This window comes from Cucumis melo, chromosome 7 (genome assembly GCF_025177605.1).
Source record: "Cucumis melo cultivar AY chromosome 7, USDA_Cmelo_AY_1.0, whole genome shotgun sequence".
Lineage (NCBI taxonomy): Eukaryota > Viridiplantae > Streptophyta > Magnoliopsida > Cucurbitales > Cucurbitaceae > Cucumis > Cucumis melo.
Window position 1 is genome coordinate 3,733,350 of NC_066863.1, and position 144,179 is coordinate 3,877,528.

The window sequence follows — 144,179 nt, forward strand, 5'->3', positions numbered from 1 at the left end:
TGGTGAGTTGTGACAATTTAATTAGTTGCATATCTTGAAAAAAGAAATATAATTACATCAATAGTTGTTTCATTTAAAAAAATGCCTAGTGAGTAAAGTATGATAAACCGAAAAATCGAGTCGGCCAACCATATTAAACCCATCAAATTGAAGGCAATTGGTAAAAGATATAGAGATGTTCGGTTGGGTTTGAGTTGGGAAATTTTTAAGCTGACAACAATTTTAAAAAAATTCAAAGGTTTAAATTGACCGATTGATCGACAACAATCGATCTGGACTCTTTCATAGTTGGGATCAATTTAAATATTAACTATTTAAAAAAGATTCAAAAGATTAAAATGACTCGACCGACAACAATCAGTTTGTACTCTTTCATGTTGGGTTCAATTTGAACATTAACTATTTAAAAAAAAATCAAAAAATTTAAATTGACCGATTAACTAACAACTAAATTGATCATAATCAATTTGGTCGGAAATGACTTATCCTTACGCCCTAAAAAAATTGACCCATGCGTGGATAATTCTAGTTTTTTTAATTAGTTTTATTTATACCTTAGTTTCTAACACTAAGTTTGAACTTTTTTTTTTTTTTTTTGTTATTTCATATTTATTTTTAATTAGTAAAAATGGTTAAAAGTTATGGAGTAGTAATAAACCAATGGTTAAAGTTATAGGCCATAGGGAAGAGAGTAGAAGTTGACTTTGTCTGTTTCTCTCTTTGGTTTTTAAATTCGACCTTCAGTGATCCCCAACAAAGAGATTAAATTCAGTTTTCATTTCATCCTTTCCTCAGTTTCCTCTCTCTCCTCTTCGGTACTCTTTACATCCAAATCCCACCGTCGTCGAGCGATGCTGTTGCCTCGGTTTCTCGCCGTTGTTTTCCTCTCATATTCTCTCTGCTTTTCCATAACCTTCACTTCCGCCGCCACTCGGCTGCCGCCCGACGAAGGTAACGCTGCATATAGGACGTAACGGACTTAGATCTGGAAGAAAAACTGTATGTGATTTTAGTTTTTTTAGGAGTCGGTTTTGATTTGAGATTAATTATTTCAGTGGATGCATTGGAGGAAATCGGAAGAACATTAGGGAAGACGGACTGGGATTTCACGGCGGATCCATGCGGCGGCGTTGCTAGTGGTTGGATATCGAAATCGAATCAATTCGATACTAATTTTGATAATAACGTCACTTGCAAATGCAACTTCCAAAATAATACCGTCTGTCACGTCACTAACATGTACGTTCTCTCTCCTTTTTCACTTTTTTTCTTCGTCAAACTTTTTAGATATCAATCATGACGTTTTTTTAATCGTAAAAATCACTTGGATTTGGGATAGGAATGGAATTCTCAAATTTATGTAATTTCAATAATTTTTACAGGTATGTAAAAATTGATGCTTCAATGTTTATTGTGTAAAGTTTCAATACGGTTCTAGCTTTGTTCGAATTACATATTTACAAATCTACTTTCGCACCATTTTTTTTTTAAAATTAAACTTCTAAATTTCAACTTTTTTTTTTTTTAAAAAAAAATTTCTTTACTTTTTCTTTTTTTGTTATCATATTTTTATAAACCAATAAAATTAGTTTGCAGAAGTGTTTGGTAGATGTATGAACAACAATATGAAATTTATGAAAAGAAAATAAAACATGAATTTCAAAACTAATATCGTTATCATATGAAGTTGGCTTTATTTTATTTTTTAATATTTTAGTCTATTCCATTTTTTTATTTAAAATTTTGTATGAACCAAAAAACTTAAAAGAAATAACCTCTTAGTACAATTTTAGCTTTTTTTTTTTTTTTTTTTTTTAAGAAAATCTGTTAAAAATATTAAGTGGACAAAATATTTATGATTCATGATAGTCTCATGTAGATAAATTTTTATCTTATAATTTTCAGTAAGGTGCGAATAGTTTGTTTTATTTTTTTTTCGTTAAGGGTTGAATGACATTTTGTTTATTTATTTTTATATAGATAACTATAATTTAAAACTATAAGACAAATATCTCTTAGTTTTATTAATGATGCACATGTTTATGTAAAATAAATAATGCAACATTTTAATTATTATTATTTTTTGAATGGATATTTTTAAATATAGCAAAATAAATAGAAATATTTACAAGATATAACTAAATTTAGATTCTATTAATTATAAACATTCACGATATTTTAGTATATTTTAAGTTGTTTGATAATTTATAATAATTTCTCTTTTATTTATGGTTTGTAAATTAAAATTATTAGATTTTGTAAACATTGCACGAGAGAGTGCTATGATTGTTCTTATTTAACATCGTAATTGATATATATTTTATTTAAAATCAAATGTTTAAATTTGTATTTTCATACTTATTGTTACTAACATAATTACAAAAGTTTTCATGACTTATTTTTATCGTCAATTGGATCATAACTAAAAATACCAATATAATTTAAAATCATCTACCGGAAAATTTGTGATATGAACTAAGTACTTATAAATTTTGCAAATTATTTGAGGATGAATAATATAATTTTACTAACGGAATTAAATTATATATATAAAAAAAACACAAATCGGTGTTTGATTTAATTAAGTATCAATAACAAAACGTGAAAATTTTAATTAAAAAAGTAAAGCAAAAAAGTCAAGAATAAAAAAAATAAAAAACGGCTGGCGCGTTTGTTTTGCCAACTAACTCATGGGTTTTCAATACCACTATGGTCCCACGTTAGCAAATGGACAACTGGACATATAAATAAAATACAAAGTTGTTAATATATTAGATATATGTATAGTTGACTAGTCAACTATGATACGTAGGATTCTTGGTCCTACTTGATGGGATGTGGCTGTGTGTCTTTGGTTAGACACTAACCGCGGTTCTTATTTGACCGCAGCCTCGGTTAACTGTGTGTCCACATGGTGGCCTCCTCCTTCTTTACAAAATTAAATTATTATTAATGTAAAAAGTATAGTTTCTTTGAGTTGTTAAACTTATTATTTAATCATTAATTGTGCTTATAAAGTCACCCTAAAACATTATACTAAAATTTAAGAGACCTTATCATGTCTTGGGATATGTAATATATATATGTATATATATTATCCAAGAAAAAATCCACCCATTACTACATATTAGAATATGAAAATATGACTTAGTTAAATGTTAATTGATATGATAAGAAAAGGTGATTAACAATTGTTTGAAGGACATCATGTATGGTTGTACCCTCTCAAAAGGCACAATCTATTGATGAGACAAAAAGTAGGCATAAATCATAACGAATAGCACTTTTAAGATAAAAGAATCAAACGTATACAATATTTTTAATGAATCGTAAATATAATAAAATCTAACAATGATGCGATAGAATCTTATTAGCGATATGGTCTAAATTTTGTTATATTTGTAAAATATTTTACATTGGTTTGTTAATACTTTTAGCTTGATTGCTATATTTGCAATTTTAAAAAATATCGATGAGATCTAAATTTGGGAGATTTTTATTAGATCTGGTTATACTTCAGTTTGCGTCTATTTAATTTCTAAACTTTCAAACGTGTTACATTTTTTTTACTTATTCGAACAATTTTAAATTAATCGATAAACTATAAATTTTTAATTTTGTATGTAATAAAGCTGAAGAAGTTAAAGTAATAATTTAACATTATATTTAATATTTCTTCACTTTGGAAAGTATGAATTTAAAAAATCAATTGATGAATGAACTAATGAGTTTGATGCATGTCATTGCAGTCTTCTCAAGGCGCAGAGCCTTCAAGGTACTCTGCCACCGCAAATTGTGAGGTTGCCTTTCCTTGAAGAACTGTACGTACTTTTTCTTGCTTAATTTCTATCGTCTTTTCTCATTTGATCCTTAATCAAATGGCCCATTATCATAATCCAATCCCTTGTTTGTTCTCTCTGTTAATTCAGTGATCTTACCCGCAACTATCTCAGCGGTCCAATTCCTCCAGAATGGGGTTCAACCAAGATTCTCAAAATGTATTTCCTTTCCCTATATTTCTGTGATATGGGGTTTATCAGTGATTCATATGGCTTTATTATGTTTATGGGTAATTTTGCAGTTCCCTTCTTGGAAATCGATTGACAGGTCCAATCCCAAAAGCGATTGGAAACATCACCACTCTTCAAGAGTTGTAAGTTCTTGTAACCCTCAATTGTTTGTTTCCCATTTTGGGTTTTGAATGAGTTGTTGTATGTATGTAGAAGACTGATGTTACTGCTTTCATTGCTCAGGGTTTTGGAAATGAATCATTTCTCTGGAAATATACCTCTAGAACTTGGGAATTTGGCCAACTTATCAAGATTGTAAGATCCCTCGTTGAATTGTCTCTAGTTGTTATGATTTGGGCATTCAGGAGAGCTTTCTGATAGTTTTTTTTTTCTTTTCTGAACTACTATTGTTTGTTTGTTGTAATGTAACCCAGACTTCTTACCTCCAACAACTTTTCTGGGGAGCTCCCATCTTCACTGGCTAGGATAACGACATTAACGGATTTGTAAGAGTTTGAAATCTTCTTTCACCCTTAATTTTGTTTGTATGATTTTGATTAAATGAATTAATTAATTCATAAAAAAACTTCTCCTTGTAACATTGCAGTCGAATTGGTGACAATAACTTTAGAGGACCAATACCTACGTTTCTTCAGAATTGGACGAATCTTGGAAAAATGTAAGAAATCTTCTCTAATCTAGCTAATCTATATTTTTCTTGGTTTCTATTCTAATAATTCCTATTCAACTAATTTAATTGTTACAGAGCTATTCAGGCAAGCGGGTTGAGTGGGCCAATTCCTTCTGAAATTGGACTTTTGACAAAATTAACTGATGTGTTAGTTTGCTTCACATTCCTTTTTGTCTTGTAAGTATAAGTACTTAGTGTTTCTATTTATTCACATTTGAGTTGAAAAATGCAGGAGAATCAGTGACTTGAATGGAGGTTCATCGCGATTTCCACCACTTAGTACTTTGACAAAGTTGAGAACCCTGTAAGTTTAATCCCTCTGTGAAAACTTGAAGACATCCATGTACTTATTCCCAACTTCTAATTTAGTTTTTGGTTATCTATAGGATATTAAGGAGTTGCAATATAACTGGGATGCTGCCTGACAATCTTGCTGGGTTGACAGCCTTGAAAACATTGTCAGTAAAATTTTCCTTTCTACTCCGTTGAGATGCCATATCATGATTAATCGCAGTCTCATGAATTTTTAGAAGATATTCTAAATTTCTTGCAATGAAATATTGCATTTCCCTAACTTTTTGCCGAAAATCAATTCACAAAAGGCTTATCGAGACAAATGTCTGCATTTTTCTTTTTCTAAAGAATATTCCGTAGTTTATGTTAAAATATTGAAAGTAACTTCCTTGGATCAGTTATTGAAAATTTGAAAGTTTAATGATGTTTCACAGTGAAAAATTTTGGAACTAAAAATTGAATACGATTTGAAAAAGAAAACAGACATATATGCTTATGTTATTCTAACTTTTTTTATAAAAAAATATTTTTTTAAAGTATTCAGCAGCCTCTCTGACTCAAATCACCTCATAAACGTATCAATCCAACTTTACCATGGCCTTGTTTTGCCAGAAACTAGGAGATTTTTATTAGTTAAAAAGAATTGATACTCGTTTCCTAAGGAATGACAAGTTTTCTTTGAAAGTGAGGCAAATTATGTGTAAAGCCCCAGACTGAACAGACTGACAAAAGTGATGAATCTAACACAGCATATTACATTTATACTCCAATAGTGCTGAAACTTTTACTCTTACTCTAATAGTGAAGTAAAGTTTGCACACTTCTCAAGTAATTTCTCTCCTTTTCTCTACTCAAAGAAAATTTCAATATAAATAGAAATTACTTGACTTAGATGAATCTCAGAAACCCAAAATTAAAATAGGAGTTCATATTTTCCATTAAGTAATGTTGTTTTTGTACCATGGCTTTACAGGAAATGTTAAATAAAAAATTTCCTTTTCTGCGTTGATAAAAGTTTCCATGTGCCATTTTTACATATCCAAAATCCAAATCTGTCCATGCTGGGAACAAATTTATTGACCACGTTGTTTATTTGTTTATTCTTTACTTTTCTTTGACAATACTTTTTCGCTCTTGTTTTGCTCAATTTCTTCTGCAGAGACTTTAGTTTCAACAAAATTACTGGACCGATACCTCTCAGCTTTGAAGCGTTGAAAAAAGTAGAGAGCATGTAAGTATTGTAATGAGAAACTTGAAATTCTATATTTAAACCGTAGGTAGTCACTTTACATAACTAGGAGGATAAGCCAACCTTGATCAATGGCTGAAATTCGCTCGCTCTTCTATGAATAGGTGTAGAAAATTAACTTGGCAATTACCTGAATGATAACCTTCTAATATACAGTAGGACTACGAATAATGGCCTGAATTGAACCTGGTCTTGTGTAAACAGCCAGAATATGAACCGATAGTAGTATTTATGGTACTTATAGAAATAAAGGATCAAGTTTTATGTGAAATTCAAGGGAGCTAGAGCCTGAAATAGGAATGCCCATTCCTAGTAAAATATACAGCTGCTGTTTACCGGTAGTGTTTAAGAATTGTATGGTACTCATGTCCACAGCTTACACAAGCTGCAAGTAGAACATAAGAACTCTTGAAAAAGGTGGCTTTGCTAAGCTTTTCGGGAAATAGATAAACGTGTATCTTTTTCTTGTTGTGCATTTGTTCTAAAGTTAATCTAATTGAAATACAGGATGTTATGTGTAATTTGCGTTGTATAAAGGTAAATGTGTAGTTTACCTACTGAACTCGATATGTATGTATATATTTTGATATTGTGTAAAATGTTTGAGTGTGATGATATCTCGGATTGTTTTATTACTTATTGTCAAAATCTCCGATTAATTGCACTACTAATCTGATATTTTCTTGCTTAGATTTCTTGCTGGAAACTTGCTAAATGGATCAGTGCCCAATTGGATGCTAAATCAAGGAAAAAGCATGTAAGTTCTTTTCCAAATGCTTTCTGGTTACATGAATTGGTATGTGAGGTGCTAAAACTGAAAAGGGATGAGCAGACATTTCGAAATGAAGGAAACATATTCAGAAAGAGAGGAATCAAATAATATCTAATCACATCAATCCTTGGAAAGGGAAAAGGAGTAAAATGATCTTGAGTGCTTTACACGACCTTTTCTCTTTCCAGTGACAAAATGGAGTTTTTTTTTTGTAGATGATTAGTTAGTTTTTTTAGATTTTTTTTAATGAATAATTGAAATTTGAAGATGTTCTTTAAGAAAAAAGATAACAGTAGTATAGACTTTTAGTTTGTGGATATGGTTAAACTTTCAATGTTTTTTGTTTTCTTAGGATGTTGGGGAAGGGAAAATCTTTATTCTTGCTACCTTGAAAATAATAAATCTTATTGTTCCTTTTTTTTAGTGATCTCTCTTATAACAAATTTACTCAGAACACTGGTTGCCAATCACGAAATTTGTAAGTATGCTTCTATTCTTATACAGCTTTTTTTATAAATGGTGAGAAATACCCTATCCAATCTTTCTTTTGCCATGCAGAAACCTATTTGCAAGCTCTTCTCAGGACAATAATTCGTAAGTTTTTCTCTAATCTTTGAATTGACTTGTTTGAGTTGTCTAATATTAAAAATGACCACCGAGTTTCTTTTTGTTTTTGCAGTGGAACAGTTTCATGTTTAGGCTCCTGTCAAAAAAGTGAGTTGACATCTAGATTTCTTCCTTGTTTTGATTAGAGAAATTGTGAAAATGGTAAATACTAGAAGTTAAATGGAAAAATTACACTTTTGGTCTCTAAAGTTTGAAGTTTGCTTCAAATTGGTCCTTAAGTTTCAAAATTGAACAATCGAGTCCTAGGTATTTTATTTTATTTTAGGGTAAAGTACACTTTTGGTCCCTGAGGTTTGAAGTTCATGTCTATTCAAACCTTGGGGACTAAAAGTGCATTTTACCCTTTATTTTCTTACTTTGAGTGTTTGACCTTGAAGCGGATAATCTTTCTTGTAGGAGTTTTAATAATTAATTTGCTAATTTAGATTTATTCATATAAGATAATGTAGAATTGTAATAAGGAATTATGGAGTCTCCAGTTGTTTTGGATCTGTTCAATATTCATCAAAGAGAAATAGGGTGGTGGAGATGGCAAGTGGCGGTTGGGGTGGGTTTTCTGTTTGAAGGAGAAGAAGAGAGTAGGGTGGCATTGAAATGTTTAATAACAGTTCCGCAAGAATACATTAATCAGTTTTGTTCATTTGATTTGATATTTCCTTCAATAATAACCAATATGGTGTTTTCCTTGCAGCATGGTACTCTGTCCATATCAACTGTGGCGGGAAAGAAGAATTGATCAACGGAACAACCAAATTTGATGCAGACACAAACACTGGAACATCATCAGTGTTTTCTCAAGGTGGAAGCAATTGGGGATATAGCAACACTGGTACTTTTATGGACGATGATCGCTCACCAGATGATTTTATTGCATTAAACTTATCTGCTCTCTCGATGCCAAATCCTGAATTGTACGTCAGGGCACGCATTTCTCCAATCTCTCTTACCTATTATGCATATTGCTTGGGTACTGGAAACTACACATTAAGTCTCCATTTTGCTGAGATAGCATTTACTAATGATGAAACATATAGAAGCCTTGGCAGACGCTTATTTGATGTCTATGTTCAGGTAAATTAATAGAAAATTATCTTATTTGATGTCTATTGTTAGCTTCTGCTGTCAACAAACTTACTGATTACTTCGATGTCGTGAAAGTTCCTTGATTGTATCAATATTGCAGGGAAAGCTGGAGTTGAAGGATTTTAATATTGCAGATGCTGCAGGTGGAATTGGCAAACCTTTTGTAAAGAAATTCACAGTTTCTGTGACTAATGGTACTATAGAAATCCGCCTATTTTGGGCTGGGAAGGGGTCAAATGCAATCCCTGTAAGAGGAGTTTATGGTCCTTTAATTTCTGCCATTTCTGTTGATCCTGGTAGGTAGACTCATTTTTTCAATTTAAGATCATTAGAGCCATGTAGTCTCCTGCAAAGTTATCAACGAATTTGATTATTGTTTCTCTTCACTCCAAGAAGACTTTGAGCCACCATCAGAAGGTGGAAATGCCATTTCTGCCGGTGCAGTGGCTGGAATTGTGGTTGCCGTGGTCTTTGTTATCCTCTTGGTTCTTGGAGTGCTGTGGTGGAGAGGCTGTCTAAGAAAGCCAAGCACACTCGAGCAAGGTAATTTCAAAGCATGTGTTGTGAAATTCTTAGTGTTATTAATTGAACGCAGCATTTTCTTTTAACCTGTCTTTCAGTTCTAACTTTAGCTACATTGGCAAAGTTGTGGATGTTAATGCATCACACATATTGTCCTTATATTGAAAACATCCTCATTTTTATTCTGATAGAAAAATCAGTTCAAGTTATGCTGAATAGGGCAATCTTGGTCATTAAAAAGGATGCAACTTCGTTGGAGATTTTGTATTATAATATATAATTAAATTTACCTTCACTCATTAGCTTAAGCTTCTGGGTTGAATTGGTGATTTAAGATGATATTAGAGCAGGTGGTCTAGGAAGGTCCTGTGTTCAAGCCTTTGTGTTATTGTTTCCTCCCCATTTAATATTCATTTTCACTTGTTGGGCCTTATTCATATTTAGAATCCACAAGTTGGGGAGTGTTATGATATATAATTAAATTTATCTTTACTCATTAGCTTAAGGTTTTGGATTGAATTGGTGATTTAAGATTGTACACATATGAGGTAATGGGAGTGATTATGGGAACTGATTATTTTTCACTTAAATTTATCCATATTGCAGAGTTGAAGGGTCTAGATCTTGGAACAGGTTCATTTTCATTAAGACAAATCAGAGATGCCACTAACAATTTTGATGCTGCCAATAAGATTGGAGAAGGTGGTTTTGGTCCTGTTTTCAAGGTGTTACTATATGTCGGATTTCATTATTTCATTTCTTCTTTCATAATTTTATATTTTGGTTTGAAGTTTTGTCTTTTGGAATTGCAGGGTGTTCTTGCAGATGGCACCATAATTGCAGTGAAACAACTTTCTTCCAAATCAAAGCAAGGAAATCGTGAATTTGTGAATGAGATAGGCATGATATCTGCATTGCAGCACCCTCATCTAGTGAAGCTTTATGGATGTTGTATTGAAGGAAATCAACTTTTGCTAATATATGAGTATCTTGAAAACAATAGCCTTGCTCGAGCCTTATTTGGTAAAAATATTTCCTTGCTACTTCTGACAATCTTCAATTTTTTTAAATATATTGGTGATGACATTAATAGATGTAATAAGCATCTCTTCGAATTTGTTATACTGTAGGACCTGCAGAATCTCAATTGAAATTGGATTGGCCAACTAGGCAAAAGATTTGTGTTGGTATAGCCAGAGGTTTAGCATACCTTCATGAGGAGTCAAGACTTAAGATCGTTCACCGGGACATCAAAGCTACCAATGTTCTGCTCGATAAAAATCTGGATGCCAAGATTTCTGACTTTGGTTTGGCCAAGCTGGACGAAGAAGAAAATACACATATCAGCACTAGGGTTGCTGGAACATTGTGAGTGGTGGAATTTTCATCCATTTTTCCCCATGATAAAGAGAAGCTCTTTTAGTCTGAATGATGGGAATATTGAGTAACCTTAGTAACCTAGATGTTATCGTATAAAATCTTTAAATTGAATGGACTATCTTTAAATTGAATTTATTTGACAAATATACGATCCAAATATTCATCCCATTACACCATTATTTTGCAGTGGGTATATGGCACCAGAATATGCCATGCGCGGCTACTTAACTGACAAGGCAGACGTGTACAGCTTTGGCATTGTAGCATTGGAGATAGTTAGTGGTCGAAGCAACACAAGTTTTCGAACAAAGGATGATTGCTTTTACCTTCTTGACCATGTGAGTTAACACCATTTTTTACTCGTGCTACTGCTTATTTATTGTGTTAAATATACTTTTTCTACGGAGTTAGAGCTTGTCCTAGCCAATTCAGTTACATTCTAATCCTAATTCTGTGAGAGAAATGTTTTCCATAAAACCATATTCTCTGTTCCAGCTGTTAAATTATCAAACATGATTTTTGTACTTGTAAATGAACCCTGGCATTGGTCCTAGCAAACTGAATTCTTTTGTATCCTGTCTTGTCAGGCTAATACTTTAAAAGAGAAAGACAGTTTATTAGAGCTTGTAGACCCACGGTTAGGTTCTGATTTCAACAAGAGAGAGGCAATGGCAATGATCAATATTGGCCTCCAATGCACAAACGTCATTGCTGCCGACAGACCAGCCATGTCATCGGTGGTGAGCATGTTGGAGGGGAAGGTTGCGGTGAAGGAGGTGGTTTCAGATCCCAGCATGTCAAAACAAGATGTGAATGCAATGTGGAGCCAGATTTATCGCCAGAAAGGGCAAATGACGAGCGAGAGCCAGACGCAAAGTTTGACAATGGATGGACCTTGGACTGGTTCTTCAACAACTGCCAGCGATCTCTATCCCATAAACATGGATTCTAAATTCTTGGAGAATAGGAACTAGGGTTGATATTACTTTGTCCTGAATGATTCTGGTCACATGCTTTAATTTATGCTTGTTCTTTGTTTGTTCTACATATGGCTCTTTTAAAAGTAGGCAAAACAATGCCCAATGGCCAATCCCTTGTCAAATATTGTATATTTGCATAGAACTTAGTTGTTTTAGTATGTTTATATGAATTTTGAGTTGAAATTTAAAAGTTCAAACTACTTACTTCCTTTGTAGCTAAAACATTTGCTTCACCGAGCTTCTAAATTGTTTCAATATGGAGCAGGTCAACTTGTTTAGGGAAAAAAAAAAACAAAAAAATGTTTGAAAATTTTGACCTAAAATATCATCAAAGTCAAAGATATGATTCTTATTATCATGAAATTGATTAAATTATGTTCGCGTATCATCTCCAATTAGGTAATGTATATACGTATCTTGTTAGGAATATATATTATATTTTATTTTTCAAAGTTCCTTATTTATAATTATTTTTACAAGCAGAAAAATTCTAACTTAAAAAAAAAAGAAAGATAATATTTAAATTCGAAAACTTCTCTATACAATTTAGAAAAAAGACACCACAAATCATTCATACAATTATAGTAAAAGTATTCTTTTAAAAATTATTTATAACTTATCTAATGAGGAAGAAGAATGTTAATATATAAAATAAAAGTAAAAAATTATAGAGAATAAATTTTGTTAAAGTTAGAAGATTAATTGTAAATGTGATCGATATATAAGACAAAAACCATAATTTAAAATGGTTAAATACCAGATTTCATGAAGGCAATCTGAAGATAAAAGCTGTCGTTTACCAAAATTTACAATCTCCTAACTTAATTCTAAAATGATTTGGTTTTGTTTTGTAACTAAAAAAAAAAAAAAAGTTAATAAAACAGCTAAACCTCTCCGTAATCACTTCATAATAGAACCCCCCCGCGTTTGGAAAATCAATCCCTCGTTGCCATTCCACTCACACCTCCGAGCCATTTTCATGGCTCAATTCCTCGCCGTATTTCTTTTCTTCTCTCTCGTCTACGCCGCTGCTCGGCTGCCGGCTGACGAAGGTACGTCCACGAAGCTAGCGGTTGAATTTAATTAATATTAATCAGGTTAGAATTATTTTTTATGAATATTTTTGTTTCTTTTTATTTAATTTGATCAGTTGAGGCGTTGAGGGAGATCGGAAAAACGTTAGGGAAGGCGAATTGGAGTTTCAAGACGGATCCCTGCGGCGGTGAGAACGGCGGTTGGATAACAACTTCTATGGAATTGGGGTTTGTTAATAATCTCACATGTGACTGCAGTTTCCAGAATCACAAAGTTTGTCACGTCACTAAAATGTACGTTCTCTCTTTCTTCTTAAACTAACTTCCCTTTAGTTTTAATACCTTTAATTTTACACTTTTAAAAGTAGTTTTGTTTTCATTACAAAATTCATTAGCATATATGTATATAAAAAGAGGTTATTTTGTTGTTTTCAAGTTCTAAGTTTGATTTATAACTTCTTTTTCTTTTAAATGTATGAGTTGATTTGTGGAGTAAGGCATATTTTTATGTTTTGCTTTAAAGAAAAAAAAATTTTAAAATATACTTTTAAATTTTAAATTATAAAAATTAGATCCATTTTTTTACAAAGAATTCTTATAATTATAATTATAATTATAATAGAAAGTTTGATGGTATAATTGCTTTTATTTGTAAATAATAATAATAATAAAAAAAAAAAAGAAAAGAAAGATTTGGAATGTGTGAGAGTTAAAAAGACCAGCTAATTCCTAAGTTAGTTAGGTAAAGCAAGAGTTATTACAACTCATAGAGGTAAGGTTGAATCTATTTATCAATCTAAAACGGACTTTTATATATATATATAAGATATAAATTTGATGTCAAAACTAACTTTTCCAAAATAAAACCAATTACCTAGAGAAAAATAGAAAAAAGAAACCAACAACTAAATTTGGCTGTTTAAAAACAAATGCAAATTGATTAGTAATAAAAAAATCATTTTGATAAATGTGATGGAAATATTTATAAATATAATAATATTTTAAAATCTATCGACGATAAATACTGATTGTCTATTAATATTTATGGTTGGTATAATTTGAAATTTTGTTATTTTTTTTAACTATTTTAATTATTTTACTATATTTGAAAATAAAACTTTTATAATTTATAGAACCTATATTTAAGATATAAAAAAAAAAAGATAAAAAAAGAAAAGTTAAATACTCCGTTTGGCAATCTTTCATTTTTTTTGTTTTTAGAATTGTGTTTTTAACTTTTTTTTTATTAGAAAAATCACATAGATAACTAATTTTGGTTTTTTTTTCCTAAAAACAAAAAATATATTTTAAAAAAGTTTTTTCATTTTTAATTTTCCTTCGTAATTTTAAAGATAAACTTATTGTTTAGAAAACGAAAAAGGGCGTGAATTACTAAATACATCTATTTTTAAATAATTAATTTTAAAATAGAAAATAGAAAATAAATGAGTTACCAAACAAATCATTTTTTTTTAATTTTATTTTTCTTTCACAATTTTGGAAAACATGTTTTCGTTAAAAGTAACGTATCCATTTTATTTTGGTTGTGTCTATTAAAAATCCCGAATTAATTCATGAACTCTAAATATATATAATTAAATTAATTTAAACAACTCACAATTCTCTTAAATAATTTTTTTTCCTTGGATAACTGGTAAGATAAATGAACCATTTTTTTAAAATGAACTTTTACGAGGTTATAAATTGATTCCAAAAGAATTTTAATTATTAAAAATTTTAACGACAAAATACAACCAAATTTATCAAATATAACAAAATTTTATTAATGATAGAATTATGTGTATTGGTCCGTGATAAATCTAAAGTTTACTATATTTATAAATATTTTGGTTCATTTTACTATATTTGACGACATCAAAATGTATTTAAAGCAATTTGATCTATTTTATTTTATATTTGAAACTTTTTTTCAATAAAACGTAACAAAAATCGCTTTGCAAAAAATTATATTAAATATGAAATGATCCTAGCAACTTAGCATGTACTATAAATCTAACAATTACTCATAATTTTTTTTTTAATTTTAATCTAGCGAAAAATATAACCTCTAAATGTAAATCAACATGTAGAAACAATAAATTAAAGTCTATTTTTTTTTTTGACAATATATATATATATATATATATATATATATATATATATATATTAAATCTTCTATTGTTTGTTGTAATTATTGTTATTATTATTATTTCATGTAAGGAACATATATAAAATATGTCTATAGTTCAAAATAACAAACTTTCTTCTTTGCTTGCAAAATATTTGACTATTATTAATTAATATGGGAAAATTTTCAATCTTTTTATATTCTTTTCTCTATTTGTTTCGAAGGTATTGTATTATCATTTTTGTTGCTACTTAGCTTTTAACAAATAATTTTATTTGTGATTTTAAATAGAACTAAATCATTAAAAATATTAGAAAATAATTAAGTGAATTATAAAAATCTAGAATTTAAATTAGTACACTATTTGTCTCATGGTATTGTAGACGTCTAAGGTCACAGAACCTTCCGGGTACTCTGCCACCACAAATAGCGAAGCTGCCTTACTTGGAAGAACTGTAAGTAATTAACTTACTTTTTTGTTGCTTAATTAATTCATTGATTATTATTGAAATTTCCCATTATCATAATCAATCACTCGTTGATTCTCTCTGTTAATCCAGTGATCTTGCCCGTAACTATCTCAGTGGATCAATTCCTCCAGAATGGGGTCTCACAAAGCTTGTCAACCTGTATTTTCTATCCTAACTCTCTATAGTATCTTCAAAAACTGATTTATATGGCTTATTATGACTAATGCTTATGTGTAATTTTGCAGTTCCGTTCTTGGAAATCAATTGACGGGTCCAATTCCTAAAGAGATTGGAAACATCAGCACTCTTAAAGAGTTGTAAGTTCTGGGTACCTTATTGTTTATGTGCTGTTTGTATGAATAGTAACATTACGTAAAATATTAGAAAATATGTAACCTTGTATGAGAAAATCTAAGCCCAACAACTTGACTTGTATCCTTAAAAATTTTTTATTTACTCTAGTGTTTCCTAGGATAGAATAGAGTACCTTTTTTATGGAAGCAACATCTTATTCACAAGATCCAAAAAACTACATTTTGTGGAAATAAATTGAACTTGAAAAAACTCAGAAGGGATAAATGTTTTTCACAAGAAATTTGTGCTTTCTGAAAAAAGTAATAGTCTTTGGATAGCCATGCCTCTTCTACAGGTTGGTTAATTGCGAAAAAAAATATATTCATTTATAAAACAATCCAACTCTACGACAATAGTCACATACCATTTATTCCTACATATTTTATTTTGGGTTTTATTGAGTATAGTATGTCAGAAATTTCCCCAAGACTAATGCTACTACTGGTTTTTGTTGCTTAGGGTCCTTGAAGTTAATCAGTTTTCTGGAAGTCTACCTCAAGAACTTGGAAACTTGAAGAACTTAAAAAGATTGTAAGACCCTTCAACTCTTCATAGTTGAGTTTTGTTTTTTCCTTTCAAGTAATTGTTTTAAGTTCTCTAGTTATAATGATTTGGGGATTCAAGAGAGCTTTCTGCGGGTCATTCCTTTACCATTGTTTGTTGTACTTTAGACTTGTTTCCTCAAACAAATTTACTGGGGAGCTCCCATCATCACTGGGAAAGATAACCACAATGACGGATTTGTAAGTTTTTGAAATTTGTTAAATTTATTTTTTGAGAAAGGGAATGAATGATTAAATACATAAAACTAACCCTCTCTTTGCAATGATGCAGTCGAATTAGTGATAATCACTTCACAGGATCAATACCTAACTTCATTCGGAATTGGCCAAAGCTTCAAAAACTGTGAGAAATTTTCTCTAATCTAGCTACTCGTAGTTTTAACTTACATGGTTGCTAGTCTGTTTTCTCTCACTTAACTAATTTCATTGTGACAGAGCTATTCAGGCAAGTGGGCTGAGTGGACCAATTCCTCCTGAAATTGGACGTTTGACATTATTAGATGATCTGTTAGTTTGCTTCATATTCCTTGTAGTCTTGTAAGTCAAAGTATTGTGGATTGCAATTTATTCGTATTTGAGTTGCAAAATGCAGGAGAATCAGTGACTTGAATGGAGGTTCATCGCCATTTCCACCGGTTAATATTTTAGAAAACTTGAAAACCCTGTAAGTTAATCCTTCCGTGAAAAATTGAGATGTCCTTGTATTTAATTCAGCTATCAATTAATTTCTTGTTATATATAGGATATTGAGGAGTTGCAATATAATTGGGATGCTGCCTCCCAGGCTTAATGGATTGGAAAACACGAAAACCATGTCAGTATAGTTTTACTCTCTACTTCTATGCAATACCATGATTAATCCAACTTTATTTATTTACACCCCATTTGGTAACTATTTGATTTTTGAAAATTAAACCTACAAACATCCCGAAAACCTCAATTTCTTTAATTGTTATCTACATTTTACCCATGTTCTAAAATACCAGGCCAAACTTTGAAAACTAAAAAAATATAGTTACTAAATGTTGCTATTGTTTTTGGAATTCGGGTAAGAATTCAATTCTTGTATGTAAGAAACATGCAAACCATCGTAAGAGAATGTGAAAAAATAGACTTAGTTTTCTAAAACCGAAAACACAAAACAAAATGGTTACCAAACGGAACTTTAGTTATTATGTACTTTTCTTTGACAATACTATGTTATTATTTTGCTCTTCTGCAGAGACTTCAGCTTCAACAAACTTACTGGACCAATACCTCCCGGCTTTGAAGCTTTGAAAAAAGTGGATAGAATGTAAGTAATGCATGATCATAAACTTTAACTTGGGGGATAAGTGTAGTAGTCGCTTTACATATCTTGGGAGGATAAGTCAATCTCTCTCTCTTGGAGAAAATCAGTTGCTGAAACTCATTTATTTTCATAAAGAGTTGTGTAGAAAAGTAACTTGACAATTATATGTATTTTAACCCTCTAATTAACTGTATCACTATGAATAGTGGCATGGATTTGAACTCAAAAACTCTTGAAAAGGGTGGCTTTATTATGCCTTTCGGTGATGAAATATATATGCATCATTTCTCTTGTTGGGGATTCGTTCTAGAGTTTATATTTATCTAAATGAAATGCGAAAGTATAGTCTGCTTATTTTAGAAATTTCAAAAAGTTGAGTTGTTCATTGAACTAATATCTTGTTTTTAACCTCCTCTAGCTTATATTAAGACCAAGTATTTTTCAATTATTTTTGATATTTTCTTTTATACTATGATCTCACATGTTTGATTGTGACTTTAACCTGGATTGTCTGGCATCATATTCATGATAATATCATTATTGTCTTTTTTTTTGGGGGGGTGGGGAGGGGTTAAAAACGACAATATCCTTATTGTACTGATAATCTGATATTTTCTTGTTTAGCTTTTTAACTGGAAACATGCTAAGTGGATCTGTGCCTCGTTGGATGCTTGAGGAGGGAGAAAACATGTAAGTTTATTTTCCAATTCTATGTTTTGTTTAAATAACTTGGTATGGAGGTGCTAAAATTGAAAATGAGCTGAGATTTCAAAATAAAGAACAATATTCAGAGAGAGAGAACAATTTAATGTCTTTTGCACCAGTCTTTAGGTAAAAAAAGGCCTCTTTCTTGCTTTACAGAAAAATCTCATTGTTGTTTTTTCTTACAGTGATCTCTCTTATAACAAATTTACCCAGACAGATTTTCAGGCCACTGGATGTGAAGCAAGAAGCGTGTGAGTCTGCTTCTATTATGGTACAATGTTTTTATATCTAATAATGAGAAATAGCTTATCCAATCTTGTTTGTTCCATGCAGAAACCTGTTCGCGAGCTCTGCACAAGACATTAGTCCGTAAGTTTTTCTCTAATCAAGGAGTTGACTTGTTTGAATTGTCTAATATTCTAATGAGCTTCTTATTGTTTTAGCAGTGGAACAGTTTCATGCTTAGCGGGCTCTTGTGATAAAAGTGAGTTGGAATGTTGTTTCCATAGCTACTTGAGTCTAATGCGGTCATTTACCAATATGGTTTTGTTCTTGCAGCTTGGTACTCTCTCCATATCAATTGCGGTGGGAAGGAAAATTTAATAAACGGAACAGTCAGGTATGATGGAGACACAAACACAGGCAAATCATCATTGTTTTTTCAAGGTGGAGCTAATTGGGGATTTAGCAACACTGGTAGTTTTATGGACGATGATCGCTCAACTGATGACTTTATTTCATCAAGTTCACCTGAACTCCCAATGAAAGGTCTTGAATTGTACACGAGTGCACGGATTTCTCCAATCTCTCTTAGTTATTATGCATATTGCATGGGTAATGGAAAATACTCATTAAGCCTCCATTTTGCTGAGATAGAATTCGGTATTGGCAGAACATACAAAAGCCTTGGCAGACGCATATTTGATATCTACGTTCAGGTAAGTACATAACAAAAAATAATCTGGTATACTTTTACCCCACTTCTTGATCTATTTGTATATTTCTATATTAGTACCTTGGAAGTTCTTTGATTTAGCTCCAATAATTGCAGAGACAGCTGGTGTTGAAGGATTTTAATATTGCAGAGGAAGCAGGTGGTGTTGGCAAACCTCTTATAAAGAAATTTCCTGTTTCTATTACTAATGGTACTGTAGAGATCCGCTTCTTTTGGGCTGGGAAGGGGACAAATTCAATCCCTTCAAGAGGAACTTATGGTCCTCTAATTTCAGCCATTTCTCTTGAACCTGGTTGGTAGACCCTATATTTTGATGACACGTTTTGGTTATATTATGTAGTCTGAAACCTTATTTAAACGAATGGTTCAATATAATTGTTGTTTTTCTCTTCACCCCAAGCAGACTTTAATCCACCAACAGAAGGTGGAAGTGCCATATCTGCTGGTGTAGTGGTTGGAATTGTGGCTGCTGTGGTCTTTTTTATCATCTTGCTTCTTGGAGTTTTGTGGTGGAGAGGCAGCCGAAGAAAGAAAAGCACACTTGAACAAGGTCATTAATCTCAAACCATGCATGGGTTGTGAGATTCTTGTTCTTATAAATTTAACATAGCTTTACCATTCTCTCTAACTTTTTTAACCTGTATTTGCAAAGTTTTGGACATTAATGATTTCATTTAGGCCACGTTTTAATTGCTTTTCTATGTGTTTATTATAAATTTAGAAAAATAAGTTTACTATTACCTCAGTTGGAAATTTTGTGCATACGAGGTAACAAGAGGAATTATGGAGAACTAATTCTTCTTAATGTAAATAATGCTTTATTTTGCAGAGTTAAAGGACCTCGATCTAGGAACAGGATCATTTTCATTAAGACAAATTAAAGCTTCTACTAACAATTTTGATGTTGCCAATAAGATCGGGGAAGGTGGTTTTGGTCCTGTTTATAAGGTGTTATATACTGTCGTTTGGATCTCAATTTTTCATCTCTTCTTTCATACTTTTGGGGTGAAGATCTGTCTTTGGAATTGCAGGGCGTTCTTAACGATGGCAGTGTAATTGCAGTGAAGCAACTTTCTTCAAAGTCAAAGCAAGGAAATCGTGAATTTTTGAATGAGATAGGCATGATATCTGCATTGCAGCACCCTCATCTAGTGAAGCTTTATGGATGTTGTATTGAAGGAGATCAACTTTTGCTAATCTACGAGTATCTGGAAAATAATAGCCTTGCTCGTGCCTTATACGGTAAATATGTTTCCTTATTACCTTCAACTGCTATTGATCTTCAATATTTGTTTTAATATATTGGTGACGACTTCAATGGATGTAATGAGCATCTTTGCAAAATTGGTATACTACAGGACCTGAGGAATATCAACTAAAATTGGATTGGCCAACAAGGCAGAAGATTTGTGTTGGTATTGCTAAAGGTTTAGCATATCTTCATGACGAGTCAAGACTAAAGATCGTTCACCGAGATATCAAAGCTACCAATGTTCTTCTCGATAAAAATCTAAACCCTAAGATTTCCGACTTTGGTTTGGCCCGGCTGGATGACGAAGGAAACACACACATCAGCACACGGGTTGCTGGAACCTAGTGAGTAACATGGCGGCATTTTCTTTCATATGCTTTTACAAAATTGAGAAATGACGAGGAAAAGTTTGAGTTATTACTGGAGGGACTATTTGGACAACCTAAGTGTTGTCACATAAAATCTCTGGAGGATGTATCTTCTCTAAATTTAATTTATTTGACGAAGTTATGATCCAAATATTCACACCACTACACAATTATTTTGCAGTGGATATATGGCTCCAGAATACGCAATGCGAGGCTACTTAACTGATAAAGCAGATGTTTACAGCTTTGGCGTGGTGGCATTAGAAATTGTGGGTGGTAGAAGCAACACAAGTTTTGGAACCAAGGAAGATTGCTTATACCTTCTTGACTATGTGAGTTAGCTCCATCTCTTACTCATGCATAACTATTGAGTTCCACAATACTTTTATTACACCAAAAGTTTCCAAGGAAAGATATGATCCTATTTTTATAACCATGGAATGTGAGTTTGTCCTTGGCAACTCAATTACATTCCAGTCCTTAATCTGCCATGTGAAAAACACTTTCCATAAATTCATAGAGTGAGCTGATTGTTTCATCTTTTTACTAGTAAATGAAACCTGTTATGAGTGGTAGTGGTAGAAAACTGAAGGCAATTGCATTCTCTATTCTCAGGCTAATCTTTTAAAAGTAAGAGGGAATTTACTAGACCTTGTCGATCCACGGTTAGGCTCTAATTTCGACAAGGCAGAGGCAATGACGATGATCAATATCGCTCTCCAATGCACGGACATCAGTGCTGCAGATAGACCATCAATGTCAACAGTAGTTGGGATGTTGGAAGGGAAAATTGTTGTGGAGGAGTTGGTTTCAGATCTCAATGTCTCAAAGCAAGATGTGAATGCAATGTGGAGCCAGATTTACCGCAAGAAAGGGAAGACGATGAGCGAGACGCAAAGTATGATGACATGTGAGAGCGAGAGCGAGAGCGAGACACAAAGTATGTTGATGGATGGACCATGGACTGATTCTTCAATTGCTGACAGTGATAGCCATCCCCATCATGGTTGATTCTAAAATATACTTGGAGAATAGGATACAGTGATTGTCATCCCCATCAATTACTTTATGATGTATGCTGTTAGCTGTTACACATTCTTTTATTCTTTATTATTTTTCAGTTAATATTGACACGGAATCTTTCTTTTAAAGATTGGATAAGGTTAAACAATATAATTTGTTTAACTTTGTAAGTCACAACGTATAGAGTCAAACGACTACTCTCTCTTTCAAGTTATTGTATATTTGATTTCTTACAACTTATTTGAGTTGAAGAAAAATATTGCATCAATATATTGAAGGTCTAAGGTCCAATTTTGATAAAATTGGGTACATATTGATCTTTTCCTCGATTAAATTTGGATAACAACCGTGATAAATTTAGCTTTTTGAAAAAAGTGGTATGAACGAAAATTTTAAAGTAATTATAAATTAATCCTCTTTTTTAACTTTGAGTTTTGTCTTTTTGACATATGGACTTTTAAATAATCGATAAGTTTAGTTTCTAAAAACTTTTGAAAATTTTAAAGTTGCAGAATGTGCTAGACAAAAAATTGAACTTCAAGTTTATATTTAATAGCTCAATTAAATTCATCAGCAACCAAAAAAAAAAAAAAAGTACTTTTTAATTAGGAATCCATATAAGATTTTTGAAAGATAATGCATTGATTAAACATAAATCTTAAATGGAAGTAAATTAAATATATAATTTAATGAATAATTGCAAATACAACTGATTAGATTTAAAATAATTAAGTATATAACAACATTTTTAAATACTTACAAATATAACAAAATCGACAAAGTCTCTTCTATCATTGATAGATTATGTTGTAAATATTGGTCTTAATTGAACCTAAATAATAAACACCGCTAAGTACATTAACCTTTATAACATTATTTAAGTGCTTTTAAAAATTTTAGAATAATGTGTTTAGACATCAACAATAAACTAGATGATATAAGACAACCACGTCAAAGGTAAGAGATGGAGAAGTTAAAAGACATCTACTCTTTCAAAGCAAGTAAACTCGCTAAGAGTTGTAATGTCAAAAGGTGTGACTTAAAAGAAAACATCTCTAACTTCCCAATCCCTCACCTTAGTGTTCTCAATCTAACAAGACACCTCAAAAAGGTGTATGGTTACATTATTTAGAAGATTAACCACTTCCGAGTAGTTTGTTTTCATCGTGATTTTTTTATGATTAGATTTTTTTTTATTATTATTATCTTACCAAATATCATACGTTTCAATCTTATAATTTTTTTGTTTCAAATAATTCACCCTAAAATCAAAGGAATAATATTAAAGACATTAGTGGATACAAAAACATAATTTTAACGCATTATTGTTGACCATTCCATGGGAAAATTTTCATAGTACTGTCATTTTATACAAATTTCAAAGCATCATTTATTAGGCTTAAAAGAAGGTGTTATGATTGGGATACCTTAAATCTACCGTCTATTGTTTTGAACGACAAGTACAGAGCCTGTTTTATCTAGGGGTATAAATAGGTTGGATTGAGTTGAGGGACATTTCCAACCCAACCCATATTTTCGGGTTGGTTGGGTTGACAACCTGAGTAACGCGAATTATACTCCCAATTCAACCCAACGCTTAAAATATTGGTCGGATTGAGTTGACTTGTTGGGTTGTATTATTTACTCTTTTTTTCATTCCTAATATTTATACGATTTAAAATTGTTGTACATCAATAAATACTCACATCAAAAAATTCAAACATTTATAAATTCAAAGTTTCAAACATTCATAAAAATTCAACATTCCAAACATTATCCATAAATATTAAATAAATAATAAAATATCTATAATCTAGTATAAATATTATTAATTCGGGTTGGGTTGGGTTAATCGGAATTTTTCAACCCCAACCCGAAAAAAAACCAAAATTTTCAACCCAACCCAACCCAACTCACATTTTAAACTAACCCAACCCATATTCTGGGTAGTCTAGGTTGACGAGTTATTTGGGTTATTCATACACCCCTAGTTTTTATCTAAATTATTTATACGTATTTGTCATCTTTATATTATTTATGATTTTAACTCTAATAAATATAGAGAAGAGTGCTATATAGAAAACTTTCTAATCTTAAAGATGTCTATATTATGTATCTTAAATAATTCTCTCCAATAAAATTTTATTCTTCTATCCCTAAGGAAGTAGCTAACATTTCGATAGTTAATCACATAAATACCTATGTCGATTTTCTATTACTTTACTGTTTTTTGTTTCCTTTGTTGGGTGATTATTCGATAAAAAATATTTATTTATTTTTTAAATAATCTTGATTTCACTTAAGAGAACACATGTAAAAGATGAATATAAGAAGATTCTCTCAAATTTATTGCGTACCACGTCAACATCTTTAAAAAATAGAGCTATGCTTTCTAACATTAACGTAAGGTTTGATAAATATTACCATATATGTAATTATGTAAGTTTTGAAGGTCAAACTTGACTCGATTTTTAACTCTTATATAAGTTTGAGGGCACAATTTTTAAAATAAAGAGTTTAAGGGTATAATTGCAAACCTTAAAGCAAGAGGATGCTTAAACACACCTCCTCAGCCCCTAAATACTATACTTAAAAATAAATCTCTCTATAATCCAATCAAAAAATTCAAAGATAAAAAGATGCAAAAATAGTACTACTTGAGCATGCTTTGAGTTTTATTTTTTATAGAAAAAACGTTGTTGGGGGGTAAGCTCCTCTCCTAAGATTATGGTGGGAAAATTTGACTACTTTTTTCTCCAATACAATGTGAAGGAGCCCTTAATTTAAAGGTGCACTTACTCACCTTTCATCCTTTAACTTTGAAAGATCAAATGTGCTGGCAAAGTGGATGAAAGTTTTTCTTTTTCTTTTTTAAAAGCCAGTGATTGTCTAATAAAAGAAAGAGAGAAATATATATACTTTTATACCAAAAAAAAAAAAAAAAAAAACGAGAATTATTGAATGAAAAAATTCAAATCAAATATATGGTAGTAATGGCACAACCTTGGTGTCATCTAAACATATTTAATGACATGTTTTCTAAAATGTCGTTAAATAGTCTTTCTTGATAGGGACTTCAATGAAGCAAAAATTGTGTCATTGAAACTCTTTATGATGCAAATTTTGCGTCATTAAGATTCAAATTTCTAACAGTGGATCATCGTATAAGTAGATTATTTAAAATTCAAAAAATTGCACCAGATACCATTTATATATGAACTCAACTTGCATGCGACACAAAACAACCTCTTAGTGTTAAGATTGATGTTTTCGTCGATTAAATTAGAATTAAAACAAGGGTGAGTTTGAGATAACTTTTTGAAAGAAGTGCTTTGAATCGAAAAAGCTATTATAAAAGCATAATTGACTTAAATAAGTGGTTAAATTACAAATTGAATCTTTAAATAACTTTGAGGCTTGTGTCTCATAGTATATAAAAACTTTCAAATTCGTAAATTTAGTTCTCAAACTTTTAAAAATTTTAGAATTCACAAATCTGTTAGACAAACATCAAAAAGCTTAACATTGGATTTGACAAAAAGTTCAAAATTATATTTCATATATAGGATAATTATATAAAAAAATGAATTTTTAATGATATATTAAATATAAAATTGACAGCCTAGAGAATTATAATAATTAATATACTTTTAAAAGTACATGAACTTAAATAAACACAAATCATAAGTTTTACTAGGGGTCAGCAGTAGGCAGTCGGGGTCGGTTTTTCGATCAAACCGTCTCCGAACCGACCACAAGTCGGTACATATGTTGCAAAACCGACATCAGCCTCTGCTTCCAACAATACCAGTTGATTCGACAGTCGACAGGTCGGTTTTGGTTTTTTTCTCTCTTTCTTCTTTCTTTTTTCCTTTCTATGTTTCTTACTTTCTTTTCTTTTCCTCCCTATCTTTTTTCTTTTTCTTTTTATTTTTTCCTTTGTTTAATTTTCTGAAATATAAAATATACAGATTCAATTTCTTTTTTTCTTTGACCTTTGAATTTTCTTTTCCAAATATTATAGATTGTGGTTTATGGCTGGAGCAAAATTTTCTTTGATAGACTATTTTAAAAATTAAGAATTGCATTATTTTATTTTATTTCTCCTTTTAAACTTAAACTTATAATTATATAATATATTATACATATTATTTTTTTAAAAAATACATGGGTCGGTTCAAACTGACCGACCGACCTCATTGTTCAAACCGACCGATCGACAGTTCGGTTTTTGAGTTTCTAGAACCGAAACCCTACCCCCGACTGTACTATTCCGACCGTCCAACCTCGGTTCGTTCGGTTTCGATCGTTCGTTTCGATTTTTCGGTCCACCATGCTCACCCCTAAGTTTCACTACAAAAAAAAAAGTTGTCTATTTCAACCATTTTTTATCGAAAGTTATAAGAAATCCTCGAAAAATGATACACTTATTGAAGGAATTTTAAATCTATCCTTTGAAAAATATCTACTAATTATCTAAGGTTATTGGGAAACCCTTTGAAAAAAAAAATATATTAGATTTGTTAAAAGAGAGTTCAAAAAACCTTTGAAAATAATGTACTTGATGTAGCCTTTTATATTGAAAGGCCAATAGAGTCCTTTGGGATATTGAAAGGTTTGCAAGTAGTTGAGTATATAGGGGATTGACTGATCTATCCTGGATTGTGTCTGATATGCAAGCTAAGTGGTAGGTTAACAAAATTCACACCATTCAATTTTTCTCATACTCATTTGGGTGTTGTTTATGCTGAGATTGTTAATCTTATTCGTAGGTTTAATATCGTGGGCTTTTCTTCCGCAAGCAGAAGAGTTTGTAATAGGTTTGCCCATAAATCTTGCAGGCCATGCTTCATCATTGGGTTGTTCTTGGTAGTTGAACACATTCTATCCTCCATTGGCTTGTTTGTTTGATTTGGGTTGCATGACAAGGAATCGGTTGAATATATCTTCATCTTAATGTGATGATTTGATCACATTTGATCCATTTTCCTTATACAATAAAAGAGTAATAGTGAGAAATTAAAATCTATCAAATGCCAAATTTTCATTGGTGCACATAATATGAGTTGCACAAGAATAGCCTTAAAAGTTATTTTCTGCTTATTTTATCGACTTATCTTGATCTTAATGCATGCACGTCTTTCAAGTTAAAAGAAAAAAAACCAATTAAGTGCCCTTAGTTTTTGTTTAAGGCAAATTACACAAACCACTCAAAATTATACGAGCATAATTAAATAAATTTGACATTTTAAATTTTATCATTTGTAGGTTCAATCTCTATCATTATAATAAGTTTGAGGGAACATTTTTAACGATTTCTAAAAGTTTAGGGGTTCAATTTTTACAATTGAAAATTTAAAAATATAATTACAATTATCAACTATATAACTATGATTTTTGCAATTTGTACTTTTCTTTTATTAAAAAATAAAAATATTCCCAAGAAATTCTTACTACAAGCTTGATAGTTTAGGATTATCCACTGGTCAAGTTTAGTTTGATCCATTATATTCAACATTAATCAATTTTCCATCAAAAGTACTTTACCATTTTTTGAATGAATTGAATACTAAAAACTTCATTTAACACCAAATATATATATATATATCTTTTTCTTTCTCAATATCTCTCCCTCACTTTCTTTTAGACAACTCTCTTTTAAAAAGTAGGGAAAAAAAGGGAAAAGAAATAAAATTTCATGTAGCTTTGTCACAACCTCATATTTGATTTTAGTGCATGTCTTTCAAAGTTGATGAAAAGTTGAAGTGTTCTAAACTCTTGAGTTGGAATAAATAATCAAATTCTCCCAAAACCACATTCTCAACATCAATTTTTCTGAAGAGATCACAAACCCAAAGCATGCTCAAGTACTATTCTCATTCTCATTCTTATTATTATATCTTCTTATTTTTTAATTTTTATCTCTTTTTTTTCCTAACTTTTTTCTTAAAAATAAAAGTTGGAATTTATAAAGCTTCTAAATTTAAGTTGAATTAATTAAATCCATTATTATATATGTTGAAACAGATAAGATTGAAGATGTTCGAAAATAGAAGAAATAAAATAATTGTTGCTTCCCTTCTTCTTGTAATTTCTTTGGTTATAAGCTTTGCTTTTGGATCTTCCCTTGTTGCCTCTTGATAAAGGTTTGGTTTGCAATGTTTACTTACTTTTTTGTCATCCAATTTCATTAATTATTTAATTCATTAAAGCATGTTTTCTCATCATTTATTTTACATAAAATAGTTGCTTTTTTTTTTATTATTATTATTATTAATTAAGGAAACAATATTATAAGAACATGAGAATAATTTTAAAATCATTAAACTCACTTTTACTCATGTTTGAATATGTTTATTTCCTTGTTTTTTTTCTTCTATTATAGAATATCATCAAATTTTTCTAAAGTCATTTGAATATAAAAACAAAAGAAAAGTTATTGAGAATATCCTATTTTCTTTTACTAAAATGGTATATTTTATGAAAAATTGCATCAGATTACAAAAAAGAATTTAGAAAAAAGCAATCCATAACACCTATAATAAATTATCAACTTTTAAACTAATTATATCTTTAGCATTTAAAAAATGTAGTGATAAATTCTCTTTCATATTTTTATTATTATTAACTAACTTGAGTTTACTCAGTGGAAGGTTTCAAGCATTGGGAATGAGAGGTTTTGAATTTTAGTGGAGATTCATGCGGACAACGTTATATAAATTGCGATTGTTAAAGATGGGAATGATACTGTATGCCACATCAATTATATGTATGCTCTCACCTACCAACCTAAATGTGTTTGTTAACAAAGTTTAAAATATCAAGTGGACAAAATTAAATTTCTTTTTGCTGACTGTGTCGTCTTCTCTCTTTCCCTCTCATCTTCTTCATATCTCCATTCTAAGGGAGGTTTGATGTTGCCTCTCCATATTCTGTTGTCTTTACAATCTTATATTATTTTCTTTAGAGCATCCGCAAGATAAAATTTGCTTTGATCAATGTCGTCTCTCTTCAGTTTCTTTAGAGAGCCAAACCTTTTATCTATTGCTGCAAATAAAATCCTGAATGTAAATTTCAATTGTGTTGGGAGATGCCCATCTCAAGCTAGAAATTTGACCAACGTTGCAATCCCTTCACTCTAGATCTGGAAGGGAAGGGAAAGACGCCATCGATTTTGGAAATACACCATCACATTATTATAAAAGTTGAAGGATTTAATTAAATTGATATAATTATTATACCAGGGTTCTGCTCAAAAATGAAAAAAGTTATTAGATCAGGGTTCAAATTGCTAGTTTTCGAAGAAAAAAGAAAGGCATTGATTTTGAAATATTTGTTGGGAAATGTAAAAATTGGTCGTTGGAGAGTTTGGCAGGGACACTTCCATCTCAGCTCTTTAGGCTGCCCTACCTTCAATCACTGTCAGTTCTCTCTATTTCTCTTTGCTTTGCAATGAGATTTTTTAGTTTGTCCATCCCATCTTCACTCTCCAATTTTACTTTATTTGTTTGTTTATTTATTTATTTTTATATTCAGTATTCTCAATGATAACAATCTTAGAGGCGAAATCCCACGAGAATGGGGCTCCACCAAGTTTGTCTATATGTAATATCTCTCAATTTCTTTAACTATGTGCCATAATTGAAATCATCTAGCTACCACCATTTCTCTCGTGATGGATGATTCTAAAATATATCGCAGTAACCTTTATGGAAATCAGTTGACGGGTTCCATTCCAGAAGAGACTGGAAACATCACTACTCTTGAAAGATTGTAGGTTCTTTTTATTTACATTGTTTTAGTTTCTAATTATGTTTTTGAATATGCTCAATATGACTTAATCTGGAAGAATGTCCATTTTCTCATGCGTAGGAAATTACAGAACAATCACCTATCAAGAAGGATACCTTCAACACTGGGACATTTGGTCAACCTGACATCAGTGTAAGATCATTTCATTTTATCTTTGTTTTAAATTATTTTCTTCATAATTAAATACTTGGTCCGTTATCAATTTTGATTGAAGCAATTTGGAGTAGAGCACATTAATTATATTAGTGGTTGTGGTTTCTTTCATCTTTTTTTATAAGGTACGGGTGAGGAATCAAACCTCCGACTTCAAGGTCGATAGTATAAGAACTTTGCTAATTCTTTTTTTTTGGAGAAAGGGAACATTTGATTACAATAGAGACTAAATAAAACTTGCGGCTGTATAAATATTTATAATTTTGGATACAACTGTCATATAACAGAAAGTAGTTACAGATAACAGAAAGAGTAGTAACATTAACACTTCAAGCTTATTGCTCTCCCTCAAGATGAGGCAAAATACATTTGAAACTCCCATCTTGGTCAAAAGCGAATTAAAAGTCGAAAAGGGTAAAGGCTTTATTGAATATGTTTGTAAGTTGGAGCTGAGAATTGAATAGGCAATAGCTTGACTTCTCTTCAAACAATAGCAATCAAGTTCGATGTGCTTTGTTCTCTCATGAAATGGGATTTGAAGCTATGTGAGTGGCTGATTGATTATTATCACAGTATATTGAGGCTGGTGATGAAACAATAACCTTCAAATCCCGTAGTAATTATGCGAGCTAAACAAGCTCACTTGTAACCACAATAATTGCACGGTACTTGGCCTCTGCAGATGATTTTGAAACAGTGGTATGCTTTGTTGCCTTCCATGAAACAATAGAATCTCCTAAGAAAATGCAAAATCCTGGTGTGGATTTTCTAGTCTTCAAACAAGATGCCCAATCAACATCAACAAAAGCTTTTTATTGGCAACTTCATCTACTTTTAGCTCTTGAGATGAAATTATTGAAATGTACTCTCAGCTATTGTATATCAGAAGATGAAGACCCAGTGATGTCTCATCTACATAAACAAGCAATGCGATGAATTTGTGTCCAAATTCTTTAACAAAGAGAGAATAATTTGATTTAGGCAAACAAAATCCCAAGTGTAATAAAGCATGAGAAAACTTATCAAACCATTGTCTTGAGGCTTGTTTGAGTTCATTAATGGACTTATGCAGTTTACAAACAAGATGCTCCCCTCAATTCCAGCATATTAATTGCATCAAAGAGGAAGATTTCACTTGATATACAGTACCAGTATACCCATATAGTCGACAGATGCATTATTGATATATAATTGATATACTCACTATTGCTAATTTCATGATTGACATATCATTTATGTACTGTTTATTATTGGCACCTCATTCATATACTTTATATTGAGTATGTAAGTGACATAGGATAGGATACATTATCAGATGTTGTATTTTGTCTATTTTATAATAACAGAACTTACGTTATTGTCGAGATGGTGCCCTTTTTACGTTTACCATTTTTGGATTGAATTTTAACTTTTGTTTTTGTATAAATTCATATTTGGGATTTATAGGCTTTGGACCATATAAGATCAGGTTCCACTTTAAATCTCATTGGCAATAAGTGTAGAGTGTGTATCTTGTTGTGAGGTCCCTTATCTTTCCAATGTGGGATACTAAGCATGTCCAGAGTTGTTGAGATACTTCCATGTCAGCTCTTTAGGTTGCCCTACCTTGGGTTCCTGTTAGTTATCATTCTGTTTAATTTGCAATGGATTTTCTCTTTTGTCTGTCTTATTGTCTTGGAATTTTACTTGTTTTTATTTTCTTTTGATTCAGTGATCTCTCTTGGAACTATCTTAGTGGCGAAATACCTCGAGGGCTTCACCAAACTTAAAGAACTGTATCATTTCTCACTATCTTGCATTATGTATGCAATAATTTAAATCTACGATCAATTTCTTTCATGATTTTAAAATTTTGTAGTTACTTGAATGGAAATGGATTGATGGGTTTCATTCCATAAGAGATTGGAAACATCACTACTCTTACTACGTTGTAGGTTATTGTTTTAATTTCCATTTCAGTTTTTGAATTATTTAAAGAGAGTGAATTTAGAAAAAGCTAATTTGCGTGCTTAGGAACTTAGAAGCCAATCATCTATCAGGGAGGTTACCTTCAACACTTGGATATCTGGTCAACCTAGAAATATTGTAAGACCATTTGATTTTATATTTGCTTTAGATTCTTTTTTTTTCTTAATTAGGTTGGTGGTCTGTTCTCTATTTTGATTAAAGAAATTCAAGGCAGAGCTGATTATTAGTAGTCATTGAATATAATATTTGGTTTTTCTCTCTTTATTTAAATATCTTACACATTATTTTGGACAATGATTAGGTGCATCATCGCTATGAAACGTTCAATGTCTATATAACATGAAAAATATAATACTATTTCTTAAAAAAAAAACAATTTTTTTTGCACAAAGATAGGTACAACCCAGCCAATACGTAAGTATTTTTCTTATTCTTTAGATTTTTTGCCTTCGATAACTTTACTGGAAAGCGACATCTCAGAGAATGCTGACCTAAAGACCGTTTTTAGTCTTTGAGTTCTGTTGTCCATATTAATCCCAATAATTATCTATATTAACATTGAAGCAAATGTCCTTTCCTTTTTGTTTCTATTGCCAAAATGCAGCGTAATCAATGACAATAACTTTGAAGGGCAAATACCGAGTTCTATTAAGAATTGGCTAAATGTTACGAGCATGTAAGAGCTTGTCTACTTTCTCACTTATTTAATTTTCACCATCATGTCTAACCCAAGTGTGTTTTTATTGCAACAGAAGGGTTCAGGGAAGTGGGTTGAGCGGGCCACTTCCTTCTGAAATCGGACTTTTGACCAAATTAACTAAGCTGTTAGTATGTACTTTGATTTCATGGTTCTCTAGTTTCTTTGATTTCACCTTAGTTTTATCATGCAGAATAATCAGTGACTTGAATGGAGCTTCATCACCCTTTCCACCTCTTGCGAATTTGTACAATATGGAATATCTGTAAGTGCCTCTGCCCCTTTGTAACTTGTTGATTTAAATTAAATGAACCAATTAATTTTGTTTTTGGTTTGACTGCAGAATATTAAGAAGTTGCAATATCATGGATGTGCTGCCCAGCTACTTAGATGTGATGGGAAACCTTACAATTTTGTCAGTATCACTTATGTTCTTTTATCTATATAGTTTGGTGCTCATAAATTTCTAGCCCCAAATATATTGAGACATAAAAACGATAATTAATTATTAGCAAACACACTTTTTTGGTTGTATATGCTACCATTCCTTGAATTAAAGTATCTCCCTTACCTTTTTGATTCAAATATGTTGCAGAGACCTCAACTTTAACAAAATAAGTGGGCAGATTCCTTCATACTTTTATTCGCTTGCAAGAGTAGAGAACATGTAAGAAACACTACCAAGAAACTTTAATTATGAATTTCATTTAACAATCTCAACCAATGTATGAAATTCAAAATTATTATCTCAAAGTCATATCCAGGAAACTTAAGGCAAATTGTCTATTCAATATAATTACAACTCAATATATATGGTTTCAGATTAAGTTGAATTCTAGAAACCCAAGGCTTGATGGTGAATGTTGGGTTGCCATGCAATATGCAATATGTTGAGCTCTGACACTACTTACTTACTGTGAACGATAGGCCTTTTCTCAGCTTCTATATTCTTCTTAATTATTAATTAAATCAAAATTGTCTTTTTTATTATTTCTTTATAAATATTAAAGGATTGATTTTGTCAGTCAAAACCTGCCTGTAGAGTGCAGCTTCAACTCTGTATCAATGGGACAGTTTTTGTTGCTAAATAGTATCTCCCTATTGCTCACTTGTGTTATTATTTACTTGTTAGATTTTTAAACGGAAACTTGCTAAATGGTTCAGTGCCTGAATGGATGCTGGAAACAGGGAACAACATGTAAGTTTCTTCTTGTAGGAAGTATTACCCTTCCTTGACATTTAATTATGGTAAGAATAAGTTTTTTTCATATATTATATTACTCTTCAATTTAATTATCATATATGTTTTTCAACAGTGATCTCTCTTACAATAAATTTGAAGCACTATTATCTAATGGCTGTCAATCACGACTTACGTAAGAGTGCCTTTAACTTTTATGTAAACATGTTGTCATTTGTTCTAATATTCATTTTAAGAATACACTGTGTTTTCTTGTCATTTTAAGAATACCTATTTTCAAGCTCTGCAACAGACAAGAATTCGTAAGTTTTTGGTTTCTTCAGTGTAAGCATGTAATTATTTTGTTGCAATTTCACTTAAATAAATGTTGCATTTAACTAACGAGCATTTTTTTTTCATTAGTAACCTTGTTTCTTGTCTCGCAGACCACAAACCTTGTTCTAACTGTAAGTCAAAATTTCATGTGGAAAATTTCTTTTTTTCTTTCACAACATCATACACGGCAGAAAAAATTCAAGAGATCATGTCAGGAGGATCTCTATGATCTCTTGTATTTTTATTTTGTAAAATTAATAAAAATGTGGATATTTTTGCAGACTCGTATAGTCTCCATATAAATTGTGGTGGGAAAGAAGTAACCATCAGTGGTACTACGTTCGAAGGAGATGTAGATCCAGGCGAGCCATCGGTGTTTTTGTCAAGTAAAACAAATTGGGGATTCAGCAATACTGGTCTATTTTTGTATGATACTGGCGTTTCGGTTGACTATATTGAATTGAATCATTCACTGAATTTTCCTACACCATATTCCGAACTATATGAAAGCGCTCGAGTTTCTCCAATATCCCTTACATATTATGCATATTGTTTGGGGAATGGGAACTACAGAATCAGCCTTCATTTTTCGGAAATTGTATTAACAAATGATACAAAATTGGGTGGCCATGGAAGACGTGTTTTTAATATTTACATCCAGGTAAACTATGACCGTTTGTTCTTCACTTGATAGACATATTTTCTCTCCAAAAAAATTGCAGGAAAAGAAAAAAAAAAAAACAATTACTTCAAAATGCATTGTTTTTCAATATTCAAGTATAAATAATTTCTCATTTCTAGCACAACGTTGCTTGATTAATAGGTAACATTGCAGGGGAAGCTAGTGGTGAAGGATTTTAATATTGTAGATGCTGCAGGTGGTATCCTCAAACCTGTCATCAAAAGGATTCCTGTTGCTGTTACTAGTAACACCGTAGAGATTCGATTTTATTGGGCCGGAAAGGGGACATTTCTCACCATTGAGAATAATACAGGGTATGGCCCTCTGATATCAGCCATTTCGATTGAACCTGGTAGGTTGGTCGCCATCTAAAACTAAGACCTACTCTTTCTTAGCTATCATTAATACATACAAACATTGACAAGATTTATTTGTGCCTCATCCTGCCAAATCACTAGGTGATGGTTTTGGCCCATTGGCCTTACCTAGTTTCTATATAAGATTATTGCTAGAGTGCTCTTTGAAAGCTTGAAATGGCAAATCTTCCTGCTTATGGAAGACTCATTATTGGCTGGGAATTAATCCCTTGAAAGATGATTATCACCACTTGTATTTGTTCAATCTCTTTATGAAGGCTCTGCCACTATTGCCGACTTTTGGTCTACGGATTATTCCACTTCGAACCTTAGGCTAAGAAAACATCTTACTGAGGATGAAATTGAAGAATGAGAGGATCGTGAGTTTAAAAGTATATATCATGACATGTCAACTAATATTAAGTCTCTTGAGTAGAGCTTATGACATTATGAGATCATTTTCATTGAAGTTTTTTGATCTTATTAATAAGTCATCCTTATGTAATTAGTCTTTCTTGTTAGATTGAACCAAAATTTTAACATAGCTCGAACTTGAGAGGACCATGAGCTTATAAATAATAAGTACCAATAACATGTCAACTATTTCAAGTCTTTTGAGTAGAGCTTAAAAGGTTCTAAGAGATAACGTGAATATGTGGTACTTCTAGTACCGAGTGCAAGGTTGCCTTGGACGGAAAACACACTCCATCAAGGTAATTTAATAATGGATGTAAATTTTATTAGTGAACTTGTAGTTATTATGTTAAAAATATTGTTGTGATGCTCAAAGATCAAATATCTTCCACGATAGAAAAACAATATTGTTTTCATAGTTTGCACTTCTATTTAGGGCATGTTTGGGATCGATGCAATGTGGTAAAGAGTTGAGAGAAAATCACTTCATTCACATTGAAAAATACCACAATTCTCATACACTCGCTTAAAATACTGCACGTAGAGAAATGGAAAAATGGAAAAAAGTCAGAATAGTTTCTTGCAAAATTACCAAGGAAGGAGAGAATGACATAATTGTCATTATATCAATGCCTTAATGATCTCTCAATTAGGAAGAGCGAGTAGCTTGAGATTAGCTAGCCATTGGTGATGTGAGAATGCTACTGAACATGGAAAGAAATAAATAAATAACCACCAAAATCTTCATGATTTTAGACTTTTATTCCAACCCAACTTACTTCTCAGATTGACTATTGGTGATTATTTTTTGTACCTGTAATCTTGGCAAAATATTTTAATGTGGACTATTTTGGAGCAGAGTTTGAAACAAACTGAGAATGGGAATGAGAAGCAGGCAGAGGTCATCTCTATGGACATGCCAAGCACCAATTACTCTTCAACATCAACATGAGTAGAAACTAGAATCTCAAACTACTTCTGCAAGTGCAAGTTAAAGTACCATTGAATGGTATTTTGTGATCATCTCTAGAGTTTTGTATTTCTATTACGCACAATTCACATATCTTGGTCATATAAACAATGTATTTTTATTGAATCGACCTCTTTTGTTATTACTTACACCAAACTTGACCTTCAAATTTTCATTAAGTTGCCTTTGATGGTGATTAATTAGGCCTTGTTTGTAACTATTTGATTTGATTTTTTGTTTTTTAGTTTTTTTAAATTAAGCTTAAATACTTACTTTTCACTCCTGTTTCAAAAAAAAAAAAAAATGAGTCAAATTTTAAAAGCTAAAAAAATGTAATTCAAATATCTTACTTAAAATTGATACAAATTATTGTAATAAAATGAAAGGAAAGATGTTTAGTTTTCAAAAACTAAAAATAAAAAACAAAATAGTTACCAAACATGACATTAGATCGATTTTTGAATTTCGTAGATAACCTTATATTTGAAATATGATGGTGTATACTATTCAAGAACTTCAAGAACAATAAGTTAAGTCCTTGGATTACATTTGATAAGCAATCAAATCATCAATTCTATCTTAAATAAATTTTGTTGTACGTCAAGAGAATCATTTGATTGCTGTTTGAAAATTTCAATCATACTCGTAATTCAAACATCATTATATCTATAATCGTGCATTTTGTTCACTTATAAAAATAACATCATTAATTTCAATTAATATTGATTCTCTTTCTATGACATAAACAGTAGGCAAATTGATGCACTCCCTACTGATATTAAGATCAAACAATTTGAACAGAACAATATAAATAGACATTTTTTCTAAGTTTCACATATTTTCAAAGTCTGCTCAAGTATTATTATGTCTTTTTTATATATCTTTGAATTTCACTTCTTTCCTTCTTTTCTTTTAAATATAATTCTCAGAATTTACAAAAACACTCCAAATCCTAAAGCAATATGAAGGGGAAAAAATGGTCATGATGGATTAAATAAAACAACAAAACTAGAACAAATAAATTCAAGTTTAATTAGATTAATAAATCCAAGTCTTAGCTATTTTATTTTTTGTTTTTGGTTTTGAAAATTAGGTATATTTTCTTCAAATTTTTTTGGTAATTATAAGAATCTTACTTAAGTACTCTTTAAAAATAAAATCAAGTTTTTAAATGGTTTTGTAAGTCAAACATAGTGATTATATTATATATATATATATTAATAATATTATTAATCTAATTAAACTTGTTTTACCAAGTTCACCAAAAATAGCTGGTAATTTAATTAATTAGTGTATAATACCATAATATATGAATAGATTCTTAAATGTGAATGGTTCTTAAAATAAAAATTTAATGAGAGGAAATAAGGATTATATTGTTAATCTAATTAAACTTGAACTTTTTGTCGTAGTTTTGTTCTTTATTTTTTTTTCATCCATCAATTTTAAACAATCTTGATCTAATTAATCTTTATTGAACATTTTTTCCCTTCATATGGGAATTGGAGTTTTACCAAATCATTGGTAAAACATAATGTTCAATGATATAATTATTGAATATTGACCTTTCCAATTTTAAAACGATATAGTTATGGAGTTTTTCAAAGGACATAAACTAAAATAATACGTATATGGCTGAAAAAGACGATGGTTTCTTCCCAATTTCTCTCCCCCACTTTAATTACTTTTGACAAATCACTTTTGAAAGATAGAAAAAAAAATGAGAAAACGAAAAGTTCCATCTATACCTTTGGCTTTAATTAGTGCATGCCTTTCATGTTAAATAAATAAAACTGAAGGTGAGTTCCTAAATAAATAAATAAGTGCCTTCAGAGTTCATAACTCTTGTTAATCAGAATAAATAACATAAAATTCTCCCACCCCCACAAGCTTAAGAGCTAACCATAGTAGCAATTTTTCTGAAGAAAGCTCAAAGTCAGCTCCAGTATTGTTGTTGTTGTTGTTTAATGTATCTTGGTCTTTGTTTTATTAAATGTTGTGCTAATGTGTGTTATAATATTGTATATGTTGAAACTGCAGGTAAGGTCAGATTGAAGGATGTTGGAAATTAGTAGAAGAAAAACAACAATAATTATTGTTGATTCCCTTCTTGTTTGTTTGGTTATAAGTACTTGTTGTGGTATGTTTGAAAATAATAACCGGCCCAATGGTGGTAACACTTTTGAGCCGATCAATGTTAAAAATTGCAATGGTCGGCCTTGCGTTAATTCTCCTGCCAATAATTCTCCTCTGTTGCCTCCGGATGAAGGTGAGTATACGTTTATAACTTTATATGTTTATGTTTACTTCAACTATATATTGATTATTACTTATCTTTAATTTCTTCCCAATATAGTATATATATGATTCATAGCAATTAATTCGTTGAATTTTTAATTAATTTTTCATGTTTTTTTCCCCTAATTTATCTACAAAATAATGGTAAAGGAAACACTCATCAAAGCATGAGAGTAATTGTTTTGCGTTCAAAAATTACTTGTAATTTATGTTTAGTTTAAAAATAATAGTAGAAAATTTTTATAAATTGAAAGACAGTAAAGAATGATCAAAGATCCTTTAGTTAAGACTGCAGCTAATAATGTTAGTAATAACTTGTGAGACAGCAAAGTAGATTAACACATGAGACTTTGTTAACCCAATTCGGCTAATATTGCCTATATCTGGGGAGCTGCGCACCACTCAGATGAGTAATTTTATTAATATTCACCATAAACACCAAAAACATCAATACAACTTATGTGTACTTCTCAATACTATAACTATGTGACGTGTATTAATCAGACTCTAGGCTCCTCCTGGAATGAGGATGACTCCCATCAACAACGTCTGATTTCAGGCTCCCCCTGAGCGTATGCGTGAATCAACTGTGAATCAACCTAACCACAAATTCATTTTGTATATTACTCATCTGCAAACTCAACTTTTAGTGATCATGTTGCTTTCGAAGTCATAAGATCAAGCTACCTTTTGTTACGACGGCTTTAGACAAAGAACATTTCAACAAACTCCCCCTTTTGTCTAAAGGAATTTCTTTTATGGTTCAACACAACAGTGCCACAGAGTCAACTGTTAAGACAAACAGATGATACCAAGTCATGACAGTCAGCACCCAATCAATGTATGTTATAAATCGCAACCTTCAGTTCTTAGTGAAATGGAGGACATTCATTAAAAGAACTTTCAACAGAAGACAAAAGATTTTATCATAAAAAACAAAACCTACAGTCATCACAAAGAATAGAACCAAAACAACCCAAAACAACAATATCCATTTCTGTCCAAAACCACAAAAAACAGAACATCCCACAACATTACACATCCACTCCCCCTTTTAATCGAAAAAGTAATGACATCAACTGGAGGATGGCTGCTGACGACTAGTAGATGGTGCCAAAGACTTCAAATGACAAATGAGAGCATCAACCTCTAATCGACGTTCAGACAACAGATTGATGGAGTTAGTTAGTGCTTGAGATTCAGCAGTCAGAGAATTAACAATGCGGGCAGCTAACTCACGATCCACATAGAAGCCTTCAGCAGACTCATCCCAGTCAGTAGTGTCAAAAATACGTGGGCCACGAGTCAGATGCACATCATGGTCAATATCAGACACATGACTGCCTTGAAAGAGTCTGTAGCTAAGGACAATTATTTTAGGTTCAGGTCCAGGAGCATCAGTAGCAGTTAGCACAGCTCCATTTAAGTGAAGTAGCAGACTGGAGAAAAACCGCGGAAGAGCAATTGGAACCTTAACCCCAAAAGAGCCAACATGCCTCAACAGCTGATTGTAAACGAATGCACCCGTATCTACTTTATCATCATTGCAAATTTGATACAAAAATGTACCTAAAGCAGCAGATATGCTGGAGGCATGAGAGGAAGGGAACCAATTAGCAATGCCAATCTTGTGCAGGGTGGCATATTTGATGCTGAGAGCAGCTGCAGGAATCCCATTTACAGGCCATGTGGACAAGGTCCCACCGGATAAGACAGTAGCTAGAATCTCAGTAGGACACGATAGAGAGCAGTCAATATCAACAATATTTCCAAGAAAACCATTAATCACAGTAGGAGAAATCACAAATTTGAACCATCTAATATGAACCGTCTGATAATCAGGGCTACTTGGATTGTTAAACTCATCAGGCAAATTGACAATAAGTTCTCTAATTAGCTGCGGATAAAACAAACCAACAATCGAGATAGTTTTTTTCCAAACCAGCCCTATGGTTAAGATCTATGATAATCATGCAGGATTGGTGTTTGTCAGAAATATTTACCTCATCGGTAATTCTTCGCTGCACCATGTACTTCCAGCGTTGAACATTTTCCTCGTGGTGAAAAGAAATTCCATCAATGGGAACAGATGGAATATTCGTAGGAGTTCTCTTTCTGCCTGTTTGAGTAGTGATATTTCTCCTAACTTATTGAGTTTTTCTCTTTGGAGGTTGAGGAGATTCTATCCTTCCTTCAGTTGATGGAGCAGTGGGATCATCAGTAGAAGGAGGAATGTCTTCAGGAGGTATGTCATCTTGGTTAAACGAAGCAAACTGATCTTCATTTCGAGATGCACCAGTCTGTTCCTCATGTGCAACAGTAATGTTACCAGAAATGTGTGCAGGCACAACATCAGGTTTTGAAGCAGGTGATTTTGATCGAGAAGGGTGAACAGAAGGAGAATAACCTGAAGGTATAGCTGGTGAACGTCGAGGGCCTCCTGGAGTAGGAATGAATACCCCTTCTATTGATGAACTCTCTTGAGAGTGAGTGGAACCCGAGGATTAGAAGGAAGCTTCTCAGAGATAACTGTCCCTGAGGCTTTCTTTAACAATCGAATTAATGGAACATCATCTTGATCATCCGAATCCATATCCGATACAACGACCTCAGGAGCTCGAGGTGCATGCATAGCAGGAGAAATAGGAAGAGAAAACTCACCAACTTCAGGCACAGACTCAGGTCGTAAAGATTCCTGCAACCTACTAGAGAGCCTCTCCTTGTAATTTTTCAGATGGAAGCCGATAGGGTCTCCGGAGAGGAGTGCTTTTGAATCGTGGACCTCTTACCCTTGCTTGTCGTACCGGAGGAGGCGAAGAAATAGTGACATTAGGTGCGTCTTCAGACTGCTGAGACACATAAGACCCCTTGCGAGTATTCACCATAGCGAACAAGATTCGAGTAACTGAAGAAAAAATTTCAACTGTTGTATCAAATTCAGAGTGTGTGATGAACAAGATAAACTTAGTTTAAATAGCCAGAAATAGTTTAAATAATCAGAAATTAAAAGCCCATTAGTGCAAAAAGAAACTCTCCATCTGCCAAAAAGACATCCATTTAATCCTAAAACGGTGCTGACACCCCTAAAGATTTAAAACGTGAAGACATGCGCCGTCTTTATAGCTGGCCATGAAGTTAAGTGCGACACACTCGTAAACCAGCACGTAAATATTTGAATGAGTTTGCATCCAGAGGTTTAGTGAAAATATCGGCTAATTGTAAGTTGGAACGAATATGATCAAGCCTAATTACTTTATTTTCAACAAGTTCACGAATAAAATGATGTCTTATGTCAATGTGCTTTGTTCGACTATGTTGAACAGGATTCTTGGATATATCAATTGCGCTCATATTGTCACAATACAACATCATAGTATCCTGATCAAGGCCATATTCATGCAACATATTTTTCATCCAAATCAACTGTGTACAACCACTACCTGCTATTATATATTCAGCTTCAGTTGTAGATAAAGAGACACAGTTCTGCTTCTTACTTAACCAAGAAATTAGATTGTTTCCTAAAAAGAAACATCCTCTAGACGTACTTTTACGATCAACACCCGAACCTGCCCAGTCAGCATCACAATATCTAACAAGAGTGAGGGTGGTATCATAGGAATACATCATTCCAAAGTCACTGGTCCCATGAACATACTTAAGAATTATTTTAACAGCTTCTAGGTGAGAGATGCGGGGATCAGCCTGATAACGGGCACATATTCCCACAACATAAGCTATGTCAGGTCGACTTGCTGTTAAATATAGTAAGTTGCCTACTATACTCCTGTAGAGTTTGTGATCAACTTTAGCACCATAAGTGTCTCTTGTAAGTTTAACATGCGTTGCAGCTGGAGTCCACTTATTTCGAGCCTTTCCAAACCAAACTTTTTAACCATATTCTTGGCATACTTTTCCTGAGATATGAGATGCCGTCATTCTTTTGCTTAATTTGAAGACCCAAAAAGCATGAAAGTTCTCCAACCATGCTCATTTCGAATTCTGACTGCATGATGTTGATGAAATTATTTACAAGATCTTGAGGAAAACCTCAAAAAATAAAGCCATCAACATAAATTTGAGCAACCAAAAGTTGATCAGATTTCCTGTGTATAAATAAGGTCTTGTCAATTTCTCCTTTAGAATATCCTTTACCTCTCAAGTAAACAGTTAGTAATTCATACCAAGCTCTCGGAGCTTGCTTTAGCCCATATAAAGCTTTGTTGAGCTTATACACATTCTTTGGATGCTCAGAATCAACAAAACCTTTTGGTTGAGCAACATAAACCTCTTCATTCAAATATCCATTTAAGAAAGCACTCTTTACATCCATATGATATAATTTAAATTTTTGTATGCATGATATACCAAGTAATAATTGAATGGCTTCAAGTCAAGCAACAGGAGCAAATGTTTCATCAAAGTCAATACCTTCAACTTGAGTATACCCTTGAGCTACTAATCTGGCTTTATTTTTCGCCACACATCCAGCTTCATCAGTCTTATTTTTAAATACCCATTTGGTGCAATAACATTTACACCTTCTGGCTTTAAAACTAACGTCCAGACATTGTTTCGTCTGAATTGGAGTAGCTCATCTTGCATAGCATTTAGCCAATACTCATCCTTGAGAGCAGAGTCAACAGTAGAAGGTTCAATGGTGGAAGTATAACATAAATCAGCAACCATCTTTATGTAATCAATCTTTTCTTTCCTTCTGGTCTGCATCCTAGCTGACAGATCACCTATTATAGAGCTTGCTGGATGATTTTTCTTTACATGAGCAAATGGAATTAATTCTGATTTTTTAGTGATGATTTCTTCTAATGATTTTTTCAAACTTTTGCCTGGATCATCGGATGGGTTATCAACTTTAGAAACTTCTACAGTACTCATAGTTCTAGCTTCAGACATGTTTGAAGTCTCATCTTCCTCATCATTCATCTGTTTGATAGCTGAATCGAGATCATTTATAACTACATTAATTGTTTCCATAACACTCCCATATTTGTTATTGAAGACTCTATAAGCTCGACTGTTCTAAGAGTACCTGAGAAAGATTCGTTGTTTTGACCTTGCATCCCATTTCTGACGGTATTCCCTGTCAGCTAAGATATAACATGTACTTCCAAACACATGGAAGTATTTAAAATTTGGCTTTCTCTCTTTCCAAAATTCATAAAAAGTAACAGTCATTCCAGTCCTAATAGTTACCTTGTTATGAATATGACAGACAGTATTTACAGCTTCTGCCCAAAAACATAGAGGTAAATTTTTGGCATGTATCATAACACATGCCATTTCTTGTAATGTCCTGTTCTTTCTTTCTAGTACACCATTTTGTTCAGGAGTTATAGGTGTAGAAAATTTATGGTGTATTCCTTCTAACAGACAAAAACTGTTAAAGCCTTCATTATCAAACTCTTTACCATGATCACTTCGGATCCTTGTTATCTTCTTCCCTTTTTCACGTTGTAGCTTCAAACACAGATTTTTGTATATTTCAACAGTATCTGATCTTCCTTTGAGAAAGCAAACCCAAGTATATCTTGAGTAATCATCAACTACAACCAGCACATACCTCTTTCCTCCCAGACTATCTGTTTGCATTGGACCCACGAGATCCATATGTAACAATTCCAAGACTCTATTTGTATAACATTATTTCAGACTTTTATGGGTAGACCTTGTCTGCTTGCCAATTTGACAGTCTCCACAGAAGAATTTTCCATTTACGTCTAAATCAGGAATTCCCACAATTGATTCATTTTTAATAATTTTTTCCAAGCCTCTCATACTGACATGCCCTAGCTTTTTATGCCATAGCCATGTTTGATCTGATCTTGTCAACTGACAGGTGTCTGACGTATTTGAGTTTCAGTGATAACAGTTATCAGTTTGTCGTTTACCATTCATACAAATCTGATTTTCTTTATTCATAACAACACAACTAGTATCATCAAAACTGACTTTGTAGCCTTGATCACATAGTTGACTTATACCGATCAAGTTTGCTTTTAGTCCATCCACATACCTAACATCGTTTAGACGTGGTAGGTTATTTTTGTTTATGTTACCTTTAGCTATAATTTTTCCTTTTGCACCATCACCAAAGGTAACATGTCCGGTGACACAGTCTTTTAAGTTCGTAAAGTAGGATATGTTTTCAATCATATGTCTGGAGCATCCACTATCAAAATACCACGCATCATCTGCGGTCTGAACTGATGTAAAGGTAATCTTACATCTTTCAGCAGATTTAATTCTCCAGACCATGCGAGGTTGTGCATGACTCCTATTCCTGTATTTCTGTCGACGCAACTGATCTCGCTTTAATTTATAACAAATTGACCTGATATAACCTTTTCAACCACAATAGTAACACGTTCTCCCAAGAGATTAACTGTAGTCCTGATGCCAGTCTCTGTATGAATCGTTTCATGTTCAACTCCCATTGAGGCAGGATCAAACTTGATTTTTGATGTAGTTTTAAGACTACTTGCAGAGGCCACAAATCCCAACCCATATCTATGAGAACCATTATGTCTAGAATTAAGTATTGAGTCTAGATTCTCCGTTCCTAAGTTTAGCATTTTAACGGATTTTAAAATTTGATCATTCTCATTCTGAACCTCTCTCAGTTTTAACTTTAGAGAAGATATTACAGACATCAAGCGTTCATTTTCTTCTATAAGATCTTGGATTCTTTCCTTTTGTATTGCCCTTGCTTCACAATCTTCTTTCTATAGAGCTTCAAGCTTCTCAATTAATAGTTTATCATTTTTGCTTTCTTCAGAACATTCACTTTCATCATCAGTGTTCTCATCAATAATTCGTATTGTGAAAGCATTTATGTTGCCATCATCATCTCTACTATCACCAGATTCTTCATCTGACAGTGTGACACGAAAGTTTTTCTTTTGTTTTCTCAGGAATGTGGGACATTCTGCCTGATAATGACCAACTCCTCCATATTTTCTACACCTGAAAATCCTTCTGTCACCTTCCTTTTTCTTGATATAACCATCACTTCTTCTATCAAAATTTTCATTGTTCCTTTTGGTAGTGCCATCATCATTCCTTCTTCGATATTGATTAGAAGTTTGAGCATTCATACCTGTGAAATTCATATTTTTTAATTTCTGAAGGATGTTTGTGAATTGTTTTGTTAATAAGGCTATTGACTCATCCATGTTTGCTTCAGTGTCACTTACAGCCTTCTCACCTACATGTGTGGATTTAAAAACAATTCCCTTGCCTTTCTTACTTTCTCTATCAGCAGTGGCCATCTCAAACGTAAGCAACGAACCAAACAATTCATCAAGTTTCAGTGTTGTGATATCATGAGCTTCCTCAATGGCAGTAACTTTCATATCAAATTTTTTGGGCAAGGATCGAAGTACTTTTCGCACTATTTTAGAGTCAGGTATCTTTTCACCGAGCAGCAAGGATTCATTTGCGATTGCAAGCACTCTCTTATTGTAATCAGACACTGATTCATCCTCAATCATTCTTAATGCCTCAAACTTAGATGTTATCAACTATAATCTTGAAATCTTTACTTTGGAAGTACCTTCATACGCTACCTCCAAGGTTTTCCAAGCTTTTTTAGCTGTACTGCAAGAATTTAACTTGAAAACGTTCAGGTCAACACCATTAAATATCGCGTTAAGTGCTCTGGCATTCTCAACAGAAGCTTGCTCTTCAGCATCGGTCCAATAAACTTCAGGTTTTGGAACCGAAACAACATTCACGGTAATCATAGAAGGATCATAACCCACCACAAGAGCTCTCTAAGCTTTTCCATCTAATGTCTTAATGAAGACGATCATCCGAGGTTTCCAATATGAGTAGTTTTTACCATCTAAAACAGGAGAACGTGATGCAGATGGTCCTTCTCTGATTATCTCCATGATTTCTCAACCCGCTCTGATACCAAATGAAAAACAGTAAAGAATAATCAAGGATCCTTCAGTTAAGACTGCAACTAATAATGCTAGTAATAACTTGTGAGACAACATAGTAGATTAACACATGAGACTTTGATAACCCAGTTCGGCCAATATTGCCTACATCTGGGGAGCTGCACACAACTTAGATGAGTAATTTTATTAATATTCACCATAAACACCAAAACATCAATACAGCTTATGTGTACTTCTCAATACTATAACTATATGACATGTGTATTAACATCAGACTCCAGGCTCCCCTTGGAATAAAGAAGACTCCCGTCAACAACATCTGATAGTCAGGCTCCCCCTGAACGTATGCGTGAATCAACTATGAATCAAACTAACCACAAATTCAATCTGTATATTACTCATCTGCAAAACTAAACTTTAGGTAATCATGTTGCTTCAGAAATCATAAGATCAAGTTACCTTTTGTTACGGTCGCTTCAATGATGAACCGAAAGTTACTTCTTAGCGTATGCAATGAAACTTTTCTCTCTTTTTCTGTGTAATCCGGCCGGTCTTCAAAAACTCTTATATATACATATATATCCAGGTATGTATAAAACTTGTATCTTTAATAAGATCCCTAAAGAATAGGAACTTATTATATTCTTAAAGATAATTAGAGAGATTCCCAAAATATAGGAGAATCAAATATTCATTGAATATCTTCTCTTTTAAATATAAATAAATCATTTAATTAAAAGATATTCTTTTAGACAAAGAACACTTCAACATAGAGAATGTGAGGAATTTGGTCATTATCAGGCTGAATGTCCCACGTTTCTCAGAAGACAAAAGAAAAACTATTATGGTACCTTGTTTGATGAGGACTCTGATGATGCCGAAGTTGATCATGGCATGAATGCCTTCACAACATGTATTACAAAAATCAATCTTGATGATGATAGTGAGTGTTCTGATAATGATGAGGATGAAGATCTAGCGCTTGAAAAACTCAAAATGTTGAGGAAGGAAGACTCGAAAGTCAGAGCTATTAAAAAAGAAAGAATCCAAGATTTGATGGAAGAAAATGAACGATTAATGGAAGTCATATCATCTCTAAAAGTGAAATTGAAAGAGGTTCAGAATGAGTATGATCAGACAATTAAGTCTGTGAAATGCTAAATTTAGGTACTGACAACTTAGACTCAATCCTAAACTTAGGATAGAACGGTTCGAGTAAATATGGTCTTGGGTTTGATGCCTCCATGGGGAGTGCCAAGTTTACATTTGAAGTAAGATTTGTTTCTACTTCAGTAAAAGCAATAACCGAACCAACTTGTACAACTAAGATTACCAATACACCTGCTAAATCTTCTAGATGGATCTTTTATTATTGTGGTTGAAAAGGTCATATTCGATCATTTTGCTACAAATTACTAAGAGACAGGAGGTACCAGCAGAAGACAAAATTTGAAAACCATCAGAATAATTCTATATTTGCCAAATGTAATAGAAGTATAAGGGGAACTCACATGGTTTGGAGAGTTAAGACATCTGAGAATTGCAAGGTTGCATTTACAACAGTTTAAACCATGAATGATGCTTAGTACTTTGACAGTGGATGTTCAAGACAATGACTGGCAATCAATCATTCTTTATTGAATTAGAGGAATGTGCCTCAGGTCATGTTACTTTTGAAGATGGAGCCAAAGCAAGAATTATTGCAAAAGGAAACATTGATAAAAGTAATCTACCCTGTCTTAATGATGTTAGATATATGGATGGATTGAAGGCAAACTTGATTAGTATAAGTCAACTATGTGACCAAGGATACAGTGTAAATTTTAACAACACTGGTTGTGTTGTTACAGACAAAAATAATCAAGTGTTTATGAGTGGCAGACGACAAGCAGATAACTGTTATCATTGGAACTCCAATAGCTCAAACATATGTCACTTAACTAAAGTATATCAAAGCTGGTTGTGGCATAAAAAGTTGGGGCATGTTAGCTTGAGAAGCTTAGATAAAGTTATCAGAAACGAAGCTGTTGTAGGCATTCCTTGTTTTGATATCAATGGAAAATTCTTTTGTGGTGACTGTCAAGTTGGAAAGAAAACTAAAACTTCTCACAGAAGTCTAAAGGAATGTTATACAATTAGAGTTCTTGAACTTCTACATCTTGATCTTATGGGTCCCATGCAAACTGAAAGTTTAGGTGGAAAGAAGTATGTTTTGTTTGTTGTGGATGATTATTCCAGATTTACTTGGGTTCAGTTCTTAAAAGGAAAATTAGATACTGTTAAAATATGTATCAGTCTATGCTTGAATTTACAACAAGAAAAGGGGCAAAAGATAATCAGGATCGGTAGTGATCATGGGAAGGAGTTTGATAATGAAGATCTTAATAATTTCTGCCAGTTGGAAGGAATACATCATGAATTTGCTGCTTCCATAACTCCTCAGCAAAATGGAGTAGTGGAACAGAAGAACAGAACTTTACAAGATATGGCTCAAGTTATGATACATGCCAAAAATTTACCTTTGATTTTTTGGACCGAAGCTGTTAACACAGCATGTCATATTCACAACAGGGTTATTACTCGATCTAGTATGTCAGTCACATTATATGAACTATGGAAGGGAAGAAAGCCAAATGTTAAGTATTTTATATTTTTGGAAGTACTTGTTATATTCTAACTGATAGAGAGTATCATCGAAAGTGGGATGTGAAATCTGAACAAGGAATCTTTCTTGGATACTCTTAGAATAGTCGAGCTTATAGAGTCTTCAATATTAAATTAGGAACAGTTATGGAAACAATCAATGTTGTGGTAAATGATTTTGAATCTAATGTCAATCAATTTAATGTTGAGGATGATGAGACTTCTATTATACCTGATGTTACTTTACTCTTCTTAAGGAAATGCCTACAGATGATTCTCAGCTAGATGGTATGAATATAAACTCAGAAAAAATAACTGATAAAGTTATGGCTGATAACCCCGTACTTGTGTCGACTGCACATGTGAAAAAGAATCATCCACCAAGTTCCATAATAGGTGATCCTTCAGCTGGAATCACTACCAGAAAGAAAGAGAAAGTAGATTACTCAAAAATGATTGCTGATTTATGTTATGTTTCAGCAATTAAACCCACATCTGTTGAGGTTGCACTTAAGGATGAATACTGGATAAACGCCATGCAAGAAGAGTTACTTCAATTTAAGCGTAACAATGTGTGAACCTTGGTTCCTAAGCCTGACAGGGTAAATATTATAGGAACTAAGTGGATTTTTAAAAATAAAACTGATGAATCAGGGAGTGTAACAAAGAACAAAGCTCGTTTGGTGGACTAAGGTTATGCTCAGGTAGAAGGTGTTGATTTTGATGAAACTTTCGCACCTGTTGCCAGACTTGAAGCTATTCGCCTTCTACACGAAATATCTTGTATCTGCAAATTTAAATTATATCAAATGGATGTCAAAAGCGCCTTTCTAAAACTTGAATGAGGAAGTCTATGTACCACAACCAAAAGAGTTTGTTGATTCTAAATTTCCTCAGCATGTTTACAAGCTCAATGAAGCTTTGTATGGGCTAAAGCAAGCTCCCAGAGCTTGGTATGAACACTTAACAATTTATCTGGGTGATAAAGGATATTCTAGAGGTGGGATTGATAAGACACTATTTATTAATAGAATCAGTAGTGATCTCATTGTAGCAGAAATTTATGTTGATATTATATTTGGGAGATTTCCCAAGGCACTTGTTGACAACTTCATTGACATAATGAAATCAGAATTTGAAATGAGCATGGTGGGAGAACTATCTTGTTTTCTGGGATTACAGATCAAATAAAGAAGTGAAGGTATATTTATATCTTAAGAAAAGTATGGCAAGAACATAGTCAAAAAATTTGGTCTGGATCAGTCATAACACAAAAGGACTCCAGCGGCGACACATGTTAAAATTACTAAGGATATTAATGGTACAACAGTAGATCACAAACTATACAGGAGCATGATTGGGAGTCTTCTATATTTAATGGCAAGCAGACTTGACATTGCCTATGTTGTTGGAATATGTGCTCGATTTCAGTCGAATCCTCGTACTTCTCATTGACCGTTGTTAAATGGATTCTCAAATATGTTCATGAGACAAGTGATTTTGGAATGTTGTATTCTTTTGACATGACTTCTACTTTGGTTGGATATTGTGATGCTGATTGTGCTGGTTGTCCGGATGATAGGAAGAGCACTTCTAGAGAATGTTTCTTTTTAGGAAACAATCTTATTTCATGGTTCAGTAAGAAACATAATTGTGTATCATTGTCTAGAGTTGAAGCTGACTATATATCGGCAAGGAGTGCTTGTACCCAGATGATTTGGATGAAAAATATGTTACAAGAGTATGGGTTCACTCAAAAAACGATGACTTTATATTGTGATAATATGAGTGCCATTGACATATCTAGAAATCTGATTCAACATAGTCGAATCAAACATATTGATATTTGGCATCATTTTATTTGTGAACTTGTTGAAAATAAAGTTATTAGACTTGACCATATCCGTTCGAACTTGCAATTAACTGATATTTTCATTAAGCCTCTAGATGCAAATACGTTTGAATATTTATGCACTAGGAGTTTGTCGCATTTAACTCCATGACCGGCTATTAAGACGACGCTTGTTTACACGTTCAGAATCATCAGGGGTGTCAACATCGTTTGAGGATTTAATGGCTATCTATTCGGCATATGTAGAGTCTCTCTTGACATAATTGGGCTCTTAATTATTGATTATTTAAACGGACATTATCTTGATCGTCCCATTCATCCCAGTTGTTACAACAGTTCCATTTTTTTGGGTTTCGATCATTGTTCACCATGGTAAATACTCGCAAGGGTTCCTACATGACGCAGCCATTTGAAGATGCACCTGAGGTTACAATTTCGTCGCCTCCTGTACAATAGGTGAAGGAGAGAGGATGGAGGTTAAAAAGTACTCCGCCACGAAGGTCGTATCGACTTTCATCTAAAAAATCACAAGGAGAGGCCTCAAGTAGGTTGCATGAATCTTTGCTGCTTGAGTCTGTGCCTGTGGTTGGTGAGTCTTCTGTTCCTGCTTCTTCAGTCACACATGCACCTTGAGTTCCTAAGACTACTATGTCAGATATGGATTGGATGACCGGGATGATGTTCCTTTAGCTCGATTGTTGAAAAGGACTTTAATTCTAGATGTTTCAGATAAGCTTCCTGTTGATCCCTCTAGTTCCATTCATTCACAGGAAAGTTCGTCAACTGAAGGAGTATTTATTCCTACTCTAGGTATTCCCCCAGCATCTAAAGTTCAACCTAGGTCGTCAACTCGTTCCCCTCCTTCATTGCCACTTCCATTTGCTTCGGTTGATGCTCATGAATCTGTTTCTGATGATGTTCCTGGTGATATTTCTGCTGCAGCTGTGGGGCAAACTGATGTTCGAAGTAATGAGGATGAGGTAGAACCTCTACACCCTGATATATGCACTTAAGAAGTTCCTACCAATGATGATGAAAATTCTGCTGTTCCACCTGCTTCTGTTGATATCCCTGTTGCACCTAAGCCAGGAAAGAGGAAATCTTAACAAAATAGGCGTAATATAACTACCAAAACAAGTAGAAAGAAGATTCCTTCGAATATTCGTTCTATTCCCATTGATGGAATATCCTTTCATCACGAGGAGAGTGTCTAGCGTTGGAAGTTCGTGGCGCAGCGAAGGATAGCAACTGAGGTAAATGTTTCTGACAAACATCAATCCTGCATGAGTATTATGGACCTTATTGAAAGGGCTGGTGTAGCAAAAACTATTTTGAATGTCAGTCCATTTTATTCCCAGCTTATTAGGGAGTTTGTAGTTAATTTGCCTAATGAATTTAATAATCCAAGTAGCCCGGATAATCAGACGGTTCATATTCGAGGTTCAAATTTGTGATTTCTTCGGTTGTGATTAACGGGTTTCTAGAAAATGTTATTGATGTTGACTGTTCTCCATCGTCTCCTTCCACTGAAGTTCTGGCGTTTGTCTTATTTGGTGGGACTCTGTCCACATGGCCTGTTAATGGAATTCCTACAGTCGCTCTCAACATCAAATATGTCATCTTGCATAAGATTGGCATTGCTAAGTGGTCCCCCTTCTCTCATGCCTCCAGTGTATTTGATGCCTTAGGAACATTTTTATATCAAATCTGTAATGATAATAAGGTGGATATGGGTGTGTTTATTTACAATCAGCTGTTATGGCATGTTGGCTCGTTTGGGGTCAAGATCCCAATTTCTCTTCCGTGATTCTTCTCAAGCATGCTACTTCACTTAAATGGGGTTGTGCTCAATGCAGTTGATGCTCTTGGACCTGACGCTAAAACATTAGCCCTTAGCTACAGACTCTTTCAGGGCAGTCATGTGCCTGATATTGATCATGATGTGCATCCTTCTCGTGGCTCACACATTTTTGATACTAGTGACTGGGATGAGTCTGTTGAAAGTTTCTCTGTTGATCGTGAGTTAGCTGCCCACATTGTTAATGGTCTTACTACTGAATCTCGTGCATTAACTAACTTCATCAATCTGTTGTCTGAACGATGGTTGAAGATTGACGCTCTCATTCGTCACTTGAAGACTTTTGCCCCATCTCCTAGTCGTAGAGAGCCAACTACTGATTGATGTAATATTTTTTTTGGTTCAAAGGGGGAATGGGTGTTGTCACTGATGTTGGGTTGGTTTGTTGTTCTTTTGATGATTTGTTGTTTTTGGTGATGGAAGTAGTTGACTATCTTTTGTCCTTTATTATGTGAAGTTTTTTTTTGAAATGAATGAATTAGTTTCATTAAGTGTTGAAGTTTGTGGTATGCGACACATTGATTAAGTGATGACTGATTTTGACTTGTTATCATCTGTGGGTCTCAACAGTTGATTCTGTGGAAGTATTGTGTTGAACCAGAAAATAAATTCCTTTTAGACAAAAGGGAGAGTTTGTTGAAGATTTTGTCTAAAATATTTTAATGGGAATATCTTTGACTAAATATCTTTGAATAATGAATTAATTAAAAGATGAGATATTTAAAGGATAAATGATTTTCCATTATTTTAGGAATCTTGTTAATTATCTTTAAAAGAAAAGAAGATTTATACATATAATGCACATGTGTATAAATAGGTTTATACGGTGATGATTTTTGGTATGTGAAAAAAAACAGAAGTTGAAGAAGATCGTTCACGTCAGAAGTTTCTCTTAGAGAATAGTCTGCAAAAGCTATCGGAATCTAAAGGTATCATGATCTTATGTCTATAAGATCAGCATGTTGATCTAAGTTGAAATAATTGATGAGTAATATAACAGACAAGACAATGGTATGTGTGATCACTGAGATCTTTAGAGGAATTTAAAGAGGTCGTCAAAGATATTCACTCAAGTGTTCAAGGGGAGCCTGAAGCCAGACATCATGAAGAAAATAATTCAAGGGGAGCCTTGAGTCTGATGTCAAGACACATGCTATTAAGTCATATAATTGAACAGAGCTCTATATGCTCTATTGATGTATATTGACTTAAGTGAATATTAATAAAGATTACTCATCAGGGTTTTGCACAGCTCCCCAGACGTAGGCAATATTGGCCGAATTGGGTTACCAAAGTTTCTTGTGTTATTCTCTTATACTGTCCCTCTAGCTATTACAAAAGTTATTAGCTTTAGTATTAACTGAAGATTTAATCATCTTACTGTTTTTCACTCTCTAATGCAATTTTTTTCTCTCGTATAGATTCTCTCTAAATCAATTTTTCTCTCATTTCCAAATGACCAAAGGTCTCTATTTATAGATCCTGAGGTATGCCACAAATTAGGAAAATTTAATAATATAAAATCAAATTAGATATTATGTAATTTTATTAACTTTCTTTTTTCTAAAATAATAAAAATGTGAAAAGATTTTGTCCAAAATAAATTTGTTTGCTTTTTTTTTCTCTAAAATGATAAAGATAAATCAAAATATGATGTGATAAATTGATTTTTTTTTAAAAAATAGCTATTTTCATTAATGGTTTTTATTTTCCCTTTTAAAACAAATAATAATTATTATAAGATTTATATTAGAGAAATTTTCATGAAGGTAATAAAACACCAAACTATTTACGGTCTATGTAACAAAGCCGATAAAATTAGTCTGTTTTTAAATATTCCAAGTTTGCCCTTTCGTCTTTCTTCTCCTCCTTGCTGCGATTTCTTTCATCTTCTTCCTCCTCGCTGCGATTTCTTTCGTCGTCTTTCTTCTTTTCCTCTTCTTTTTATACGTCGTTTAATCTTTCCATCGTCCTTCTTCTCTTCTTCTTCTTTTTTACGTCGTTTAAATTTTGGTAACCAAATCTAAACTATCATGTACAAAAAATAGCAGAATCTAAAGGAGCGTTTGGGGGAAGGGTTGAGTTATGTAAGGGTTAGTGTTATGATAAACCTAGTTTTATCATAACCCTTGTTTGGTGGAAGGGTTATGTGGGAAGGGTTATGATAGTGTTATGAATAAGATGTGTTTGGGGGAAGGGTTATGTGGGTAGGTCTCTGGGGGTTTTATGATAAGATGTGTTTGGGGGAAGGGTTATGTGGGTGGGTTTATGGGGGTTTTATGATAAAATGTGTTTGGGGGAAGGGTTATGTGGGTAAGTTTTGATGGAAAAAACATAAAAAAGCATGCAGCAGCGGAAGAATTAGGATCGTACTTTACTCTATATGCATCTAAACAATTTAGAAATTAACATGCAATTGCTATGCGATGGACCTAAACGAAGAGAGTGAAAGGTAAACGATGAACTTACCTTTTATAGTTTTCAACTTCTTCTTCAATCTAAAGCTTCTTCTTTGCCTGAAAATCACGAGCAAGGACAACCACTATGTTGACCTACTAATCTCAGGACCAAGAATAGAGTTGTGGGACTCGTTTTTTTTTGTGAAGTAAATCTTTTAGAGAGATGGAAGGTGGTGTATCGTTTAGGTGATTTTATGAGAAAAACATCATCCTCTTCTCATTTTGTAATGAGAAGTTTATATATAAAATTTACATGCAGATTGCATGCAAATTATTTCATATAATCTCAACACCTAATTTAATCCATTAACTCTTAATGGAATTAGTGGCTTCTAATTCAAATAAGTTGCCATATTGCCCACTAACTTTTAGTTAATAAAGTAATTAATCAAAAGGGCAAATTGATCATTTGACCAATTAAGTCAAAGTCAAACTTTGACTTTTCTTAGTCAAAAGTCAACTTTTTGACTTTTTTGCTCTTTTACCCGTCTTGACTAATTCTAACCTCCCGAGTATGAATCCACATTCATTTTTCTAAAATTCAAATCATATTTGAATATAAATTTGATCAAAGTTTTGTTTCTGAAAGTTAAAAGTCAACAAGTTGACTTTTACAACTTTGACTGTTTCAAAACTTTCCAAGCTTCTAAATATGAATCTATATTCATATTTATTTAAATCATATTTAAACTCAAAGCTTAAAGTTTATATCTATCGACTTATATCTTATATATTTGTCGGTTTCTCTCTCTTTTCCTAATTCAAACAATTCGAGTTACTTCAACATACTTGTTCTTAGTTAAATCCATATGAGCTAGTAGTGGAACCTAATGAACCTATAGATCATGGGCTTCAGCGATTCGAGATTAACTGGCTAAACTCTTTTAGACCAAGCTTAATCAACGTTTGTTAACTAAAGAGTCATTCCACTAATGACTCTTAGTTGCACTTCCCTCACTATAGATATATTTATGTCCATCTAATATAACCATGATGAGTAAGTCGATCCTTCACAGGTTGTTCATAATCTTGGCTGGGTCAAAATACTGTTTTACCCTCGAGATTACATCTTGCTCCTTAAGACCCATTGATCCACTATTGAACAATTGGTTTAAGGTCCAACCTATAAACTTGAATCCTTCTCGGGCCAATGAGAAGGTGGGGCCCCTTGTTCAAGACTTGGATTCAAACCTTAAGGGAACAACCTATCTACTATCTCAGAAATGGGTAGGAGTGAATTCCGTCTTGCACCCTATGTCCCTAGCTATCCACTCGGTCTTATCCCTGAAATGAAAGGCTTATTGGGCCAGCGATGAAGAGCTACCCTCACCTATGCAGATCTAAGGATACTATCGAATGAACAAAAGTTCATAGTTAGCTCAAGATTAAAATCAAGTTACCTAGGTCATCATAATTGAAATAGTCAGTTTATAGTTTACGGTGTTATAACTAAAAATGACTATTTCGGGCTTTCAGTCTTATGCAAACCATTTACATAGGATGCCCCCACTCCCATGTCTCTACATGAACGATTCAGGATTACATCGTTTGTACTAACTACGGAGTGGGCCGCATCCATAGTGTTTTTCCAAAATAAGGCGCCCAACCTTATTCATACACTATAGACTATTTGGGCTATTAACTAGAACTTAATCCATGTTTATGGTTCAAGTGTATTGACAAACTCAATAAAATACCCTTGAGACCTTAATATTTATTGGTTTTAAGATTATCAATAATAAAATGTATTGAATCAAATAACAAAGTACGAGTTTTAGGACACAAATTTCAACAAGTTTATGGAGATTTTATATACGTAGGGTTATGAAAAATTTTCTACTACTTTTTAATTTTTTTTTCACTTGTACGTATACCAAAAAAAGTCTTATTTCATATTGTTTTATTATGAATGTGTGGAAAAATTCTTATTGCAGATTATTTTTTTCCATGTCTAATGTTATTAAATTATGAAATACAGTAGCACTACTACAGAAAATGGATTACTTGACGTTAATACAGTGTCAAGTAAACCTTTACTTGACGTTTTTAAAATATTTTACCTTCTCCTGGACTTTACTCTTGGAGACACTACCATGTTTCGATGTTGGGATGTTTTTAACTTTTTGTTCCAACTCTCGAATATGTTTACGAAGTGCTTCATTTTCATCTATAATTTATTGGGTTGTATCCACCTTGTTTGACTTTCTTGGCTTTGCTTGATGAAAATAAACAGTGGGTGTAATGAAACCACTCACACTACGTACTCGACCGCCATATTCTGGAGTACCCAAAGCTTGGACAATGCATCATTGGGTGATTCATCATTAGGTGATTTATCCAAAATCTCAACCTACAAAAGATTAAATATGACCATTAATACATTAGAAGTATATTCATGTGATTTGGTGCAAATGTAGCATTAAAAATCTTACTATTTGATTGGCAACTTGCTGTACATCTTCGTTTATGTATCCGCCATTTTTTTTGTCCGAGCTTTTTTCCACATATTAACCCGTCCAAAATCCTTTTCTTCGGAAGGACCATTTTTCTGCATATCATTAAGCACACGATAGTTAAACTTTAGAATATTTGTAAAATACAATAACATTCTTAATTACCATATCCTCGACAAGATTCGCATAGCCTCGTCTTGACATATTATGGTATATTTACTCATCTTTCTTTGACTTTGTTGTTCCCTTCTCACTTTCTATACAAATTTTACATAAAAAGATTAAAATAAGAAACGTGGTTTATACTATGATTGATTTGATTACAAGGCAAAAGGTTAATACCTGAAATTCTGGAGACATTCTTGATCGGACAAATTCTTGCCAAACAGGTGTATCAATTATGTGAGAATACAATGAAGGTGGATTTATCAAGAGTTGTGGTTCATCTATAAAAGGGATAATATATTGTGTCGTTAACCAACTCTTGAATTGACGAAATGAAACTCCAGCTGTTTTCATAATGACCTTCTTACTTCAATCATCAACTTGAATGCTCTCTAGACAAACCAAACAATGCATAAGAAAAATTAACCTATATGCATTAATATATGCATGGTTGGCTACCATAGCTGCAAAATAGCCATAAGGTATCAGAGCCATCTCAATTTTAATTGAGAATTTTAAAAATTTGCATTGGTAAGGTGGGATCTCTGCATTATGAATGTGGTTTTTGCAATTGAATGTTTATGTAATTTTGGCCATAGATTTACTGTTTTGATAAGATCAAAATGTAAAGGCCCCTGCGTTTTTGGGCATTTTAATTTGTAAATCTGTAATTTAGAGTCCAATTTTTGAATTCGGGGTGTTTTTCTCAGTTTTTTGACACCAAATTTGCCCAAAACGGACAACTGAAAGGCCATGAACGGAAACCGAAGCAAAAAAAAATTCCGCATCTGGAGGTTGAAGAAGGGATGACGTCATCGTGACGTCACCGACTGTATGGACGGCTCCTCGACTCGACTCGGCTTGTACGGATGGCTCGCGGCTTGGTGGCACTTGTACGAATGACTTGGCTTTGTACGGATGGCTCGGCTTGGCTGTACGAACGGCTCCGCGGCTCGGTTGTACGGACGGCTCGGTTCGGCTCAGTTGTACGGATGACTCGGTTCGGCTCGACTGTATGGACAGCTCGGTGCGGTCGGCTCGGTTCGACTCCAGTTTTTTCATATGGTGCCGGTTCAAGGTTTTGGGCCCGGTTTGAAGCTTTTTGAAGGTTTTGAGACTAGTTTTGGAGCTTTTGAAGCACTTTTAGGATAAATTTAAGGCTTTATTATTATAATTTTTGCTTTATTTTATCCTAGGGACCAATTTTACAGGTTCAATTGTTATTTTAATGCTTTATGGATGTCATTTAGATAAATCCCACCTTAGGTTAAACATGTTCATGCATTTTTATATATTATAAATGTTATAATGTATGGTTTTAATCCATGAATATGAATTTCATGAGTAATTTAAAATATATTGATATTTTAAATATATGAAATTGAATAAGCATGATGCATGACATTACTTAGTTAAATATAATTTGTTATATTTAAATTAATGTATTGTGTATGCTTGATTGATTTTCATATTTTTTAATATAATTGTTATATTAATAAAAGATGAAAATTAATTTGCATTGTGCATATTACATCCATAGTTTAATATAATTGTTATATTAATATAATGTATGCATGTAATATGGTTTTATTTAATTATAATTTGATTTTAATTATTTAAACCATAGTATGCATGATTATAGGGCTAATTAAGTAATTTTATAATAGTTATAAAATTTGATTATTAGAAACCGTCAACCTATAATAAAGAGTTGCATGCAAACATAGGATCTTAGGATTAATTTGGTTTAATTTTAAATTGTTTAAAATTAAATAGACCTAAGATCACATTAATTCCAATAGGATTAGAATTAAGTCTTATTTTTAGTTTAATGAAACTAAATAGGACAAATAGGATTTAAGGTTATAAGGGAACTCCATCGGTAAAGTTCTGTATAAGGCTAGGGGTACTTAAGTTGACGGTTTACGGAACACCTCCTACCTGGGAACTGACCCGGAATCGACATTGAATTAACCTTATTCCTATTAGCATAAGATGTCACTAGGTAATTAAATGGTTTCATACACCTAGAAACTTTAGTGTAAAGTTTTATTATAAGTGTTATAATAAGAATAGACTTAGTTAGATTCATTTAGCCAGAATTTAGCTAAGTGCAACTAAACCCTAAATTAATAGAACATTTTAGTGGGAGAAAAATGATATATATGATATATCAATTTTTTTTCTCTCACGTCCCTAAGAGTTTACACGTGAGATCCATACTCGACTTCGTGTCGCCTTGGGCGCGGCCTCCCTTCGGAAAGTGTTTGTATAGGTCAATAACAAGGTGAATAGGGGAAATGTTCATAGTAAGTGGGAGAAGGTCGCGTGTCAACGTATCCTACGGTCTCCTCCATTAGGTTGCACCGTGAGATTTCTATGATCCGCCTGCATGTCGTCCTAGAGCGACCATCCCTTCAGAAGGCTTGATCATATAAGTCGGAACATCGCAAACTCCAGAAATGGATAGGATTTCTTAGGTTAATCTTCAACAGTTGTCTTTCCTAATGGTAGCCTATTGAAGCATACCTCTGGGATCTTAAAATGGTAGGGTCACACTTACGGGATGAATTAAGTTAGTTAATGAATCCTTGACCGAACAACGATAGCTAAGAACTATAGGAATAAGAGTTATTCTGGTATTAGTAATTAGTTGAGATTGTCTCAATTCAGAAGAGGAGTAATTGATCACCCTTCGGTGATTGTTGCTCTAAACTTCTGAAGTATCGTTGCAAAAACTAAATCATTAGTTTTATTAGGGTTCTTTGATTGTTTGTTTTTTGCTGAATTGATTGGATTGTTTTATGTAATGAGTTAAGATAAAGATAACTAATACGGTCAATTGTTTGCTATTCCAGCATGTCTTCCTCAATTATTGCATTGCTTAAAAAAGATCAATTAACCGGTGAAAATTATGCGACGTGAAAATCGAAACTGAATATGATTCTCGTTATCGCAGATCTACGCTTCGTCTTAATGGAGGAAGGTCCTCCTTTCCCCACTAAATATGCATCCCAAAGTGTTAGGGATGCATATGACCGCTGGACAAAGGCCAATGAAAAGGCTTGAATCCACATCTTGGCTAGTATGCCTGAAATATTGAGCAAGAAACATGAGATCATGGTCACTACACGTCAGATCATGGACTCTCTTAGAGAGATGTTTGGGCAACCGTCCATTCAGATTAAACAAGAGGCAAATGTTGCCCATTCTAAGAGGTTTGCACCTTCATCTTCTGAATCTGAGAAAATTCAGAAGAGAAAAGAAGGGAAGGGGAAAAGTCCTACTATTGCTGTTGAGGGCAAAGGGAAGGCTAAGGTAGTCATTAAGGGGAAATGTCTCCACTGCAATGTTGATGAGCATTGAAAAACAAATTGCCCTAAGTACCTTGTTAAGAAGAAAGAAAAGGAAGGTAAATATGATTTACTTGTCTTGGAAACATGTTTAGTGGAAAATGACCAAAATGCCTGGATACTTGATTCAGGGGCCACTAATCATGTTTGTTCTTCTTTACAAGAAACTAGTTCCTTCAAGCAGCTTGAGGAGAGTGAGATGACACTCAAGGTTGGAACGAGAGATATCATTTCAGCTCGTGCAGTGGGAGATGCTAAGTTATTTTTCGGAAATAAATTCATGTTTTTGGAAAACTTGTACATAGTTCCTAAAATTAAAAGGAACTTAGTTTCCGTTTCTTGTCTTATTGAACATATGTACTCAATTAATTTTTCTATGAATGAAGCGTTCATTTCTAAGAATGGTGTACATATTTTTTCAGCTAAGCTTGAAAACAACTTGTATGTATTAAGACCTAATGAAACAAAAGCATTTTTAAATCATGAGATGTTTAGAACTGCTAATACTCAAAATAAAAGGCAAAGAATTTCTCCAAATAACAATACCTATCTTTGGCATTTAAGATTAGGTTACATAAATCTTGATCGGATCGGGAGATTGGTAAAGAATGGACTTCTAAACAAGTTAGAAGATGATTCATTACCTCCATGTGAATCTTGTCTTGAAGGTAAAATGACAAAGAGACCTTTTACTGGAAAAGGTTATAGAGCCAAAGAGCCTTTAGAACTTATACATTCAGATCTCTGTGGTCCGATGAATGTAAAAGCTAGAGGGGGTTTTGAATACTTCATCTCTTTTATAGACGATTATTCTAGGTATGGTTATTTATATTTAATGGAGCATAAGTCTGAAGCTCTTGAAAAGTTCAAGGAGTATAAGACTGAAGTTGAAAACTATTAAGTAAAAAGATTAAAATACTTCGATCTGATCGAGGTGGAGAGTACATGGATTTGAGATTCCAAGACTATACGATAGAACATGGAATCCAATCTCAACTCTCAGAACCTGGTACACCTCAACAAAATGGTGTATCAGAAAGGAGAAATAGAACCTTGTTAGACATGGTTCGTTCAATGATGAGTTACTCTCAATTGCCTAGCTCGTTTTGGGGGTATGCAGTAGAGACTGCAGTTCATATCTTGAACAATGTTCCCTCAAAGAGTGTTTCTGAAACACCTTTCAAGTTATGGAAAGGACGTAAACCTAGTTTAAGTCATTTCAGAATTTGGGGTTGTCCAAAACACATGTTAGTGACAAATCCCAAGAAGTTGGAACCTCGTTCAAGGTTATGCCAATTTGTTGGTTACCCTAAAGAGACGAGAAGTGGTCTATTCTTCGATCCACAAGAAAATAGAGTGTTTGTATCAAAAAATGCTACTTTCTTGGAAGAAGACCACATGAGAGATTATAAACCACGAAGCAAATTAGTATTAAATGAAGCTACTGATGAATCAACAAGGGTTGCTGATGAAGTTGGTCCCTCATCAAGAGTTGATGAAACTGCCACATCAGGTCAATCTCATCCTTCTCAATCGTTGAGAATGCCTCGACGCAGTGGGAGGGTTGTATCATAACCTAACCGTTATTTGGGTTTAACTGAAACTCAGGTTGTCATACCAGATGATGGTGTTGAGGATCCATTGTCCTATAAACAGGCAATGAATGATGTAGATAACGACCAATGGGTCAAAGCCATGAACCTTGAAATGGAGTCTATGTACTTCAATTCAATGTGGGAGCTTGTACATCTACCTGAAGGGGTAAAACCTATAGGGTGTAAATGGATCTATAAGAGAAAGAGAGATTCAGCTGGGAAGGTACAGACCTTCAAAGCGAGACTTGTAGCAAAAGGGTATACCCAAAGGGAAGGGGTTGACTATGAGGAAACTTTTTCTCCGTTGCTATCTTAAAGTCTATAAGGATTCTCTTGTCAATCGCCACATTTTATGATTATGAAATATGGAAAATGGATGTCAAGACTGCTTTTTTGAATGGCAATCTTGAAGAGATTATCTTTATATCTCAGCTCGAGGGGTTCATAACCAAAGGTCAAGAGCAAAAAGTTTACAAGCTGAATCGATCCATTTATGGGTTGAAACAAGCATCTAGATCTTGGAACATTAGATTTGATACTGCGATCAAATCCTACGGTTTTGACCAAAACGTTGATGAACCTTGTGTATATAAGAAAATCAACAAAGGAAAAATAGCTTTCTTAGTACTTTATGTGGACGATATCCTCCTCATTGGAAATGATGTGGGATACCTTACTGACGTTAAAGCTTGGCTAGCAGCCTAATTCCAAATGAAAGATTTAAGAGAGGCACAATATGTTCTTGGGATCCAAATCATAAGGAATCGTAAGAACAAAACGCTAGCACTGTCTCAAGCAACCTATATCGACAAAATGTTGGTTTGATATTCGATGCAGAACTCTAAGAAGGGTTTATTACCTTTCAGGTATGGGGTTCACTTGTCTAAGGAACAGTGTCCTAAGACACCTCAAGAAGTTGAGGATATGAGACGTATTCCCTATGCCTCAGATGTGGGCAGCTTAATGTATGCTATGCTCTGCACTAGGCTAGACATTTGTTATGCAGTGGGAATAGTCAGTAGGTATAAGTCCAACCCAGGGTTAGACCAATGGACGGCGGTTAAAATCATTCTCAAGTATCTTAGAAGAACGAGAGACTACATGTTTGTGTATGGAGCTAAGGATTTGATCCTTACAGGATACACTGACTCTGATTTCCAAATCGATAAGGATTCTAGAAAATCTACGTCGGGATTAGTGTTCACCCTAAATGGGGGAGCTGTAGTATGGCGTAGCATCAAGCAAGGATGCATTGCAGACTCTACAATGGAGGCTGAATACGTCGCTGCTTATGAAGCAGCAAAAGAAGCAGTTTGGCTTAGGAAATTCCTACATGATTTAGAAGTTGTTCCAAACATGAATTTGCCCATCACTCTATATTGTGATAACAGTGGAGCAGTAGCCAATTCTAAAGAACCTCGCAGCCATAAACGAGGGAAACACATAGAGAGGAAGTATCACCTGATACGAGAGATTGTGCAACGAGGGGATGTGATCATCACCAAGATCGCTTCGGAGCACAACATTGCTGATCCATATACGAAGACTCTCACGGCTAAATTGTTCGAGGGTCATCTAGAAAGTTTAGATCTACGAGATATGTACATTAGGTAACCTAGGGTAAGTGGGAGATGTGTAATGGGTATGATGATGCCCTAGTTTATTGTATTTGTATATATACGTTTTATGTAATATACTTGTACATTTTACCATTTCCAATGTTTGAGGATTACTTTATCATGTACATCCGATAAGGACTAGAGTTTTAATCCAAGTGGGAGTTTGTTGGGTTTTATGTCCTAAAACTCGTAGATAGTAAATATAATCAATTGACTGTCATTAATAAAGTGTTTTATTATTATAATTTCAATAAGTGTTATTAATTATATTATTAGTTTTGTCGTAATAACTTAAATCCAATAAACTAACATCCTAAGCTGTTTGATGAGTCTTGAACAGTATGTAAAGACATACGGGGATCAATGTTCAAGATCAGCTTAAAGGGTCTATAGTATAGGGTTAATGTTGGGTACCTTATCATGTTAACACTATTGATACGGCTCACTTTTTATTTGATACAAACACATTGATCCAATGTGTTCATGTATGCGACATGCGAGTGAGGGTATCCTATGCAATGAGTTTGCATAAGACTGGACCACGAAATAGTAATCACTAGATGTAACTCCGTTAACTAGTTGGATTTCTATTTCATTACGATGACCTAGGTGACTTAGTCTTAATCCTGACTGTATTATGAACTCCTATTTGCGAGGGATTGTCCTTTGATTTGTACGGGTGAGAGTGGCCAAATTGCTGACTCAATATGCTTATCATTATGGGGACAAGATCGAGTGGGGAGTTGGGAACATAATCACACAAGATGGAATTCACTCCTTCCCACCTTTAGGGTAAGTAGATAAGTGTTCCCTTCAATGGTGTGTTTGGGACTTGAACAAAGGGCTCTACCCTCTCTATGGCACGAGAGGAGTTTCTGTTTAGTGGTTGGACCATAAACAAGTTGTTCATTAGAGGAGCACTGGTATTTAAGGACTAGAGGTAACCCAGGGGTAAAACGGTAATTTGACCCAGCTGGTGTTACGAACACTTGTGAAGGACTAACTTACTGGTATTGGTCTATATCCGTGGACACAGAAATATATCTACAGTGAGAAGAGTTCCACTGTGAGTCTTTAGTGGAGTGTACACACAGTTAACGAATATTGATTAATGTAGTTAATGAGTTTAGCTAATTAATCTCATATCGTTATAGCTTTTGATCTATAGGTCCATTAGGTCCCCTTCCTAGCTCATAAAGAGTAATGAGATTTATTTATATTGGTTGTAATTTGAAATGTTCAAAAATAACTTGAAAATGAAAAGAAAATCAATATATATCTTTTTTATCACGGGTGGAAACGAATAGATTTACTTTCAATTCTCTTGGTCGAAAATATATATTCATAACTAGTTAAACTAAACTAAAATATGATTATGATTCTAATGTCTAAACTATCAAATATAGGTCTAAAGTTCTAACTCTTTTAAAGTAATAACAAAATATATGTATTTTAGTTTAACAGCACACATAAAGTGATCACTCTACTTTAACAGCACACATAACAAAATCTATGTATTTTAAAGTAATTCACCTATATTAACACTACTACAAAATCTACTTTACTTGACACTAGGAACTTTTATATACTTGACGTTTTTAGTAAAAAAACGTCAAGTATTGGCTATTTTAAAGAAAAAACGTCAAGTATAGTCTCAAAAAAGCGGAGTTTTTACGAAAACTTTTGAACTTTTTTGGCTTTTACTTGACGTTTTTTCCGTGTTAAGTATAAAGGAGAGTTTACTTGACAAGTTTTTCGCGTCAAGTATAGTATGAAGAAAAATAAAAATGTCGAATTATTTTACGTTAGTTTTACATGATGTTTTATTTCGCGTCAAGTATAAGATGACGGTTTATTAACGTCAAATATAGTGCAGAGTTTACTTGACAATGTGGTCGCGTCAAGTATAGGTAATATTTACTTGACGTGAAAAAAACGTCAAGTAGTTTACATTTTTATTTAAAAATGTTTTGAAAATGCTAAATATAAAAATAAAAAAAAATAAAAAAAATAAAAAGTATAAAAATACCATTTATTTCATCATTTCATTAAACAAATTTATTAAAATAAATATAATAAAATAAGGTTATTAAAATAAACTTATTAAAAATTATTTTAATAAAACAATTTATTAAAATAAATTAATTTATTAAAATTTCCCTCCTAACCCTTTTCATTTTCTCCCTTTCTCTTCCAAATCCATCTCAAGCCTCCATCTTCAATCTCACCGCCGTCGTTAGACGTCGCACCGGAAGATGCCGACCTACCGTAACTCATGCACACCGCTTGCAACCCACCACCGCACCAGACTCAACCTGCTCATAACCCGCACACGCCAACCGCCGCACCAGAAGACGTCGCTGGACGTCGTACCCCGTTGTAACCCGCATACGCCACCGTCGCCTCCGTAGCCGACCCGCTGTAACCCGCACACGCCAACCGCCGTTGCCGCCACTATTCGTCGGTAAGTCTCTTCACACCATGAACTTCGAGTTTGTTACATCGATGGACTGGTTTAGTACTTGTATTAAATACCTAATATCTTGACTTAGGTCTTGGGTAATTTACTTTTGTTTGACTTCTATGGTAGAGATGTTTGTTTGGCTTCTATGGTAAAGATGGTATTGATCTACATTTGAATGTGATGTTTGAATGAAATGTTGATTGATTTTTGTAGCTTAATATTATAAATATTAAAGGGATTAGGCCAAAGAATGCAAAATTTTTAGGTTGAAGACAAGGAGAAAAGAACATTCTTCAAAAAAGGGAAAAGAATTATTTGTGGGTTTGAAGACAATATTCTTTTAAATCTGAAAAATGTTAACTCAATAAATTCTAATTTTTGTTGTGCATTCCCTCTCCTTCAAGTAAGTGACAAATTTTGTTATTACTTTATGTGTGCTGTTAAAGTTTAAATTTATATAGGGGATGATCCAAAATGTACATTGACATTGAAGAAAGAACAAACTTAATAAAAATTATAATTGATATGCTACAAAGCGGAAGAATAAATATACGAAAGCTTTAATAAAAAGTACTAACCATGTTAGAAGATGCAAATCGGAGGAAAATAGAAAGAACAAACTTTCTTCATAATAGTCGGAAAAAAAAACAGAGTTGCCGAACTTGATGATCGTGAGAAATTAACTTTAGGTTAGGTATCAAATTGAAAATATTTTGCATGATAATTTAAAATATTATTACCAAATAAGATAATAATTTATATCATATTTAAACCATTCTAAATATCATAAATATTACAATTGTTTTAATAGATATGCTTGTTGATAAGGGAAATATTGTTCAATATAAATGAAATTTGGATTGTAAGGTAAATCGACCCATTCTTTTGTGAAAAATTTTAACCCATTTATGAAATTTAAGGTAGGACTTTATGAAATACATTATAGAAGAAAAATTCTTGTTCAAAGCCCATTTTTACTATTTCCACTATTTCCCCTATAAAAAAACCGCAAACTTTTTACGACCCGTGTAACAAGCCCATTAACGCTATTTTTTTCCTCATACTCATCATCTTCGATGACATCGTTCCTCTTCTTGTCATCTTATACAATCAAGATCATTTATTAACTTTGACGATATTGCTTTGTCAATATCGTCTCATTCATTTTCGTTTCGGTGAGTATTCTAAATATGCCTTATATTAGAACTCCTTAGTTGATTAAAAAAATTCATTCATAATTATATATTTCCACTACACGATATATTTTGGTCTTGTAGGCGTGTTTAAACGATCGTCTACCAAAAAATAAACGATCGTTTAATTACTATATACGATCGTTTACTTTTTATTACACGATCGTTTTTAGTTATCAAATGATCGTTTATTCTTTGTACGATCGTTTATAATTATCAAAAGATCGTTTACTTTTATCTTGTTGCACGATCATCTATGATTATTTTTTTTTCCATTCTAATTATAATTTTCGCTTATTCTGGGATAGATATCATCTATATTTTTTTTTGCCACATTACAATGTCTACTCCTATTGTTGTTTTTTCGGAGTTCAATGGAATTACGATCGCACACCTCGCTATACTTCTGTAGACAATCATTTGATTATATTTATGTTTTGAATTCTATAGAAACAAATACAACCATTCAGTCAAAAACTGTATGGGATTCAACCCAAACAAATACGATTTTTATTTACCAAAAGTATCTATTTGCCCAAAATTCTAAAATATACTATTGTCTAAACAGTTTCATGTTTTTCATGTTCAGACAATTCCTATCTGCATTTGTTACAAGGCATTCAACAAACTTTGCACAAAAAATCCCGCAATCTAATGAATCCCCACATTGCAATGTGCGCTTGGATCTTACAACTGGCCAAGGGCCGTACTTGAAATTTTCTGTTTGATCATGTAATCCAATAGCAATTGCCAATGAGGGGATGCATTGTGCAGGTATGACAAGAGTTGCATGAACAAGTTCTTGTTGAACAAAGTTTGGCATTGAGTCGAACACATAAATCTTGCATTTCTTCATGTCAGCTACACCGCAAAGAAAATGGGCCAAGTGGATGAACTCCTTGTGTTCGTCCCAAAAAAAGTCCAACGACAGTGTCCGGGACTCAGTTTTTTTTCTAGGGGTCAAAAGTGGTCCGTCAACGATTTGTTTGATTTGTGTTCGTCTTAAGCATTTCGAGCTTTGGGATTTAAACTCCAATTACTTAAGTCTACATTTATGACATGGTTCGTTAGACATTTACAATAATTAGAGGTCAGAAAACGCGGTCGTTGGTGGGAGGATTTAGTTGCATCCGAAAACGGTAAAAAAGATGGACGATGTTCTAAAAAGTGCGGAAAGTTTGTCGAGCATGAAAAAACTATTGGAAATGCATTTCCAGCAAAGAAAATAGGCCAAGTGGATGAACTACTGGTGTTCGTCCCAAAAAAAGTCCAACGACAGTGCCCGGGACTCAGTTTTTTTTCTTGGGGTCAAGAGTGGTCCCTCAACGGTTTGTTTGATTTGTGTTCGTCTTAAGCATTTCGAGCTTTGGGATTTAAACTCTAATTACTTTAGTCTACATTTCTGACTCGGTCCGTTAGACATTTACATAAATTAGAGGTCGGGAAATGCGGTTGTTGGTGGGAGGATTTAGCTGCATCTGAAAACGATCAAAAACATGGACGATGTTTCGAAAAAGTACAGAAAGTCTGTCGAGCATGAAAAAACTATTGGAAATGCATTTCTAGCAAAGAAAATGGGCCAAGTGGATGAACTCCTTGTGTTCGTCCCAAAAAAAGTCCAACAACAATGCCCGGGACTCAGTTTTTTTTCTAGGGGTCAAAAGTGGTCCGTCAACAATTTGTTTGATTTGTGTTCGTCTTAAGCATTTCGAGCTTTGGGATTTGAACTCGAATTACTTTAGTCTACCTTCCCGACATGGTCCGTTAGACATTTACACAAATAAGAAGTCGGGTAATGTGGTTGTTGGTGGGAGGATTTAGCTGCATCCGAAAACAGTCGAAAAGATGGACGATGTTTCCAAAAAGTACGGAAAGTCTGTCGAGCATGAAAAAACTATTGGAAATGCATTTCCAGCAAAGAAAATGGGCCAAGTGGATGAACTCCTAGCGTTCGTCCAAAAAAAAGTCTGACGACAGTGCCTGAGACTCAGTTTTTTTCAAGGGGTCAAAAATGGACTGTCAACGGTTTGTTTGATTTGTGTTCGTCTTAAGCATTTCAAGCTTTGGGATTTAAACTCCAATTAATTAAGTCTACATTCCTAACATGGTTTGTTAGACATTTATAACCATTAGAGGTTGGGAAACCCGGTCGTTGGTGGGAGGATTTAGCTGTATTCGAAAACGGTCGAAAACATGGACGATGTTTCCAAAAAGTGCGGAAAGTCTGCCGAGCATGAAAAAAATATTGGAAATGCATTTCCAACAAAGAAAATGGGCTAAGTATATGAACTTCTTGTGTTCGTCCCAAAAAAAGTCCAACGATAGTGCCCGGGACTCAGTTTTTTTTGTAGGGGTCCAAAGTGGTCCCTCAACGATTTGTTTGATTTGTGTTCGTCTTAAGCATTTCGAGCTTTTGGATTTGAACTCCAATTACTTTAGTCTACCTTCTCGACATGGTCCGTTAGACATTTACACAAATAAGAGGTCGGGTAATGCGGTTATTGGTGGGAGGATTTAGCTGCATCCGAAAACGGTCGAAAAGATGGACGATGTTTCTAAAAAGTGCGGAAAGTCTGTCAAGCATGAAAAAACTATTGGAAATGCATTTCCAGCAAAGAAAATGGGCCAAGTGGATGAACTCCTGGCGTTCGTCCAAAAAAAAGTCTAAAGACAGTGCCCGAGACTCAGTTTTTTTCAAGGTGTCAAAAGTGGAATGTCAACGGTTTATTTGATTTGTGTTCGTCTTAAGCAATTCAAGATTTGGGATTTAAACTCCAATTAATTAAGTCTACATATCCAACATGGTTCGTTAGACATTTACAACAATTAAAGGCCGGGAAACCCGGTCGTTGGTGGGAGGATTTAGCTGTATTCGAAAACGGTCGAAAACATGGACGATGTTTCCAAAAAGTGCGGAAAGTCTGTCGAGCATGAAAAAACTATTGGAACTGCATTTCCAACAAAGAAAATGGGCTAAGTATATGAACTTCTTGTGTTCGTCCCAAAAAAAGTCCAACGACAGTGCCCGGGACTCAGTTTTTTTTTGTAGGGGTCCAAAGTGGTCCCTCAACGGTTTGTTTGATTTGTGTTCGTCTTAAGCATTTCGAGCTTTTGGATTTGAACTCCAATTACTTTAGTCTACCTTCTCGACATGGTCCGTTAGACATTTACACAAATAAGAGGTCGGGTCATGCAGTTGTTGGTGAGAGGATTTAGCTGCATCCGAAAACGGTCGAAAAGATGGACGATGTTTCTAAAAAGTTCGGAAAGTCTTTCAAGCATGAAAAAACTATTGGAAATGCATTTCCAGCAAAGAAAATGGGCCAAGTGGATGAACTCCTGGCGTTCGTCCAAAAAAAAGTCTAAAGACAGTGCCCGAGACTCAGTTTTTTTCAAGGGGTCAAAAGTGGACTGTCAACGGTTTATTTGATTTGTGTTCGTCTTAAGCAATTCAAGCTTTGGGATTTAAACTCCAATTAATTAAGTCTACATATCCAACATGGTTTGTTAGACATTTACAACAATTAACGGTAGGGAAACCCGGTCGTTGGTGGGAGGATTTAGCTGTATTCGAAAACGGTCGAAAACATGGACGATGTTTCCAAAAAGTGCGGAAAGTCTGTCGAGCATGAAATTGGAAATGCATTTCCAACAAAGAAAATGGGCCAAGTAGATGAACTTCTTGTGTTCGTCCCAAAAAAAGTCCAATGACAGTGCCAGGGACTTAGTTTTTTTTTTGTAGGGGTCCTAAGTGGTCCCTCAACGGTTTGTTTGATTTGTGTTCGTCTTAAGAATTTCGAGCTTTGGGATTTAAACTCCAATTAATTAAGTCTACATTCCTAACATGGTTTGTTAGACATTTATAACCATTAGAGGTTGGGAAACGCGTTCGTTGGTGGGAGGATTTAGCTGTATTCGAAAACGGTCGAAAACATGGACGATGTTTCCAAAAAGTACGGAAAATCTATCGAGCATGAAAAAACTATTGGAAATGCATTTCCAGCAAAGAAAATGGGCCAAGTGGATGAACTCCTTGTGTTCGTCCCAAAAAAAGGCCAACAACGACAGTGCCCGAGACTTAGTTTTTTTTCTAGGGGTCAAAAGTGGTCCGTGAACGGTTTGTTTGATATGTGTTCTTCTTAATCATATCGAGCTTTGGGATTTAAACTCCAATTACTTTAGTCTACCTTCCTGACATGGTCCGTTAGACATCTACATAAATTAGAGGTCGAAAAATACGGTTGTTGGTGGGAGGATTTAGCTGCATCCGAAAACGGTCGAAAACATGGACGATGTTACGAAAAAGTATGGAAAGTCTGTTGAGCATGAAAAAACTATTGGAAATACATTTGCAGAAAAGAAAATGGGCCAAATGGATGAACTCCTGATGTTTGTCCCAAAAAAAGTCTAACGACAGTGCCCGGGACTCAGTTTGTTTCAAGGGGTTAAAAGTGGTCCGTCAACGGTTTGTTTGATTTGTGTTCGTCTTAAGCATTTCGAGTTTTGGGATTTAAACTCCAATTACTTTAGTCTACCTTTCCGACATGGTTCGTTAGGCATTTACACAAATTAGAGGTCAGGAAATGTAAACCCGAGATTTCCTTAGGATCATTTTCTGTTGTCATCATAGTTGGGGTTACTAAGCTAAAAAGAGGAAAAAAAAAAGAGAAAAGAAAGGAAGTGGAAATGGACAGCAAGCCCACCACCTCAAGCCCATTTGTTTTTTTTTCAGCCCCATTTCATTTCTTTCCTCCATCATTTTCCATCCAAACTTTCAGAGCACTTTGAGGAGAGAGTGAAGGAAGAAGAAGAAGAAGAATTTCGTGGTTTGAGGTTGAAGAAGATAGGGAAAAGTTCATGCAAAGCCAGCCATTGCATAATCTGGGTGCAACTGTCAACCTCTGGTTGTTTTGTTCGGTTTGAGCTATCTAGAAGGAACTAAGAGGTGAGGTTTGATTTTCTTGAAAGTTAGTTATTTTCCAACAAATTTTATGAAGGAATCTTGAGCTGAATAGTATAATAAGTTAATGATTTTTGAAATGGAAAACAGAGCACAGGATTTTCGAGCAAACCAGAAGGATTTCTGGTGTTCTCTGATGCTTTAAGTATTCTGGGAGTGCACAAGTTGAATCAGAAGCTCTATTTGATATGGTTGGAAAGCTTATTCAATATCCTACAACTTTGATGAAGATTTTGGGAGCCAAAAATGACTTTAAGTGGGGTTAATTGCAGGAGATAGATAAGGAGTGGTAGAGAACCTCGAATTCTGTATTGTCTGTGTTCGGGGCAATTCTGAACGAATTGGTTAAGAATCTCGTTTTCATTTCTTCAGGTAAGTTGTAGAGTGTTCGAAAATGAAGATTTGTAATGTGTATTTCATTAATTGTGGTTACGTTTTGAGGAAGTTATGGGTGTTGGAAGTTAGGATATTGAATCTGGAAAATCAGGAAATGTGGGTTGTAATGTGATTCTTAATCTAATTCATGAGCATGGAAGGACAAAACCTATCTATGATTCTAATGCTCAGTTTTGGTTGTTGACAGGCCAAGAGGAAATAGGCCGAGTCTACAAATCGGGGAACTAGATAAGACTGTGAGTGACAAAACAATTTCTAAAATGTTATTAAACAATTATTCATAACTACACGTTTTACATGTTTTTCTATGAATGATACATGTTTTTGTAAACGGTTTCAAACATGAGTTTTAAGCTTAGATTTCCTAATGAGGGTTATATTCAAGCACATGGTTAATGGCTTAATGAAAATTAGTTGAAACGACATATTTTAAAGTAAAGCATGTGTTAGCAAATATTGTATAATGATTTAAAGTTTTTCACGAGCAAACTGAATAAACTTGAGTTTTACAAAAGATAATGATAAACATGCATGTTTAAATGTTTTCATGTGAATTCGCGAAGCTTTCCATTGATTACATGACTGAGATATTGAGCCTGAGGCTATATGGTACCGTGTGCACATAGATTATATTTCCGTTGTCGACGTTGAGTATACTCCGTGACAACGATGTTGTCGTGAGTGCTAGGCGGGCCCCACTATGACAAAGACGATGGGAGTGTCGGGCGGGCCCCACTACATCGTAGGACTAGTAAACATTGGTTGTATTGGGCGTGCCTTAACCATGTAGATCGGTCATGTTAGTTAAAACGTTTGATGTACTTGTTATGCTTTATTAGATTTTTTTTTATGATGAACTTGGAAAATATTTTAGAAAGCCTTCTTTGTTACACGTTTATGTTAAATACTTTGTTTGAGCATATTTATACGTCTAAAGGTTTATCACATGAACATGTTTCCCACTTTTCATGTAGAGATTGAGCTCCCGGTGCCTGATACACTGCCAACGTATGCTAAAAGTTCCTAATCAAACTCCAGTACGTGGTTGGAGTTGTATTTTGAGTTTGTTCATGTTGAAATGTTTTGTAAGGTTTAAATAATATCGTCCTGGAGGTCGTGGTCATAAAACTCTAGTTGTATAGGTTTTGGTCGTGATGTTTATATCAGGTTATTTTACAAACCAAGTGATGTCAGGGCTGCATCTTATGTATGTTGGGAAGGTTTTCATGGTTTCCTCTGTGTGGTGTTCCATGTTGAATATTCTATATTTAAGATTGGTATGTTTATCGGGCTTAACGTTCAGTAGGGTCAGCATGGATCGTTAGAGGAGACGATGTCTGTTGGCTTCACGCCGTCTTTCGGGCTAAGCCAGCAGGTGGTCTGGGAGGGGGTGTGACAACTTGGTATCAGAGCAGTTAGCTCCATGGGATAAGAGACATGGTAGTTAGTGTTAAGAAAAATCCAGGAAGTAAATAGTTAGACGTTGGGTCAGTTTAGATAGAACTAGCGAAGTCAGGTCCGAGTATTATTGAGAGGGAGTCCAGTCAGGACTAGAATGTGGTTACAAGTTTAGTATCAAATATCTGATTTAAGTATCTATAGCATGTCTAATGTGTTGGTATATTATAGGAGTCATGCCACCACGTACCAGCAGACGACGCAGGCAGAATCAGGATGGGACGCAGGATCCTACCCAAGGTCAATCTGAAAGGGGATCTAGTACCTCGAGAGGTCAGAATGAGGCAGGGCGTGAGCGATTTGCTAGATCTGCACAGGAGATCGGTAGGCCAGAGAAAGCAGGGCCTAGTGATCCAGAAAAGATGTATAGGATTGAACGGTTGAAGAAATTAGGAGCCACAGTGTTTGAGGGTTCCACGGATCCAGCTAACGTCGAGGTCTGGTTAAATATGCTAGAGAAATGCTTCGACGTAATGAGTTGTCCTCAGGAGCGAAAAGTCAGATTAGCCATATTTCTGTTACAGAAAGAGGCCGAGGGATGGTGGAAATCCATTATAGCTAGGCACAACGATGCACGTACGTTAGATTGGCAGACGTTTAGAGGCATATTTGAGGAAAAGTACTATCCCACCACATATTGTGAGGCAAAGAGAGATGAGTTTCTGGAGCTGAAACAAGGGTCACTTTCAGTGGCCGAGTACGAGAGGAAGTATACCGAGCTTTCACGGTATGCTGAAATGATTGTGGCATCTGAAAGTGACAGGTGTCGCAGGTTTGAGAGAGGGCTACGTTTTGAGATACGTACCCCAGTGACCGCTATTGCCAAGTGGATGAATTTTCCCAGCTAGTAGAGACTGCTTTACGTGTGGAGCAAAGTATTGTAGAGGAAAAGTCGACAATGGAGCTTAGTCGAGGAGTTTCAACAACTAGTGGTATTCGAGGTCGAGAGCAACGGAGGTTCACACCTGAAGTGAATGTTTCAGGTTGTCAAGACTTCAAGCGTCGATCAGGTGGCAAACCATTGAGGCAGATGAGTTCAGGTAGTGCTTATCAGAGGCAGAGTCAGAGTCTGCGAACTCAATAGCAAGATCGCGGACGGGTCAGGAGTCTATTGCTAGTGAATCCAGGAGAACCCCATGTGTAAGTTGTGGCAAGAGTCATCAGGGTCAATGTCTTATTGGAGCCGGTGTGTGTACCAGTGTGGACAAACAGAACATTTCAAGAGGGATTGTCCACAGCTGAGAGTAGCAGCTCGGAGGGACCAGGGAGTTGAGTCCCACACAGTTGAGCAGCCGAGAATCTCAACAGCCGCAGGGGAAGGAACTAGTGGTGCAAGACAAAAGGGATTTGTGGGGAGACCTAGGCAGCAGGGAAAAGTCTACGCCATGACTCAACAGGAAGCAGAGGACGCACAAGATGTGATCACTGGTACGATTTTGATTTGTGATATACCTGCACGTGTTTTATTAGATTCTGGCGCTACGCATTCCTTTGTTTCTAGTATGTTTTTAACCAAGCTGAATAGGATGCTAGAGCTTTTATCTGAAGAGTTAGTCATATGCACACCAGTTGGTGACATTTTATTAGTCAGTGAGGTGTTGCGTGATTGTGAAGTTGTAGTGGAAGGTCTATGCATGTTGGTGGATCTTCTTCCCCTAGAGTTACAGGCATTGGATGTAATTCTAGGAATGGACTTCTTATTCACTCACTATGCTTCGATGAATTGCCATAGGAAAAAGGTGACTTTTAGGAAACCAGGTTCGACTGAAGTTGTTTTTAGGGGTGAGAGAAAGATTATCCCTACGAGTTTGATTTCAGCTCTGAAAGTTGAGAAATTGTTGAGGAAAGGTTGCACAGAGTTTCTTGCGCACGTGGTTGAGGTGCAAGAAGAAAAGTTGAAACCAGAAGATGTTCCTGTAGTGAATGAATATCTAGATGTTTTTTGAGCTGATTTATCGGGTTTGCAACCTGATAGAGAAGTGGAATTCACTATTGAATTGTTACCAGGAACAACACCTATTTCACAGGCACCATACAGAATGGCTCCGAGCGAGCTTAAGGAGCTGAAGGTGCAGTTGCAAGAATTAGTTGACAAGGGATACATCAGGCCTAGTGTATCACCTTGGGGAGCTCAAGTGTTATTCGTGAAGAAGAAAGATGGTACCCTAAGATTACGCATTGACTACAGGTAGTTAAACAAGGTCACGATACGTAACAAGTACCCTCTACCACGCATCGATGACTTGTTTGACCAGTTAAGAAGAGCAGTAGTGTTCTCTAAGATTGATCTGAGATCAGGATACCATCAGTTGAGGGTTAGGGAATCATATATTCCTAAGACAACATTTAGAACGAGGTATGGGCACTATGAGTTTTTAGTAATGCCATTCGGTTTAACGAATGCGCCAGCAGTTTTCATGGACCCCATGAACAGGATCTTCCAACAGTATTTAGATCAATTTGTGATAGTGTTCATCGATGACATACTAGTTTACTCAATGGACAAAAAAGCCCATGAGGAACATCTGAGGATTGTTCTACAAACACTGCGTGATAAACAATTATACGCCAAGTTCAGCAAATGTGAGTTCTGGTTGAATCAAGTGGTGTTCTTAGGGCATGTGGTTTCAGCGGGCGGAGTTAGTGTTGATCCGCAGAAAGTGAAAGCTGTTGTCAATTGGGAGAGACCAGCCAGTGCAACAGAGGTACGTAGTTTCCTAGGCCTGGTCGGATACTACAGATGTTTTGTTGAGGATTTCTCATGATTAGCATTACCCTTGACAACTCTAACAAGGAAGAATGCTAAGTTTGAGTGGTCGGATAAGTGTGAACAAAGTTTTCAGGAGCTGAAGAAGAGATTGGTGACAGCACCTATTCTGCCACTTCTTGTAACAGAAAAGGAGTATGTGATCTATTGTGATGCTTCGAGACAAGGATTGGGTTGTGTGCTCATGCAGGAAGTGAAAGTAATAGCTTATACTTCAAGGCAGTTGAAGAAGCATGAGTGTAATTACCCTACCCATGATCTTGAGCTAGCAGCAGTTGTTCTAGCACTGAAGATTTGGAGACATTATTTATTTAGCGAGAAGTGTCACATTTTCACATATCATAAAAGTCTGAAGTACATCTTTGATCAGAAAGAGCTAAATCTAAGACAGAGGCAATGTCTAGAACTAATCAAAGACTATGATTGTACCATAGAATATCATCCTGGTAAGGCTAACGTGGTAGAAGATGCATTAAGTAGGAAGTCGAGACTTCCAAAGAGTGCCTTGTATGGTATTCGAGCAAGCTTGCTAAGTGAGTTAAGAGGCTTTAAAGCAGTTATGACTGCAGAAAGCTCAGGGAGTCTTTTAGCTCAATTTCATGTTAGGTCTTCCTTAGTAGCAGAGATTGTAGGAAGACAGCTAGAGGATAGTAATTTGCAGAAGATGCTTGCAAAGGCCAAGCAAGGCCCAAAGGCAGAATTTGAGTTGAGAACGGACAGAGCCATAGTTAAGCAGGGAAGACTATGTGTTCCGAATATTAGTGAGCTTAAGGGTGCTATACTAGAAGAAGCTCACAATTCAGCTTATGCTATGCATCCAGGAAGCACCAAGATGTATAGAACTCTGAAGAAGACTTATTGGTGGCCTGGTATGAAGCGAGAGATAGTTGAATATGTCGATAGATGTTTGATCTGTCAATAGGTTAAACCAGTGAGGTAGAGGCCAAGAGGACTCCTTAATCCCCTGCCAGTTCCAGAGTGGAAGTGGGAGCATATTACCATGGATTTTCTGTTTGGATTACCCCGTACATCTAGAGGATATGATGGTATATGGGTAATAGTAGATAGACTCACCAAGACAGCGCGGTTTATACCGATTAAAGCGACGTCTACACTAGATCAGCTAGCTAAGTTATACGTTGATAGGATTGTGAGTCAATATGGAGTGCCAGTGTCCATAATTTCAGATAGGGACCCGAGGTTTACTTCTAAGTTTTGGTCTAATGTGCAAAAAGCAATGGGAACAAAGTTGAAGTTCAATACCGCGTTCCATCCCCAGACAGATGGCCAGTCAGAGAGGACCATCCAGACCTTAGAAGACATGTTGAAAGCATGTGTCCTTCAGTTTAAGGGAAATTGGGACACCCACTTATCACTTATGGAGTTCGCTTATAATAACAGCTACCAGTCTAGTATCGGCATGAAACCATTTGAGGCTTTGTATGGCAGACCATGCAGGACTCCTGTGTGCTAGAACGAAGTGGGAGAACGAAAGCTAGTTAGTCCTGAGTTAGTACAAGTTACGTCAGACAATATTAAGCTGATTAAGGAAAATCTAAAAATAGCTCAGGATCGACAGAAGAGCTATGCAGATAAGCGATGAAGAGACTTAGAGTTCCAGATTGGAGAACAAGTTTTCTTAAAGTTATCTCCGTGGAGGGGTATTCTTCGTTTTGGAAGGAAAGGTAAGTTGAGTCCTAGATATAATGGTCCGTACCAGATAATAAAACGAGTTGGACCAGCAGCCTATAGACTTGAATTGCCAGCGGAACTCGCTCGAATACATGATGTTTTTCATGTGTCCATATTGAGGAAATATATTTCAGATCCATCACATGTGTTGCAAGTACAACCAATTTAACTAAAAGAAGACTTGAGTTATAGAGAGGAAGCAGTTCAGATCTTCGACAGGAAGGAGCAAGTTTTGAGGAACAAAACGATCCGGCTCGTGAAAGTTCTTTGGAGACATCATGGAATAGAGGCGGCAACCTGGGAATCAGAAGATCAAATGAGGAGGAGTTACCTGACACTCTTCACCTAAGGACTTCTAAATTTCGAGGACGAAATTTCATAAGAGAGAGGTAAGTTGTAAACCCAATATTTCCCTAGGAGCATTTTCTCTTGTCATCATAGTTGGGGCTACTAAGCTAAAAGGAGGAAAAAAAAGAGAGAAAAGAAAGGAAGTGGAATTGGACAGCAAGCCCACCACCTCAAGCCCATTTATTTTTTTTCAGCCCCATTTCATTTCTTTCCTCCATCATTTTCCATCCAAACTTTCAGAGAACTTTTAGGAGAGAGTGAAGAAAGAAGAAGAAGAAGAATTTCGTGGTTTGAGGTTAAGGAAGATAGGAAAAAGTTCATGCAAAGCCAGCCATTGCATAATCTGGGTGCAACTGTCAACCTCTGGTTGTTTTGTTCGGTTTGAGCTATCTAGAAGGAACTAAGAGGTGAGGTTTGATTTTCTTGAAAGTTAGTTATTTTCCAACAAATTTTATGAAGGAATCTTGAGCTGAATAGTATAATAAGTTAATGAGTTTTGAAATGGAAAACAGAGCACAGGATTTTTGAGCAAACCAGGAGGATTTCTGGTGTTCTCTGATGCTTTGAGTATTCTGGAAGTGCACAAGTCGAATCAGAAGCTCTATTTGGTATGGTTGAAAAGCTTATTCAATATCCTATAACTTTCATGAAGATTTTGGGAGCCACAAATGACTTTAAGTGGGGTTAATTGCAGGAGATAGAAAGGGAGTGGTAGAGAACCTCGAATTCTGTATTGTCTATGTTCGGGGCAATTCTGGATGAATTGGTTGAGAATCTCGTTTTCATTTCTTCAGGTAAGTTGTAGAGTGTTCGAAAATGAATATTGTTATGTGTATTTCATTAATTGTGGTTAAGTTTTGAGGAAGTTATGGGTGTTGGAAGTTAGGATATCGAATCTGGAAAATCTGGAAATGTGGGTTGTAATGTGATTCTTAATCTAATTGTTTAGAAATTCATGAGCATGGAAGGAAAAGACCTATCTATGATTCTAATGCTCGGTTTCGGTTGGCCAAGAGGAAATAGGTCGAGTCTACAAACCGGGGAACTAGATAAGACTGTGAGTGACAAAACAATTTCTAAAATGTTATTAAACAATTATTCATAACTACAGGTTTTACATGTTTTTCTATGAATGACACATGTTTTTGTAAACGGTTTCAAACATGAGTTTTAAGCTTAGATTCCTAATGAGGGTTATATTCGAGCGCGTGGTTAATGACTTAATGAAAAGTAGTTGAAACAAAATCTTTTAAAGTAAAGCATGTGTTAGCACATATTGTATAATGATTTAAAGTTTTTCACGAGCAAACTGAATAAACTTGAGTTTTACAAAAAATAACGATAAACAGGCATGTTTAAACGTCCTAGAGGTTGTGGTCATAAAACTCTAGTTGTATAGGTTTTGGTCGTGATGTTTATATCAGGTTATTTTACAAACCCAGTGATGTCAGGGCTGCATCTTATGTATGTTGGGAAGGTTTTCGTGGTTTCCTCTGTGTGGTGTTCCATGTTGAATATTCTATATTTAAGATTGGTATGTTTATCGGGCTTAACGCTCAGTAGGGATCGTTAGAGGAGATGATGTCTGTAGGCTTCACGCCGCCTTTTGGGCTAAGCCAGCAGGTGGTCTGGGAGAGGTTGTGACAGGAAACGCGGTCATTGGTGGGAGGATTTAGCTGCATCCGAAAACAATCGAAAAGATGGACGATGTTTCCAAAGAGTGCGGAAAGTGTGTCGAGCATGAAAAAACTATTGGAAATGCATGTCGAGCAAAGAAAATGGGCCAAGTGGATGAACTCCTTGTGTTCGTCCCAAAAAAAGTCCAACGACAATGCCCGGGACTCAATTTCTTTTCTAGGGGTCAAAAGTGGTCCGTCAACGGTTTGTTTGATTTGTGTTCGTCTTAAGCATTTTGAGCTTTGGGATTTAAACTCCGATTGCTTTAGTCTACCTTCCCGACATGGTCTGTTGGACATTTACACAAATTAAAGGTCAGGAAACGCGATCGTTGGTGGGAGGATTTAGCTGCATCCGAAAACGGTCGAAAAGATATACGATGTCTCCAAAAAGTGCGGAAAGTCAATCGAGCGAGAAAAAACTGTTGGAAATGCATTTCCAACAAAGAAAATGGGCCAAGTGGATGAACTCCTGGTGTTCGTCCCAAAAAAAGTCTAACGACAGTGCCTGAGACTCAATTTTTTTCAAGGGGTCAAAAGTGGTCCGTCAATGGTGTGTTTGATTTGTGTTCGTCTTAAGCATTTCGAGCTTTGGGATCTAAACTCCAATTACTTTAGTCTACCTTCCCAACATGGTCTGTTAGACATTTACACAAATTAGAGGTCGGGAAACGCAGTCGTTGGTGGGAGGATTTAGCTGCATCCGAAAACGGTCAAAAATATGGACGATGTTTCCAAAAAGTTGGAAAGTCTGTCGAGCATGAAAATACTATTGGAAATGCATTTCCAGCATAGAAAATGGGCCAAATGGATGAACTTCTTGTGTTCGTCCCAAAAAAAGGCCAACGACAGTGCCCGGAACTCAGTTTTTTTTTCTAGGGTTCAAAAGTGGTCCATCAACGGTTTGTTTGATTTGTGTTTGTCTTAAGCATTTCGAGCTTTAGGATTTAAACTTGAATTACTTTAGTCTACATTCCTGACATGGTCTGTTAGACATTTACACAAATTAGAGGTCGGGAAACGCGTTCGTTGGTGGGAGGATTTAGCTGCATCCGAAAATGGTCGAAAACATGGACGATGTTTCTAAAAAGTGCGAAAAGTCTATCGAGCATGAAAGTACTATTGGAAATGCATTTCCAGCAAATAAAATGAGCCAAGTGGATGAACTCCTTGTGTTGGTCCCAAAAGAAGACCAACGACAGTGCCCGGGACTCAGTTTTATTTCTAGGGGTCAAAAGTGGTCCGTCAACGGTTTGTTTGATTTGTGTTCCTCATAAGCATTTCGAACTTTGGGATTTAAACTCCAATTACTTTAGTCTACATTCCTGACATGGTTTGTTAGACATTTACAACAATTAGAGGTCGGGAAACGGGGTCATCAGTGGGAGGATTTAGCTGCATCCGTAAACAGTCGAAAACATGGACGATGTTTCCAAAAAGTGCGGAAAGCCTGTCCAACATGAAAAAACTATTGGAAATGCATTTCCAGCATACAAAATGGGCCAAGTGGATGAATTCCTTGTGTTCGTCCCAAAAAAAGTCTAACGACAATGCCCGGGATTCAGTTTTTTTTCTAGGGGTCAAAAGTGGTCCGTCAACGGTTTGTTTGATTTGTGTTTCTCATAAGCATTTCGAACTTTTGGATTTAAACTCCAATTACTTTAGTCTACATTCCTGACATGGTCCGTTAGACATTTACAACAATTAGAGGTCGGGAAACCGGGTTGTCGGTGGGAGGATTTAGCTGCATCCAAAAACGGTCGAAAATATAGACGATGTTTCCAAAAAGTGCGGAAAGCCTGTCCAACATGAAAAAACTATTGGAAATGCATTTCCAGCATACAAAATGGGCCAAGTGGATGAATTCCTTGTGTTCGTCCCAAAAAAAGTCTAACGACAATGCCCGGGATTCAGTTTTTTTTCTAGGGGTCAAAAGTGGTCCGACAACGGTTTGTTTGATTTGTGTTCGACTTAAGCATTTTGATCTTTGGGATTTAAACTCCAATTACTTTAGTCTGCCTTCTCGACATGGTCCCTTAGACATTTACACAAATTAGAGGTTGGGAAACGCGATCGTCGGTGGGAGGATTTAGCTGCATCCGAAAATGGTAAAAAACATGGACGATGTTTCCAAAAAGTGCGGAAAGTCGGTCGAGCATGAAAAAACTATTGGAAATGAATTTCCAGCAAAGCAAATTGGCCAAGTGGATGAAATCCTTGTGTTCCTCTCAAAAAAAGGCCAACGACAGTGGCCGGGACTCAGTTTTTTCTCTTGGGGTGAAAAGTGGTCTATCAACATTCTGTTTGATTTATGTTCGTCTTAAGCATTTGGAGCTTTGGGATTTAAACTCCAATTACTTTACTCTACCTTCTAGACATGGTCCGTTAGACATTTACACAAATTAGAGGTCGGGAAACGCGATCATTGGTGGGAGGATTTAGCTGCATCCGAAAACGTTCGAAAACATGGACGATGTTTCCAAAAAGTGCGTTAAGTTTGTCGAGCATGAAAAAACTATTGGAAATGAATTTCCAATAATAAAAATGGACCAACTAGATGAACTCCTTGTGTTTGTCCCAAAAAACGTCCAACGACAGTGCCCGGGACTCAGTTATTTTTCTAGGGGTGAAAAGTGGTCTGTCAACGGTTTGTTTAATTTGTGTTCGTCTTAAGCATTTCGAGTTTTGGGATTTAAACTCCAATTACTTAAGTCTACATTCCTGACATGGTCCGTTAGACATTTACATTAATTAGAGGTCGGGAAACGCGGTCGTTGGTGGGAGGATTTAGCTGCATCCAAAAACGATCGAAAAGATGGACGTTGTTTCCAGATAGTGCGGAAAGTCTGTCGAGCAGGAAAAAACTATTGGAAATGCATTTCCAGTAAAGAAAATGAGCCAAGTGGATGAACTCCTGGTGTTCGTCCCAGAAAAAGTCCAACCACAGTGCCCGGGACGGACTCAGTTTTTTTCTAGGGGTCAAAAGTGGTCCGTCAACGGTTTGTTTGATTTGTGTTTGTCATAAGCATTCGAGCTTTGGGATTTAAACCCCAATTACTTAAGTCTACATTCCCAACATGTTCCGTTAGACATTTTCTAAAATTAGAGGTCGGGAAACGCGGTCGTTGGTGGGAGCATTTAGCTGCATTCGAGAACGGTCGAAAACATGGACGATGATTCCAAAAAGTGCAGAAAGTATGTAGAGCATGAAAAACTTATTAGAAATGCATTTCCAGCAAAGAAAATGGGCCAAGTTGATGAAATCTTGATATTCATACCACAAAAAGTCCAACCACAATGCCCGGGACGGTCTTAGTTTTGCTAGGGGTCAAAAGTGGTCTGTCAACGGTTTGTCTGATTTGTGTTCATCTTAAGCATTCGAGCTTTGTGATTTAGACTCCAATTACTTTAGTCTACATTTCTAACATGGTCAGTTAGACATTTAGACAAATTAGAGGTCAAGAAATGCGGTCGTTTGTGGGAGGATTTAGCTGCATCCAAAAACGGTCGAAAAGATGGACGATGTTTCCAAAAAGTGCGGAAAGTCTGTCGAGCATGAAAAAACTATTGTAAATTCATTTCCAGCAAAGAAAATGGGCCAAGTGGATGAACTTCTGATGTTCGTCCCAGAAAAAGTCCAACCACTATGCCCGGGACGGTCTCAGTTTTTTCTAGGTGTCAAAAGTGGTCCGTCAATGGTTTGTTTGATTTGTGTTCGTCTTAAGCATTAGAGCTTTGGGATTCAAACCCCAACTACTTTAGTCAATATTTCCGACATGGTCCGTTAGACATTTACATAAATTAGAGTTTGGGAAATGCGGTCCTTGGTGGGAGGATTTAGCTGCATCTGAAAACGGTCGAAAAGATGAACGATGTTTCCAAAAGGTGCGGAAAGTCTGTCGAGCATGAAAAAACTATTGGAAATGCATTTCCAGCAAAGATAATGGGCCATGTAGAGGAACTCCTGGTGTTCGTCCCAGAAAAAGTCCAACCAATGTGCCTGGGACGAACTCAGATTTTTTCTAGGGGTCAAAAGTGGTCCGGCAAAGGTTTGTTTGATTTGTGTTCGTCTTAAGCATTTGAGCTTTGGGATTAAAACTCCAATTACTTTAGTCTACATTCCTGTCATGGTCCGTTAGAAATTTACACAAATTAGAGGTCGGAAAACGCGGTCGTTGGTGGGAGGATTTAACTGCACCCGAAAACGATCGAAAAGATGGACGATGTTTCCAAAAGGTGCGGAAAGTCTTTCGAGCATGAAAGAACTATTGGAAATGCATTTCCAACAAAGAAAATTGACCAAGTGGATGAACTCCTGGTGTTCGTCCCAGAAAAAGTCCAACCACAATGCTCTGGATGGACTCAGTTTTTTCCTAGGGGTCATAAGTGGTCCGTCAACGGTTTGTTTGATTTGTGTTCGTATTAAGCATTCGAGTTTTGTGATTTAAACTCCAATTCCTTTAGTCTACATTCCAGACATGGTCCGTTACACATTACACAAATTAGAGGTCGGGAAACGCAGTCGTTGGTGGGAGGATTTAGTTTCATCCGAAAACGATCGAAAAGATGGACGATATTTCCAAAAGGTGCGGAAAGTCGGTCGAGCATGAAAATACTATTGGAAATGCATTTCCATCAAAGAAAATGGGCCAAGTGGAGGAACTCCTGGTGTTTGTCCCAGAAAAAGTCCAACCATAGTGCCTGGGACGGACTAAGTTTTTTCCTAAGGGTCAAAAGTGATACGTCAACGGTTTGTTTGATTTGTGTTCATCTTAAGCATTCAAGCTTTGGGATTTAAACTCCAACTACTTTAGTCTATATTTCAAACATGATCCGTTAGACATTTACACAAATAAGAGGTCGGGAAACGCGGTCGTTGGTGGGAGGATTTAGCTGCATCCGAAATCGGTCAAAAAGATGGACGATGTTTCCAAAAACTGCGAAAAGTCTATCGAGCATGAAAAAACTATTGGAAATACATTTCCAGCAAAGAAAATGGGCCAAGTGGATGAACTCCTGGTGTTCGTCCCAGAAAATGTCCAACCATAGTGCCTGGGACGTACTAAGTTTTTTCCTAGGGGTAAAAATCGGTCCGTCAACGGTTTGTTTGATTTGTGTTCGTCTTGAGCATTCGAGCTTTGGGATTTAAACTCCAACTACTTTAGTCTATATTTTCGACATGGTCCGATAGACATTTACACAAATTAGAGTTCGAGAAACGCGGTCATTGGTGGGAGGATTTAGCTGCATCCGAAAACGATCGAAAAGATGAACGATGTTTCCAAAAGGTGCGGAAAGTCTGTCGAGCATGAAAAAACTATTGGAAATCCATTTCCAGCAAAGAAAATTGGCCAAGTGGAGGAACTCCTGGTGTTCGTCCCAGAATAAGTCCAACCACAGTGCCCGGTACGGACTAAGTTTTTTTCTAGGCGTCATAAGTTGTCCGTCAACGGTTTGTTTGATTTGTGTTCGACTTAAGCATTCGAGCTTTGTGATTTAAACTCAAATTACTTTAGTCTACATTCCCGACATGGTCTGTTAGACATTTACACAAATTAGAGTTCGAAAAACGCAGTCGTTGTTGGGAGGATTTAGTTGCATCCGAAAACGGTCAAAAAGATTGATGATGTTTCCAAAAGGTTCGAAAAGGATGTCAAACATGAAAAAACTATTGGAAATGCATTTCCGGCAAAGAAAATGGGCCAAAAGGATGAACTCCTGGTGTTCGTCCCAGAAAAAGTCCAACCATAGTGCCTGGGACGGACTAAGTTTTTTCCTAGGGGTCAAAAGTGGTCCGTCAACAGTTTGTTTGATTTTTGTTCGTCTTAAGCATTCGAGCTTTGGGATTCAAACTCCAACTAATTTAGTCTATATTTCCAACATGGTCCGTTAGACATTTACACAAATTAGAGTTCGAGAAACGCAGTCCTTTGAGGGAGGATTTAGCTGCATCAGAAAACGGTCGAAAAGATGAACGATGTTTCGAAAAGGTGCGGAAAGTCTGTCGAGCATGAAAAAACTATTGGAAATGCATTTCCAGCAAAGAAAATGGGCCAAGTGGAGGAACTCCTGGTGTTCGTCCTAGAAAAATTCCAATCATAGTGCCTGGAACGGACTCAATTTTTTTCTAGGGGTCAAAAGTGGTCCGTCAACGGTTTGTTTGATTTGTGTTCATCTTAAGCATTCGAGCTTTGGGATTTAAACTCAATTACTTTAGTCTACATTCTCGTCATGGTCCGTTAGACATTTACACAAATTAGAGGTCGGGAAATGCGATCATTTGTGGGAGGATTTAGTTGCATCCGAAAAGGATCGAAAAGATGGAAGATGTTTCCAAAAGGTGTGGAAAGTTTGTCGAGCATGAAGGAACTATTAGAAATGTATTTCCAGCAAAGACAATGGGCCAAGTGGATGAACTCCTGGTGTTCGTCCCAAAAAAAGTCCAACCACAGTGCCCGAGACTCAGTTTTTTTTCTTGGGGTCAAAAGTGGTCCGTCATCGGTTTGTTTGATTTGTGTTCGTCCTAAGCATTTGGAGATTTGGGATTTAAATTGAAATTACTTTAGTCTACATTCCGGACTTGGTCCGTTAGACATTTACACAAACTAGAGTTTGGGAAACGCGATCACTGGTGGGAGGATTTAGCTGCATCCGAAAACGGTCGAAAAGATGAACGATGTTTCCAAAAAGTGCAAAAAGACTGTCGAGCATGAAACAACTATTGGAAATGCATTTTCAGCAAAGAAAATGGGCCAAGTCGATGAACTCCTGGTGTTCGTCCCAAAAAAAGTCAAAGACAATGCCCCGGACTCGGTTTTTTTTCTAGGGGTCAAAAGTGGTCCATCAACGGTTTGTTTGATTTGTGTTCGTCTTAAGCATTTTGAACTTTTGGATTTAAACTCCAATTACTTTAGTCTACATTCCTGACATGGTCCGTTAGATATTTCAACATATTAGATGTCGGGAAACGCGGTCGTTGGTGGGTTGATTTAGCTGCATCCGAAAATGGTAAAAAAGATGGACGATGTTTCCAGATAGTGCGGAAAGTCTGTCGAGCATGAAAAAACTATTGAAAATGCATTTCCAGCAAAGAAAATATGCCAAGTGGATGAACTCCTGGTGTTCGTCCCAAAAAAAGTCCAACCACAGTGCCCGAGTCTCGATTTTTTTTCAAAGGGTCAAAAGTGGTCCTTCAACGGTTTGTTTTATTTGCGTTCATCCTAAGCATTTGGAGCTTTAGGATTTAAACTGCAATTACTTTAGTCTACATTCCCGACATGGTCCGTTAGACATTTACACAAATTAGAGGTCGGGAAACGTGGTCGTTGGTGGGAGGCTTTAGCTGGATCCGAAAACAGTCGAAAAGGTGGACGATGTTTCCAAATAGTGCGGAAAGTCTGTCGAGCATGAAAAAACTCTTGGAAATGCATTTCCAGCAAAGAAAATATGCCAAGTGGATGAACTCGTGGTGTTCGTCCCAAAAAAAGTCCAACCACAGTGCCCGGGTCTCGATTTTTTTTCTAAGGGTCAAAAGTGGTCCTTCAACTATTTGTTTGATTTGTGTTCGTCCTAAGCATTTGGAGCTTTAGGATTTAAACTGGAATTACTTTAGTCTACATTCTCGACGTGGTCCGTTAGACATTTACACAAATTAGAGGTCGGGAAACGCGATCGTTGGTGGGAGGATTTAGCTGCATCCGAAAATGATCAAAAAGATGGAAGATGTTTCTAAAAAGTGCGGAAAGGCTGTCGAGCATGAAAAAACTATTGGAAATGCATTTCCAACAAAGAAAATGGGCCAAGTGGATGAATTCCTGGTGTTCGTCCCAAGAAAAGTCCAACGACAATACCTGGGACAATGTCTTTTCTAAAGGTCAAAAGAGGTCCATCAATAGTTTGTTTGATTTGTGCTCGTCTTAAGCATTTCGAACTTTGGGATTTAAACTCCAATTAATTTTGTCTACATTCCCGACATGGTCTGTTAGACATTTACACAAATTACAGGTCGGGAAATGCGGTCGTTGGTGGGAGTATTTAGCTGCATCCGTAAACGGTCGAAAAGATGGACGATTTTTTTAAAAATTGCGGAAAGTCTGTCGAGCATGAAAAAACTATTGGAAATGCATTTCCAACAAAGAAATTGGGCCATGTGGATGAACTTCTGGTGTTAGTCCTAAAAAATTCCAACAACAATACCCAACACTAAGTTTAGTTTCTAGGGATCAAAAGTGGTTCGTTAACGGTTTCATTGATTTGTGTTCGTCTTATGCATTTCGAACATTGCGATTTAAACTCCAATTACTTTAGTCTACATTCTCGAAATGGTTCGTTAGATATTTACACAGATTAGAGGTCGGGAAATGGGGTCGTTAGAGGGCGGATTTAGGTGCATCCGAAAACGGTCGAAAAGGTGGACGATGTTTCCAAACAGTGGGGAAAGTCTGTCGAGCATGAAAAAACTATTGGAAATGCATTTCCAGCAAATAAAATGGGCCAAGTGGATAAACTCCTAGTGTTCGTCCCAGAAAAAGTCCGACGACAATGTCTGGGAATCAATTTTTTTTTCCAAGGATCGAAAGTGATCCTTCAACGGTTTGTTTGTATTGTGTTTGTCTTAAGCATTTCGAGCTTTGTGATTTAAAATCCAATTACTTTAGTCTACATTCCCGACATGGTCCGTTAGACAATTACACAAATTAGAGGTCGGGAAACGCGATCGTTGGTGGGAGTATTTAGCTCCATCCGAAAACGGTCGAAAAGATAGACGATGTATTTAAAAATTGCGGAAAGTCTGTCGAGCATGAAACAACTATTGGAAATGCATTTCCAGCAAAGAAAATGGGCCAAGTGGATGAACTCCTGGTGTTCGTCCGAAAAAAAGTCCAACGACAATACTCGACACTCAGTTTAGTTTCTAGGGATCAAAAGTGGTCCGTCAACTATTTCATTGATTTGTGTTCGTCTTACGAGTTTCGAGCATTGGGATTTAAACCCCAATTACTTTAGTCTACATTCTTGAAATGGTCCGTTAGATATTTACACAGATTAGAGGTCGGGAAACGGGATCGTTGGAGGGCGGATTTAGGTGCATTCAAAAACGGTCGAAAAGGTGGACGATGTTTCCAAAAAGTGGGGAAAGTCTGTCGAGCATGAAAAAACTATTGGAAGTGCATTTCCATCAAAGAAAATGGGCCAAGTGGATGAACTCCTAGTGTTCGTCCCAGAAAAAGTCTGACGACAATGCCTGGGAATCAGTTTTTTTTTCCAAGGATCAAAAGTGGTCCGTCAACGGTTTATTTGTATTGTGTTCGTCTTAAGCATTTCGAGCTTTGGGATTTAAACTCCAATTACTTTAGTCTACATTCTTGACATGGTCCGTTAGATATTTACACAGATTAGAGGTCGGGAAACGGGGTCGTTGGAGGGCGGATTTAGCTGCATCCGAAAACGGTTGAAAAGATGGACGATGTTTCCAAAAAGGGGGGAAAGTCTGTCGAGCATGAAAAAACTATTGGAAATGCATTTCGAGTAAAGAAAATGGGCCAAGTGGATGAACTCCTGGTGTTCGTCCCAAAAAAAGTCCAACGATAATGCCCGGGACTCAGTTTTTTCTTTTGGAGTCAAAAGTGGTCCGTCAACGGTTTGTTTTGTTTGTGTTCATCTTAAGAATTTTGAGCTTTGGGATTTCAACTCCAATTACTTTTGTCTACATTCCCGACATGGTCTGTTAGACATTTACACAAATTAGAGGTCGGGAAGCGGGGTCGTTGGTGGGAGGATTTATGTGCATCTGAAAACGGTCGAAAAGGTGGACGATGTTTCCAAAAAGTGGGAAAAGTCTTTCGAGCATGAAAAAACTATTGGAAATGCATTTCCAGCAAAGAAAATGGGCCAAGTGGATGAACTCCTGGTGTTTGTCCCAAAAAAAGTCCAACGATAATGCCTGGGACTCATTGATTTGTGTTCGTCTTACGCATTTCGACCTTTGGGATTTAAACTCCAATTACTTTAGTCTACATTTTTGACATGGTCCCTTAGACATTTACACAAATTAGAGGTCGGGAAACGCGGGCGTTGGTTGGAGGATTTAGCTACATCAAAAAACAGTCGAAAAGCTGGACGATGTTTCCAAATAGTGTGGAAAGTCTATCGAGCATGAAAAAACTTTTGGAAATGCATTTCAAGCAAAGAAAATGGGTCAAGTGGATGAACTCCTGGTGTTCGTCCCAAAAAATGGGCCGAGACTCAGTTTGTTTTCGGAGTCAATAATGGTCTGTCAACAGTTTATTTTTTTTTTTTTGTGTTCATCATAAGCATTTCGAGCTTTTCTATTTAAACTCTAATTACCTTAGTCTACATTCCCGACATTGTCCGTTACACATTTCAACAAATAATAAATCGGGAAATTAGATCGTTGGAGGGAGGATTTAGGTCCATCCAAACATAGTCGAAAAAGATGGATGATATTTCCAAAAAGTGGGGAAAGTCTTTCGAGCATGAAAAAACTATTTGAAATGCATTTCCATCAAAGAAAATGAGCCAAGTGGATGAACTCCTGGTGCTTGTCCCTAGAAAAGTCCAATAACAATGCCTAGGACTCAGCTTTTTTTCTAGGGATCAAAAGTGGTCCGTCAACAGTTTCTTTGTATTGTGTTCGTCTTAAGCATTTCGAGTTTTAGGATTTAAACTCCAATTACATGAGTCTACATTTCCGAAATGGTCCGTTAGATATTTACACAGATTAGAGGTTGGGAAATGGGGTCGTTGAAGGGCAGATTTAGGTGCATCAAAAAACGATCGAAAAGGTGGACGATATTTCGAAAAAGCGGTAAAAGTCTGTCGAGCATGAAAAAACTATTTGAAATTCATTTCCAGCAAAGAAAATGGGCCCATTGGATGAACTCCTGGCGTTGGTCACAAAAAAAGTCCAACGACAATGCCCGGGACTCAAATTTTTTTCTACGGGTCAAAAGTGGTCCGTCAACGGTTTCATTGATTTGTGTTCGTCGTACGCATTTCGAGCTTTGGGATTTAAACTCCAATTACTTTAGTCTACATTCTCGACATGGTCGGTTAGACATTTACACAAATTAGAGGTCGGGAAACACGGACGTTGGTGGGAGGATTTAGTTGCATCCGAAAACGGTCGAATAGGTGGACGATATTTTGAAAAAGCGGGGAAAGTCTGTCGACCATGAAAAAACTATTGGAAATGCATTTCTAGCATAGAAAATGGGCCAAGTGGATGAACTCTTGGTGTTAGTATTGAAAAACGTTCAACGAAAATGCCCGAGACTAAGTGTTTTTTTAGGGGCAAAAGTGGTCCGTCAACAGTTTCTTTGTTCTGTGTTCGTCTGAAGCATTTTGAGCTTTGGGATTTAAACTCCAATTACTTTAGTTTACATTCCTGACATGGTCCGTTACACATTTACACAAATTAGAGGTCGGGAAATGGGATCGTTGGAGGGAGGATTTAGGTTCATCCGAAAACGGTCGAAAAGATGGACAATGTTTCCAAAATGTGAGGAAAGTCTGCCAAGCATGAAAAAACTATTGGAAATGCATTTCCAGCAAAGAAAATTGACCAAGTGGATGAACTCTTGGTGTTCGTCCCAAAAAAAGTCCAACGACAAAGCCCGGGACTCAGTTTTGTTTTAGGGGTCAAAAGTTGTCCGTTAATGATTTCTTTGTATTGTTTTCATCTTAAGCATTTCGAGCTTTGGGATTTAAATTCCAATTACTTTACTCTACATTCTCGACATGGTCCGTTACCCATTTCAACAAATTAGCGGTCGGGAAATGGGATCGTTTGAGGGAGGATTTATGTGCATAAGAAAATGGTGGAAAAGATGGAAGAAGTTTCCAAAAAGTGGGGAAAGTCTGTCGAACATGAAAAAACTATTGGAAATGCATTTCCAGCAAAGAAAATGGGCCAAGTGGATGAACTCCTGGTGTTCGTCATAAAAAAAGTCCAACGACAATGCCCTGAACTCAGTTTTTTTTCTAGGGGTCAAAAGTTATCCGTCAACGGTTTCATTGATTTACACAAAAGTTATCCGTCAATGGGTCCGTTAGACATTTACACAAATGAGAGGTCGGGAAATGGGATCGTTGGAGGGAGGATTTAGATGCATCCGAAAATGTTCAAAAAGATGGACGATGTTTCCGAAAAGTGGCAAAAGTATTTCGAGCTTGAAAAACTATTGGAAATGCATTTCCAACAAAGAAAATGGGCCAAGTGGATGAACTACAGTTGTTCGTCCAAAAAAAAGGCCAACGACAATGCGCGGGACTCAATGTTTTTTCTAGGGGTCAAAAGTGGTCCGTCAACGGTTTCTTTGTTTTGTGTTTGTCATAAGCATTTAGAGCTTAGGGATTTCAACTCCAATTACTTTAGTAATTCCCGACATTGTCTGTTAGACATATACAAAAATTAGAGGTTAGGAAATGGGATCGTTGGAGGTAGGATTTAAGTGCATCCAAAAACGATCGAAAAGATGGACGATGTTTCCAAAAAGTGGCGAAAGTCTGTCGAGCATGAAAAAACTATTGGAAACAACAGTCGTGCCTATAAAGTCTTCAATAACAAATCTAGGAGTGTTACGGAAACAATCAATGTAGTTATAAATGACCTCGATTCAGCTATCAAACAGGTAAATGATGAGGAAGATGAGACTCCAAATATGTTTGAAGCTAGAACTACTAGCAGTGTAGAAGTTCCTAAAGCTGGTAACCCATCTGATGATTTCGGGAAAATTTTGGAAAAATCATCAGAGGAAAGTATCACTAAGAAATCAGAACTAATTCTGTCAGCTGATGTGAAGAAAAAAATCATCCAGTAAGCTCTATTATAGGTGATCCGTCAGCTGGGATGCAAACCAGAAGGAAAGAAAAGATTGATTACAGGAAGATGGTTGCTGATTTATGCTATTTTTCCACCTTTGAACCTTCTACTGTTGACTCTGCTCTCAGAGATGAGTACTAGTTAAATGCTATGCAAGAGGAGCTACTCCAATTCAGATGAAACAATGTTTGGACATTAGTGTCAAAACCAGAAGGTGTAAACGTTATCGGTACTAAATGGGTGTTCAAAAATAAAACTGATGAAGCTGGATGTGTGACGAAAAATAAAGCCAGATTAGGGGCTCAAGGTTATACTCAAGTTGAAGGTATTGACTTTGATGAAACGTTTGCTCCGGTTGCTCGACTTTAAGCCATTCGACTATTACTTGGTATATCGTGCATACAGAAATTTAAATTGTATCAGATGGATGTAAAGAGTGTCTTCTTAAATGGATACTTGAATAAGGAGGTTTATGTTGCTCAACCAAAAGGTTTTGTTGATTCCGAGCACTTGAAGCATATGTATAAGCTCAACAAAGCCTTATATGGACTAAAGCAAGCTCCGAGAGCTTGGTATGACCGGCTAACTGTATACTTGAGAGGTAAAGGATATTCCAGAGGAGAAATTGACAAGACCTTGTTCATACACAGAAAATCTGACCAACTGTTGGTGGCTCAAATTTATGTTGATGACATCATTTTTGGAGGATTTCCTCAAGATCTAGTAAATAATTTCATTAATATTATGCAGTCAGAATTCGAAGTGAGCATGGTTGGAGAGCTTTTATGCTTTCTGGGACTTCAAATTAGACAAAAGAATGATGACATTTTCATATCTCAAGAAAAGTATGCCAGGAATATTGTCAAAAAGTTTGGTTTGGAACAGGCTCGAAATAAGCGGACTCCAGCTACGACACATGTTAAACTTACAAAAGACATTGAAGGTGCTGAAGTTGATCAAAAACTTTACAGGAGTATAGTAGGCAGCCTATTATACTTAACAGCAAGTCGACCTGACATAGCTTATGCTATGGGAATATATGCTCGTTATCAGGTGGTTCCCCGTATCACTCACCTAAAAGCTGTTAAACGAATTCTTAAATACGTTCATAGGACCTGTGACTTTGGAATGATGTATTCCTATGATATCACTCCCACTCTAGTTGGATATTGTGATGCTGACTGGGCAGATTCAGCTGATGATCGTAAAAGTACGTCTGGAGGTTGCTTCTTTTTGGGAAACAATTTAATCTCTTGGTTAAGTAAGAAGCAAAACTGTGTTTCTTTATCTACAGTTGAAGCTGAATATATAGCTGCAGGTAGTGGTTGTACACAATTGATTTGGATGAAAAATGTGTTGCATGAATATGGCTTTGATCAGGACACTATGACGTTGTATTGTGACAATATGAGTGCAATTGATATATCTAAGAATCTCGTTCAACATAGTCGAACTAAGCATATTGATATAAGACACCACTTTATTCGAGAACCAGTTGAAGACAAAGTAATCAAGCTTGATCATATTCGTTCAAATTTACAATTAGCTGATATGTTCACTAAACCCCTGGATGCTAGCTCATTCGAATACTTACGTTCTGGTTTAGGAGTGTGTCACACTTAACTTCGTGATTAGCTATAAAGACGGTGCGTGTCTCCACGTTTCAAATCTTTAGAGTTGTCAGCGCCGTTTTCGGAGTAAATGGAGGTCTCTTCGATAGATGATGGATGTTTAATTTCTAATTATTTGAATTTTATTTTGGCTATTTAAACTAAGATCATCTTAAGTCGTTACACATTCTGGAGTTAATACATCAGTTGAAATTTCTCATCGGTTAATTGAATCTTATTCGTCATGGTGAATACTCGCAAGGGGTCTTATGTGCCTAAGCAGTCTGAAGATGCATCTAATGTCATCACCTCTTCGCCTCTTCCAGTACAACATGCAAATGTCAGAGGTCGCTGATTCAAAAGCACTCCTCCCTAAAGACCTTATCGGCTTCCATCTGAGAAAGTGTAGGGAGAGGCCTCCAGTAGTTGCAGGAGTCTTTACATTCTGAGGAGGTGTCTGAAGTCGGTGAGTCTGTTGCTCCTGTTTCTCCTGCTGTGCATGCACAACGAGCTTCTGAGGCTACTGTATCGGATATTGATTCAGATGATCAGGATGATTTTCCATTAATCTGATTGTTAAAGAAACCCTCAGAGACAGTTATAACCGAGAGGCTCCCTTCTGATCCCTCGGGTTTCATTCACTCTCAAGAGAGCTCATCAACCGAAGGGGTATTCATTCCAACTCCAGGAAGCCCTCGACGCTCACCAGCTATATCTTTAGGTCATTCTCCCTCTGTTCACCCTCCTCAATCAAAACTACCTACTTCACAACCGGATGCGGTGCCTGCACACATTCCTGGAATCGCTACTGCTGCATGTGAGGAACAGACCGATGGTTCTCAAAATGATGATCAGTGTGCTTCTTTTAACCAGGCTGACATGCCTCCTGAAGACATTCCTCCTCCTACTGATAATCCCATTGCACCATCTTCTGAAGGAAGGACAGAATCTCCTAAAGGTTCTAAACCCCCAAAAAGAAAACCTCAACAGGCTAGGAGAAATGTTACCACAAAATCAGGCAGAAAGAAAATTCCTACAAATGTTCCATCTGTTCCCATTGATGGATTTTTTTTCACCACGAGGAAAGCGTTCAACACTGGAAGTTTTTGATGTAGAGGAGAATTGCCGATGAGGTAAATATATTTCACAAACACCAATCCTACATGAGTATCATGGACCTTATCCATAAGGCTAGTTTGGAAAAAACTATCTCGAATGTTGGTTCTTTTTATCCCCAGTTGATTAGAGAATTTATCGTCAATCTGCCTGATGAGTTTAATGATCCGAGTAGTGCTGATTTCAGACGGTGCACATTAGAGGGTTCAAATTTGTGATTTCACCTGCTGTGATAAATGGTTTTCTTGGAAATACTGTTGATATTGATTGCTCTCCATCATGTCCTACTACTGAGGTTCTAGCTACTGTCTTATCTAGAGGGACCTTGTCCACATGGCCTGTGAATGGAATTCCTGCGGCTGCTCTCAGTGTCAAGTATGTTATTCTGCACAAGATTGGTATTGCCAATTGGTTCCCTTCCTCACATGCCTCAAGCATATTTGCTGCCTTAGGTACATTTGCTCTTCTGCAGTTGTTCTCCAGTCTGCTACTTCACCTAAATGGAGCGGTGCTTACTGCAACTGATGCTCCTGAACCTGAACCTAAGACAATTGCTCTTAGCTACAGACTCTTTCAAGGCAGTCATGTGCCTGATATTGACCATGATGTGCATCCGACTCGAGGCCCACGTATTTTTGATACTACTGACTGGGATGAGTCTGCTGAAGGCTTTTATGTGGATCGGGAGTTGGCTGCCCGCATTGTAAATTCCTTGACTGCTGAATCTCGTGCACTGACTACCTCCATCACTTTGTTAACTGAACATCGATTAGAAGTTGATGCTCTTCTTTGACATTTAAAGTCTTTGGCACCATCCACTAGTTGACAGCAACCATCATCCGGTTAATGTCTTTTCCGGTTCAAAGGGGGAGTGGAGATGTGGAGATGTGGAGATGTGGAGATGTGGCGTTGAAATGAAGTGAAGATGTTTTGTGGGTTATGAAGTTTTGAGACTGAAGTTGTGAGATTTTTTTAATGTTTTCTTTAACAGAAGGTTAATGTTGTTCTGGCTCTATTCTTTTGATGATTGTAGTTCTTGTTTTGTGACAGATGTAGTGTGATAATTTCTTTTGACTCCTGAATGAAATGTCTTCTGTCTCACTAAGAACTGAAGCCTGTGGTTGATTGAAGTGACTTTGTGGTACTACTACTGTTGAACCAGAAAAGAAATTCTTTTAGACAAAAGGGGGAGTTTGTTGAAGTGTTCTTTGTCTAAAAGAATATATTTAAAATTAATATTTGAAGAAAAGTTTTATTTAAAATAGAAGATAATCAATGAATATTTGATTCTCCTATATTTAGGGAATCACTCCAACTATCTCCAAGATATAAAATAAGTTCCTATTCTTTAGGGATCTTATTTTTTAGAAGATACAAGTCGGGTTATATATGTTCTCTGAAGAGGATTGAAATGTGTGCGAAAAAATAAAGAAAAACAGTTTTGGGTGCTGAATACGAAGACATAACTTCTGATTGATCATTGAAGCGGCTGCGGCTGAAACAAAAGGTAGTTTATAACTTCTGGAGCAACATGACTACCTAAAGTAGAGTTCTGCGAATGAGTAATTTACAAAATGAATCTGTGGATGGTTTGATTAATAAAGTCACTCATACACTTAGGGGGAGCCTGACCATTAGACGCTGTTGACAGAAGTCTTCCTTATTCCAGGGGGAGCCTAGAGTCTGATGTTAATACACATGTCATACAGTTATAATATTGAGAAGTATACATAAGCTATATTGATGTTTTGATGTTTATGATGACTATTAATAAAATTACTCATCTGAGTTGTGAGCAGCTCCTCAAGACGTAGGCAATATTGGTCGAACTGGGTTAACAAAGTCTCATGTGTTACTCTCTTCTGATGTCTCACTTGTTATTACAAACATTATTAACTGCAGTCGTAACTAAAGGGTCCTTGATTATACTTTATTGTTTTTCATAAACGATGATTTGTACAATTTACGCGATCGTGGAGTATATTATTTAAGCGACTATGTATTTATACAATTAAATGATGGTGTTGTTGAATATAAACAATCGTGGTAATAAACGTAATTGATCCCTTTATACGTTTTACAAGATAGTGTAGGATATAAAGAGTGAAATGGAATACAGATTTCTCAAGTATATAATAAAGAAATTTTCAAAAGTTAAATTTAAAGGTTTGAAGCTTTACAAACACTATATATCATCTCTAAAATATTAAGAAATTTGTAGGTCGAAGGATGGAGTAGTATCAATGTATTCTTGAGTTGACATTCTTCTTCCGTTTCTCTTGCTGCTTTCTTCTTATGTTGAGACTTTTGTCTTTTTTTACTTACTAACATTATTTTCCTTTTGCATTTCTTTAATTTCTCTCTTGTTTCCTTTTGTTTAAACTTCTTGTGGTTCTTGACTGCTATCAGTGTCAATTTCTTCTTCAGTTTCAATTTCATTATTATCAAACTCATCTTCTTCAATCAACTTTTTTTTTCCTTTTGTTGTATCTTTTGTATTTTCTTCCCCTTGTTTTTCTATTTTTTTCTTTAACGATTACAATATTTCCCAATTGAATCTGGTTTCATTTTGCTCTGTCTTCCTGGCTACTATTTTCAACTTCTCCATCTTTAAATTCAATCATCTGAATATAAAAAGAGAATGTGCTGTCAAAATGATTGTGCAAGAAAATGTAAACAGTCATGCAATATAAAGATCGTTTAAATATCTATATACGATCATGAAACCAGTTGAGTAGCAAAGAATTAAAAAAATATATAAATTCAAGAATTACAAACTAAACTCACAGTCATGTGAAACTTATAATTAAACGATCGTTTAATTATTTTAAACGATCGTGAAACCAGTTGTATATTAAACAAATTAAAACCTGTGTCAATACGTGTGTTTTTTGTGTTCCTAAATGAATAAACCAGTTGATGTTTTCGTCTTCTTCATCTATCTGCAAGCACATAAAGTAAGAATGTTCAGAGACATCATGAAGAAAACACATCTAGACAGATAAATTATCTTTATCTATACGAGTTATATTTATTGTTTGGAAAAGAGTTAAACCTCCGGCAATATTTGTGTTTTGAGTGTTTCTAAATCTGTAGTTGCTATTGTTTTCAAACTACTTTGTGTTTCCAAAACAGCAGTTTCCTATAAAGAAAAAGAAACAACATAATCGTGTTTTATTTTATTTGTAAATTAAGAAACATTAAATAAACAAAGGGAGTACATAATGAATAAGGCACTAACCGTAGGGTAATATGTTGTTGCATACTTCACCATTGTATTAACTTGTTCATCATCATCAAGAAGATCAAGGCTACAAGTAGGTGGTGTACTTTTCTCCACGACTTTTGTATATGCAATTTCTTTCTCATTCTATTGTTGTTGAAGTTTGGCTGATGGTGGTGGAACATTCAAGCTTTTCATAACTAGTTTTTCTTTCAATGAGTCTTCCTCATTGCACAACGCTTTGAAAGTTCTTTCTATATCTCTTCTTGTTATAAAGTCATCATGACGAAAAAGTGCATTTTTCATATCATTTTCTTTTCTTTCTCCTAGATTAAACTCAAGGAATTTGTGACCTTTTAGTCCAGTCACAAAACAAAAGTCTTTCAACCCAAATTCTGCTATATGTCTATTGAAGTTGAAAGCAAGAACATTAGTTTTTTTTTGTATGGCATTGTTTACTTAATAGAAAATTCAGGAATTGTGTTGGTATTTTGGTCATTTTAATGTTAAGGAACTGGCCAAAAGGACTGTTTGTCAAAACTCGTGAGAGAATTCTTTTGTCTATTTTTGACTTAATCTGATTTAATGTTTCTAAGTTGTAGTATACAGTAATTCTAAAGTTTTTTTGTTCATCTTCCATAATAATGTCATTTGGATAGTGTTTCACCTATTGAATGACATAATAAATAGTATGTTTCAAACAATGGTAAGTTTAAACAAATTTACAAATGCAGAGAGCTATAAAGAAAAAGATACACAAATATACAACGCTATACAGATAGATATTCACATTCTAATTTGTTACCTTTACTCCTTTTTCTTTCTTTATTTTTCTTTCTTTTGTCTTTGTTTTACACCTTATTCATTTGCTACACAATGCTTATTAATTCTTGCTCACCATCTATTTGTAAAAAAGAAGACTAATATAAATTATATTCAATGAAATATATACAATCAGTATAGAAACAGACATGTTTGTATGTGGGATAGATCGTGATAGATATATATTGATCGAAATGAATATAGATTAAGGTCTCTTTGTGTGAGACATAGATCGTGCTAGATATATATGGATGATGGAGATGGATCGGAATGAATATAGATTCAGACCTTTTTTATTCTTGCTCACCATTTATTTGTAAAAAAGAAGACTAATATAAATTAGATTCAATGAAATATATACAATCAGTATAGAAACAAACATGTTTGTATGTGGGATAGATCGCGATAGATATAGATTGATCGAAATGAATATAGATTAAGATCTCTTTGTATTCGATATAGATTGTGCTAGATATATGTGGATGATGGAGATAGATCGAAATGGATATAGATTCAAACTTTTTTGTATGCAAGTCAGATCGTCTATCGCGATAGTTTGGTTGAAGTAGTTACCAGGATATAAACGATTGACAAGGAAGACGATGAAAGAAAGAGTCTGAGCAAGTTCTTTCACCTTTTTATAGCCCCTTCATTTTGATGGCATTTTTGTAATTACGAGTTATTGGAGTTTCTGTAAATGTTCATTTATACTTATATAAACGATCGTAGAAATTTCTCTACACGATCGTGTATAGTTAAACTTTTTCGTCTTCTTTTACTGTTTATTACCTTATCGTTTATATATATGATTATCGTTTATATAATGTACAGAATCGTGTATGATTATCGTTTATATTTTTAAACATGATCAGACGCACATATGAAATAATCGTTAAAGATAATTTACGCGATCGTAAAAGATAATCATTAAAGTATTTTGTTATCGTTTAGCGTTTATTGTTGATCGTTTATTTATTTGATAATTTTAAAAGATCGTGTATCAATTGTATATTATGATAGAGATTAAATGAGTAGGGCAGAAGAAAGACCGAAATTTTACACTAATTGCAATTAATTAACAATAAACCCTAAACTGAAATAATTAAGGTAAAATATAGGGTTTTTTTTTTAGAAAAACTTACGTTCGAAGCTCTAAATGATGCCTGAACCACCACTAGGGTTGACCTACTATCCTTTGGACTCAGAATCGGGTTTTGGGACCCGTTAGATGAAGGAAATCGGGAGAGAGAAAAAAGATGAAAAATATATGGATAAGGGTTTGGATTTTAATATTTGATTTTTGGAAAACCAAATAGAAAATATGACAGCCCAATGTTGTTTTAGAAAAAAAAATGTCAAGCACTTTTCTTGAAGCCCTAAGAGCCCAATTTATAGAGAATTTACATTTAAGGTTGCATGTGCATGCAAACACATAGGCCAACAACACATAACCCACTAACCATTAGTGGGCTTAATGTCTTCATAGTTTGCTAACACCTAACCCACTATAGTTAGTGGGTCTATCCAACAAAATGTTGGATTTTTCCATTAACTTTGATCAAAGGGTAAAATTTTCATTTGGTCAAATTCAAACTTTGACTTTTCAAACCAAAAAGTCAACATTTTGACTTTTTACAATTTTATCCGTCTTGACTAATTTTGACCTTCCGAGCATGAATCCGCATTTATTTTCTCAAGATTCAAATCATATTTGAATATCTTGCCGGTCAAAGTTTGACTTTTCAAAAGTCAAAAGTCAACATTTTGACTTTTTACAACTTTGACTATTTCCATCTTTTTCGAACTTCCGAGTATGAATCCACATTCATATCTTTAATACTTAAATTCCATTTAAGCATAAAGTTCTATTAGTAATCTAAATTTGACGGCTATATCACATATACTTGTCGGTTTCTCTCTCCTCTCCTATCTCAAACAATTCAACTCATTTCATCATACTGTTCTAAGTTTATTCCATATGAGCTAGTAGGGGAACCTAATGGACCTATAGATCATGGACTCCAACGATCCGAGATTAATAGGCTAAACTCTTTTATACCGAGCTAATCAACATTCGTTAACTAACGGGTCATTCCGCTAAAGTCCCGTAGTTGCATTTCCCTCACTATAGATATATTTGTGTCCATTTGATATAACCATAATCAGTAAGTTAATCCTTCACAGGTTGTTCGTAAGCTTGGCTTAGTCGAAAACCACCGTTTTACCCCTAAGACTACATCTTTCTCCTTAAGTCCCACTGATCCATTATTGAACAATTGGTTTTAAAGTACAACCTATAAATCGAATCCCTCTCGGTCCAATGAGAGTGTGGGGCTCCTTTGTTCAAGACTTGAATTCAGTTCTTAAGGGAACAACCTATCTACAACCCTAAAACGGGTATGAGTGAATTTCGTCTTGCACCCTGTGTTCCCAACTATCCACTCGATCTTATTCCTAAAATGGGAGACTTATTGGGCCAACGCTAATGAGTTGCCCTCACCTATGCAGATCTAAGCATAATCTCGTGTGAACAGGAGTTCACAGTTAGCGCAGGATTAAGATTAAGTTACCTAGGTCATCAATAATCAAGATAGTCAGTTTTAAACAGTAAACGACACTATAACGTAAAAGTGACTATTTCATAGTTCTGTCTTATGTAAACCTTTTACATAGGATGCCCCCACTTTCATGTCTCTACATGAACAATTCAGAATTACATCGTTTGTATTAACTACAAAGCAGGCCGTATCCCTAGTATCTCTAAATAAAGCGCCCAATCTTTATTCATATACTATATACTATTTAGACTATTTGCTCGAACTTAATCCATGTTTATGTCTCTATATAAAGTTCAAGTTTACTCAAAATAGCCTTAAGCTCTTAGTTTATTGGATTTAAGATTATAGTATTCAATTTCTCAATAACGACTTTATTGAATAAAATATGATTACAAACTACGAGTTTTAGGACATAAATTCCAACATATTATTCTACACGATGTCGTCTAAGAATCGTTTATTAACATTAGTCGCGCGTGCGGACGATTAATCGCGCGTTTCTTGGGATATTTTTTGTATTTCGCATTGTGGGCTTATGGGCTTTTTTCGTTCTGAAATTGTTCTATAGAGTGCAAATAACTTGCCGCTTTGTTATATTATTAAAAATACCCCTATATGAATATAAAATGAAACATTTGTGACTAATTTTTAAATTATTTAACATGATGGTTGCTAAAGTCGGGTGGATGGAACTAACATATCAGGAAACATAGTGAAGTTATAGGATCCTTTTCCTCGTCCAAGCTGAATCTTTTCCCTTCCATCTCGAAAAATGACCTACGTCCACTTTAGTCGTTTTCATTCATTTATAAAACTTGGGCACTTCTACATCATTTTTATTTATTTACTTTTCTCTCTCTCTCTCTCTCTTTTTTTTTTTTATTCTTTCCTTTGATCATTCCTACAGTTTCATAAGTTTCCATTTTTATGAAAGGTACGAAATGAACCAGATTGATTTAAAGTACTATGACATAAAGAGTATCTTTATTAAGTAGTGATAGTTGGTGCTAAATGAAGGATCTCCCTTGCTCTACAGAACCTCAATGTAAGCAAAAGATTATAGACATATATATATATAGGGTTTTTAATGTGTTAGTTTTATTGAATGGTTGATTGATAATTAAACAAGCTTTGTAATGAAATATTGTAGTTACTTCATTGTTCATTAATTGTGGAGGAGGAAGTATGGAGTTTAATGGTAGTATATATGAAGGGGATGATACTCAAGGTGGCAAAGCAAGTTTCTTTATCTCATCACAGAAATGGGGTTACGCTTCAACTGGTGTTTCTTTCCTGAGTGATAAACTTCCTTTCAAGCTATCATCTACCAGTAATTCCTCTTTTTCTTCTTCACCAACCCTTTATTCCACTGCTAGAGTTTCCCCTCTTTCTCTCAACTACTATGGATTTTGTCTCATCAGTGGAAGTTACTATGACAAGCTTCACTTTACTGAAATTTTGTTTACTGCTGACCAAACTTATGCCAGCCTCAGGAGGCGTATTTTCGATATCTCAATTCAAGTGAGTACTATACTAGTCGAACAGTTTTTCACCTAAAATATCTCGTACCAGTGCGAATAATTGTCATGATATTTGGGTTTGTAATTCCACAGGGAAAGTTGATTAAGGAGTTTACTTTAGAAGAAGCTGGAGGTGTTGGTAAAGAGTTTACTTTAGAAGTACCTGTGTTATGGTCAATAATGGAAGTAGTACTCTTCAGATTCATTTGTATTGAGCTGGTAAAGGAACAATTTACATTCCATACTCAGGGGTGCATGGACCTCTAATATCTGCAATCACTGTCACACCAAGTAAATATATTTTCTATGGTTAATAACGATTTCGTATTTCATTTTTCTGCTTTTGAAATCTATATTTGTTTTTTAAAATTTTTCTATTATGGTTTTCAGCTTTGTTAAAGATACATTTGAGTTCCTAGTTCAAATTCTAAAAACAAAGAAACCGACTTTTCACCCCATAAGATTCTTTGTGTACATATTAGTTTCTTTATGATGTTTTCAAAAACCAAGCTGAAAACTAAGTAGAAATAAAGTAATTCAACAAAGGTTTTAAAGCAGAAAACAAATTATTATCAAACGAGGACTTAGTTGTTTGTTTTGAGATTTTTACACCTTTTGTGATCTTCTATCTGAAACTGAATCATTTGGTTGTTATCTTCTGCTATTGTTGTAGACTTCCATGTCAAAACTAATGTGCAAACTAGAAGGCTACCGGCTGGAGCTATTGCTGGCAGGGTTGTTGTTGGTATTTTCATCTTTGTCGTCCTAGTTCTTGTGCTTCGACGGAAAGGTTATTTAGGTGGAAGGGAAACTGAAGACGACGGTAAGAGTACAATAATTTGAAAGAACAATAATATACATAAAACGTCGCGAACTAATTAAATAGCCATCAATCTCAAACCTTATTTTATCCCACTGGACCTATTTGCTGGACTTCATCATTAACAACCGCTTTGTTTATAGCTTTATTTCCCTTTCTTTAGACTAAATAAAAGTGCAAATTCATTACACAAAACTTCGAGACTTGAAATTATAGACAAGTTATTTCAGTTTAAGACAAATCAAAGCAGCCACCAACAACTTTGACTCTGCAAATAAAATTGGGGAGAGAAGCATTGGTTCTGTCTACAAGGTAAATATATCCATGCAAATTTTAGGATGTTAGCTCTAAGATTTAGAGAAGTGTGATTCTGGATGACATTGTTATGCAAATCTTCGTGTAGATTCTCTATCGTTAAAGGAGTACTATCAGATGGAACTTCCATTGCTGTAAAACAACTATCTTCTAAATCAAGACAAGGGAATCGTGAGTTCATCACAGAAGTTGGGATGACTTCTGGATTACAACATCCAAACCTTGTTAAGCTTTATGATTGTTGTATTGGAGGAAACCAATTTTCTTATTTTGCTTATTTATGAGTATCTACAGAATAATAATCTTGCTCGTGCACTTTTTAATAAGTGTATCGATGTCTTTATGTATACTTAATATATTATAAGGTTTTTGTTGGTTTTATCTAAATATGTTTCTGATTTTTAAGGCCTTGAGAAGCATTGTTTGCATTTGGACTGGCCAATAAGAATGAAGATATGTGTGGGAATAGCAAAGGGGTTGGCTTACCTTCATGAAGAATCTAGATTGAAAATTGTTCATAGAGATACAAAGGCTACTAATGTTCTACTTGATGAAAACTTGAATGCCAAGATCTCTGACTTTGGATTGGCTAAGCTTCACGAAGAGGTCATGTTAGCACAAAAATTGCAGGCACGATGTATCTCTCTAATCATATCTGTTTCTAGTTTTCTTTTCAATGTTAAACGGTTGAAACCTGCCTTTAAAAGTCTTAACGATTTTGTCCTCTTCTGATAAGGTTTACTTTTAGTGGTTATAATGGCTCATGAGCACGCAATGAGCTTATAATTTTGAAGTTGTGTTGTTAGAGATTGTTAGTGGGAAAAGTAATACGAGTTATAGACCAAAAGAAGAGTATGTTTATCTTCTTGATTGGGTAATAATTCATGGCTTAGATTGACACTCTACTAATGTTTACAACATAAAGTTTCATTGATATGTCTAACATATATTTTTCTGCTTGCTTTTGAAGGCTTATGTCCTACAAGAAGGGAACTTACTTGAACTTGTTGATCCAAATCTTGGCCCTCATTACTCAAGAGGTTATGAGGATGCTCCATATCGCTCTCATATGCACAAACTTGTCTCTAAGTCTCAGACCATCCATGTCTTTGTCTGGTTAGCATGCTTGAAGGTAAAACTATGGCTGAAGTATCAAACATCAAGAGCAACACGGCTGAACGAGATGCAAGGTTCAAAGCTTTTGATAAGAAGTTGTCACGAGATAGCATGACAAGCATTTCAACCTTGTCGCAATTGCAAGGTATTGACTCATCTTCTTCTACTCAAAACAAAGACGATGCTCAAGAGTATTCAACAACAATAAGCCTCTTTTCAGATTCATTCAAATGAACTCCAAATGACATATGTGATTAAACTTCCATTGATATACTTTTGTCAAGGGTTTATTTTAAGTGTGTTTGTACTTCCAATAAACCTTATGGATTGGAGTGTATAATTCAACATTTCCATATTAATATTATTAGTTCTTTTGAAAACCTTTTATTATGTAATATCATTTTCACACATTATATATCCTTTTGAAATAATTTATAACTTGTTTTGTTTCTTATAACCAATGAAATAGAAGCTGAAAGTGGTTTAAGAGTAGAGGAGAAAGAAGAAAAGGAACTGTCATAAATTTACAAACGATGGCTTCAATCAATAGTTGATATATATTCATCCATCGAGTAGGTAACAGACAACAGTTTTGAGACTATATATACACTTGTAAACTATCAAAAACTCATGTTTCTTAAGATCTAACACTCAATCCCAGTATTTATCTGAACAGAGAAGGACGTTCTACGAATATTTGAGAGTGGAGTATCAACTCTTACAACTACCCCTGAATTCCCGACGTTTCCGTTCCACTTTGACCTGCCAATCTGGATGTTGAGAAAGAAATCAGATAGAAGAAAAATAAATTGGCCAACAGTGAAGTATAATCGAAGACAAATATGGTACACAAAGAAAGAGTGTTGATGAATGGTACAAGTTGCTACAGAAAAGCTTTACATTAGAAATGTAGACACAAAAGGGAGTTCTTCAACACTTACAGAAATTGAAGCAAATGCAGAAGGGTGAGCAATGAAAGAACAACCGCACATGAGATTTAGATGTTTCTTCACTGAATGAACAATTTCAGCACGAAACCCAGGATTGCTTCCGCCAAAAGTTGGACTCAAACTGATCATTTTAAAATCGAACTTTAGACAAAATCACCACATATCACTTGATAAATAAACATGTATACAACTAACCTGCACTGAAGAGTTGGCTTCACCAAAAGACCTGATCTCTTCCAAGCTAATGATTGAGCAAGGTCCAAAGTAAATGATTTGTCAGGCAATTGCACTATTGGTGTTATTCGGGTTCCCCACTTATTCTAAAAAAATCAACCAGCACAAACAAGGTGTCAACTTTACCTGATAAGGTCCATACAAGTTCTTTCGGACATTGATCTTGAAAAGGAGAAACAACTTTTTCTTTCTTTCTTAAAAGAAAAGGAACTCACCTTGCATGAGAAGCTGAATCTCATTTCTCCTGGACACTGACCTTGAGCTTGAAGGAGGCCTCCACAAAAGGGCATAAATGCTGTTGTAGTTAAACCTTCACCCGACACGTAAGTCAACTGCCCATTGGGGAACTGTAAATCAACAAAGGACTGGGAGGGTTGGAGGGAGGGAGGGGAGAGGTGGTGTTACTAGACTGATACAAAGGGTATAATAAACGAGAAATGGTTCTAACTTATGTTCAAATAATTGTCACTAGCCTGGCAGAATTTGCTTCCTTCTAAGGAACATGAACAAAAAACTAAAACCAAACACACTTAACCCCATGAAAGCTATCGAGAGGTCATTTGAAAATATGGCTTTATAAATATTTGAAACTCTGACCTCAAAAGCAAGAACATATAGAGCTACAAGACAGTAATATCCTTTATGCCATGTTTAAAGCCAAATTACATTCATCACAATTATGCTACGGTTTTATCAACTTACACAAGCTGGGGGATTGAGACAAAGCATTGACATAAACAGCCACCTTCTATGCTTTGACCAGACTGCTGGACATAGAGAATGCATTCCATTCTGATGATTCATGAAATAATAACATTAGAAGTTGGAATAAAGTAGAGCTCGTATGAAAATGGCAGTTTAATATGTGTTTCATCACACTAGAAAGACGTAATCTACGAGCATAAACAATTGGCAATGAAAGTCCAAAGTTTTGTATCATATAGATTGCATCGAAGACACCAATTGCGAAGTTAAAATATATACTATACGGGGTTCAGATCTGACTCTGCATAGACTGTAATAAAAGATCAAAAGTTTGACGCTCACATCAAGTAACCTAAAACTGCAGAAATCATCTTAAGACAGGAGAGAGCTATCCCAGATTATGAGTATCTGTATACCTTAAAATGCAGATAACTAAAAATTGGTGGTAGACATGCTTTCGAAATACTTTTAAAGAAAAGAAAATTTTCAGGCATCCAAAATAAAATTGATGTTTAAAAGTCAATGAAATAATGACAATCAAATAGCTGCTAGTTGCAATGCCGATAACTCCTTGAAGAGACCTCCAACAAACAAGGTTTCTCCGCAGGGAATAAATGCTTCTTGAAAGGTTACTAAAGCCTAATATCTCCTAGCAGCAACAACCAAACTCTACTGTTTGTTTAATTGAGAAAAATAAAACATACTTCTGCAGCTGCACATTAATTCTCTCATGACTTCAAGGTCCAAAATCTAGCACGAGGTATAATTTGATGCCATTAGCCAGTAAAGTAGGTATTACCTTCCTATCATAACCGTACCAAAGCAAGTGTTGCTTTGATAGGTGGACAGGCAAAAGAAGTGTTGAGTCACGAACAAAGAGTACTGGCCCAAGCTGCAGTAGAAATAAAGATGAATTGTCATTTCCAGCTGCGGTTCTGCCATGCGATGCCTCTACTCTCCATAAATCTCCTCTAGCAACTAATGAACTTTCCACATCTCGTGATCTGCTATCATAGGTTGAAGAAATGTTGATCGTGCCCTACACCCAAAGAATAAAAAAGGTTAAAGAAAAAACAGAAGAAATTTAAAAATAAATAAATAAATAAAAATAAAACCCAAATGGATACTCCAAAAAGAAATCCTTAACCCACACAACTATGATTTATTTAACACCATCAAACCCCTCACTACAGATAGAAATAAAAACAAAAAATAAATGTCATGGAATTGTAGGGTTTGGAAGAGATAAAAAATACTACTGACAAGGACAATGATTTGAATACAATATTTGCTAGAGGATATCCACTAGAATAGCTAGAAATGTAGAACATAAAGACAATATAACGTTAAAAAATGCAGGGTTAGGAGTTCCCTAAACTAAAATGAGAACTAATGAAGATGAACCAGGATTGACAGAACTACTACAGACAAAAAGGTGTACCAACTTTTCATAGTCTCCACAAGATTGATGGACTCACATGACACAACAGTATGCCAACTATATGAGCTATTATCGACAGGTAATAACAGCTGATTATTTTGAAACGATTCCTCAAACACGCCTCACCTTTTTGAATGAGTAATACCCAGTCCTAATAGTTTCCTCTACGGGCAATAGTTTCCTCTACGGGCAATAGTTTCCCCATGATATTAATTATTATTTGTCTTTCTATAAGTAGAGGTTTTGAATGTGAACGTAAATGCAATAAGTTTGTGGCTGAGAAAGCTACTTGATGGAAGTGTGTTAACAACTATTTAAAGAAGCTATTCGGCAAATGAACTCCTGATAAATTTTTGGGGGCAAATTTTTGTTCTAAGAAATCTATATCTTTTGTGATGAGTCATTCATAAACTACACATGTAGACCAAAATCAGTACATTAAACAGATCTCCAGGTAATAAAGAGTAATTCATATCTGTGCTAGTCAAAATACAACACTCAAGACAATCACTAGAAATTCAATTATCTACTGTAGTAGCAATATCATGTGTACGATTTGGAAATAAGAAAAACATTAATCACACTGCTATACCTGAGCCCTACCCAGATGACCTATAGTCTTTAAATCAAAGCCAGAAGCTTCATCATCAACCGCCCCATCTGAAACACCAACTTTATCAGCAAGTTCAGAATTACGCAAGCACTCCGATAACGTTCCGCGGTTCCCTTGAACAGCAACTCCCGTATCATCCCTCTGCCAACTCTTATCCATATCCATCCTAATCGATGCTATCACATTCTCCTCTTGCCGAAACGGCACTGGCAACTGTCTGAAAAACTGCTGTACCATACCATTCAAACAGGCACCAAAATCAGCCCCAGCTTGTCCAATCCGGTTCCCAATATCAAAAATTGATGTAACCCCATTAATTCCAGAATTATGAGCAGTCAACCCATAATCCTTGATACCAAAACTCTGGCCCGGAAATTCAAGATCAAAAAGCTTAGAATTAGGAGGATTGGGCCAAGAAAAAGAAGGCGAGGATATATGAGAATGAATCAATCCCGTAAAACCCTGAGCAAGACGATCCGCCAAATCCTGACCATGCCTCTGCACCTCCTCCCACGCTTCAAAAGATCTTTCTACGGACATTAGTTAACAAAAAATCCAAACCTTCTACCTTTTACCTCACACCCAAAACCTCTTCATACAATAAAAAATAACAGCACAAGAAATAGAAGAAGCAGCAGTTTAGCTAGGGCACAAACAGAATCACAAAAGCGAGTAGAAATCTTTCATCACCAGTTCCACAACAAGCAATAAGATTCAAAAGAACCCAAATTGAAACAAGGGTAATCGAGATCGAAAGACTTACGCAGAAGAATCAGAACTCAATTGTAAAACAAATTTAAGGATGGAATTAGGTTTCTATGGATGAAGGAAGTGGGTTGGTAGAAAAAGAAATGATATTTCAGATTGAAACACAAAGGGGATTGAAGTAAAAGATGAAAAAGAAGAAGAAGAGAGGATTCTGAAAGGGGAATGGATTGTTATAGTTGCTTCTGAACGCGAATTTGCCAACGCGGTTGAAGAGGGGTGAGTGAGTTACTATGTAATAATTTATCAAGACGTACGTCAGCCATTGAAGCTGTGGCTAATTCTAAACACTGTCGGGATCTTTTTTTCCTTTTTTTGTTTTTCATTAATGAAGGAATGATAGAATCACGTGCCGCGGACGTTAAGTTTGTCACAGCCACTCGACTCTTCGTCTAATCTTTAATATATATCTTCTCAATACTTTGCTAAGCTCGCACGTGCCACAATTCATGTCTAAGATATATATTCTCCACAAGTTATTATTCCCCATCAAATCTTTTTTTAAAATAAATAAATTATGTTGTAAGAAGATTTTGAATTAAGTATTAATTCTCCACTCTGAATCCTCCTCACCTACATGCTTAAAACATCCTCATAAAAGAAAAAGAAAAAAAAAAAGAAAGAAAGAAAGAAAGAAAAAGAAAAGAGATTATGCTCTCTTCCAACACCCATCTTGCAGAGGATTGAGATAGAAAACTGTGACAACGCTTCACAGAATATAAACGGGGAAAAGGGATTGCTTTCCCATCCCATCCCCAAACTTTTTAAGTTGTGGAAAATTTTTCTATCCCATACCTTCTCCCATTTTACAAAATGGGTACATCTGGTAAGAAGTCGGTAGTCACCTTTTAGATATAAAAATGATTATGGTGCCACTTGCGAATTGTCATTAGCGAACACTACTACAACCACCAACCAAAATCATATCTCCATCCTCTATTAGATCTTTCTTAAAAATGATGGTCATCTAACACAAAGTACAATATCATAATGAATGTGAAAAGTTTGTATAATTCTTAATAACCACTAGATACTTCTTTAGGCATATAATAATTGAACCTGAATTGTCAGGTTCTATAACCAGTTGTTATCCATGTCAACAAGATGAGGCACTCAAAATCATGTTAATTACCAATCAAAAAACAGCATTAACTTAACTTCACTGCTCACAAACTCCCCTTGCAAAGTTGGATGAATCGATTCAACAGCACAAGGGAGAGCAACACAGATTTTCCTGAGGACTGAAGGATTTTTGCTTCTGCTGAAGGAGAACTTGTATTGTTGCAATGAAAACTAGTTCCTCGACACAGTCTGACTTAGATTCAATATCTCTTTCAGCAATCGGCTTACGGAAGCCTTTATATCTTCAGGTATTATAAGTTGTTCTGGTATAGCTTCCAAGGCGTATTGAGTAATAACTTGCAAAACAACCCCTAAATTCAAATTCTTGGTGTCCTCATTCCAAACACCTTGATTCACATACTTGCATGATCGTCTCAAGATGCATTTGTGACAGACCTGCAGATAATTGGAAGGGGAAGAAAATAAGCCAAAGAATTCTATTAAAAATTTAGTTGGTAAGGGAAGGAATAAGGTAATATTTACTGAGGTTTTTCTTACTGTGTCTTCTTGGATTCTAAAGAATTTTCGCAATCTTTTAGCCGCAAAAACATCTTTTCTTGCAGTAGATGGGCATCCAAAGAGGGCAACCTTTCTTAAGTCACTGCCAGACAACCATCTGAAAATCCCAAGACTCAGAATTCAAGACGAGAAACAATTGGGGGATGTCTTCATAAAGAAACACAACTGCCATAACCAGAAAGATGAAATACAAAAAATTATTTCCTTTGAAATCAGATTGTTAGATTTTGTAACTTATTAGGAATATTACACTTTTATGTACGGTACACTTAATAATCTGACACATTAATGTCTTGAACCATAAGGATTCAAGCAATTATCAAGCAGAGAGATTAGCTAGGAAAGAAAAACCAAGATAGGTCGGTTTAGGTCAGTTATGTCTTAGATGGATAACTATTTAGTCAAGGTTACTGATGCCAAAACTAATTAAACAATATGGGTTGGTAAATGGGTATCATTTTTAGTTCAACAATGATAGGGGTGGGAGATCGAACCATTAAAATTGCTCACTAAGTTGAATATCAACATAGAACCGACTTGTACAGTAACTTTTGAAAGATGAACCAATCGAACAAAGCAAAAACAACTTGTTAGGGAACAATAATAGCAGCGGATATTCTAATATTTGAGTTATGGAAAATCAAACTTCCAAGTTTGACCATAGTCCTTTCAAAAGTGAAGAAGAAATATATTTTCATAGCTTTCATACTCGTAATATGAAACTAATGCTTCGAAAAAGAAACTCCTATCCAAAAAATGAATGCATCTAAAAATGATTCAAACTATCATTTTTACATTTAGGATACTAAATGTAGTTAGTTAGAGTAATCAACCCCCAATATGAAATGACCTCAATTTCTTCTCTGTCTTAATTACCACCGCAAGATGCACAGAGTATGTTTTGAAAAACCTCAAAACTAGAATTAAGTATAGTTTCCCAATGTCAATACACAAGCCAAATCATGAAACTGATTCAAAAGAAAAACAAAATTTTTCCTTGTTTCATTCTTCCACACACAATATATCCAAATTTCACAGCACTTCATACTCTATAAATGAAATTGTCATTAGCAAAAGATTAAAGCTATCCACTTCATCAGATATATGATGATCTCACACCAATTCTCAAAACATTACACAAAAACGAAAACACAACAGAGATACCACATTAAAAAAGCAAAAATCAAAACTCTTCTTACTTTGCAATTTCTTGATTGTCTCTGCCAAACCGCTGAGCTGTAGACTTGATAAAATTCCGTCCACGACGACACTCAAAGTAACTAAGAACAAATTTGTTAACGGGCAAGAAATTAGCATAGTTAAAATATCCTTCCCTGTACAAATGTCTCGCAAACATCTCCATATCCGGAGAGAGCTCTTTGCGGAGCAAAGCATCCTCCCTCGCTAATTTCTTGTTTCCTTCCGAACCCACTTTTCCTTTCAGCACAGTCTCTTCATTCCCACCTTTTCCTTCTAGAGATTTTACACTTCCGTTCGAATTCGCGGCTTCCCTAGACAGAAACGCCGGCGGTGTATTCGTCTTAGCGGGGACAATTTCTGGTTCAATCCCCTCCCCGATTTTCAGCGAGAAAGATCGAGAAGTAGAAGGAAGAAGGTGAAATTGAAGGGAAATAGTGGATTGTGAATTGAAGAGTAGGATTTGAGAGTGAAGAGGTCTGAAGCGAGACATAGACGGGTAGAAGTTTGTGAAGACGAGGGTTTTGGGTTTAACGCTATTGAAACTGAAGCCTTTTATAGAGAATCAGATTGGGTAAGATTAACTGAGCTAAGCGCCGAGCCCATATGCCTTTTGACAGTCAATTGTAATTTTAACTCAGTTTGTTAAGCCTATTTTGAATTTTGTGATCAAAGGGTGTAAATTATAAAAATTATACTTTTTTTACGTTTTTATTCTACACATATTTTGTAAATACATGACTATATTAAATATATTTAATAATATAATATATTATTTTATAACACACAAACTTATTTTTTAAATATAATATGTATTGTATGACGGATTATATATTATAAAATCTTACAAAACAATAATTATATAAATATCTGAGATTAAATTATAAATTTTGGTCCTATAATTTTAAGATCGTAAAATTTAATCAATCCTATAATTTAGTTATTTGGTTCGATAAATTTATAGAAAAAAAAAATCTTGTTTGTATGAATTATATATTTACTAATATTTTTTACGATATATGAAATTTAATCCAATTGAAGAGATTGAACTTTTACTTACACATTTAAACATCTTTTAAATTAGAATTTGTTTTCTAAATCTGTCATCAAACATATATTTGAAAACATAAAATACAACTTTATTTTTAAATTTTTTTACTAAATAAATTCAATTATTTTAATATAAATTAAGTGAGATTTTAACCACGTGTTTGTGAGTGAATGTTCAAGAAGTTAGACTTTGTTTTTTACGATTCTTTTCCATAATCCACTTTTTTTTTTTTTTTTTGTTTTGTTTCAATATTTTTCTTTATCATCATGTGCGTGAAAATAATTTGGATGTATAGATCACTATGTATAGCTTAGTTCCAATCATAGAGTTGAAAATTTTCTAATATTGCTAAGACAAATCTTGAGATTTGGAGTTGAAACGTTTTTTGTCAGAGGTATTGAGTCGCATATATTTGTTTGTTGATGGAGAGATGGATAATATTACACCAATTTAGGTTCCTAGAATAGCTCAATATCCAAACATTTCAACATAATAACATAATTCAAAATGCTTTTGGGAATGGAAATTCAATTATAGAGGTTGCAAAGTCTTCACATAATTGTAATGTGCTACTGCCACGTGCCCATCCAAAACATGCCCTCTATGCATCGAGTGTGGACAAACTGACGTTTCGAGGTGAAACGTCAAAATGTATCTAGGTACTTCTTTAAACTTAACTTGAACCCTAGACGTGATCATGCTAGTAAAAGCTTCTACTATGTCGTCAGACAACAGACGGTATGATATTTAGGAATCCCTTTATTAAAAACTTGTTACAACATACAAGCGTACATCTTACAATTTAAAAGATTACAAAAGTTAAGCTAACTACTACTACACGACACATCAAGTACTTAGTGGTCACCTCATCACGTCTCGCCTGATGGCACTTCTTTGCTTAACCTGGGGAGGGAAAACTTAAAACATAGGCCAATAGTTTAGTGAGTAACAAGAATTTATAAATACGTTTTGGGGAATAGAATTGCATACAATAAAAGTTTTCTTATTTTTAGAAACATCTTAACACCTTACTACACATTATACAGGACATTAATCACATTAACCTCTACTTATTCCTAATGCCTAGATATTGAACTTTCTCAACGTAAGGACTACTGTAATGATAATTGTCGCGACGTGATCGCGACGCGGAGCGGCCGACATCCCCTATCATTTAATCTTTAATATTTAAAAGGTTTGGAGTTGCCACCAATCATATTAAGATGTGATTGGTCACCACAAAAAAAATTGGTCTACATAAATTCAGATTTAAGGTTCGGGAGTCAGTTGTGTGTAGGGAAGGTATTAGCACCCTACAACAGCCATTAAAATGATTACCAAAATTTATCTTTTAAACTAAATTAACGAGGTTCACAAAACAAAGTTTTTTTGTTTGATATTTCTTAAATGTCCCATGGTTATCAATTCATAACTAAAAAAACTAAGTCTGAATTGATGATTATATGGGTGGCATGAGAGCCATTAGAAAAATAAAATTTAATTTTTATTTAAAAAGATTTTTTTATTTACCTCAAGAATATTAAAATATCAAACTTTGATATTTTGATCTCCATCGTAGGCCTTTAATGGAAAATTTCATGTATCTAAAGAATTAATGAATTCTAAAGAAAAGACTACTCAGTCTCATTCTAAAATATAAAATTGTTAGATGTCCTTTGTTTAAAAATAATTTTATTAACTTTTAAAAATTGAGAAATTTCATGTATTTATGGAATTTTAACCATAAAATCCATAAATGAACATTACTCTTTCCCATAAATAATACAGTATAAAACAGTTGGCAAATATGACAAATAATACAACTACAACAATATATGTTGCCAAATAATACAAGTTGGAGATAATATCTACATATTCAAAAATAAAATATTGGAAATAATATACTACATTAGAAATATATAATGTTTGAGAAATAATATTTGGAAAGTAAATAATATACAGTACTAAAATAAGAACTCTACCATTCAACCAATCTAATCAATCATTATCAAACCTACTTAATAAACAGTAAAAACAACCAAATTAAACCCTACATTTAACAAATTTTAATCAAATGTCTTACTTTAAATCAAATTTAAAGCATAGGTAATTTGATGTAACAATTTTCAAATGACCTAAACCTAACAAAATTAAAGCATACAATCATATTTGATGTGATAGTATTTCTAACAAAATTAAACACAATGACAAATTTGATGTAACACTATTCTATTGGTATTCAATTGGTTTAACCTAAAAAGCCATAATTTAAAAGAAAAATAGATTCAATTGGTATAAACTAAACAAAATTAAAACACACTAAACCTAAAAACAAAAAAATAAACACAGTACAGCCTAGGCAAAATTTGATGCAACAATATACAATTGGTTTAACCCAATAAAATTAGAATACAAAACAGAGGCTAATGATAAATAGACTCAATTGGTCTAAACCTAACAAAATTAAAACACCCTAAACCTAAAAAAAAATTAAACACAATACAACCTAGGCAAAAAATTTGATGCAACAATATCCAATTGGTTTAACCCAACAAAATTAGAATACAAAACAGAGGCTAATGAGAAATAGACTCAATTTGTCTAAACCTAACAAAATTAAAATACACTAACTCTAAAAAAAATTAAACACAATCTAGGTAAAATTTGATGAAGGAATAAAATCAATTTAACGAATTAAAAATAAATTAAATTTGAAGAATGGAAGAACAATCTAAAAAAAACTTACCTTGTTAAATAGTTTTTTTTTTTTTTTTTGCTTTTCCCCTTTTAACTGATCTCTCCTTCTTCCAAAAAAAAAATCCCCCTTCTCTCTTTTTTTTTCTCTGTTTTTATATAGCACTAAGATGGTAGCTTTTTTTTTTTTAAGATTGTAAGATCATGAGGATCGTGCTTGTGATAGTGGAAAAATGGGAGGAATCGTGAAGAGGGAGAATCGTGGAGAGGGAGGGGGAAAATGGACTGGAAGTGCTTGAAAGAAAACAGGGAAAAGATATGAAATTTAATTACTCTTTTCTTTTTGCTTTTTTTTTAAATAAATTCAAATTCAAATCAACTTAATTTAATAAAAATAAATAAATAAAATATAGTAATAAAATAAAATAAAGTAAAGTAAATATAAAAATAAATGGCCAAAATATGGTATCTACAACTTCCCCCTCTATCAATCCTGAAAATATTTAAAGGTGGACAAAGGAATAAAGTATTTGGGCCAAATTTTATTTTTTAGAGAGAGAATTAAAAAAATTATCCACCTTAACTCTAGGGCCAGGTTCGATAAATAAAGGACTTGATAGATAGGCTTCGATCTCAGCTTCAGATCTGAGCTCGATTTAACCAAATTTGAAAAGACATCAACCTTAGCTCCAAGACTAAATTTGATAAATAAAGGACCCGATAGACAGGTTTCGGCTTCATCTTTAGATCTGGACTCGATTTAATCAAATTTGAAAGGACATCAACCTTAGCCTGTTGTAAACCAGAGATTTTCCTAAGATCATTTTCTCTTATCATCTATTGTTGGGATTACTAAGTTAAAAGAAAAAAAAAGAAAAAAAAAAAGAAGAAAAGAGAAGAAAGGAAGTGGAATTGGACAGCAAAGTCCACCATCGCAAGTTCATTTTTTTTCAGCCCCATTTCATTTCTTTCCTCCATCATTTTCCATCCAAACTTGTAGAGCACTTTAAGGAGAGAGTGAAGGAAGAAGAAGAAGAATTTCGTGGTTTGAGGTTGAAGAAGATAGGAAAAAGTTCATGCAAAGCCAGCCAATGCAGAATCTGGGTGCAACTGTCAACATCTGGTTGTTTTGTTCGGTTTGAGCTATCTAGAAGGAATTAAAATGTGAGGTTTGATTTTCTTGAAAGTTAGTTCATTTTCCAACAAATTTCATAAATGAAGCTTGAGCTGAATAGTATGAGAAGTTAATGATTTTTTAAATGGAAAACAGAGCACACGATTTTCGAGCAAACCAAGAGGATTTCTGGTGTTCTCTGATACTTTGAGTATTCTGGAAGTGCACAAGTCGAATCAGAAGCTTTATTTAGTATTGTTAGAAAGCTTATTCAATATACTACAACTTTCATGAAGATTTTATGAGCCAAAAATGACTTTAAGTGAGGTTAATTGCAGGAGATAGATAAAGAGTGGTAGAGAACCTCGAATTCTGTATTGTCTGTGTTCAGGGCAATTCTGGACAAATTGGTTGAGAATCTCGTTTTCATTTCTTCAGGTAAGTTGTAGAGTGTTCGAAAATAAAAATTTTTATGTGTATTTCATTAATTTTGGTTAAGTTTTGAGGAAGTTATGGATATTGGAAGTTAGATTATCGAATCTGGAAAATCTGGAAATGTGGGTTGTAATGTGATTCTTAATCTAATTGTTTAGAAATTCATGAGCATGGAAGGACAAAACCTATCTATGATTCTAATGCTCGGTTTTGGTTGTTGACAGGCCAAGAGAAAATAGGCCAAGTCTACAAACCGGGGAACTAGATAAGACTGTGAGTGACAAAACAACTTCTAAAATGTTATTAAACAGTTGTTCATAATTACATGTTTTACATGTTTTTCTATGAATGATACATGTTTTTGTGAACGGTTTCAAACATGAGTTTTGAGCTTAGATTTTTTAATGAGGGTTATATTCAAGCACGTGGCAAATGGCTTAATGAAAAGTAGTTGAAACGATATCTCTTAAAGTAAAGCATGTGTTAGCAAATATTGTATAATGATTTAAAGTTTTTCACGAGCAAACTGAATAAACTTGAGTTTTACAAAAGATAACGATAAACAGACATGTTTAAATTTTTTCATGTGACTTCACGGAGCTTTCCATTGATTACATGACTGAGATATTGAGCCTAAGGCTATATGGTACCGTGTGCACACAGGTTATATTTCCGTTGTCGACGTTGAGTGTACTCCGTGACAACGATGCTGTCGTGAGTGCTGGGCGGGTCCCAGTACGACAAAGACGATGGGAGTGTCGGGCGGGCCCCACTACATCGTAGGACTAGTAAACGTTGGTTGTATTGGGCGTGCCCTACACCACGTAAATCGGTCATGTTAGTTAAAACGTTTGATGTACTTGTTATGCTTTATTAGATTTTTTTTTATGATGAACTTGGAAAATATTTTAGAAAGCCTTATTTATTACACTTTTATGTTAAATGCTTTGTTTGAACATATTTATACATCTAAAGGTTTATCACATGTTTCGACGTCCGTATTTAGAGTTTTAAATTTAGTCACTCACTGGGCCTTGTAGCTCATTCTTTTCAAAATGTTTCCCACTTTTCAGGTAGAGATTGAGCTCCTGGTGCCTGATACACTGCCAACGTCTGCTGAAAGTTCCGAATCAAACTCCAGTACATGGTTGGAGTTGTATTTTGAGTCTGTTCATGTTGAAATTTTTTGTAAGGTTTAAATAATATCGTCCTGGAGGTCGTGGTCATAAAACTCTAGTTGTATAGGTTTTGGTCGTGATGTTTATATCAGGTTATTTTACAAACCAAGTGATGTCAGGGCTGCATCTTATGTATGTTGGGAAGGTTTTCGTGGTTTCCTCTGTGTGGTGTTTCATGTTGAATATTCTATATTTAAGATTGGTATGTTTATCGGGCTTAACGTTCAGTAGGGTCAGCAGGGATCGTTAGAGGAGACGATGTTTGTTGGCTTCACGCCGTCTTTTGGGCTAAGACAGCAGGTGGTCCGAGAGGGGGTGTGACATCCAGGACTAAGTTTGATAAATAAAGGACCTGATAGACAGGCTTCGGCCTCAGCTTCAGATCTTGGCTCGATTTAACCAAATTCGAAAAGACATCAACCTTAGCTCCAGAACTAGGTTTGATAAACAAAGGACCTGATAGACAGGCTTCGGCCTCAGCTTCAGATCTGGGCTCGATTTAACCAAATTCAAAAAGACATCAACCTTAGCTCCAGGACTAGGTTTGATAAATAAAGGACCTGATAAACAGGCTTCGGCCTCAACTTTAGATCTGGGCTCGATTTAACCAAATTTGAAAAGACATCAACCTTAGCTTTAGGACTAGGTTTGATAAATAAAGGACCTGATAAACAGGCTTCGACATCAGCTTCAGATCTGGGCTCAATTTAACCAAATTCAAAAAGACATCAACCTTAGCTCCAGAACTAGGTTTGATAAATAAAGGACCTAATAGACAGGCTTCGGCCTCAGCTTCAGATCTGGGCTCGATTTAACCAAATTTGAAAAGACATCAACCTTAGCTCTAGGACTAGGTTTGATAAATAAATGACCTGATAGACAGACTTCGGCCTCAGCTTCAGATCTGGGCTCGATTTAACCAAATTCAAAAAGACATCAACCTTAGCTCCAGGACTAGGTTTGATAAAAACGGGGCCTGATTGACAGGCTTCAACCTCAGCTTTAGATTTGGGCTCGATTTAACCAAATTCGAAAAGACATCAACCTTAACTCCAGGATTAGGTTTGATAAAAATTGGACTCGTCCTACTTTGGACTAGGTAAAAATTTAATTTCAAAATAAAATATTGTGATTTTCAAAGAAATAAATAGCTCACTGCTCAATTCATCAATCCTCTTTAACAATTGATCAGTATAGCCATCGGATAGAATAAAACACATATATCATGAAAGCCTTTTAAGTTGCCGAATTCGCCACTCTTTGAATCAAAACTGCGAATGACTGCACTATGTTGTAAAGATCTAATATTGTTTAGTCCTTGGACATCACAAAACGTGAATCCCTTTAAGATGTAAACTTCCAATTACGATAACTCCCATCACAGCAAAATTTGTCTGGACTTGTAGACACCTATATTTCCTTAAATTTTATCAAAAGAAAATCATAGCTTTTATTTGGTTTGCAAATACAATAAGTTGTACTAGATCCTTGCTAATTAACAAAATGTAGAATAATGGACTAATGAATCATGAATGTTTACTATTTTTTCAGAAAGGATAGAAGAAAAGATTGGCAAATAAACATATGTTCAAAAAATATAATAAGAAATGAAAAAAATGTGACAACAATGCTTGGAATAGGAGTACAAAGAGAGGGGTGAGTGAAAGCTTATACATCTGGAAATAACATTCTAAGAACTAAATGTAAGTTTCCTAGAAATACCCCTGACTTCTTTCAACATTACGAAACCTCTAAGAAAATGCTTCATGCATAATATCTTCGAACATAATTTGAATTCACAAGATTTTTTAACTAAACGCCATCCATATTAGTCAAAAGTAGAGCTCCTCCTGAAAAAGCTTTTTCACTACGAATGGACCTTCATAATTAAGAGTCCATTTTTCTCGATGATCCTTTTGAAACGAAAGTATTCTTTTTAATACCAAATCTCCCTCTCGAAAGCTTCGAGGATGCACTTTCTTATTGTATGCTCGCATTAGTCTTCTTTGGTAAAGTTGCCCATGATTTAATGCTGCCAATCGTTTTTCTCAACGAAATTCAACTGCTCATAACGACCTCGTATCCATTCAGCTTCATCTAACTTAGCTTCCATGAGAACTCTCAATGAAGGTATCTCAACTTCTAAAGGTAAAACAGCTTCCATACCATAAACTAAAGAAAATGGTGTTGCCCATGTTGAAGTACGAACTGATGTGCGATATCCATGTAGTGCAAACAGTAGCATTTCATGCCAATCTTTGTATGTTATTGTCATTTTCTCAATGATTCTTTTAATATTTTTGTTAGCTGCCTCAACTGCCCCATTCATCTTTGGACGATATGGAGTCGAATTTCGGTGATTGATCTTGAATTGCTCACAAAGTTCATCCATCATTTTGTTATTAAGGTTCTTGGCATTATCCGTAATAATACCCTCTGGGAGACCATAACGACATATAAGCTCTTTCTTGATAAACTTGAGCACTACTCCCCTTGTAACATTGCAATAAGATGCAACCTCTATCCATTTAGTGAAGTAATCAATGGCCACAAGAATAAAACGATGGCCATTTGAGGCTTTAGGATCAATGGGTCCAATAACATCCATTCCCCATAAAGAAAATGGCCATGGTACTGACAAGACATGCAATGGAGACACTGCTACATGGATCTTATCCATATAAATTTGACACTTTTTTCATTCCCTTGCATATTTTATGCAGTCTGATTCCATCGTTGTCCAATAATAACCAGATCTAAGTATTTGTCTAGCTATCATATGTCCATTAGCATGTGTTCCACATATTCCTTCATGAATGTCTGTCATAATTTGTTTTGCTTCCTCCTCATCAACACACTGAAGGAGCACCATATCGTGGTTTCTTTTATAAAGAATTTCACCACTTAAGCAAAAGTTCATGGCCAACCTCCTTATTGTGCATTTGTCATTCTCTGAAGCTTCATATGGATATTCTCTACACTTTATGTATTGCTTAATGTCAAAATACCATGGCTTGTTATCATTTCCAACATTCATGCAATATGATGGCACATCTCGCTTTGTAATTTGGATTGGATGAAGTTCAAATTCAAGATTAAGATCAAACATCACTGTCAGAGTGGCTAATGCATCTGCCATTCGATTGTCTTCCCTAGGAACATGGTCAAATGAAATCTTCTCAAAATTTTGAGACAATTTTGTAACGTATTGGCTATAAGGTACCAATTTAGAATCTATTGTTTTCCATTCTTCCTTGACTTGATGTATCACTAACATTGAGTCACCCAAAACTTTCAACTTTTTAATACTCATATCACATGCTACTTAAAGTCCCATAATGCAAGCTTCATATTCACCGATATTGTGGGTGCATTCAAAACATAACTTGGCCATCGAAAAGCATAGTCCTTGTCTCATGATCTCTAGCATTCTTTTCAACTAGAAATATGTTTTCATCTGGGAAATCAATCATCATAGGTTCGTAATTTGCTACTGGTTGAGCAGCTAAATGATCAGCAACTGTGCTTCCCTTTATTGCTTTTTTAGTAACATAAACAATATCGTACTCTGACAACAAAACTTGCCATTTTGCAATCCTTCCAGATAATGACGATTTCTCAAAAATGTATTTTATTGGATCCATTTTTGAAATAAGACATGTCATGTGGTATAACATATATTGCCTCAAACGATGAGCAGTCCATACCAAAGCACAACAAGTTCGCTCTAACATTGAGTATCTAGATTCATAATCGATAAACTTTTTGCTCAAATAATAAATGGCATGCTCCTTCTTCCCTGATAAATCATGTTGTCCTAAAACACCATCCATGGAACTTTCTAATACTGTTAAATACAAGATTAATGGTCGCCCTGGAGCTGGAGGTATCAGTACTGGTGGGCTCTGCAAATACTGCTTAATTTTGTTGAAAGCTTCTTCACAATCCTCATTCCATTTTTCTGGGTTGTTTTTACGTAAGAGCTTGAAGATTGGTTCGCATGTTGGTGTTAAATGTGAGATAAATCTAGATATGTAGTTCAATCTTCCCAGAAAACCTCGAATTTCTTTTTCTACTTTAGGGGATGACATTTCCATGATAGCACTTACTTTATTTGGGTCTACTTTGATCCCTTCTTCACTGACGATGAATCCCAGTAGCTTTCCCGAGGTTGCCCCAAATGTACATTTGGATAGATTAAATTTCAATTGATACTTTCTCAACCGATCAAATAATTTTTGAAGTGTGATTGTATGATCTTCATCTGCTTTGGATTTTGCGATCATATCATCAACATACACCTCTATTTCTTTATGCATCATATCATGAAAAAGTGTAACCATTGCTCGCTGATATGTTGCACCAACATTTTTCAAACCAAAAGGCATTACTTTATAGTAGAATGTTCCCCAAAGGGTAATGAATGTCGTTTTTTCTCTATCTTCTTCAGCCATTTTGATCTGATTATATCCTGAAAAACCATCCATGAAGGAGAAAATTGAGTATCCTGCAGTGTTATTCACCAACATGTCGATATGAGGTAAAGGGAAGTTATCTTTTGGACTGGCTCAATTTAAATCTCTATAATCAACACACATTCTCACTTTTCCGTCTTTTTTGGGCACTGGAACAATGTTTGCCACCCATTCAGGATATTTGAAGACTGTGAGGAATCCTGCTTCAATTTGCTTCTGTAGTTCCTCTTTTATTTTAACCAGTACATCAGGTTTCATTTTACGTAGCTTTTGTCTCACTGGGTTGCATTCTGGTTTTAAAGGAACTCGGTGTACTACAATATCTGTACTTAATCCTGACATATCCTGATAACTCCAAGCAAAAATATCTGAATACTCACGTAACAAATTGATCAGTTTTTTTCGTGATTCACTAGTCAATGATGTGCCAATTTAACCTCTTTTGACTCCTCTTGAGAACCCAAATTGATTGCTTCAACTAGTTCTTGGTGAGGACCAAGAACCTCATCTTCTTCTTCTACCATTCTTAACAATTGTGAGGATATTCCCACATCGTCTTCATCGTCACTTTCCTTGTCAGATTTCATAGTGTATATTAAGGCATCAAGGGTAGAACTGGAATTATTAACATCTTCATTCTTATGAATATTGTCTATGAAAGGGTTGAGACTTTTGTGTTTAATTTGCAAATGCAGAAAAGAAAGCAGAGAGAAGAAGAAATTAGAATGAATGAAATGAAAATGCGGAAATTTCATTAAATAACAAGAAAGCAGTACATTAATGTTGTAAAGCAAATAAATACTATGACATTGGATAGAGCCATTCGAAAAATAAAAATTTAAACAGATAAAAGTTAATCATTACTCTTGAAAATCTCTTGAAAATGTAGGTAGATCTACACTATCCCAATTGTTAAGCTCAAAATCAGACAGACATGCATAAACTGTGTTGCCTTCATATGATGCTTCTTGTGCCACTGCTGCAACTGATAAACTTTCCATCTTTGTTAACAAATCATCCTTCAAATCAGAGTTGTGTGATGAATAACTTATACCAGCACTCTTGAAAATATCATATAATTTTGGTATAAGTTTTATACTTGGATCAAACTCCCTCATCTCCAGCTTTGCCAAACGCTTTTTCTTCTTTTCCTCCTGAAGCCTAATCTTGTCATATATGGATGGCTTATAGCCCAAACCAAACCTCCCATCATTGCTCGGTGTTTTTAAAGTGTCTCTAAGTTTTGATTCAAAGAATATCCTCCACCTCCCATTCAACTTTAGACTTGTGTGGCTTTATCACTTCATCTACAGTTGCTTCCATCATAGTTGCATGAGCAATTTCAAAAGAGCGAAAAGAACACTCTAATGCTTCTTCCGTCGCTTCAACATATGGGGTTGAGACCGGCTTTGTTATTAGGAAATCTTCCTCTCCCATCACGCAAATCAACTTACTCCCAACAATAAATTACAATTTTTGATACAATGTAGATGGCACCACTCCTGCGGAATGAATCCAAGGACGTCCTAATAAAAAAATGTATGTGGGTGTTATCTCCATGACTTGAAAGACTATATTGGAAATACATGAGCCAATTTTAACTGGTAGTTCAATGTCACCCATTACTTCTCTACGTGACCCATCAAAAGCTTTCACAACCATAGTACTTGATTTTATGTGTGACATATCCACGGGAAGCTTCAATAGTGTAGATTTAGGCATTATATTGAGAGTTGATCCGTTATCCACTAAAACTCTTGCAATGACATAGTCTTTGCACTTCACTTAAATATGCAGTGCTTTTGTATGGCCTAAGCCTTCAGGAGGAATTTTGTCATCTGTGAAGACTGGAATTTGAAGATGTAATGTTTCCAATAATTTCACTGAACTTTTCCACTGAAATGTCATGTCCGACATATGCCTTGTTCAAAATATCTAATAACACTTTGCGATGAGGCTCTGAATTAAAAAACAATGATAATAAAGAAATTCGAGCTGGAGTATGATGCATTTGCTCTAGGATCTTATACTCACTTTGTTTTACTATTTTCAAGAATTCATTTGCTTCCTCATCCGTCACAAGCTTTTTGTATTCTATATCTTTTGCAATGATAGGCATCTCCACATCTTGGTCTTTGCAATGCTCTTTCACATTTCTTTTCTCATTTTTCCTACCTTGCTCCAGTATTAGACCATTTGAAAGGACTGTTAAGTTATCTGGTTTGTAGCATCTTCCACTTCGGGTTATCCTGCCGATTCCTGTAATGTTATCAACTGAAGGACCTGTTATGACCTGACAATCATACCGCCATGGCACTACTTTTAGATCCTTAAATTTGAAAGGACTCGGCACTTGGATCGCGAGTTTTTTAGGATTGCAGAAGGTTGACTCATTATGAATTTCTTGATAAAAAATTGTCAAAGGTCTTGGTAAAGTTGACTCATTATGAATTCCTTTTCTGAAACTTCATCCATGAAAGCACATATTTTACTGTCTTTCATCTCGTCTTTTCCTTGTCCTCTATATACCGTGAGTATCTTTGAATCCATAAGTTGTTGTACTTTGGATCTAACTTTTTGGCACTGTTGGACAACGTGGCCTGCAACTCCTTGATGGAATATACAATGTCTACTTTCATCATACCCTTCATATCTTATGTTGGGGTCTAGATATTCATGACTAACATATCCTGCTTCAAAAAGACCTTCAAAAAGTGCTTCCATAGGCATCACTATCTCATGGACTTTATTTTTGCACTTTTCAACAAGGCTATCCACAGCTTTCACTTTTGGATTTTCATGATCAGGCAGTGGATTTTCATTGACATTCGGCTTCTCATCAGATTTTTTGAAGCTCAACCATCCAACATTAATTAGAGATTGCACCTTTCTTTTCAAAGCCAAACAATTTTCAGTTGAGTGTCCCACTCCTCCAGCGTGATAATCACATCGAGCATTTGAATCATACCATTTTGAGTAAGGAGGTTGTATAGGAATCATTGGAATAGGAGCTAACTGTCGATTTTGAATTAGTTGAGGTAAAAGCTCTGTATAAGTCATGGGAATCGGATCAAACCACTATGTATCTGAATTGGTTTTACTACCTTGACCCTGTACAAATGGTCGAGGAGAATTTGAGTTAACGGGTTTTGGAGTTTTAGAGACGATATAGGCTGGTACGTAGCTATTATAAGGGATATGAGAGCCATTGCTTATATATGACGGAAAGTTTGCTCATATTTTCTCTGACCAAAAATTGATTTGTGCTTCCCTGAATTAGGAAAACCAATTGCATGAACCTCTCCTTCTTTCTTCTTGGATATTGTTCCTTTCTTTATTCCACCATATTCAATTGTAGCCTCTGCTAACCTCCCGTGTTTTATCCCATATTCAATTCTTTCGCCAATAACAATAATATCAGAAAATTTTGTTGATGCATTACCAATCATTCGCTCATATAATGGAGTCCGCAAGGTATTCATAAACATAGATGTCATTTCTTTGTCTGTTAACAGTGGTTGAACCTCGGCAGCCATATCTCTCCATCGTTGAACATATTCTTTGAAGCTTTCCAAACTCTTCTTCTTCATCTGTTGCAAGTCTAAACGGTCTGGAGCCATATCAATGTTGTGTTTGTATTACTTTAGAAATGCATCAGCTAAATCCTTCCAAACGTGAATGTGTGCATTATCTAATTGAATATACCATCGACTAGCTGGACCAGTCAAGCTATCCTGGAAGCAATGGACTAGCAACTTATCATTATTAATATGCGCCGCCATCTTTCTACAGTACATTATAAGATGACTCCTTGGACACGTTGATCCATCATATTTATCGAATTCAGGAACTTTAAACTTTGCTGGAATGATCGAGTATGGCACCAAGCACAATTGTGTTCCATCTATATTTCCATAGACATCAGTCCCTTTAATTGCTCGCAACCTTTCTTCCAAAACATCTAACTTTTGCTTAGTCGGAGTGTTTTCGTTTTGTCCCATGTCTTGAATTTTAGCCTGAGCTTCCAAATGTTCTATACTTGGGACAATGGATGGAACAACATACAGCGGATTCGAAGGAACATAGTGTTGAGTGGTTTGAGACTGCGGAACCTTCATGTGGTATGGAGTGAATCCTGGAGGATAAATAGGATCATCTGTGTCTTGAATTGGATTGCTTGATTGTGCTGTATTTACAACGACTGTTTCTTTCCCCATTGAAAGCAATTCTAGTATTTTTAAAACTTGTTCCCCAAGATTATTAATCTCTTGTCTCATTTTGTCCATGTCCTTATCTTTTTCTTCCATGATTCGGCTTTTATACCTAGTATTGTAAGGATGACGAATTGGAGTAGGACGAGCTATATTTTCCTTTTTTTTATAAATAAAATAGAATAAAATAAAAAATAAAAAATAAAAAATTGAAGTAAAAGAGAAGAGGGGAAAGAGAGAGAGAGAGAAGCAAATCTTAGTATATATAAAATTCAAACAACAATAATAAAATCAAACAAACATAATGTAAGCTTGACAGAATAAAGGAAATCAAACTAAAATTAGAAACAAACAAAACGTAATGAACATCACTCCTATTATCAATAGCAAAATGAACAATTAATGAAAATGCCCAAAATGTCCCAGTTCTCTGCATATCATCTTCAAGAATCTATTTAGATCATCTACATGAGGTTGCATTGAGAAAAAATTAACTCTCAAATCAGTTGCCCATTCTGCAAAAATATTTGCTCTTTTGGACACCATTCTGAGAAATTCGATTGTCTAATCTACACGTTCCACTAACACTTGGAAATCTCTCGTTTGCAGATCATAATCAACCTTCATTTGCACGTAATCTGTATTCAATGACTCATATTCTTGTGTTATCTTCTTACTTGAATTTTGAAATGCAGTAAGTTGATAGTGTAAGGAATCGGCATAATTTTTCAGTATCTCATACTCTTCAGAGCGCTCGGCCATCTTCAGATGTAGGCTATCAACAGTTTGACGCAAAGAATGATTTTGTGCTTCCAAATCCATTATTTGTGTTTCTCGTTTTCCAATTGATGTATTCAAATCATTGACAAGCTCGAGAAAATATTCCTTCCCATTTTCTAAATCTTTAATATATTCATCTTGCTCTTGTAATGTTGTCTTCTCATTTTTCAAACTCCTATTTGCTTTATTCATTCGCCTCATCTCCTTATCTAAAGTCTCAAGATTCTTTTCTAACTTATCTTGATTTTTTAAGAAACGCTTAGTCTTTTCGAGTTCGTTCTGCAAATTAGTCACATGATCCATCCATTAACTTGTCTCTTTACGAAGTTTCTCGTTCTCCTGCTCTAACAGTCGATTTTTCTCTTCTATTTCTATGCTCTTCTCAATTCACTGATTTGGTTGTTCGAAGCTTGTCTCTTTTCCCCTTTCAACTACCTCCCTTGAGATATCTATTATATTCTTCCTTCTGTTTGCCTGCCATGCCTCGTACCCACTAGTAACTCCTTCGTAATGTCCTTTGTCTTTTATCCTCCTTATAGATTTCCATGCGCATACTGCTTGACGTTTTTTTCCTTGACAATCTTTAGGATCGTATGAAAAGTCAGACTCTTGCAGATTATGAGCTGGTGGTATAAACTGTTTGAGCCACACCTGACACAAAACTAACAGTGGTGTATAGTTAACACCTCCCATGGTCCCAACAAAGACACACTGTGAAAATCTCCGCATCTATATATCACCGCCTTTAAAGGCATCCATTAAGCCTTCCATATGACATTTTCAGAAGTCAGTTTTGCAAAGAAAAACAACCAAGCCTCCTTCCTTGGATATGTTGGATCCTAAACTGCCATATCAAATTCATTGATTGTGTTGCGCATTAAATTCCATGGGCTACTGAAATCTAACCTTGGACACCTAAACTCTGCGGGAAATTTGATATGGTTGTGTATCCAAATATATAATAAAGGAACACAACAATTCAATTTTCCTTCCCCTTTTTTTCTACAATAGTTAAGAGATCGAAAAGTTTCAGCCAGTATATGTATAATAGGATTGACTTCTCGTTCTATTTCAAAAAACAACTTGATCACTTTCCCATCAACATAACCATCTGCTTTAGAAAAAATCACCGCTCCGTAAATGCACAATGCCAAGAGTGTAAGACCTTTGTCTTCATCAATGTATATTTGCATCATCTTTATTAGATAATCAAAGGGCACATTCTCGTCCCCACCCTTAACTCTTACATACTTTTGAATTTTTGTGGCATGGACGGTTTCTAAAAACTTTGACAAGGTCCTTTTTGTTGTTTGCTTAGGTTTAAAGAAATAAACAATTTCTCTTTCTTTTCAAGCATGCTAAGCATAACTTGATATTCTTCTATGGTTGGCAGTAAATCACATGACCCAAACGTGAAACAACCATATGCTGGATCCCAAAAATTAATTATGGCTCTTAAGGCAAAATAATTCACCAGTATGTACATCAACTCTGCTATATGTCCATACTTCTTCGAGAACATGAATCTACACTGAGGTGTCAATGCTTCCCAGATCATCTTTAGGTTCGTTAAATCATTTTGTGTAAAAGAGAGTTGGCACCTGGATAGTACTGATATTTGAGAAGAATTGTTTATACCGTCCCCAAATTTTTGTTGCATCTCTTCAACCCATTTAAGAACATCACTTGGCTCATCAAACTTAGACTCAAAAGATGAATGCATCAACATATTGGACATCTTGGTGTTTCAAGACTGTTTCTTTTTTGCACAATTATGACAAAGGGAAAGACAAAAAGAGAAAAAAAATTGTCACTTCACTTTGCACAAAATAAAATAGGATATAATAAAGACAAAAACAAAAACAATAAAAATAAAACTAATAAAATAAACATTAAATTAAATTAAATTAAAAAGTAAAAAGTAAAAAGTAATAATAATAAAAAAAAAAAAAAAGAAAAAAAAAAGAAATAAGAAATAAGAAAGTAAATAAGGTTTTCATGCACTTTAGTGTCATAATGAAAGTAAACACTACTCTCCTTATTATTATTTTTTGGAAAAAAAATATTAGAAAATGTAAGAGTTTTCATGTACTTTACAACGTAAACACTACTCTCCTTTAAATGATGTATGATAAATAATTATTTAAATCAAGCTTTTTCTAACAAATCAGTATTGTGATTGAACGTTTCTTTTTTTAAAACAAAAAAACAAAAAAACAAAAAAATATGTATGATTTAAAAATTTTAGAAAAATGCAAAACTTTGTTTAGAAAAAATAAAAATAACTTGGATAATTTAACTTTTAGATAAAAATATGTCAAAATATAATGTCATGGTGTTGGTATCATCTAAACTCCTAGAAGAGAAAGGCCTTCAAATTTATTCCAATGTTATTTCAAGAAATAACAAAAGAATTAATCTAAGTGAGGATTTTTCATGTGCCTGCACGGGAGTCGAAACCCCTCGAAGGTCAACACTACTCCATCCTCAATTCTAATCCTAAAAGATTGTAGCCTGAATAGAGGACTTGTGAGTGTGTGTAAAATGCATGATGACTAATTTAAAATAAATGTACCAATAAAAATAGTACAAATAATTCATACAAATTAATTAAAAATAAATAAATAAATAAGTGAACCAATGAATTATAATAAAATAAGAATAAAAGATAAAAAATGTAACGGCTCGACTCTCTTGCACATTATTCAAAAGTCCCCAGTGGAGTCGCCAAGCTGTCGCGAAGTGATCGCGACGCGAAGCGGCCGACATCCCCTATCATTTAATCTTTAATATTTAAAAGGTTTGGAGTCGCCACCAATCATATTAAGATGTGATTGGTCACCACAAAAAAATTGGTCTACGTAAATTCATATTTAAGGTTCGGGAGTCAGTTGTGTGTAGGGAAGGTATTAGCACCCTACAACGCCCATAAAAATGATTACCAAAATTTATCTTTTAAACTAAATTAACGAGGTTCACAAAACAAAGTTTTTTGTTTGATATTTTTTAAATGTCCCATGGTTATTAATTCATAACTAAAAAAAACTAAGTCCGAATTGATGATTATATGGGTGGCATGAGAGCCATTAGAAAAATAGAATTTAACTTTTATTTACCTCAAGAATATTAAAATATCAAACTTTGATATTTTGATCTCCATCGTAGGCCTTTAATGGAAAATTTCATGTATCTAAAGAATTAATGAATTCTAAAGAAAACACTACTCAGTCTCATTCTAAAATATAAAATTGTTAGATATACTTTGTTTAAAAATAATTTTATTAACTTTTAAAAAATTGAGAAATTTCATGTATTTATGGAATTTTAACCATAAAATCCATAAATGAACATTACTCTTTCCCGTAAATAATACAGTATAAAATAGTTGGCAAATATAACAAATAATACAACCAACAATATATGTTGCCAAATAATACAAGTCGGAGATAATATCTACATATTCAAAAATAAAATATTGGAAATAATATACTACATTAGAAATATATAATGTTTGAGAAATAATATTTGGAAAGTAAATAATATACAGTCAATCTAATCAATCAATATCAAACCTACTTAATAAATAGTAAAAACAACCAAATTAAACCCTACATTTAACAAATCTTAATCAAATGGCTTACTTTAAATCAAATTTAAAGCATAGGTAATTTGATGTAACAATTTTCAAATGACATAAACCTAACAAAATTAAAGCACACAAGCAGATTTGATGTGATAGTATTCCTAACAAAATTAAACACAATGACAAATTTGATGTAATACTATTCTATTGGTATTCAATTGGTTTAACCTAAAGAGCCATAATTTAAAGAAATATATATTTGATTGGTATAAACTTAACAAAATTAAAACACCATAAACCTAAAAAAAATTAAACACAATCGATAAAATTTGATGAAGGAATAAAATCAATTTAACGAATTAAAAATAAATTAAATTTGAAGAATGGAAGAACAATCTAAAAAAAACTTACCTTGGCTGAATAGTTTTTTTTTTTTGCTTTTCCCCTTTTAACTAATGTCTCCTTCTTCCAAAAAAAATCCCTCCTCTTTTTTTTTCTCTGTTTTTATATAGCACTGAGATGGTAGCTTTTTTTTAAGATTGCAAGATCATCAGTATCGTGCTTGTGATAGTGGGAAAGTGGGAGGAATCGTGAAGAGGGAGAATCGTGGAGAGGGAGGGGAAAGATCGTGGGACTGGAGGTGGTTGAGAGAAAACAGGTAAAAGATATGAAATTTAATTACTCTTTTCTTTTTCTTTTTTTTTTTTTAAATAAATTCAAATTCAAATCGACTTAATTTAATAAAAATAAATAAATAAAATAAAGTAAAGGAAATATAAAAAATAAATGGCCAAAATATGGTATCTACGATAATTACCATTTCACCATCAGCATCCCTACAGACGATCGTTCAATATCCCTACATATCATCATTCAATATCAACACCATCAACATGGATCCACTCAAACAGGTTTAACCATCCTTCTACCAGGTGGACCACTCAATGCATGACAGTCTAAACTATTATACGTAGATAGTAGGTGTCAAAGATAAATTTTAGCCATTTTTACATTTAAAATAATTTTTTCATCTCTAAACTATAAGATTTTCACTTAATTTTCTTTCCCTCTTGTTTTCTTATTTTAAAGACAAATAAAGAAGTAAAAAAGTAAATGAAAATTATTAGTAGGGTGTCAAAGAGACGCGCATGGCCTATCTAGCTTTGAGAAGATAAATATATTTTGTATATACAATTTAAGATGTGTAAAATGAGACAAACATTTTTGTTATCTTATGTCAATACAATTAAACTGGGCATAATGAGACAAAATTTATAATCAGCAGCTTATATCTGTACAGTGAAAATATGTGTATAATTGAGACAAATTTTAAAATTAGGTTATGAATTTCATACTTCCATTAGAACTAGGATAGTGTGCATGTTCATATGTTGTGCTCTTAAAAAGTAATGGATGAATTTTAACTATATTGATTTAAACATTCAACGATCAAGATTCTAGTTGTAATTATAATTATAATAACAACAATTACACTTTTTAGTCTATAAATTGTGAGTTTTTTTTTTTTTCATTTTAATTCAAGATCGAATCTTGGAAGATAGTTTTCCAACCAAATCACTTAAGTAACTGAACTATGAATACGAATATTTGAAGCCAAAACATGAATAGCTAAACTACATTTACAATGGATAAGGAATAAGCATTGGGTTGAATGATCGTGGTACAAAAAAATCATGAAGGAAACCTACCTAAAAAAAAAGAATTTGTTTACCACATGAAAAGATTTCAAACTAAGAGATAATTTGTTTCTCTTTAAGGTTTGGAAGATGAGTTTTCAAATTAAATGTCTTTTGGAAAGAGCTAGAGCCTTAACAAATTCAATCGAATTACAGACCAAAAAATTTTGTTACATTTCAATGAAAGCATTGTATATTCTACAAATTTCACGAACAATAGCCTTAAAACCAACACGTACGTCAGCGGTCTACCTTATGTTATAGGAATAATATCATAAAAAAGTTAGAAAATATAGAATATGGTATATCAAATATAATTTGAGCCAAAAAAATCCATGTTATCTCTTTAATTAAGACAACTTTATTCAGTTTAGTATTTAGGTTTTAGAACTAATTGTCTTCCCAGATATAGCATATTAACTTTATTATGGAAGCAACATCTCATTTACAAGATTCAACGAACTATGATTTGTGGAAATAAACCAAACTTAAACAAAGTTTGGAGAATTGTTGATGAGAGAAAATTATCCTGGAAAAAATTCTCTAAATCAATAAAAAAAAAAAGACATATTTATAAAATACATTCATAATCATTTGAGTAGTCACGTTTCTTCTTGAAATTGTTTATTTTAAAAAAGACATATTTAATCACGAAACAATGCAAGTTTATGTGAATGATTACATACCATTTATTCCAATACCATCACCATCACCTCAAAAGAACAAAGCAGATGGAACCAGAAAATGTCTACCATACAAGACAAATGATGTATGCACTTGGTATGGTTAAATTTATACTTCACCTATAAGTATGGCCATAAAAACAAAAACAAAAACAAAAATAAAGAAAGAACTCATTTAATTAATATTAAAAGCAAAGAGAATTGAGTTTGTGCAATGAAACAAAAAGATGAAGCATGTATGATTTCCAACAATTTAATATCAAGATTTTTCAATCATATCTAGCCGAAAAAGTGGTAAAACCGGCGTAGTAACTATACAACAACCCAAAATGACGGGCAAGGGACACGCTTAGCAATCCTTCTTCCGCGTAAGCAATCCACGTGGTAATCGAACTTATAAAGTATACTCTCTTTTTTTTCTTTTTGGTATATAAATAAATAAATTTTGTTCGTAACAATATCAACTCTTTTAACTCTTCCAATTAGCGTGAGCTTTTGAGTGCGAGTACCTAAATGAGCAGCAGCGGATTCAATTTCACCAGCTTCTACGCCACCTGGTTCGACCAACTCCACCGCCTCGTCGACCAGCTCTCCTCCACCGCCAAAGACAACCACAACTCCTCCTCTGCCGCCGACCATCTTGCTCGTCTCGTCCAAACCGTCATGTCCCACTACTGTGATTACTACCGGGTCAAGTCCATGGCTGCCGAGCGCGACCCTCTCTCCGTCTTCTCCGCACCCTGGGCCACCTCATTGGAACGATCCCTTCACTGGATCGCTGGATGGCGTCCCACTACCACTTTTCATCTCATCTACTCTGAATCCTCCATCCTCTTTGAATCTCGCATCGTCGATATTCTTCGCGGTCTTCATACTGGCGACCTCGGTGACCTCTCTCCCTCTCAGATTCGTCGCGTTAGTGAACTCCAATGTGAAACGGTAAATTATAGTCTCTTCCCCATAATCATTCAGTTTTTTCCTCATACGAATCAGCTTAAAATATCATTTATTTTTTTTAGTACGTCTATATCATTGCCTTAATTTGTTCGTTCTAATTTTATTTTGATTAATTTTAAATTTACTTCCAAATGCTAATTTATACATTGCTATCTAATAGCATTCTTGTTCACATTTAATGAGAAACCTTAAATGGAGCTAGGTTTTGCCATATTTGTAAGTAGATGAATTAATCTTTAATTTTTGATTGATAAAAGTTGGGGCCTAAATTGTAAAAATCAAAATTTAGGGATTAAATTGTTAGTAGGGAGAATATTATTTTGTTTTTGTATAGTTAAAATTGATTCAGATTACGAATATTTGTCAAAGAAAATTATTTGGGGATGCATTTTAGGGGCAAATGGGATGTGTGATGTAGGTGGAGGAGGAAAATGCCATAACGGAAGAGCTATCGGAGTGGCAGGACGACGTTAGTGAACTCATGGGAACTAGAACGGAGGTCACCGGAAGGTTTGAAGATCTCGTCAACATTATAAAAAAAGCCGACGCGCTCCGCCTTAGGACGGTCCAGAAAGTGGTGGAGCTTCTCACCCCCAAGCAGGCCGTCGAGTTCTTCATCGCGGCCGCCGAACTCCAATTCGGGGTTCGGGGATGGGGACTAGATCAAGACCGTCAACGTGGGAACGACCGAGACCATTAAAAATTTAACAAGTTTAGTCACTATAATTATGTGCGCAAACTATTTTGGTATATGAGTTCTTTTTTAAAAAGAAAAATTGACTAATAATTTTGGAGTTATGTATTCGGTAAGTTTTTGACGTATTTAAAATTTTCTAATTTAAAAAATTTACATATTGTTCGAATCCGATATAAAATTAAATTTCTTATCATTGATCATATAGGTGAAAATTGGCAAGTGTAGATTTTTAACGTTTTTCTTTTTATGTTTGAACTACAATATAATTATTAGGTCGTTTTTGTTCAGTATATTAAATTACTTAGTGAATAGTATTTATTTTGTAAATAATAGTTTAAAGGAAAGATGATTTGTGAGTGAAACGTGTGGAACATGCAGCCGTTGATGTTGTACACGCGTCGTGAGGGGGCCGTCAGATATTTGCATGGTTGTTTTCTCTTTACAAAGTTTGTGTTTAGAGTTAGTTAAGGCCATACCATAAATCTCAAACGGGTAAAGAGGCCATCACCACCTAATAATAAAATAATAATAATAATAATAATAATAATAATAATAATAATAATAATAATAATAATAATAATAATAATAATAAGCTTATAGTGTGTTACAAATGCTATTTTTGTTTGGAAAATTGCACAAGATGTCAATGATGTTTTATTTTTTAAATAACGGGTGTCACGATGACAATTTTTTAATTAATTTCTTTCATTTTGTTAATTATTTTGAAAATGATAATAATATCCCTTTTCGAACTTTCCTTTTCGGTCTCCTCTTTACGACGATTTTCTTTCCAGTCCCCTTCCTTCTTCAATTTCTAATATTTTTCTTCCTTTTCTGTTTACTCTTGTGTTCGACAATTTTGATTTCAGTTTCTCCTTTTCTTTTTCGTTTACGATAAGATGTTCTTCCACGATTTTTATTTTTGTCTACTTTTTTTCGATTTTTGTGATCAAGGTCTAAAATTGTTTGTCTTGGTCTAATTTCTTTTAATTTTGAATTGAATTTATATTTTAAGATGTATTTGGAAAATCACTTTTTCTTTTAACTTGATATCAAGTTGGATTTTGATTTGTTTTTAAAGATACGTACACTTCAAATTTCTTGGATTCAGATTAATTATTTTATGAAAGAAATATAAGAGAATGTGATGTGTGATTCATTCTTGTCAAAATAATAATAGTATTGGGACTTCAATTTGATTGTTACGTGACTTGCTATATGTTTTATATATGATTATATGTTTTATATTTGATCGCCGTTATGAATTATCTAACTTTTCGATTGCTATTTGATTTTTCGAATTATTTTCATTACATATTAGACTTATGGTTTAGGGTTTATTTTGTAATTTCTGTTTGAATTTTCATTAGACATTTTAAAGTACTTTGTGATTTTTATTTGATTGGTGTATCTTCTTCTATGATTTTATTAAAAATATAAGTTATCTCAAACCAACTACTCAATAAGCTTGAATTAGTTTACTAGAAAACTCTCTATTGAAGATTGGGTTTCACATTAAACTGAAGTCACGTGAAGTAAAAAAACAAATAAATATATATATGATCCATACCAAATAGCAACCAAATATTAATCAAACTACCATTGGATAACAAATTAATAAATATATAATAACAACAATTAGACAACAATCAATATCAAATAGAAATTAGGCATCTCAAAAAATAGGTTGTAATCAGAAAGACAATCAAACAATATTAAAAATTATTAAAACAAAAAAAAGTAATTAGATGACAATTAAAAGATAATCGAGCAAGAAAAAAAAATGGAAGATATCATATTTATTTAGATGACTATCTCATATGACTAATCAAAACTAGAAAAAAAAAAAAAAAGGTAAAAGGTATGATAATAAGAAGGTAATCAATTGACAAACTCAATCAACCTATAACATTAACTAAAATTGAAAATAAAACAATAGAAGGTGATTATTTCAAGATTAACTAAAATTGAAAAAAAAAACAATAAAAGGTGATTATTTCAAGACTAACTAAAATTGAAAATAAAACAATAGAAGTTGATTATTTCGCAAAACTAAGTAAAATTTTAAAAAAAAATAGAAGATAATTAGATAACAATTTTGGGCGTGCATTCTTTTACTTTAAACTCAAGAGCAAGCAATTTTGGGTTACCATTTAAAATTTTAAATGATGTTGAGTTAATTTAGATAAACCTTTTTACTAATGATGCAAGTGCCCTTTTAAATTTTTATTTTATCAATATTATTTTAGAAAATTTGCACCATAAAAAAAAAAAAAAAAAATGTAGCCCATCTTACAAGTTTCGGAAATATTCGTTCATAATAGTTAATTCTTTTTTGTGATTGGTGTGAATTTTTTTTTTTTTTTTTGAACTTTTTCTCCATTTTTGTGTTTTAAATGTAAGTAATTTTATGGTTGTGTTATATGTTTTAATATTTTTTATTTAAATGTCACTTATCCAATTTACATTTTAAGTTTTCTTTCTCTTGGTATTTAAAGAAAGTTTGAAGGATAAAAGTGATCAAAAAGTTTACAACAAAGTATAAAAGTTTATGTCATAGACTGCGACGGTCATTAGATAATTCATTGTGATTCATTTTTTTATATTAAAAATAATCCTTCAAGACAATTTAGAAGTTTGTAGACTTATTTGAAAGCGTTTTCTTAGATATTAAATTGGGATTTTATCCTCTTCGAATACGAATAGATTGGTTGTGAATTTTTGTTATATTTAAATATTTTTTATTCATTTTACACTATTTTAAAAATAAATCAAGAAGATAAATATATATTTAAATTTTAAAGATGCCATCCTTGTTTTGGTTTTTGAAAAATAATAAAGGATTAATTTTTTACGATAGAATAAAACATGTCTTGAATAAAAAATTTTGGCCAATTAAATCGCATCACGTTATCACAGCAAAATTGTAAGGATTATAATTTTATTGGATTTGGTAGTCAAGTTTCTCGTATCTAACCCAGTTCAAGTCCTAATGAAAAATTGGGCTAAATAAATAATGGACTCGAACCCGCCAAACGAGTGGGATCAAGTATGAGCCCACTAAGAAAATGGGCCTAAGCCCAAACCGTCTGGTAAAATGGGCCCAAGCCTAGGAAGCAAATGGCCCCAAGCCCAAGTCCAAGAAACAAATGAGCTCAACCCAAGTCCAAGAAGCAAATGGGTCCAAGCCCACCTAAATCACATGGAAATTCTCTATAAATAGAAACATTTGTCACTCATTTGGAGATCTTTGGTTTGTCATTCATTTAGAGATTTTTAGTTGAAGGAGAATTGAAACTATGAAGAATGGGAGATTCAAACTTTAAAACACTCTCAAGACGTGCAAGTTCTTATCAACATTAAGATCATCATCTTCTGAAACATTGAAGAATTGGAAGATCAAACTTTCCTTGAATTCTATAAGATTGAAGCTCAAATTAACTTGGAATTCCAACTTTATGAAAATCGAATATCAAAAAGTTATAAGTTTAAATTGTATTTGAGAATAAGCACAAATGAGTAAATATTAAAGATTGTATCAACAACACTATATAAATCAATATACAAAATTGAATTCCACGAATTAAATTTCTTCTGAAATCTCGTATAAACATGTTTTTATTATAAATTCCCTTACATGACAGAGCCTTATCATCACTTTTTTGCAATTCTTGATTCATGGTTGCATGTCAATATCATTTTAGTTCAGTTTGATCTCCTTTGCTTTGTGGAGTGTTTGAGAACTTGGAGTTGGAAACTAATTCTCCTTATCTCTTTGCCTTCGATCAAATGGTAATATAAATTAATATAATCGGATTATTACCAAATTAATGTGAGAGTTTTAGAATTTAACATTATGGTTGGGCAATAAGGTTTCTAATTTTCAAATTTAGACTTTTCATATCACAATCTCAAAAGATTTTTGGGTCGGTTGAAGAATCTTTTTGGTAAAATTCTTCATTACCTTTTGTCTTTACTACTTTTCAAATTTTAAAAGAGCAATATTTATTTTAAAAAAAACAAACAAAAAGCAATCTTTAGATTTCTTTTGTCGTCAGCATTTTGTAGGTTTTTTTATTACATAAACATAAAATGCAAAGTTACATCGAACAAAACAAAGAAAGAAATAAGATTTTATTAGGATTGATGTTTCGTTTAGAGATGTTGTAGCTTTTTAAATGATTAGGTCACCTTTGCTTTTTAGAAAACCAAATGGAAAAGAAATTAAAAATAATGTTTGGTAAATTTTATTTTTGAATTCGAAAACTATCTAAAATATTGGATAAATTAATACTAAATTAATACAATTAAATTATATGAACAAAAAAAGTAGACTTATAGTTTACATTTTAAACCTTTTTATGATTTGAAATTTCATCTAATATTGAATTTGAATTATTTGATAAAAGTTTTAAGAAAAGTAATTGTCATACAAAATGAATTTATTAAAATTTGAAAATATATGTGAAAATATATTAATATGAAAAAAAACATTATCAACTTTTTTCAAAAGTTAGTTAGCTATTATTTTGAAAGTGATTAGGTTAGATAATTTAACAATTGGATTTACCAAACAACAAAAGTGATTAAGATTTTCTCAAAATCTAGCAATTCTAAACAAAGCTTTAAAAAGTAAACTATATCACAACAAACGGATAAGCTCAAATATATTTTAGAAATTTATTTCTTAAAATAGAATTAAGCAACATTTTAAAGTTAAAATTTGGATAATATTAATATTAATCAAGTAGAATATAATTCAACCATTAATTGATGCAAATTCTTTCAAATAAATGTAATTGAAATAAAACCTTTCATCCTAAATAAAATTTGATTGGAGATGGGATAGAGAATATATATATAAATAAATTTGTAAACTTTTAGGGTATGTTTATTATATATCCAATGTAGTTAAAATTTTAAAAAGTTTTTCAACTCAAACATCTATGGAACAATAGTGAAAAGACAAAAATAGAAATCTAAAATTGACGAATAGGTTTAGTCTTGAGTTCTTGAGAATATGTTTTAATTAAAGATGGTCGTTGAATATTTTTTAATTATTATTTTAAATATTAACATTATACTTTAAATTAAAGAAAGAATAAATAATGTTAACCTGAGCTGATGATAGTAGTACTAAAAACAAAAATAAAAAACGAGGGTGGAGAAAGAAGAGTGAGAAAATATCTTCAACCATTATGTTAATTGAAAATGTCAATGTTTAAACAATTAAAATAATATTTTAAAAATCAATTAGGACCATTAGAGATAAAGTTTTTTTCCTTTCTTTTTTAACTTTAGAACAAATTACCTCACCTATATCTTAAAAAAGTCAATAGATAAAACAAAAAGTAGTTTCCTAGAAAAATTATAATATCAATTAGGAAAATTTTTTATAAATATAATAAATAGCTTAAACCGCCTATCAAAATTTTAAAATATTCACTCTCCTTCCTATCTCCCCTCCTGCTTTGATTTATTTTACGTTATTTAGTTATTGATTCAAGATCTCATTTGATTGAAGATATCTTTTTCCAATATGTTATTTGATTCATATTCATAACTTAGACTCTTGATTTCAGATGTGTTCGAGATACAATCTTTAATATTTAATATTTAAAAAATGAGTCATATTCTCAAA

General features: G+C 34.4%; 8 protein-coding genes and 2 pseudogenes across 27 annotated transcripts; 6 read left to right on the plus strand and 4 right to left on the minus strand.

Annotated features, from left to right (window-relative positions):
* Nucleotides 1-749: 749 nt before the first annotated feature.
* LOC103501833 (probable leucine-rich repeat receptor-like serine/threonine-protein kinase At3g14840) lies at nucleotides 750-11,808 on the plus strand. Its single transcript, XM_008465549.3, has 24 exons — nucleotides 750-951; nucleotides 1,056-1,239; nucleotides 3,750-3,821; nucleotides 3,930-3,998; nucleotides 4,082-4,153; nucleotides 4,254-4,325; nucleotides 4,445-4,516; nucleotides 4,618-4,689; nucleotides 4,777-4,848; nucleotides 4,934-5,005; nucleotides 5,088-5,159; nucleotides 6,155-6,226; nucleotides 6,936-7,001; nucleotides 7,441-7,494; nucleotides 7,575-7,610; nucleotides 7,696-7,730; nucleotides 8,335-8,714; nucleotides 8,827-9,022; nucleotides 9,123-9,269; nucleotides 9,855-9,973; nucleotides 10,061-10,271; nucleotides 10,379-10,616; nucleotides 10,816-10,966; nucleotides 11,216-11,808. The coding sequence occupies exons 1-24, from the start codon at nucleotides 852-854 to the stop codon at nucleotides 11,600-11,602; spliced, it is 3,021 nt and encodes a 1,006-aa protein (XP_008463771.1). The 5' UTR covers nucleotides 750-851; the 3' UTR covers nucleotides 11,603-11,808.
* A 658-nt stretch (nucleotides 11,809-12,466) lies between these two features.
* On the plus strand, nucleotides 12,467-22,062 carry LOC103501834 (probable leucine-rich repeat receptor-like serine/threonine-protein kinase At3g14840). 3 transcript variants are annotated; one of them, XM_051088158.1, is made up of 25 exons: nucleotides 12,467-12,660; nucleotides 12,759-12,936; nucleotides 15,154-15,225; nucleotides 15,331-15,399; nucleotides 15,486-15,557; nucleotides 16,054-16,125; nucleotides 16,266-16,337; nucleotides 16,429-16,500; nucleotides 16,593-16,664; nucleotides 16,750-16,821; nucleotides 16,900-16,971; nucleotides 17,380-17,451; nucleotides 18,073-18,138; nucleotides 18,339-18,404; nucleotides 18,487-18,522; nucleotides 18,597-18,637; nucleotides 18,712-18,921; nucleotides 19,030-19,091; nucleotides 19,205-19,400; nucleotides 19,512-19,658; nucleotides 19,938-20,056; nucleotides 20,140-20,350; nucleotides 20,467-20,704; nucleotides 20,910-21,060; nucleotides 21,344-22,062. In XM_051088158.1, the coding sequence occupies exons 1-25, from the start codon at nucleotides 12,588-12,590 to the stop codon at nucleotides 21,737-21,739; spliced, it is 2,907 nt and encodes a 968-aa protein (XP_050944115.1). In that variant the 5' UTR covers nucleotides 12,467-12,587; the 3' UTR covers nucleotides 21,740-22,062. The 3 variants fall into 3 exon arrangements, with proteins under 3 accessions (XP_050944115.1, XP_050944114.1, XP_016903080.2); XM_051088157.1 differs by having other exon boundaries at nucleotides 12,468-12,660; nucleotides 18,712-19,091; XM_017047591.2 differs by having other exon boundaries at nucleotides 12,469-12,660; nucleotides 18,600-18,637; nucleotides 18,712-19,091.
* A 5,417-nt stretch (nucleotides 22,063-27,479) lies between these two features.
* Nucleotides 27,480-36,539, plus strand: LOC103501832 (probable leucine-rich repeat receptor-like serine/threonine-protein kinase At3g14840). 16 transcript variants are annotated; one of them, XM_051087625.1, is made up of 21 exons: nucleotides 27,480-27,618; nucleotides 27,779-27,897; nucleotides 28,399-28,520; nucleotides 29,127-29,172; nucleotides 29,288-29,356; nucleotides 29,453-29,524; nucleotides 29,624-29,693; nucleotides 31,428-31,518; nucleotides 31,730-31,801; nucleotides 32,289-32,360; nucleotides 32,437-32,508; nucleotides 32,575-32,646; nucleotides 32,725-32,796; nucleotides 32,977-33,048; nucleotides 33,514-33,579; nucleotides 33,698-33,757; nucleotides 33,848-33,906; nucleotides 34,008-34,028; nucleotides 34,179-34,558; nucleotides 34,721-34,931; nucleotides 35,038-35,243. In XM_051087625.1, coding segments are annotated over exons 7-21 (1,395 nt in total). In that variant the 5' UTR covers nucleotides 27,480-27,618; nucleotides 27,779-27,897; nucleotides 28,399-28,520; nucleotides 29,127-29,172; nucleotides 29,288-29,356; nucleotides 29,453-29,524; nucleotides 29,624-29,692; the 3' UTR covers nucleotides 35,112-35,243. The 16 variants fall into 16 exon arrangements, 14 of the variants coding, with proteins under 14 accessions (XP_050943582.1, XP_050943581.1, XP_050943587.1 ...); XM_051087624.1 differs by lacking the exon at nucleotides 29,127-29,172; XM_051087630.1 differs by lacking the exons at nucleotides 29,127-29,172; nucleotides 29,288-29,356 and having other exon boundaries at nucleotides 29,601-29,693.
* A 3,153-nt stretch (nucleotides 36,540-39,692) lies between these two features.
* On the minus strand, nucleotides 39,693-40,647 carry LOC107992031 (uncharacterized). Its single transcript, XM_017047585.2, has 2 exons — nucleotides 40,621-40,647; nucleotides 39,693-40,514 (listed from the first exon to the last, which is right to left on the minus strand). The coding sequence occupies exons 1-2, from the start codon at nucleotides 40,645-40,647 to the stop codon at nucleotides 39,693-39,695; spliced, it is 849 nt and encodes a 282-aa protein (XP_016903074.2).
* A 55,544-nt stretch (nucleotides 40,648-96,191) lies between these two features.
* LOC127150296 (extensin-like) lies at nucleotides 96,192-97,057 on the plus strand. Its single transcript, XM_051087706.1, has 3 exons — nucleotides 96,192-96,294; nucleotides 96,411-96,472; nucleotides 96,530-97,057. The coding sequence occupies exons 1-3, from the start codon at nucleotides 96,192-96,194 to the stop codon at nucleotides 97,055-97,057; spliced, it is 693 nt and encodes a 230-aa protein (XP_050943663.1).
* A 7,794-nt stretch (nucleotides 97,058-104,851) lies between these two features.
* Nucleotides 104,852-107,686, plus strand: LOC107992027 (probable LRR receptor-like serine/threonine-protein kinase At1g53430; annotated as a pseudogene).
* A 248-nt stretch (nucleotides 107,687-107,934) lies between these two features.
* Nucleotides 107,935-112,996, minus strand: LOC103501831 (uncharacterized). Of its 2 annotated transcripts, none has more exons than XM_008465544.3 (7): nucleotides 111,360-112,996; nucleotides 110,126-110,365; nucleotides 109,324-109,413; nucleotides 108,837-108,953; nucleotides 108,583-108,707; nucleotides 108,379-108,508; nucleotides 107,935-108,207 (listed from the first exon to the last, which is right to left on the minus strand). In XM_008465544.3, exons 1-7 carry the CDS (start codon nucleotides 111,918-111,920, stop codon nucleotides 108,082-108,084), a joined length of 1,389 nt encoding a protein of 462 aa, XP_008463766.2. In that variant the 5' UTR covers nucleotides 111,921-112,996; the 3' UTR covers nucleotides 107,935-108,081. The 2 variants fall into 2 exon arrangements, with proteins under 2 accessions (XP_008463766.2, XP_008463765.2); XM_008465543.3 differs by having other exon boundaries at nucleotides 108,837-108,986; nucleotides 111,360-112,934.
* A 140-nt stretch (nucleotides 112,997-113,136) lies between these two features.
* Nucleotides 113,137-115,522, minus strand: LOC103501859 (uncharacterized). The gene is made up of 3 exons (XM_051087947.1): nucleotides 114,986-115,522; nucleotides 113,766-113,883; nucleotides 113,137-113,663 (listed from the first exon to the last, which is right to left on the minus strand). The coding sequence occupies exons 1-3, from the start codon at nucleotides 115,474-115,476 to the stop codon at nucleotides 113,439-113,441; spliced, it is 834 nt and encodes a 277-aa protein (XP_050943904.1). The 5' UTR covers nucleotides 115,477-115,522; the 3' UTR covers nucleotides 113,137-113,438.
* Nucleotides 115,523-123,219: 7,697 nt separating this feature from the next.
* Nucleotides 123,220-130,237, minus strand: LOC127150297 (uncharacterized; annotated as a pseudogene).
* A 6,929-nt stretch (nucleotides 130,238-137,166) lies between these two features.
* Nucleotides 137,167-138,835, plus strand: LOC103501829 (protein DOG1-like 4). Of its 2 annotated transcripts, XM_051087948.1 has the most exons (3): nucleotides 137,167-137,268; nucleotides 137,371-137,823; nucleotides 138,260-138,835. In XM_051087948.1, exons 2-3 carry the CDS (start codon nucleotides 137,398-137,400, stop codon nucleotides 138,539-138,541), a joined length of 708 nt encoding a protein of 235 aa, XP_050943905.1. In that variant the 5' UTR covers nucleotides 137,167-137,268; nucleotides 137,371-137,397; the 3' UTR covers nucleotides 138,542-138,835. The 2 variants fall into 2 exon arrangements, with proteins under 2 accessions (XP_050943905.1, XP_008463763.1); XM_008465541.3 differs by lacking the exon at nucleotides 137,167-137,268 and having other exon boundaries at nucleotides 137,298-137,823.
* The last annotated feature ends 5,344 nt before the right edge of the window (nucleotides 138,836-144,179 follow it).

Excerpts from the sequence above, each read along its gene's own strand:
- LOC103501833 (XM_008465549.3), top strand. The coding sequence starts at position 852 with ATGCTGTTGCCTCGGTTTCTCGCCGTTGTTTTCCTCTCATATTCTCTC. Across the intron at positions 3,822-3,929 it reads TTGCCTTTCCTTGAAGAACT|TGATCTTACCCGCAACTATC; the intron begins GTACGTACTTTT and ends CTGTTAATTCAG. Across the intron at positions 10,617-10,815 it reads ACTAGGGTTGCTGGAACATT|TGGGTATATGGCACCAGAAT; the intron begins GTGAGTGGTGGA and ends ATTATTTTGCAG.
- LOC103501834 (XM_051088157.1), top strand. The coding sequence starts at position 12,588 with ATGGCTCAATTCCTCGCCGTATTTCTTTTCTTCTCTCTCGTCTACGCC. Across the intron at positions 16,822-16,899 it reads TTAGAAAACTTGAAAACCCT|GATATTGAGGAGTTGCAATA; the intron begins GTAAGTTAATCC and ends TGTTATATATAG. Across the intron at positions 19,659-19,937 it reads GAAAAGCACACTTGAACAAG|AGTTAAAGGACCTCGATCTA; the intron begins GTCATTAATCTC and ends TTTATTTTGCAG.
- LOC103501832 (XM_051087625.1), top strand. Across the intron at positions 31,519-31,729 it reads TTCTCACTATCTTGCATTAT|GAACTTAGAAGCCAATCATC; the intron begins GTATGCAATAAT and ends TTGCGTGCTTAG. Across the intron at positions 32,647-32,724 it reads TTGTACAATATGGAATATCT|AATATTAAGAAGTTGCAATA; the intron begins GTAAGTGCCTCT and ends GTTTGACTGCAG.
- LOC107992031 (XM_017047585.2), bottom strand. The coding sequence starts at position 40,647 with ATGGTGCAGCGAAGAATTACCGATGAG. Across the intron at positions 40,515-40,620 it reads AGCGAAGAATTACCGATGAG|CTAATTAGAGAACTTATTGT; the intron begins GTAAATATTTCT and ends TTTTATCCGCAG.
- LOC127150296 (XM_051087706.1), top strand. The coding sequence starts at position 96,192 with ATGGTGAATACTCGCAAGGGGTCTTATGTGCCTAAGCAGTCTGAAGAT. Across the intron at positions 96,295-96,410 it reads ACAACATGCAAATGTCAGAG|TCGGTGAGTCTGTTGCTCCT; the intron begins GTCGCTGATTCA and ends AGGTGTCTGAAG. Across the intron at positions 96,473-96,529 it reads AACGAGCTTCTGAGGCTACT|AAACCCTCAGAGACAGTTAT; the intron begins GTATCGGATATT and ends TGATTGTTAAAG.
- LOC103501831 (XM_008465543.3), bottom strand. The coding sequence starts at position 111,920 with ATGTCCGTAGAAAGATCTTTTGAAGCGTGGGAGGAGGTGCAGAGGCAT. Across the intron at positions 109,414-110,125 it reads GGTACGGTTATGATAGGAAG|AATGGAATGCATTCTCTATG; the intron begins GTAATACCTACT and ends ATGAATCATCAG. Across the intron at positions 108,509-108,582 it reads AAGCCAACTCTTCAGTGCAG|TTTGAGTCCAACTTTTGGCG; the intron begins GTTAGTTGTATA and ends TAAAATGATCAG.
- LOC103501859 (XM_051087947.1), bottom strand. The coding sequence starts at position 115,476 with ATGTCTCGCTTCAGACCTCTTCACTCTCAAATCCTACTCTTCAATTCA. Across the intron at positions 113,884-114,985 it reads GACAATCAAGAAATTGCAAA|ATGGTTGTCTGGCAGTGACT; the intron begins GTAAGAAGAGTT and ends TGGGATTTTCAG. Across the intron at positions 113,664-113,765 it reads TTAGAATCCAAGAAGACACA|GTCTGTCACAAATGCATCTT; the intron begins GTAAGAAAAACC and ends AATTATCTGCAG.
- LOC103501829 (XM_051087948.1), top strand. The coding sequence starts at position 137,398 with ATGAGCAGCAGCGGATTCAATTTCACCAGCTTCTACGCCACCTGGTTC. Across the intron at positions 137,824-138,259 it reads GTGAACTCCAATGTGAAACG|GTGGAGGAGGAAAATGCCAT; the intron begins GTAAATTATAGT and ends TGTGTGATGTAG.